Source organism: Lithobates pipiens, unplaced genomic scaffold (genome assembly GCF_037356315.1).
Source record: "Lithobates pipiens isolate NorthernLeopardFrog02 unplaced genomic scaffold, aLitPip1_a1.2 Scaffold_3, whole genome shotgun sequence".
NCBI lineage: Eukaryota > Metazoa > Chordata > Amphibia > Anura > Ranidae > Lithobates > Lithobates pipiens.
In genome coordinates this window covers 249,977,529-250,098,760 of record NW_027507790.1, presented here as the reverse complement: position 1 = coordinate 250,098,760, position 121,232 = coordinate 249,977,529, and the positions used below count along the sequence as shown (strand labels likewise).

General features: G+C 45.6%; 1 protein-coding gene across 1 annotated transcript; it reads right to left on the bottom strand.

Moving 5' to 3' along the window:
- Positions 1–25,719: 25,719 nt before the first annotated feature.
- On the bottom strand, positions 25,720–85,096 carry LOC143941083 (acyl-coenzyme A amino acid N-acyltransferase 1-like). Its single transcript, XM_077463023.1, has 3 exons — positions 84,634–85,096; positions 80,228–80,430; positions 25,720–26,316 (listed from the first exon to the last, which is right to left on the bottom strand). Exons 1-3 carry the CDS (start codon positions 85,094–85,096, stop codon positions 25,720–25,722), a joined length of 1,263 nt encoding a protein of 420 aa, XP_077319149.1.
- Positions 85,097–121,232: the final 36,136 nt, after the last annotated feature.

Here is a 121,232-nt window from a genome sequence, read left to right as displayed (position 1 = left end):
AAATAATAGAGTTATCGATATTAGTGCATATGATAAAAATCATAATTTTAGAGATGTTGATATTAATACAGCAGAAGATTTGTATGGATTTTTATGTATTAGAGATGGATATCTTTGTTGTTTACAATTGTATTTCATTCACAGCAATGATATTGACATCAAAGTTAAAACAGAATCCAAAACAAAGTTTGTTAAAATGCAGGGATCTTATAGACTAAATAACAAAACCGGAACTTTTGAGTGTAACATATTGTTGAGGAGTTTCTGGTCTATATTTTTAAAGGGTAATGAGTCAACAATTTGGCCTGGAGATGTTACTAATATTATGACAAGATCTGGGAAAATACTTTACTCCTTTGATCAATTTTATTATCTTTTTCAAAGTTTTGTAAAGATATTAAATCCAAAATATTTAAACATCATTGGAGATGAAAAAGGAGACGTTGTAAGAACATGGGATTTTAAAGTTACAAGAAAATTTACTGAAATAAGGGTCAAAATTGATATCTTTATAGTTGATAAGATTGTTCCAGAAATTAATATTTTCCCACAATCTTTGAAAATTATAGAAGATAAAGATAATTTGCATTTGATATGTGATACAAAAATATCTTTACCTCAAAATTCATTGTTGACTTGGAAAAGGAATGATGAGTTTTTGGGTAGTTTTCTTTATAGTTCTACTGTCATAATTCATAAAGGAATTTTTGGTAGTGTGAATTGGATCAATAATACATTTGTTTATCAACAAATGAGAGTATCTTTGAATGATACTGGCATATATGAATGTTGCATATCAATAGAAAATTATCCGGTGAAATGTGCAAAGGCAAGTGTTATTGTTATGTCTCCAAGGAAAACTCCATGTGTCAATAAGAAAAGTTTCTCTGCAAGCCCTTTTCAGATTAACCATTTCCAATCCAGAACTCTTTTGAGAGAGGGAAAGTTTGTCATTGTTTTGTGGAACTTTAATGTTTCAGAATGGAAAATTTCTACAAGGTTTCCACAATGTCAAGGACATCTGGTTAATATGGAATTGGGTATTGAGAGATGGTTTGGAATTAATAATAGAAATCATAACAGAAATAAGCGTGGTATTGTTGAAGGTATTTTAGGAGGTATTGGCACAATCGGGAGTATAACAAATAGTATGGATATTAATACTTTAAAGTCTGATCTAGAAACCGCTGGTTTAGTGGGAAGTAACGGTATTAAAATACAAAGACATTTAAATCAGATTTTAGAAAATATGGTAATTAAAACTGCTAATATAATGGGTCCATCTATTTTACATCTTCAAAATATTACTCTTGATTTGATGAGAAGTGAACAACATTCTCATATAGCCAGAGCATGCTTAGAGATTCAAACGGAATATTCCACTAATTTTAAAATAATTGCGCAAGCATTTCAGAGTGGAATAACTCCTCTTGGCATTTTACAGTATTTGCCCAAAGAATATTTATATGCGATAAATCATACAGATTTATGGGTAAATAAATGGATAGGATGCAAGCAGGACATATGTTATAGTTCTTCTATGATTCCAATAGCCGGAAAAGAACAAATTTTGGTTCCAATCACTGTTTTGGGATTACCTGTCAGTAATACACAATTATTATACTATAAGTTACAGTATACAGATTTTGTATTTATCAATGAAAATTCTGAATTAGAACAATTAGATTTGTCATCATGTTTACAATTCCAGTCTAAAATTATATGTTTACCTAATCAAGATAAAAGCATATTTCATTCTTGTTATCATAATCATACATTATGTTCAGCAAGAATTGAAAATAAAATTAATTCTGAATTAATTACTCGTGTAGACAAAAAGAAGGTTTGTTTTCAGATTATGTCAGATACAGAAAGGGTTAAAACTTTTTTCTCTTCTTGTACAAATACAGAAAACCTAAATCAAGGGTTGTATTGTATAGAAGGAGACATTGTTGCAATAAGTATTAATGGATTGAGAACAAATTTAACAAATATGTTTATGAAAAATATTAGCGCTCTTCCTACACAGTATAATATTTCTCAAATAGATGAATTTCCATGGGAAAAATGGGCAAATATAATTCAAAAGGATCAAGGTTTATTAATAGCTTTGGCTAAGGAATTGCAGAATGTAGAAGTATTGTTTAAACATGAACAAGGTAATTTGCAAGAAATATCACATCAATGGTCAGAATTTTCAGGAAGTAATTGGTGGAAAAGATTTAGTAATAGTGTATCCATGTGGGGAAAAACTTCGATAACTTCAGCAGCAGGAAATATTTTATCACATCCTATTGTAATTATTTTTATTATTATCATGTTATTTCTTATATTCCAGTTATGTTTGGTGTTTAGAATGAAAAAATGATATAATCGAATTAGAAGTGATATTAAGAAAGGAGATGATTTGTTACAAAATAAATTGAAGCGGAAAATGGGTTTTGAAGGTATGAATCCAATTGTGCAGGACAAAACATTTGGAGTTATTGAATCAAAGTTTGTTTGAATGTGACATGAATGATGATGGATGAATTTTTAATCTGAAAAATATGATTAGTATTCATATTTCAGAGGGGAATGTTATATTCTTAATATCTAAATTTTAATTGGCTTTATTATACTTTATTCAGAATAATAATATTTCCATACTGTGTGAAAGAAAAGCTTTGAGTCAATTAATTCTGTGTTATGGCTTGCATAGCTGGAAAAGTAAATATTTAAAACCTGTCAGGATTTTGATGAATATTGTATATCTTATATATGCTTTTAAGGGCTATGTAAATGATATTTTGTTTGTTAACTTATCCAGTTCATTATATATATGTTTTTAGAAGGTCTTTCCTATGTAATAAGAGACGATATTTGTATTAGACAGAAATCCTCTCTCATATCCATTTCCTGCCAGTTCATTAGAAGCTAGAATTGCGTTTTAAGTGGTAACACATGTTAGCTCTGTTATAACAACCACTCTTAGCCCCCACCTTTGTAAAGGAGGAGTTATCTTTCGGGCGGGAGATTAGAGCTGTTAATATAGTATATTCAGCAGACTGGCTCGCTCTGTTGTTTCCTACACACACAACGAGGCTGATGTCTCTTGGAAGCTCAGCAGCTAGAAGAAAGACACATGTCTTGCACACAGCCTTCCAGCATACAAAGGGTCATTCCGCCATTTTAGATAGGCCACACAGCAATAACCTTAGACAATTTTTAAAGATAAAATGATATATTGAATAAGAAAGAAAGATACAAATGATTATCATTGTACTATTTTTGTAAGCATCTTTTTATATTTAAATGTGTACAAATAAATACACATTTTTTGAATTACGCTGACTCAGATCTAATTAAGGAAATTCGTCGCACAAGATTGATCGATCTCAACATATACTTAAGACTTTGAAATATCGTATATTATTTCAGTTATTTCACATAAGTACCTGTTGATCCTGCCAGAAATACAGTGAGCTTGTAACTTCCTGTGTTTGTCGATGCTACACTGAAATTTAAACCATCCTTTGCAGTCCTGCTCAGTTCACCTCTGTGGACTACATAACACCTCCCTCAATGTGATGGAAATTAGGAGAGGGGTAGGAGTTCTGTTGTCCAAAACAGAAGCAAGCAGCCTAGGGTAACAATGCTGCTCCTCCATAAATACAGGCATGAGAGTGAGGCTATATTGAAAACCAATAGGTTACTAAATTTATGAAAATTCTCGCACAACAGAATACAACTATGGTAGTGATGTAATGTGTTGTATTGTATTGTAATGTATTCTGTCATTTACAAGCATGCATGGCATTGGTCTTCTGATTTTTTCAGACAAATATTGTACTGATTAAAAGAAAAATCGGTAATTCTGGTATCGTATGAAAAAAATGTGTACTAACGATCAGATTATCGTACGATCCATTCAAAAGTGATATTTTTCTTAATACAAACACACTAAAAGCAGCATATGAGGTCCTATTCCAATGGTACTGGGTCCCGGCCCGCACAGCTCAGGCCTTCCCGGGAAGTACTAATAGATGCTTCTGCAATTGTGGACAGGGAGGTGATGTCATACACACAGGACTGTTTTTAAGGCAGGGCAAAGGGGGCAGCTGCCCTGGGCCCCATCATTGTAGTGGGACCCTAAGCAGCTGCCTCATACTTGCCAACTATGCCAGTTTAAATTCCCTTATCCCTTGAAGTTTTAGTCCTGTGCTGTGTCTTGATATCTCAATGTAAACTTCTGCTGCTGCTGCTCAACTTTATGTAAATAGTCGCAGACTGCGGCATTGAAATGTAAAGAGAGGTGGCATTCATATGTATATCATGTCCCCTGAGGTCCCATCCACCATCACTCCTGCTGAATACGGCCCACTGGGAAGTTAATGGAGCATGCTTGAAAGTCCTGCCTACAACTTTGGTCATTAAGCCTAACATCAGCCTGTTCTGCAAAAGTAAGCAAATTGGAGGTGGAACCCTTCTTCAAAATAACATGGTGCTACAGCACCCTAAATTTTGGCGCATGTGAATACGCAGGCAGGCAGTGAGGAGGTGATGTGCTGTAACCTTTAGCAACCAATCAGGGAGCAGTAATAATGTGCAGTAACCTCTAACAACCAATTAGTGAGTGGTATACATGTTCAGCAACCTCTAGCAATCAATCAGTGAGCAGTATTGATGTACAGTTATCTCTAGCAACCAATCAACAAGCAGAAGCCATGTGCTGTAACCTCTAGAAAATAACAGTGAGCCATAATGTGTGCTGTAACCTCTACAAGACAGTCAGTGAGCGGTAATGATACACTGTAACCTCTGGCAACCAATCGCAATTGCTGCCTGATCTGATTCAGTAAACTGATTTTGAGTCTAGCTGCTATTTATTGTATGTCTCAAAGCATGTAGAGAGCGAAATTGCATGGAAGAGGGGGCCCAAGAAAATGTTTGCCCAGGGTCCAATCAACATTAAAGATGGCCCTGCATACACACCTGGTGGTCCTGCCCAAGATTGGTGGGGTTCTTGTCTAGGGTTTTTGGCTTACTGCAGACACTTTTCCATCTAACAGTCCGAAAGGATGCTAAGCTAGCACTATTACATTGTCTAATACCTGGTTTGTTCGCTCTACAGCAGAAGCTGGCCACTTGCCTCTCTATAGCGGCTAAACGAACTATAGCTCAAGCCTGGAAGAAACAACGAGTAGCTTTCCAAGGGGTGAAGACACGCATGACTGCTATGTTACTACAGGAACGAATGTCCAGTATTGCGAATGACTCACACGCCAAATTTCTCAAAGTTTGGGAACCATGGATCTCTTATGAGTTTCCCACACTTTAAGCATCCTGTTTGGGCCTTGTCTGACTCCCTTTTTTGAGGCGCCTGCGTCAGAGTTCTCCCGTTCCCTTTCCCCCCTCTCCTATCTATGACCCCTTCTCTCTACCTTTTTGCTTTTCTCGCTTTTTTCTAGTTTCTCACTATTCTGACTCCTACCATTGCCTCCTATGGAGGGGGGTTGCTGGAGAAGAGCCTCCCCTTTGGCGACGAATTTGGGGACATGGCATTTTATGCACTAGTCATCTGATATTCTGATCGCATGTACTTGGCATTAGGACTCTTGCACTCAGATGCTTACAATGCCTTGTTTTTAGGCATTTGTGCGTTTTGTTTTTCTGATCATAATGCAGCCCAATCCACAACTGCAATGCGTATAGATTAGTATTAACCTCTTGGCCAGGCCCCTCCTGGCCCTTTAAGAGGTATATGACGCCGGGAGGCTGGGCGCGGATTAAGATCACGTGACCGCCGTAATTGGTGGTCACATGGCCCGAAAGTTCCTGGTTTCAACAAGTGATCTGGGGCTTTCGGTTAGTCTATGGTAACTGTGCTGGGAGCGTGCAGCATGCACGCTCTCAGCACAAGTGCATAGGCAGAAATTAATGCAAATATGCAGCCCCTCTGTGCTAAGGACCAGGTGTTGAGAGGCCACATATTTGCATACGGCTGGCATCAAGGGGTTAAAAAAAATACAAATTTCTGCATTGCTGGACAGTATTTTATTTATATGCACATGCATATGGCGCACCTTAAGTTTAGTTGCAGCATTTTTCCCTCCTACCTTCCAATCACATGCAGCAAGGACACACACAGACTGCAGTGACCTCGCACTGTCCCATCTGTAGTCCATAGCTCCCGCCTGTCCCTGATTTGGAGGGATTGTCCCTGATTTGGAGCAATGTCCCTCTGTCCCTCTTCCCTCCTCATTTGTTCCACATTTTGGTCTGATCCATAAAGTTGTATTCAAAATGCACTTTTTATCTTTCCGAAAGTTTTTCCCAGTGTTACACCTTTCATCCAATTTCTAAATTGCTGCATTTGTACATTTTAAAAGCTAATATAAAGGAATAGTAGTGGTAAAAAAAAAAGTCCTTGTGGATTTAATTAACCTTTTTTTTGTTAATTCTCCTTTAAGGGGGTGTGGCAGGGAGCGTGTCCCATGCCTACTAGGGATGAGCTTGGTGTTCGAGTCGAACACATGTTCGACTCGAACACCGGCTGTTCACCAGTTCAGCGAATACCAAACATTATGGGCCGTTCACGCCAAATTTGTGTGACGCTCTTGGCCCACAATGCACTGCACCATCGCAGTGCATTGCTGGCTCATGATTGGCCAAGCATGCACTTTGACCCCGCATGCTTGGCCAATCACAGCGCCGGCAGAGAGGAGAGCCATAATTGGCCACATGAGGTTTAGTACACGCCCCACACTATATAAGGCCGCCAGCGCGGCGGCCTTGTGTAGTGTGCTCCGGCGTGCAGGGAGAGAAGGATAGGCAGGGACAGTGTGTTCTTTTCTCAGGCATCTGCAGGAGTTAAAGTGGGTGTTGTGGGCCTCCAGCACAGTATACACCTGTATCTACCCTTTTATGCTGGTGTTCTCTAATACAGGCATCTGCAGGAGTTAGTGGGTGTTGTGTGCCTCCAGCACAGTATACAGTACACCTGTAGCTACCCTTTATTGCTGGTGTTCTCTAATACAGGCATCTGCAGGAGTTAAAGTGTGTGTTGTGTGCCTCCAGCACAATATACACCTGTATCTACCCTTTATTGCTGGTGTTCTCTAATACAGGCATCTGCAGGAGTTAAAGTGGGTGTTATGTGCCTCCAGCACAGTATACACCTGTAGCTACCCTTTTATGCTGGTGTTCTCTAATACAGGCATCTGCAGGAGTTAGTGGGTGTTGTGTGCCTCCAGCACAGTATACACTTGTAGCTACCCTTTATTGCTGGTGTTCTCTAATACAGGCATCTGCCGGAGTTAAAGTGTGTGTTATGTGCCTCCAGCACAATATACACCTGTATCTACCCTTTATTGCTGGTGTTCTCTAATACAGGCATCTGCAGGAGTTAAAGTGGGTGTTATGTGCCTCCGGCACAGTATACACCTGTAGCTACCCTTTTATGCTGGTGTTCTCTAATATAGGCATCTGCAGGAGTTAGTGGGTGTTGTGTGCCTCCAGCACAATATACACCTGTATCTACCCTTTATTGCTGGTGTTCTCTAATACAGGCATCTGCAGGAGTTAAAGTGGGTGTTATGTGCCTCCAGCACAGTATACACCTGTAGCTACCCTTTTTTGCTGGTGTTCTCTAATACAGGCATCTGCAGCATTTACGGTGGGTATTGTGTGCCTCCAGCACAATATACACCTGAAGCTACCCTTAGGCACATGTAATTAAAATTATTGATGCAATGCTTTGCAGCAGGGCTCATTCCTGCACTCCAACTAGAGTATCTAGGAGAGGTTGCAGTGTCGTGGCACCAGCACCAGTGGCTAAGGCTCAATTTTTCAGCCCCTGTTTAACAGGGGCATGTAATTACAATTTTTGATGAAATGCTTTGCAGCAGGTCTCATTCCTGCACTCCAACTAGAGTATCTGGGAGAGGTTGCAGTGTCGTGGCACCAGCGTTTAAGGCCCAATTTTTCAGCCCTTGTTTAACAGGGGCGTTTAATTACAATTTTTGATGCAATGCTTTGTAGCAGGGCTCATTCCTGCAACACAACTAGAGTATATGGGAGAGGTTGCAGTGTCGTGGCACCAGCACCAGTGCCTAAGGCCCAATTTTTCAGCCCCTGTTCAACAATGGCATGTAATTACAATTCTTGATATAATTGTTCACAGCAGGGCGCTCCAGCGCCCACCAAGAGTCACTTTGAGAGCTTATAATGTTGTGGCAACACCAACACCTTGTTCCGCCATTTCTGCAGAGCATATAGGGCAGGCCCCTACTTTCAAACATTCAACTTACAAATGTCTCCTACTTGCAAACGGAAGGAGACAACAGGAAGTGAGATGAAAAAGATGGACGGCAAAACAAATTATACAGGGGTGATAACCCTTCCCTATGTTTTCCAAAAAGCTTAAAAATTGATTTTTTGACTGGAGCTACACTTTAAAAACATACCAGTTGAAAATTACAGATTCTACTTAATACAACAAACCTACACAGTCCCTGTCTTGTTTGCACCTCCTGTATACTGCCACGACACTGCAACCTCTCCCAGATACTCTAGTTGGAGTGCAGGAATGAGCCCTGCTGCAAAGCATTGCATCAAAAATTGTAATTACATGCCCCTGTTAAACAGGGGCTGAAAAATTGGCGTCCTCCGCAGAATGGGGTTCCCCTTGATATTTATTGGGTGGTTGCAGACACTTTACAGAGGTCCCACGTCAGCTATTAAGCTTCCCTCTGTCCAGAGGTACGCGGCAGGGTTGCCCTCTCTCTCCAGCCCTTTTCGCCATCGCCATGGAACCGCTGGCGGAGGCCCTACGCACCTCCCCACATATCAGGGGCCTGCGCATTGGCTGGCTGGAGGAGAGGGTCGCCTTGTACGCGGATGACCTGCTTCTTTTCCTCAATGATGCAGACTCCTCGCTCACGGGCGTTCTGCAGATTATGAACTCATTCTCCACTTTCACGGGCCTTAGAGTTAACTGGGCAAAATCTCCTTTGTTTCCTATAGATCCTGCAGCGCGTACCTCTGCCCCCTCCAACATAACTTTACAGTGGGTTGATAGTTTTAGATACCTTGGGGTGGTGGTTTCGAGACAGGCGTCAGACTTCTTGCCCCTGAATTTATCCCCAGTGGCGCAGGAGACAAGGCGGAGACTGAAGGCATGGGAGTCACTACCCTTATCGTTGCTAGGCCGGATAAATCTGCTAAAAATGAAAATCCTGCCCAAATTTACCTACCTTCTTCATCACTTTCCGCATTGGATTCCCAAATCCTTTTTTACTACATAGTCTCTTCGCTTCCTTTATCTGGGGGACTCAGTCCCCCAGATACGGATGGTCAACACTGGTACGCCTCCCAGGGGGGACTGGCGTGCCCTGACCTGTACAAATATTTCCTAGCCACCCAGCTAGTCACAGCGGCCTGGTGGCTCTCCCCTGATGTCTCAAACTCCGCCACCATGGTTATGGCGGTAGTGGTGAACTCGTTGGAGGCGCTGAAATTCTTACTTTTTCGTGGCCCCCCCGTTGACCCCCTCCATGCGCACCACACTTCAGGCTTGGGGGGGCCTTAAACTTGAAAAGTACCCTAAAAATGCACTTTCACCAGCTGCCCCCCTATGGGTGAACCCCACCCTTGAACATATTTACAAATTGCCTGAACCCCATGCTTGGACTAAATTCAACATCAAAACAGTGGTCCAAATAGTCTCCAATCAATCTCTGGTTCTGTTCCCCAAATTGGTTTCTGATTTCAATGTCCCGCAGACCTATCTTTTTAGATATCTACAACTTTCCCATGCCTTCGGTCACCAATTTTCCAGTTCTCCCCTCCATATCATCCAATTCACTCTAGAGGACCTCCTTAGATCCAAGTGTGCAAATAAGCCCACCTCGCAACTTTACACTCATTTGATAATGACCTCCCTTCCCTCTCTAGACAAGCTTAGAAATAAATGGCTGCAAGACATCCCCGACTTTGACAATGACGATTGGGACGACTTGTGGGACTTCCCCTTCAGATCCCTGGTCTCCCTGAGAGACCGACTAATACAATTCAAGATGGTCCATCGTGCATATTTTACTCCACACAGATTGCACAAGATGAACCCCGCCTCCCCCCCTGGCCACTGGCGCTGTGGAACAATACCGGGTGATTTCACTCATATTTTCTGGACCTGCCCAGCCATTGCCGAATACTGGAAAGAGATATTACAGGTCATCAAGCAGGTCACCACCATTTCACTCCAACCCTCCATGGCAATATGTATGCTAGGCCTTATAGAACAGATAATTCCCACTGTGGCAAGCCGCACTCTGGTCGGGCTACTTCTTTTTTATGCCCGCAAAGCCATAGCCCTTAGTTGGCATAAGCCCACTCTTCCTCCTCTCTCTCTGGAAACACCTGCTCAACCATAGTTTGCCTCTATATAAGGATTGTCATGCCAATAGGGGTTGCCCTCAAAAATATGATAAGGTTTGGTCCAAATGGTTGGCAGATTCCTCCACAGCCTCAGACTCAACTCCTTCTTAACCCACTATTTCCTGTTAATAAATAGGAATCTGCAACTGTGAAAGCACTATATGCTTCTGGAACACATGCTTTAGCCCCACGGTGTCCTCTTACCAATGAAGGTGAACCTGCTGAGACCATTGTGAATTTTTGAGCTCCTTGCTGAATTTTGTAAAATTGTTTGCCTTATAGTACACCTCTGTAGGTACCCCAGTAAGTCTACTCTTGTCAAGGGAGGCCCGCAGTGGATGGACTAGAAGGGAAGTAATGGAGGGCCGGGAATGACAGGGATGTTTAAGGGAGCTAGGGGGTTAAGCCACAGTGTGAATAGGCTGTGGGGGAGGAGCCGATGGAGGTTGTGAGGGATGGGGGAGGGGCCCTATAAAAGGTGGAGTGGGCGGAGCAAAGGTCAGTTCGACGGAGGGGACAGAGAGAGGAGGCAGTTTTTTACCACTGCTCCTCTAAAGATGGCGGACATTGAGACCATGCTGGCGGGGCTGAGGCGGCAGGTGGAGGAACGTGGACCGGAGTGGCTGCGGGATCATCTCGGGGGGCTGGCGGTGGCACCGGGACCGGATGTCAGGAGGGGTGAGCTTATGCAGCGCGCATGGAGGTTGCGGCCTCCGGCTCGTTTTTCGCCTGGGCCGGACCCTCGGCTGTCTCGTGTGGTGCGGAGCCCTGGGGAGGATTGATTGCTCCCCCCAGCAAAGAGGACACAGGGGGACTCAGGGGGCCTGGAGCGGTCTTCCTGCCGCGGGCCAGGGGTGGGGGGTGGGGCGGGTGGGTCACGTGGCCGGCGTGCTTCTGCTGAGACTGTGGGGGGAGGGGGGACTCTGCAGCAGGACCCAGTTCTGGAGGAGGGATGGCTGCTCGGGCTAGCTCTCGCAGTGATCCAGCAGCCAGGACCAAGGGGACAGCAGGTCAGCCTGGGCAGGTGCGTGGACCGCCTGCAGGCTGCTCAACGCAGAAGGCTGGAAGGAGCGCCCGGGTGTCCACTACCCCAGGGGCTGGCAGGGCTGGTTCACTTCGCCAGGCTGCCAGGGAGGTATCGGCCGGGGGAGTGGAATCACCAATGCGGGTTGTGGCTTCAGCTTCTGGGGTCTCTTCCCCCGGGGGGCTTACACCCCCACCTACATGGGACCAGGAGGACCGGTCCGAAGTGTCCGATGAGGAAGAGCTGCCTGTTCCTGGAGGAGATGTCACCAGTCCGGCTGTGGGGAGAGTTCCTGGACAGCCAGGTGAGTCCCCTGATGCTGTATTTTTATCCAATGCATTGCAGGGTCTGTTGGGGGCGGTGCAGGTGGGCACAGGGAGGCCAGTGACGCCTGTGGGTCACGACACGGGGTGGCGCGGGTTTCGGTGGCGGCGGTACCGGGTGGCGGGGGGCGGAACCTGCTGCACAGATGCGGGACTTGTTGGAGGGGTTGCGGGCCTTGGAGGGGTGTTTCGACCGGGGGCGGGCCTTGCCGCCGTCGGTCCCATGGGTGGCCCCCGGGGCCGCAGGGGGTACGACGCCAGTGGCACCTTCAGTGCCGACCACAGTGGGGGAGGGGTGGGGGGTGGCAGGGGCTGACGCGGGCAAAAAAGACTTGGTGGCGCAGTCAGACATTGTTCGGTTGGCCGACGCGGCGCGGTGTGAGGTGTACGTGTGTGTTTTGAGGGGCCGCTGGGGGCCCATTTGAAACAGGAGGTGCGGGACAAGATCGGGAAGGGGCAGTACGTAGAGATTTTCTCGCTTCTCCCATTGGAAAAGTTCAACTTGGATAGGGTTAAGCCCGATGATTCCAAGAAGGTGGCTGATTCCGCGCACTTTCTCTAATTGGTTGCAGGCTTTGCCATTTTCCTAGCGTCATTGGGGAGAAGAGCCTCGAGCATTGCTCTGCTCTTTTCTGTTATATGGATGCGATTGGGGAGGCCCATCGGGTATATGAGGGGGTGGCGTGGCTCCGGTACGACGAGCAATTTCGGCAGCACAAAGTGGTGCGGCGGGAATTGTGCTGGGACCACAAGGACATCAGCCTCCGGATGAGGCTTATGTCATCGGTCAGGGCCCCGCCTCAGTTTCTTCAGGGGGGGGGCGGGAGTGCGCCTACCTGGGGATTGCCAGCCGGAAAAAAGTGGGGGGTTTGCTGGCAGTACAATGAGGGAACCTGCAAGTTCGGGGGAGCGTGCAAGTTTAAGCACGAGTGTTCCTGTTGCGGTGGAGCTCACATGTTGTCCCGGTGCTTCTGAAAAGGGAAACGAGTCGGGGATGCTGCTCAGAAAAGGGAGGGCGCCAGTGATGCTGGCAAGGATGCTCCCTTTTCTAAGTAGGTATCCGGATGGGGCGGTGGCGCGTTTGCTGGCAGACGGGTTCCGGGACGGCTTCAGGATTCCGTGTTCGCTGCCAGAGGTGACGCGGGTCGCGAAAAACTTGAAGTCCGCATTGGAGAATCCGGGGGTGGTGGATGAGAAGCTGCAAAAGGAGGTGGCACTCGGGCGCATGGGAGGGCCGTTTGGGGAAAACCTGTGGCCCGACTTGGTGGTTTCCCCGTTGGGGATGGTCCCCAAGAAGGAGCCGGGAAGTTTTGGCTCATTCATCACCTGTCCTATCCGAAGGGGGGCTCAGTGAACGATTTCATTGACCCAGAGGTGTGCACAGTCTCCTACACGTCGTTTGACGCTGCGGTCCGGTGGGTGCGGCGGTACGGTCAAGGGGCGCTGATGGCTAAGGCCGATGTGGAATCGGCGTTCCGGCTGCTTCCGGTTCATCCTGATAGCTTTAGGCTGTTGGGGTGCCACTGGCGCGAAAAATATTTTGTGGGTTTGTGCCTACCCATGGGTTTCTCCATCTTGTGTGCGTACTTCGAGACGTTTAGCTCTTTTTTGGAATGGGTGGTGAGGGACTTTCGGGCCTGGAGTCGGTTATCCATTATTTGGACGACTTCCTCTGTGTGGGCCCGTCTGCCTCCGCTGTGTGTGCTATTTTGCTGTCTACGTTGCAGCACATCGCAGGCAGGTTTGGGGTTCCCTTGGCAGCAGATAAGATGGAGGGTCCGACAGCGGAGTTGAGTTTCCTGGGGATCGTGATTGATTCCAGGGCAATGGAGTGCCGGCTGCTGGAGAACAAGTTGGTGGAGTTGCAACAGGAGATTAGCGATATTCAGGGCCGGCGTAAGGTTCAGTTGCGGACGTTGCAGTCACTTTTGGGTAAGCTGAACTTCGCATGTAGGATCATTCCCATAGGAAGGATTTTCTGCCGGCGGCTGTCGGCAGCTACGGCGGGTGTCAGTGTTCCCACGCACTTTGTGCGGCTGGGAAGGGAGCATCGGGCGGACTTGCGGGTTTGGCACAAATTTTTGGCTTCCTACAATGGCAGGGCCATGTGGATGGTGGGCCCTGTTAGCAATTTTGATATGGACTTGGTCACGGACGTGGCGAGTTCTACTGGGTACGGGGCGTTTTTCAGGGGCAAGTGGAGCGCAGAGCCTTGGCCGGAGGCTTGGAAAGCAGCGGGTTTTCTGGGCAATCTGGTTCTGTTGGAACTATTTCCGGTCATGTTGGCATTGGAGTTGTGGGGGGAGGAGTGTAGGAATCTGAAGTTGCGCATTAATTGTGACAACATGGGGGTTGTGCAGGTGGTGAACCGCGTGTCGGCCTCATCCCCTCCAGTTATACGGTTGATACCGCAGTTAGTCCTTCGCTGTTTACAGTTGAATGTTTTTGTTTACGCTGTACACATCCCGGGCGTAGAAAATTAGTTGGCTGACTCCCTGTCTCGTTTTCAGTGGGACAGGTTCAGGGAGCTGGCTCCGGGCGCGGAAGCGGAAGGGGCCCCTTGCCCGGAGTGGATTTGGAGGCTGCCAATGGAGTCACCGCAGGATGGATCAGGCAGACTGTGAGTGCGCCCACATGGGTGGCCTATTCCAAGGTGTGGTCTGAATGGACGGGTCTGGTTCGGGAAGCAAGGGTAAGTGATCGGGGATCTGATCGGCGGTTGTTGGTGCTCTATTTTGTGACCAGGAATATGGAACGGGGGGTGTCGGTTTCCGCGATTGGACGGAAACTGGGTTAAACTGTTGTGGGTAGAAGACTGGACTAAGGATTTTTGGGTGCGACAGGCGAAGGGTTATCGCAAGCAGAACCGGAAGAGGGATGCACGGAGGCCGGTCACGTTCGCTACCCTGCAGGCGATTTGTGCTCAGCTGCAGTGGGTGTGCTCTTCGGAGTACGAGACGCGGCTGTTTACAGCGGCATTTTATTTGGCCTTCTATGGGGTCCAAAACGGATCAGCAGGGTAAGGGGGTCCTAGTGTCTCTGTTTGCGTTGCCGGGATCCAGGGTGTGCCCGGTGGCGGCGGTGCGGGACTTCTCGAGCAGTTAGGCGGGGGGGCGAGGGGCCTTTCCTACGGCATGAGGATGGATCCTTTTTGTCCAGGTGCCAATTAGTTTTGGTGTTTCGGAAGTGCTTACGGGAGGTGGGTCTGGATAGTAGAGACTTTGCGTCGCATTCGTTCTGCATCGGGGCGGCCCGGTGCGGGTTGGATGAGGTGGCTGTTCACCGGATTGGGAGATGGGAATCTCTGCGTTTTCATTCATATGTTAGGCCACAGTTGGTGGTGGTTTGATTGCTTTCCTTAAAAAAAAAAAAAAAAAGGGGGGAACACCTGCACGAACTACACTATTGGAGTTCGTTTCGCATGTGGGGGGGGGGGGGTGGCGTGAGTGTTTTCCTGTCATGGTGGGTGCACTGTTGCTGGTTGAAGGCTGTTTTACGCTGTTGGTTTTTCTTTTCAGATGGAGGTACGGCTTGCCTCGTCTGGATCGTGGGGCACTCATACATGTGTTGGGGGGCCAGGAGAGGAGATCAGCGGCCCGAGGGCAGGCAACTTGGTATTTCACGGAGCGAGGCTTGCTTGTGATGGTTGGGTATCCCGGGGATGAAGTGGGGTCATTTGGTGGAGGAGATTGATAGACGTGTTACGGGAGGGTCCCCCAGCGGTGCTGGTAATCCATGCGGGGGGAAACGACCTGGTGGTCCGGAAAGTCAGGGATTTGATTGCGGACATCAAGTCCGATTTCATGCGGCTGCGCTTCCGTTTTTGCGGGTACAGTATTTGTGTGGTCGGACATTGTGCCGAGGACAGTTTGGAGCTGGGCTCGTTCGGTCGAGAGCATCCATAGGACCCGTATTAGGGTGAACAAGGTGGTGGGGAGGTTTGTGGTCTAGCAGGGTGGGATCATGGTTCGTTACCGGGAGCTGGAGTGTAATGTGGGGATGTACCTTAGACGGGATGGGGTACACCTGTCGGATGTGGGGATTGACTTGTGGTCATTGGGATTGCAAGAAGGTATCCTGAAGGCCTTGCAGGTGTGGGGTGGCCCTCAAGGATAAGGGAGTCACCCTTTTTGGGCTGTGGCGGTGTGTGTCTGGTGGTCTTTGGCGGTTGGCGGTAAATCAGAAGTCATCTGATAAGGGGTGGGGGGCCCATTGCTAGTATGGGTCCCTCCGGTGTATTCCTGAACGTTGGATGGAATACCGTTATGGTTATCACTGCGGAGGTTGTCTCCGAGTGGTCACAGCTGGAGGCCTGGAAAAGTTGGAAGTGGGTACCGCAGTGAGTTGTTTGGTTGGTAAAGTTATGGGTCACCGCCAGAGATCACCAGACCGGGCATGTTAGCTATATGCTATTCGTTACCAGATGTGCGTTATGGTTATATGTATATGGTTATATGTATATAGTTTGGTTATTTATATATGGATATATATATATATTTTGATTGGAGTGTTTGAGTATTGTAATAAAGGCTGTTATGGCCATTTTACTCCAAAGCAAGGTGTGGTCTCATACTTTATGGGGTTAAAAAGGGGTGGAGGTTGGAGTGGAATGGGTAACAGGTAAAAGAAAGGGACCTTTAGACTACCTTGGTCAAAGGAGGCCCGCAGTGGATGGACTAGAAGGGAAGTAATGGAGGGCCGGGCATGACAGGGATGTTTAAGGGAGCTAGGGGGTTAAGCCACAGTGTGAATAGGCTGTGGGGGAGGAGCCAGTGGAGAGTGTGAGGGATGGGGGAGGAGCCCTATAAAAGGTGGAGTGGGCGGAGCAAAGGTCAGTTCGACGGAGGGGACAGAGAGAGAAGGCAGTTTTTCCCACCCTCCCTCCCTATGTTTAGGTTGTTGGGGTATGCCAGTGTTGTTTCTGTTCTTCTTTTTCAGGTGGCGTTGATCGGATGTCATGACAGCTGTGTGGAAGGAATTGGACGATGGCGGTGTGTGTCTGGTGGTCTTTGACGGTTGGCGGTAAATCAGAAGTCATCTGATAAGGGGTGGGAGGCCCATTGCTAGTATGGGTCCCTCCGGAGTATTCCTGAACGTTGGATGGAATACCATTATGGTTATCACTGCGGAGGTTGTCTCCGAGCGGTCACAGCTGGAGGCCTGGAAAAGTTGGAAGTGGGTACCGCAGTGAGTTGTTTGGTTGGTAAAGTTATGGGTCACCATCAGAGATCACCAGACCGGGCATGTTAGCTATATGCTATTCGTTACCAGATGTGCGTTATGGTTATATGTATATAGTTTGGTTATTTATATATGGAGATATATATATATATATATATATATATATATATATATATATATATATTTTTTTTTTTTTTTTTTTTTTTTTTTTGATTGGAGTGTTTGAGTATTGTAATAAAGGCTGTTATGGCCATTTTACTCCAAAGCAAGGTGTGGTCTCATACTTTATGGGGTTAAAAAGGGGTGGAGGTTGGAGTGGAATGGGTAACAGGTAAAAGAAAGTGTAGGTTGTTTTTTCTGTTGAATGTTATTAAATTTAATAAACCGATTTTAAAAAATAAATAAAAAATATGGCAGGAATGGTTGGAGTCCCCGCGGGTGGCCCCACAAACAGCTTGTACTCAACAGATTATTGGTGACCTAATGGAACCATGCACGGGAAAGGTGACTATGGGGTAGGACATACATGTGAAAGTTTTGCTCTGCTTGATGGCCTGACAAGCTCACACCAGGTGTGACGCTCTCTGGGTTGAAGGATGTCTGTTTTTATTTATTAGTTTTAGTATACCAGTTCTCCAGTAGAGTACTGGAGTTAATTTGCCAACATGATACACAGGTTTGGGGACACCGGGTATGCACTGTAAACTGTACTGTGATGACAAAGTCTATAACTGAGAAGCATATAACCCAAATATCTGTATGTGTTTACCTACTTGCGTCAACAATAAAATTATCTTCTCTGATTAAAAAAAAGAAAATGATGCAGGGGAATTGAGATGGAGGATATACAGCAGGATAAGTATGACATAAAATGAATGATGCAGGAGTATCAGATGACATGGAAGGTAATGTGGAATAATGCATGGGGGTCAGGATAACATGGAAGATAATGGAGGATAATGCCGGGGATCAGGATGACATGAAAGATAAAGGTGGATGATGCAGGGGGATCAGGGTGACATGGAAGGTAATGCAGGGGGATCAGGATGATCGGGGATGATGCAGGTGGATCCTTTTTTATACTCTGCCTCTCCTAGCCTATCAGTGGCCTGTATATACAGTATCTCACAAAAGTGAGTAGACCCCTCACATTTTTGAAAATAGTTTATTATACCTTTTCATGTGACATTACTAAAGACATTACACTTTGCTAAAATGTAAAGTAGTGAGTGTATAGCTTGTATAACAGTGTAAATTTGCTGTCCCCTCAAAATAACTCAACACACAGCCATTAATGTCTAAACCGCTGGCAAGAAATCTGAGTACCCCAACAAGGGAAAATGTCCAAATTGGGCCCATTTAGCCATTTTCCATCCCTGGTTTGATGTGACTCATTAGTGTTACAAGGTTTCAGGTGTGTTAAATTTGGTGTTATCACTCTCAATCTCTCATAGTGGTCACTGGCAGTTCAACATGGTAAAGAATTCTCTGAGGATCTGAAAAAAAAGAATTGTTGCTCTACATAAAGATGTCCGAGGCTATAAGATGATTACCAAGACCCTGAAACTGAGCTGCAGCACGGTGGCCAAGACCATACAGCTGTTAAACACGACAGGTTCCACTCAGAACTGGCCTTGTCATGGTCGAGCAGAGTTGAGTGCACGTGCTCAGCGTCGGGGGGGTTGGGACTTTATACGAGCCGATGACATAGTCATCAATCTCCTTCCTTAGAAAATAGAGGTGGGACTTTAAATGAGATACGCAAAGGGTCAAAAAATGTTAGGTAAATGTAATTATATCTAAAACATATACTGGTAATTCATAACACACTATCACATATAAATATTTAATTTTCATTAAAAAATATATATTATATATATATATATATTATACATACATGCACACACACATAAAATTAGATACCTGTATGATCTAAAAATTCCCCTAATCCCTTAGATTAAAGATGGAAAATATATACTGGATAAAAAGTTTTAATCAGCAATAAAATACACAGTTCATAACAGTTCTTTTTGACAAAGATAACACATGATAAATATTGGGACCCAATATATATACTGTGCCTTCCGAAAGTATTCGGCCCCCTTGAACTTTTCAACCTTTTGCCACATTTCAGGCTTCAAACATAAAGATATAAAATTTTTATTTTTTGTGAAGAATCACCAACAAGTGGGACACAATTGTGAAGTGGAACGAAATCTATTGGATTTTTGAAACTTTTTTAACCAATAAAAAAATGAAAAGTGGGGCGTGCAAAATTATTCGGCCCCCTTGCGTTAATACTTTGTAGAGCCACCATTTGCTGCGATTACAGCTGCAAGTCGCTTGGGGTATGTCTCTATCAGTTTTGCACATCGACAGACTGAAATTCTTGCCCATTCTTCCTTGCAAAACAGCTCGAGCTCAGTGAGGTTGGATGGAGAGCGTTTGTGAACAGCAGTTTTCATCTCTTTCCACAGATTCTCGATTGGATTCAGGTCTGGACTTTGACTTGGCCATTCTAACCCCATGGATACGTTTATTTGTGAACCATTCCTTTGTAGATTTTGCTGTATGTTTGGGATCATTGTCTTGTTGGAAGATAAATCTCCGTCCCAGTTTCAGGTCTTTTGCAGACTCCAACAGGTTTTCATCCAGAATGGTCCTGTATTTGGCTGCATCCATCTTCCCCGTCCCTGCTGAAGAAAAGCAGGCCCAAACCATGATGCTGCCACCACCATGTTTGACAGTGGGGATGGTTTGTTGAGGGTGATGAGCTGTGTTGCTTTTACGCCAAACATATCGTTTTGCATTGTGGGCAAAAAGTTCGATTTTGGTTTCATCTGACCAGAGCACCTTCTTCCACATGTTTGGTGTGTCTCCCAGGTGGCTTGTGGCAAACTTTAGACGAGACTTTTTATGGATATCTTTGAGAAATGGCTTTCTTCTTGCCACTCTTCCATAAAGGCCAGATTTGTGCAGTGTACGACTGATTGTTGTCCTATGGACAGACTCTCCCACCTCAGCTGTAGTTCTCTGCAGTTCATCCAGAGTGATCATGGGCCTTTTGGCTGCATCTCTGATCAGTCTTCTCCTTGTCTGAGCTGAAAGTTTAGAGGGACAGCCAGGTCTTGGTAGATTTGCAGTGGTCTGACACTCCTTCCATTTCAAAATGATCACTTGCACAGTGCTCCCTGGGATGTTTAAAGCTTGGGAAATCTTTTTGTATCCAAATCCGGCTTTAAACTTCTCCCTAACAGTATTACGGACCTGCCTGGTGTGTTTCTTGGTCTTCATGATGCTCTCTGCGCTTTCAACAGAACCCTGAGACTATCACAGAGCAGGTGCATTTATACAGAGACTTGATTACACACAGGTGGATTCTATTTATCACCATCAGTCATTTAGGACAACATTGGATCATTCAGAGATCCTCGCTGAACTTCTGGAGTGAGTTTGCTGCACTGAAAGTAAAGGGGCCGAATAATTTTGCACGCACCACTTTTCAGTTTTTTATTTGCTAAAAAAAGTTTAAAATATCCAATAGATTTTGTTCCACTTCACAATTGTGTCCCACTTGTTGGTGATTCTTCACAAAAAATAAAAAAAAATTATGTTTGAAGCCTGAAATGTGGCAAAAGGTTGAAAAGTTCAAGGGGGCCGAATACTTTCGCAAGGCACTGTAAATCCATGTTAAGATATAATGTATTAAGAATACATGGGGAAATCCACATTAGATAGATGGTGTATGAATACACATGGTTAAAACCCAACATCTGTTGGCTCAATGCGTTTAGGAGCAAGCGTGTCAGCCCATCACTTAAATGACATGTTAAAAAATTACTAATTAGACTAATATAGTCTGAACTGTTCGAAGTGCCAAAGAGTGTATAGTGCCCCATATGATGCTCACAGGGCATCCATGTTGCCATGTTTCACATACCTTGTGATATGCCTTTAAATGTTATATGTATTATTCTGTCCCCGGTTCCTCCCCTTACTGTATATCAGCTTATCCTGTATAGTTAGAAATTTAAAGGAATATTACACTTTTATTGTTTCACTTTAATCATTATTAAAATCACTGCTCCTGAAAAAACAGTTGTTTTTAAACCTTTTTTGCATTGACCCAGGTCCCCAAACACTTTTTAGGACAGTAACTTGCATATTAGCCTTTAAAATTAGCACTTCAGATTTCTCCCATAGACTTGTACAGGGTGGTACGGCTTTTCGAATTTGCTGCGAACAGCCCAAATTGTTCACTATGAATACTAAGGTGGTAGCTTTGGCGCTCTCCTGTGACAGCAAATAAAATACATACTACATGTGAATTACAAGTGCTAAGATTAATAAACAGCCTTCTTAAAGTGCTAGTGCTACATGAACTCCTATGTAATTATTACAGCGCAAATTGCAGGTTGTAAATAAAACAAAAAAATGCTGAAAAAAATATACTCTATATTTCACAGCTATGTGCAATCAAAAGTGCTTACGTGCTTTTGGTGCAAAATATGTGCATATAAAGCTTATGAAACTTATATCATCTTCACACAATAAAGTCCATTACAAAACAATAAAGTCCATTAAAAAACATTAAGAAAAAAGTATAAATGTCTTCAAAAAAGTTCCACAGAAATTCAATAAAAGTGGCTTGTGCTCAGTGCCTGGTGTATCCTGAATTACAACCGGTGCGTTTTCCGTGCATAGGACAAATTGCCGCACTCACCAGCTCCCCAAATTGTTCACTGTTCGCTGAACAGGCAATGTTCAAGTCGAACATGAGTTCGACTCGAACTCAAAGCTCATCCCTACCTACCATAACTGACAAAGGGAGAGTTTACAGCAGCCTTTCTCAACTTTTTAAACACAGAGGAACCCTTTAAATAGTTATCCGTCTCGGGGAACTCCTACTAAAAATTAGAAATCTACAACTCATGATACAATAGAGTGATGGTCATTGGGAAGAATGGTCCTTACACTTGTGGTCATTGGGAAGAATTACCTCCTTACAAATAGCTAAAAAGATCAATGGTGTCAGTGGAAACTTATCTGAGAGGCAGAAATTGCCCAATGCTGAAGGAACCCCTAGCAACCTTTGGAGGAACCCTGGTTGAGAATCACTGGTCTACAGTGCATCTGGTCTGGTATGACAGAGAGAGAGAAGGCTGCTAAAGGTCCAGCAGGAGACCCTAAGAATCCATAGACAGCTATACCCTCTTGTGCTCCAAGTCAGCCGAATGCCCACACAAAAAATAACGCTGGCTAGTGTTCTTAGAGCTTTGTCCAGACCCTTCCACTACTTTACTAAGGGACATTGCTCTGTGCTGCTGTGAAGTCTGCATGTGCCTTTGCAAGGACTTTTGTCAAGTTTCATTAGGAAAGGAAGTTTGAGTCCTCAGTGTGAATAGTTGAAGTTGGGAGTATCCCACTATATCCCTTACCTACTATCCAAGTTTTCCGATAAAACAACAAAACAAAACCCCTAGGTTAGTTATTGGAGTAACGAGCAAAAGTGTATGTGCTGCTGGCTGTGGGAAATACCTTGTGGCTGGCTGGGGAGCAATAAGTAGGGGAAGACCCGGGCAACATACCAGCGACTCCTGCGGGGGAAGCGCTACAGTAAGAACATTGGACCCACCATAAACAGCGGCTCCTGGGGGGGGGGGGGGGTAGCACTATATATATATATATATATATATATATATATATATATATATATATATATATATATATATATATATATACACACATACATATATATATATATATATATATATATATATATACACACACATATACACACACAGTCTAGGAGGGTGGATAGAACCAGCAGGCATCTGTGCACACAGCCAGGTGTGTTCCAACCACCCCCCCCCCCCCCCCAAAATACTTTGTGTATTTTCTCATTTGGGACATGCATTGTTGGATTTTGGTCTACAGCTCATTTCATTCCAGACATCTGTTTGCCCCATATTGCCAATGTATGTCCACGCTCTTAAGAGTATTTAATTTTAACAAAGATTAGGTTGTAATATGCTTGATAGAGTAGGGTCTGGCCAGAGGGGGATTACTTTGATGCAGTTGGCCGGCTTGAACATGTATTTCAGTATCATGTGAACTAAGAATACCCTTTTTTATGAACAAGAGTTTGCTATAAATTTGGAAGGGTTAATAAGTGGGTACACCTCTTTAGTATCTCATGTGATGTACATATGGAAGCTATTAGGACCTTCCAGAACCCAGGATGTTATATACTTACTCATGTGTGGTTGGCTGGTTGCCAGTCTATGTGGGCAAGCCTAAAATAATGTTTTGGGAGAGAATCCGTGACCATGTTAACGATAAAGGGTGGTAATCTTGAAAACACCATTGGTAGGCACTTCGCCCACCATCACAGATATGATACAACATCCCTGCCTTTTATGGCATTAGTGGACCCTCACACAGTTCTGACACTTGCAGATATTACCAGATACCTAATTTAAAAGATACTGTCGCCCTAAAAAATGACATAGGGAATTTTTTTTTGTCCCCGATAAGATGGAAAAAAAAAAAGTAAAAAAAAAAAAAAAAAGTCTAGCGAAAACAAAAATATATTTAAAAATGTGAAGAATTTAAAGTTACAACCCATCCCTCTACATACACTAAAATACAAAGGTAAATTCACATTTCGTATAACCCACACTCAAAAACTTTGATTGTGCTACACAGGTTACAGATCACCACACGTCAGGGTGAGATCGATAATTCAAGGCCCATTATTCACTGTAAACTCTAAACCAGTGATTCTCAACCTCAGTACCCCCAACGGGCCACGTTTTCAGGTTTTCCCTTTTGTAGCATTGACCCCTGAAGGAGCAGCTGGTTTTTGTTGGGCTTACCATTACCGTCTCCACTTTGTGCTCATCTAGGGGTTTCCCGAGGTTAATGACCCACCTGTAGAGAGCGACACTTGAATCCCTTTAGGAATTTTTGTTTACAAAGAACGTTGAATAAAACACAGTCTCTCAGTCGGGAAAAGAGGGTATGGGTAGTAAAGCTCAGGTACTTTTGGAACTGCTGACACTTGAAATGTCTTTCTCTCTAGGTGATCCGGGGAATAGCCATTCGCAACTGGATATTTCAACTATCAGATCAATCCCCTTTTGTGAATTTAACAGCCGACATGTGATTTAAGCTTAGCAAAGTCTCTGCTACAGACTTAGTTGAAGAACTTTAGAATAGAACAGAAAGTCTCTCAGAGAACTTAGTTGTAACAGAAGGATGAAATTAGGAACTCTCTTACAGTACCAGTATCTTGCAGCCGTTCCGGCAATACCGTAAGAATGTGGATTCACTTACCGAGCAGCCAGCCTCATGCATGGCCCTCTTCTGAGGAGTCCTCCCCGGGTTGCGTTTTCAGTTGCTGGGCCTCTCCAAACCTGAGATGGACCACCTTGGAACCCTCCTTCCAGTTACTGTGCCTCGGGCTAGCCAGCCCGAGACTCTGAAATGGATGGATCCGCACCCCAGTCCATGAGGGCCTCTGGGGCTGGTCAGGAGGAACAGGACCAGGGATTCAGAACATGTTTCTGGACCAGAAACCCAGAACCACTTTATCTCAGCATCTTAAGTAACCTCTCCCAGAATACACAGCGAGACAACGCACCCGCCGATTGGCTCCGAGAGAGAGATTGGTACCCAATGCATCCTGTCATAGGTGACACCTACACCTATGACCAGGCAGAACATAGTACAGTCCAGCCAAACTGATGCCGAAACCATAATTTACTGAAATTAACCCTAAGACCCAACTATGGTCTTAGGAAAAACTACATTTACAAAACATAGCGCATGCTCTTCAGGAACCTGGCGCTACACTTTACTTTGCACAGCTGCTTTAAATCAATAAGATGGTATTGATAAGAGCTATTTTATCTAAGGGAAGTTCCCAAAACATGGCCCGTTGGGGGTACTTGAGGATTGAGGTTGAGAACCACTGCTCTAAACTGATGGGACTGTTAAAGTATTGCCTATGGAAAACTTAGGATACTCAGGTGTGCCAAGTTTCACGGGTGCATGTAGTTTTACGGTTTGACATGTTGGGTATGTGTTACTTGGCAGCACCCCCCCTGTTGAGGGGGCATGTGACCTGGTATCGTTCAGGAGGGGGGGGTGGTCGTCCATCCCCCCTTTCTTGGCCTGCCAGGCTGCATGCTCAGATAAGGGTCTGGTATATATATTTTTTTTTGGGGGGGGGGCGCTTTTTATTTTATTTTGGCGTGGAGTTTCCCTTAAAATCCATACCAGACCCAAAGGGCCATTGTTAAGAACACAGCGCCAGTTTCCTGGCTCACTCCTTAACCACCAGCTGGTTGTTAAGGACACCGGCAGCCCTGCTACTTAACACTGCAGCTACTAAACATAGCTTACACACTAGCCTAAACGCTGGCAAAACACGCTAAAACATTAGCGTTTATCTGACGTTTTTAGCTTTCTAGTGTGCATGAGGGCTAATAGTTTTTTTTATGTGTTAAAAATACGTCAGCTTCACACCTTTTCAATGCCTTTAAGCTGCTTGCTCTTTGTTCAAAATTGCCATTTCCCCAAAGTTTCAGTTGGGAGGACACACACTGAAAACATCACCAATACCATTTGTTCATTAAGATACAACGCATGCATGACCAGCATTATATTTCAGTTGGTCTAATGCCCCACAGCTGCTAATCAATCCCTGTTGAGGAAAGTATAAAAACATGCAACGTTTTTATTTTTATTATCGTGACCAGTCGTTTCTTACAATTTACTCTTCTTAGAACATGGAATATTTTTACGTAAGAAGTCCTGCATTATTGGCCAGCTGATTTCCTGAGCCTGGCAGTGTGGGACAAGCTCTCCTCCCCACAGTATTGGATTTGGTGATGAAGATACTCTTGATACAGGACAGAAAGGAGAACATGGAGGCTCTAGGAGGTGTCCGGCTCCGGGATAACTCTCTATGTACACATCCATCTTGCCCCACTTTCTTGCTCTGGCTGATGACAATCTAGCGAAATGTAAGCTTTCACAGGCCTGATCATTTTCTCCCACCAGGAAGAGGATGGGACCTTTGGCCTTTTCCACTGGAAGTACACTGGCCTGGTTTTCTGGTTTTGTTGGGTCTCCTAATAAGGGAAATATAATATAAGCCTCAGAGGTTGTTACAAGTGTCCTCTCTCCTTGGTATGGAATTCCAGGCAGCACAAGGTCCCCGTAACTGAGGGTGCTGCCGGCAATTGCCACGGTTCCATTGATGCAGACTGTAGCAGCAATCTGTGGTATAAAAGACGCCATGGCTAGAGCTATCTCAGCTCCTTTGCTCACACCTATAACTCCAACTCCACTTCCGCACACCTGAATGACATTTAGTAATAAAGGTTAATGTCTGTTAAAGCTTAACCAACAGCTAAATGCACATGAACTATACATATATGAACTGTCCTATCTGCCAAAAGACTTCTGAGTCTGTCCAGATCAGACATGTGCATTTCGTTTCGTTCCGAAACGAAATTCGGACTAATTTTCATTATTCGGACATTCGGATGCATCCGAATTATCGAGTTACAATGCTAACGAATTCAAACGAAATTCGAATCAAATTCGAAAAATGACATTTTGCGACCCGAATTTGGGGCCATGTATCTCGGGGCCACTTATAACTAGGAACCCCAAATTTGGTATACAAACACAGTAGAACTAGCACTATAACATATCCAAATGTGGGGTTTCTAGCACCAAGTGACCCCGAGTTACGGGGCTCCAAAATCGGGTCGCAAAATGTCATTCTCTTCTGCAGAAAAGTAATATAAATGAAATAAGATGTGTGTGTTTTTTTGCACTGGTACACTGCAAGTATGAGAAGTCGATGTGATGGATGTATATAAGTAACTAACCATCTTCCAAAATTTCTAATTCAAATAGAAAAGATTAGAAAAAAATATAATTTAATAGAATAAAATAGAAAGAATATACAACCATCTTCTGAAATTCAAATTTCAAATAGAATAAATTTGAATTTCGAATAGTATGAATTCAAAATTCTGGTCTGCAGGAGATCTGCAGGAGATCAGGTTAAAAAATGAAATAGATACTAATAGTCTGCAGGAGATCTGCAAAAAATGAAATAGATGCTAATAGTCAGCAGGAGATCTTATTAAAACAAATGGTAATCTGCAAAAAAAATTAAAATGAAATAGATAGTATCTATATTCTATTCTGTTCTATTGTTCTAGTCTATTCTCTATTTCTATTCTAATCTTTTCTATTCAAATTCGAATTCATTCTATACGAAATTCAAATGTCGGAAATATATATATATATATATATATATATATATATATATATCCATCCATCTTCCGAAATTCGAATTTAGTATATAATGATTTCGATTTTAATAGAAAAGATTTTAATAGAATATAAAAGAATAGACTAGAAAAACAATAGAACAGAACAGAGTAAAATATAATATATTCTATTCTGTTCTATCGTTTTTCTAGTCTATTTTCTATTTTATTATAATCTTTTCTATCCAAATTTAAAATTAATTCATTTAAAAATTTGATCTCATACTATTCGAAATTCTAATTTATTCTATTCAAATTTGAATTTCAGAAGATGGTTGTATATTCTTTCTATTTTATTCTATTAAATTATTTTTTTCTCTATTCTGTTCTAATCTTTTCGATTTGAATTAGAAATTTTGGAAGATGGTTAGTTACTTATACTTACTTGTATATATCTGTCACATAAATTTTTCATACTTGCAGTGTACCAGTGCAAAAAAAACACATCTTATTTCATTTCTATTTATGGTATCAATGAAGTTGTCAGCATGCCTGATTGAAGAAGTCACAGATGTCGATCGCAAGGCAAGTGCATATGCTGTATGTCATTGTCCACTTGCCAAAAGTTGTGTATTGTATTTGTCCACTTGCCACGTCACCTTCCACAAGTTGTGTATTGTCCACTTGCCACGTCACCTGCCACAAGTTGTGTATTGTCCACTTGCCACGACACCTGCCATGAGTGCCACGTGATCTGCCATGAGTGCCACGTGTCCGGCCACGAGTCCGGCCAGGAGTGCCACGTGTCCGGCCAGGAGTGCCACGTGGCCTGACACGAGTGCCATGTGGCCTGACACGAGTGCCACGTGACCGGCCACGAGTGCCATGTGACCAAGTTGTGGATTGTCCACTTGCCATGTCACCTGCCACCAAGCGACCCCAGATATGGGCAATATGAAAGTACTTTTCTGCAGCAGAGATTGACATTTTGCGACCCAAATTTGGGGCCACATATCTCGGGGTGAATTATAGCTAGAAACACCAAATTTGGTATGCAAACACAATAGAACTAGCATTACAACATATACAAATTTGGGTTTTCTAGCACCAAGTGAACCTGAGATACATGGCCCTAAAGTCGGGTCGCAAAATATTTTCGAATGCGCTTGAAATAGTTTCGAATGCGGTTGAAATAATTTCGAATCATGTTGAAATCATTTCGAATTCGGTAGAAATATTTTCAAATGTGTCCGATTTTTCAAATTCGGCAGAAAACTAAACGAAATACGAAAACAAATTTAACAAATATAACTAAACGAAATTAATTAACGAATTAAAACGAAACTAAACAAATTTTTTCCTTTTGTACATGTCTAGTCCAGATATTCTTTTGATTCGGGGGTGTGACACCATTTCCTGTGATGAAGATAAAAGCAACGTTTTTGCAGTGGATTAAATAAATCATAGGATTGTGGGTGCAATGTCAGGTTCCTGCAAACTCTTCCTCTAGTTACCTGCCATACCAAGGATACTTACCAACTGTCCCTGATTTGCCAGGATAGCCACACTTTTTAGTATGCTGTCCTGTGATTACCCTGTCCATAGCAGCAACCATGTCTGCTCTAACTCCTAGCCGATACATCATCCCTTCACTCTGCCTCTTCTTGCATCTCTCCTGGCCCTCTCCAACCATCTCACCCCCCCCACCCCTGCCGCTCTTCACCGCCACGACCCCCCCCCCCCAGCTCTAACATCCCCTTCCCAGCACAGATTCCCTTGTGGATCTTTTGCTAACGACTTCTCCTCCTCTCCCCTCTCGCCACCTACAGCTGCTGCAGGGAAGCCACAGGAGCATCAAACTCAGTATATAAAAGCCCCCACTGCTGTTCAAACCCCCCTTCCTGTACTTGAGCCTCCAGAAGCACTGATCCTCTGCCGTGTGCCCCCCACTTTCAACCCCCCAGCGCTGTTGGCTGGCTCCCCCCCCCCCCGTCCTGTAGCTGGAGCGGGAGATTTTTCGCAGTGCTCGGGATGGAGAGTGGGCAGGGGGCAGTTTACCAGCCCCATCCTGAATGAACACATTAAGTGATCTGTACCAATCGCTACTATGTTCATTCCTCATTGAAGCATAGTAAACTGTCTACTATGTTTCAGTTTGTGAATGAATAGGAGCCTCTGTAGTACTTCTATTCATTCATTTTCAGTGCAGCTGAGGCTGTAGAGAAAGGGACTAATGACACTTTCTCTGTCTCAAAAAAAGACAGAGGGTATGATAAGATCCCTGATCTTACCAAAGCCCCCCAAAGCGGCTGTAAAAAAAAAAAAAAAAAAAAGGAAAAAACAACAAAAATTGCTAAGTAAATACATAAAAATAGTAATCATGTGGAAGCTAGTTTATGCTAGAAGAAAATATATCCGCTGCAAGCAAATCCAGTGTGTATTTTCAAAATGTGCCAATTGGTGCTGTGCTATCAACCTCAAGATAATAAACACAAAACTTTCAATAACATAATGTATCAATAGCAAATTTGTGCGAATAAATACACTTTAAAACACATGAAAGACGTGAGAAACGTTTCCACAATTCATAGAAGCCTTGTATTTCCAAGGAATGTTAAATCAGCAGCTGCGGATAGTTGCACCAGATTAACTAGTCATCAAAACATCAGCAGTACTCCACTCAAAAAAAAAAAAGGGGCACACGTTGGCAAGATGGGAACATGTAGGGTGGAGCCTTTACACACAGAGGACAGAGACAGCGAGACTCAAAGCAAATATCGACCCCTGCAATCCCTGCTTTAGTGTGCCTTGTTTTACCGTTGAGATACCTAAGGGGAGGTGGCTGAGTACTTAAAGTGGGAGTCCGCCGGGAGTTCTGCCGTTTTTTTTTTTTTTAAGTCAGCAGCTACAAATACTGCAGCTGCTGACTTTTAAAATAAGGACACTTACCCGCCCAGCGCGCCCGCGATGTCGGCACCCGAAGCCGATCTCTCGATCGTCTCTCGGGTGCTGCCGCCGCCATCTTGGGTATGGGAATCAGGAAGTGGAGCCTTTCGGCTTCATTTCCCGGTTCCCTACTGCACATGCGCGAGTCGCGCTGCACAATAAGGATGGTCCCGCTGTCTCTGGGATCCGTGTGTTTGCCAGCAGGCAGCAGGGGACTTTCGGAAAGGGGCGTAGATTCTGCAGAATCTACGCCCCTTTCGCAGATAGCTATGCCGGAAGTGGGTGCAGATACCTGTACTGTACAGGTACCTGCACCCCCCTCCCCCCTGAAATGTGCCAATTGTGGCACCGGAGGGGGGGAGGATTCCAATGAGTGGAAGGTCCACTTTAGGGTGGACCTCCGCTTTAAGACTGGGCTTATCAAGGATCTGACACGGCAAGCTCCCTTTGCAACTCTGTATGTGGAGGAAACAGCTTCTGCTCCATAGACTACTGCCCCACTGTAATTTGCCCTCCTGACCTCCCAGTACTGTGCCCTTTTGCCCCACTGTAATATGGCCTCCTAAACCCAGTACAAGGTTCCCGGTGCTCCCCTGTACTTTTCCCTCCTGACCCACAGTACTGTGTAAAGGGATATTTAGCTTAACCGCTTTCATTCTTTAAGAAATTCGGTTTCCATTTTGTGTCTCTCTAACATCCATTTCACGAATAGATATGCTCAAGTTTTGCTAATCTAGTTTAGTTTCTCATGTTACTGTTATCTTCTTTCGTTGTTTTGTTTCTTGAAAAGCACATGATTTTTGAGAAATCACTGGTTTCACTTTTGTTGTAGGCTGTACTTGTATATGATTGGATAATCTGTATGACACGTTCAAAGGGCGGTACTTTCTGAAAGCTCCCTTTAAATATTCACACCAAAGAATTAAGATTAGACTTGCTCGGAGACTTTGTTGTTTTGTGTCACTGTCTCAATGGGCTAATCTCACAGGCCTGTGGGGATTGGAAATCACACTTTAACAGACATCAGAGGAAAAAAAAACATCTCTAGACAATCTACATTCCCATCACTGTGCCCCGATGCCCCCCTGTACTTTGTCCTCCTACCCCCCCCAATACTGTGCCCTGGTGCCCCCCATTGTACTTTGCCCTCCTGACCCCCAGTACTGTGCCCTGCTGTCTCCCCTATACTTTGTCCTCTCCCCTGGTGCCCCCCCATACTTTACCCTCCTGACCACCCAGTGCAGTGCCCTGGTGCCCCCCTGAACAAGACCTTCCTGGCTGTGTTTTTGTCCCTTGTATGAGAAATCATATATTTTATGTATTTAAATAAAACTTTTACATACAATATATAAAGCACTGCATAAATTGTTGGCACTATGCCGTATACAGTATCTCACAAAAGTGAGTACACCCCTCACATTTTTGTAAATGTTTTATTATATAGCTTTTCATCTGACAACATATCAGAGCTGATCAGTGAGTTTCTACTCCTTCGTTGTCCAGTTAGCAGCCTGTGGGTGGGGAGGTGACACCACTGTATTCCTTAAATGCTAACTCCATCTGTTGCACCATGTTACACCCATATTTAGGCTCCAACCATAGAGACATGCCATTCAGTCACAAAGATCTATGAACTACAAGTCCATAGTTAAATAGTAGGTGAGGTAAAAAAAAAAAGACACAAGTCCATCAAGTCCAACCTATGTGTGTGATTATATGTCAGTATTACATTGTATATCCCTGTAGGTTGTGGTTGTTCGGGTGTTAATAGTTTCTTGAAACAAAATCGATGCTCCCCGCTGAGACCACCGCCTGTGGTAGGGAATTCCACATCCTTGCTGCTTTTTCAGTAAAGAACCCTCTACATAGGTTTAAGGTTAAACCTCCAATTTTAATGAGCGGTCACGAGTCTTGTTAAACTCCCTTCAGCAGAAAGTTTTATCCTTATTGTGGGGTCACCACCAGTACGGTATTTGTATATTGAAATCATATCCCCTCTCAAGTGTCCCTTCTCCAGAGAATAAGTTCAGTGCTTACAATCTTTCTTCATAACTAATATCTTCCAGACCTTTTAGTAGCTTTGTTGCCCTTCTTTGTACTCGCTTCATTTCCCGTACATCCTTCCTGAGGACTGGTACCCAGAACTGGACAGCATTTTCTAGGTGCGGCTGGTCCAGAGTCTTGTAGAGCAGAAGAATTATCATTTTATCTCTGGAATTAATCCCCTTTTTAATACATGCCAATATTCTGTTTGCTTTGTTAGCAGCAGCTTGGCATTACATGCCATTGTTGAGCCTATCATCTACTAGGACCCCCAGGTCATTTTCCATCCTAGATTCCCCCAGAGGTTCTCTCCCCAGTGTGTAGATTGCATTCATATTTTTGCCACCCAAATGCATCATTTTACATTTTTCTATATTGAACCTCATTTTCCATGTAGTTTCCCACCCCATTAATTTGTTCAGATCTTTTTGCAAAGTTTCCACATCCTGCGGAGAAGTTCATAGCTGCCAACATTTCAAAAAAGTTTCCAGGGACACCTTTTTTGCTCTGTGTCCAGCAAGACCTTGTTGGACGGAGAATGTACATTCATTTGGGGTTGGGAATTCATCTATGGTAAAGTAGGCATTGTTCTACATGATGCAACTTTTTTTTTTGTTACAGGCTTATACAGCATCTCACAAAAGTGAGTACACCCCTCACATATTTGTAAATATTTTATTATATCTTTTCATGTGACAACACTGAAGAAATTACACTTTTCTACAATGTAAAGTAGTGAGTGTACAGCTTGTATAACAGTGTAAATTTGCGGTGCCCTCAAAATAACTCACACAGCCATTAATGTCTAAACCGCTGGCAACAAATGTGAGTATAGCCCTAAGTGAAAATGTCCAAACTGGGCCCAAAGTGTCAATATTTTGTGTGGTCACCATTATTTTCCAGCACTGCTTTTGTTACCGGCCTCAAAATGTGAATTAAGAGAGCCGATGATTGTAGACGCGATGAGATAAGGTGATCAGCTTGGCGTGGACTGCAAAGAATCACACAAACAGCATGAGATATGACCACTGACTTTATGGCTGGAAGTAGTTTAATTTTTACATAACAATACATCTTTTACATTTTTATAGTCACATGTTTATAACCATTAACAATATATATATAATACCAATTTTAACTAAAGTATTTTAACACGTAGTTACAACAATGAACATTACTAAATTTAATAACATATATATCCCTGTTATTCAGTGTTATAGATAATTATCTTTATCTCTCTGGTACACTTTAAGTGTGCAATAATCATACTAGCAATGCATTGCTTTAATACAAATATTTTCATGGTAGTACTCTTTTTTAACCACTAGATGGTGCACATTGCATGTCTGTATATTGCAATACATAAGCTTTACATACAATAGTTTTTTTTCTATATTAAATAACAGAAAACATGTGCTTCTATAAATCTATGCAATTTCCAATAAATCAGGTTTAACCACTTCAGGACCGCCGTATTGCCAATGTACGTCAACACAATGGCACAGGCAGGCATAATCACGTAAATGTACGTGAATGCCTTCTAGCGGGTGGGGGGTCCGATCGGACCCCCTCCCGCTAGATACGGCGGTCCCTTTCGGTGCCGGAGCGATCGGCGATGAGGGGATGGCCGTTGGTTTCCGCCCATCCCCTCTCGATCGCTCCTGGCCAGTGACGAACTTCCTCCCCTGTGAAAATGTAAACACAGGAGGAGGAAGTGATGTCACACTCCTCGTGGCGGTCTTTTTGAACCGGACAGCGAGGAGTGAAGACGCAAGTAAGTGCACCAACAGTCCACTGACACATAGGTACACACAGGCACACATTTCACCCCAGTCACCCCCCGATCACCCCCCCGATCGGCCCCCCGCCCCCCCCCAGTCACAGTGTCACTAATGCAGTGTTCATTTATTTATTGATCACTACATTTAGTGTCAGTTGTGACTGTAAAAAGTGTCAGGGCAGCTAGTGTTAGGCCCCTTTAGGTCCAGGGTAGCCCCCTACCCCCCCCTAATAAAGGTTTAACCCCTTGATTGCCCTCCCAGTTAACCCTTTCACCCTCTTTTACCAGTGTCACTAAGCGATCGTTTTTCTGATCGCTGCAATAGTGTCACTGGTCCCGCTAGGAAGCTAGTTTTTTTTTAGGTTCAACGCCAGGTTTTTATACCGTTAGGTACCCCGATATATAACCTAATAAAGGTTTTAACCCTTTGATTGCCCCTAGAGTTAACCCTTTCACCAGCGATCGCTGCATAAGTGTCACTGGTGACGCTGGTTAGCCAGTTAGTTATTTAGTTATTTAGGTTCCCCGTCAGCTTTTTATAAAGCTTCAGGTACCCCCATATAAATACCCAATAAAGGTTTTAACCCCTGATTGCCCTTAGTTAACCCTTTCACCAGTGATCACCGTATAAGTGTTACGGGTGACGCTGGTTTGGTAGTTCGCTTTTTATAGCATCAGGGCACCCGCCATTTATTACCTAATAAAGGTTTAACCCCCTGATCACCCGGCGGGTGATATAAATTTGGTTTTAGGGTCAGAAAGGGTCTGCGTCGCCCCAGGCAGTGCTAGGTTAGTGCCAGCACCGCTAACACCCACGCGCAAAGCATACACCTCCCTTAGTGGTATAGTATCCGAACAGATCAATATCTGATCTGATCAGATCTATACTAGCGTGCCCAGCAATTTAGGGTTCTAAAAAAACGCATTGTTAGCAGGATCAGCCCAGATACCTGCTAGCACCTGCGTTTTGCCCCTCTGCCCAGCCCAGCCCAGCCCACCCAAGTGCAGTATCGATCGATCACTGTCACTTACAAAACACAACACACATAACTGCAGCGTTCGCAGAGTCAGGCCTGATCCCTGCAATCGCTAACAGTTTTTTTTGGTAGCGTTTTATACAGTCGCTGACAGGCTAGGTGCTTTTTTACCTGTGAGTCTCACTACTGTACCCCTAAATTTAGAGCCCAAAATGGCAAAGCGAAGGTACACTAGTGAAGAGGCCTACACGTTTCTGAGCATGACAGATAGTGAAGAGGAAGACACTGATCTGTCAGAATCAGGCTCAGAATACGAACCTGTAGAGGACAGCGCCTCCATGTCAGATAGCTCTGACGACGAAGAAGAGGTCCCTGCTATTGTCAGGCGTACCCGACCCCGATTTTCTGATGTTGTTGAGGTGCAGGAACCGGAAGTCCCTCGTATGGAGTATAGAGCCAGTACTAGCGCCGCTCATCCTTTTGGTGAACTGGCAAGCACCAGCGGCCTAGTACACCCTGGACGTACATCCAGCACTGCAGTATCACGTGGTGACGTGGCGAGTCCCATAAGTGCAGTTCAAGCTGGCGAGGTGGCAAGCACAAGTAGTGTCCCGCTGCCACCAAGAAGAAGAAGACAAAGACAGGCCCGTCGTACCCATAGTGCCCTTCCTGCAGAATTCGCCTATCCCAATTGGGTGCCCACCACTTCTGCAGAACCCGTACTTCCCCCATTCACTGCCCAACCCGGTATTCAGGTGGATACAGATGATTTTACGCCACTCGATTTTTATTCTCTGTATCTCACGGAAGATCTCTATAGATCTATTGTGGACCAAACCAATTTATATGCTGGTCAACGCATCGCCGCTAATCCCCAGTTGCCGTCTCTTGCCAGAGATTGGAAACCAGTTACGGTTTCCGAATTTAAGACGTTTTTGGGCCTTTCCCTCAACATGGGCACACATAAATTTATGCGGATGCGGGCTTATTGGTCCACGCATCCGGCTGACCACATGCCCCTGTTCTCTAACTCCATGCCCAGGGCACGATACGAGCAGATCTTGCGGTTCTTGCACTTCAGTGACAATGAACTTTGTCGTCCACGTGGAGACCCTGAATACGATCGGCTCTACAAAATTCGGCCCCTCATAAACCACTTCAACCAACGTTTTGCAGACTTGTTTATTCCCCAAAAAGTTGTCTGCGTTGATGAGTCCCTGGTTAAGTTTACTGGTCGCTTGTCATTCAAACAGTACATTCCCAACAAGCGTACCAGGTACGGGGTCAAGCTCTATAAGTGCTGTGACAGGGCCACAGGCTATGCATGGAGCTTTATGGTTTATGAGGGTAAAGATAGTTACGTAGAGCCGGAGAACTGCCCTGATTACATAGGAAGCGCTGGCAAGATAGTGTGGAAATTGGTGTCACCCTTATTCGGAAAGGGGTACCACTTGTACGTGGACAACTATTACACCAGCGTGCCACTGTTTAGTCATTTATTTGATAATCAGATTGGAGCATGTGGCACCGTGCGACCTAATCGCCGGGGCTTTCCCCAGCGGCTTGTAGATTCCCGTCTTAGGCTGGGGGAGAGAGCCTGCTATCGGTGTAATAATTTGCTCGCTATGAAGTGGAGGCATAATAAGAATGTTTTCGTTCTTACCTCCCTTCATGCAGACACGACGGTCCAAATTTCTACGGCGACTGGTATTGTGGAGAAACCCCTCTGTGTCCACGAATATAACAAAAATATGGGAGGGGTGGACCTCAATGACCAGATGTTAGCGCTGTATCTAACTTCCCGTAAGACCAGACGCTGGTACAAAAAAGTGTCTGCTTACTTATTTCAATTGGCTTTGCTGAATGCTTTTGTGCTATACAAAGCTTCAGGCGGAACATTAACCTTTCTTTTCTTCCAAAGAGAGGTTGTCACAGAGCTTCTGTTTCCAGACGGTTCTGTACCTCACCATTCCCAACCAAATGCAGTAAGCCGGCTGTATGAGAGGCATTATTCTTATGTCCTCCCGAGTACCCCTACCCAACGAGCCCCCCAAAAAAGATGTCGTGTCTGTAGCAAGCGCGGATATAGGCGTGACACCCGTTCTTATTGTCCACGCTGTCCTGGCAATCCTGGTCTTTGTCAGGGTGAGTGTTTTGAACGCTACCATGAACGAGTGAAGTATTAGCGTAGGGTACAGCATTTCACAGGCTAGGCACACTAACACAGGGTCTCCCAAGATGCCATCGCATTTTGAGAGACCCGAACCGTTACAGTTACAGTTTACAGTTCAAAAAAAAGTGTATAAAAAAAAAAAAAAAAAAAAAAAAAGTAAAATAAAAAAAACAAAAAAAATATAAAATATAAAAACAAAAAATAGTTGTCGTTTTATTGTCTTATTTTTATTGTCTTTATTTTTATTGTCGTAAATTTTTTATACTTTACTGTTTACTGTGTTATTGTTAACCATTTTTCATGTTTTCAGGTACGCCATTCAGCTGCAGCGTGGATTTATTTATCTTGACAGCAACAGCGTTTGCTCCCACGATACATAAAGCCGCGACTCCAGTGCTGTAGGAGGTGATTTCACCACCACAGTTAAAAAAGAGCATATATGCCGAAGCATGGGGGCATAAGGGGTGGAGGAGCGATTTTGCTCCTAATGCCGCGTACATACGGTCAAAATTCCGACGGAGGGCTTGCCCGTGGAAAAGTTTGAACGTATGTACGCAGCATAACTTTTTTGCGGGAGGATGCCCCCATGCTTCGGCATATATATATTTTAGGCACAGGTTGTGTTAAAAAATGTTTTATTTTTTACTGTTTTTTTTGGCAATTGCTTTGCAGGTATGGTATGGTAAGGTTTTACTGGGATGTTACTTTGTTTTAACGTTAACCATAATTTGCTTAGCAGGTACGCCATTCAGCTGCAGCGCGGATTTATTTATCTTGACAGCAACAGCGTTTGCTCCCACGATACATAAAGCCGTGACTCCAGTGCTGTAGGCGGTGATTTCACCACCACAGTTAAAAAAGAGCATATATGCCGAAGCATGGGGGCATAAGGGGTGGAGGAGTGATTTTGCTCCTAATGCCGCGTACATACGGTCAAAATTCCGACAGGGGGCTTGCCCATGGAAAAGTTTGAACGTATGTACGCGGCATAACTTTTTTGCGGGAGGATGCCCCCATGCTTCGGCATATATATATTTTAGGCACAGGTTGTGTTAAAAAATGTTTTATTTTTTACTGTTTTTTTTGGCAATTGCTTTGCAGGTATGGTATGGTAAGGTTTTACTGGGATGTTACTTTGTTTTAACGTTAACCATAATTTGCTTAGCAGGTACGCCATTCAGCTGCAGCGCGGATTTATTTATCTTGACAGCAACAGCGTTTGCTCCCACGATACATAAAGCCGTGACTCCAGTGCTGTAGGCGGTGATTTCACCACCACAGTTAAAAAAGAGCATATATGCCGAAGCATGGGGGCATAAGGGGTGGAGGAGTGATTTTGCTCCTAATGCCGCGTACATACGGTCAAAATTCCGACAGGGGGCTTGCCCATGGAAAAGTTTGAACGTATGTACGCGGCATAACTTTTTTGCGGGAGGATGCCCCCATGCTTCGGCATATATAAATGGTGCATGTATGTCCATCATTAGAAGTGGGTGGATGAAGGGAGGTATCTAATGGTGGGCATACCCACCGATCAATCTCTTTTTTTTCGTTCAGACAACTTGACTCTCAGTAAATAGCTTGGGGTGTCTACTTTCCAAAATGGGGTAATTTGGGGGGATTTTGTGCTATTTTGGCATTTTATGGCCTTTGCACCCTTAGAAATCCTGAAGGTGGTGATTGGTTTTCGGGGTGCCGTACGCGACTAGACTCCCAAAAAGTCCCACACATGTGGTATCCCCATACTCGGGAGAAGTAGCTGAATATATTTTGGGGTGCAATTCCACATATAACCATGGCATGTGTGAGCAATATATCATTTAGTGACAACTTTTTGTACATTTTTTTTTTTTTTTTTTTTTAGTCATTATTCAATCCCTTAGGACAAAAAAAATAAATATTCAATGGGCTCAACATACCCATCAGCAGTTTCCTTGGGGTGTCTACTTTCCAAAATGGGGTCATTTGGGGGGGTTTTGTGCCATCTTGGCATTTTATGGCCGTCAAAACTGTGATAGGTAGTGATAGGTAGTGAGGAGTAAAATAAAAAAATTATGCCCTTAGAAATCCTGAAGGCGGTGCTTGGATTTCGGGGTCCCGTACGCGGCTAGGCTCCCAAAAAGTCCCACACATGTGGTATCCCTGTACTCAGGAGAAGCAGCAGAATGTATTTTGGGGTGTCATTTCACATATGCCCATAGCATGTGTGAGCAATATATCATTTAGTGACAACTTTGTGCAAAAAAAAAAAAGTTTGTAATATTCCCGCAACTTGTGGCAAAATATAAAATATTCCATGGACTCAACATGCCTCTCAGTAAATAGCTTGGGGTGTCTACTTTCCAAAATGGGGTCATTTTGGGGGGTTTTGTGCTATTTTGGCTTTTTATGGCCTTCGAAACTGTGATAGGTAGTGAGGGGTAAAATCAAAAATTTGCACCCTTAGAAATCCTGAAGGTGGTGATTGGTTTTCGGGATGCCGTGCGCGACTATACTCCCAAAAAGTCCCACACATGTGGTATCCCCGTACTCGGGAGAAGTAGCGGAATATATTTTGGGGTGCAATTCCACATATAACCATGGCATGTGTGAGCAATATATCATTTAGTGACAACTTTTTGTACATTTTTTATTTTTTATTTTTTTTAGTCATTATTCAATCCCTTAGGATAAAAAAAATAAATATTCAATGGGCTCAACATACCCATCAGCAGTTTCCTTGGGGTGTCTACTTTCCAAAATGGGGTCATTTGGGGGGGTTTTGTGCCATCTTGGCATTTTATGGCCGTCAAAACTGTGATAGGTAGTGATAGGTAGTGAGGAGTAAAATAAAAAAATTATGCCCTTAGAAATCCTGAAGGCGGTGCTTGGATTTCGGGGTCCCGTACGCGGCTAGGCTCCCAAAAAGTCCCACACATGTGGTATCCCTGTACTCAGGAGAAGCAGCAGAATGTATTTTGGGGTGTCATTTCACATATGCCCATAGCATGTGTGAGCAATATATCATTTAGTGACAACTTTGTGCAAAAAAAAAAAAGTTTGTAATATTCCCGCAACTTGTGGCAAAATATAAAATATTCCATGGACTCAACATGCCTCTCAGTAAATAGCTTGGGGTGTCTACTTTCCAAAATGGGGTCATTTTGGGGGGTTTTGTGCTATTTTGGCTTTTTATGGCCTTCGAAACTGTGATAGGTAGTGAGGGGTGAAATCAAAAATTTGCACCCTTAGAAATCCTGAAGGTGGTGATTGGTTTTCGGGATGCCGTGCGCGACTAGACTCCCAAAAAGTCCCACACATGTGGTATCCCCGTACTCGGGAGAAGTAGCGGAATATATTTTGGGGTGCAATTCCACATATAACCATGGCATGTGTGAGCAATATATCATTTAGTGACAACTTTTTTTTTTTTTTTTTGTCATTATTCAATCCCTTAGGACAAAAAAAATAAATATTCAATGGGCTCAACATACCCATCAGCAGTTTCCTTGGGGTGTCTACTTTCCAAAATGGGGTCATTTTGGGGGGGTTTGTACTGCCCTGCCATTTTAGCACCTCAAGAAATGAGATAGGCAGTCATAAATTAAAAGCTGTGTAAATTCCAGAAAATGTACTCTAGTTTGTAGACGCTATAACTTTTGCGCAAACCAAAAAATATACGCTTATTGACATTTTTTTTACTAAAGACATGTGGCTGAATAAATTTTGCCCTCAATATATGACTAAAATTTAGTTTATTCGATTTTTCTTATAACAAAAAGAAGAAAATATCATTTTTTTTCAAAATTTTCGCTCTTTTTCCATTTATATCGCAAAAAATAAAAATCGCAGAGGCAATCAAATACCATCAAAAGAAAGCTCTATTTGTGGGAAGAAAAGGACGCAAATTTCGTTTGGGTGCAATATTGCATGACCGCGCAATTACCAGTTAAAGCAGCGCAGTGCAAAATTGGAAAAAGACCTCTGGTCCTTAAGGTATTTATTGGTCCGAGGCTGAAGTGGTTAAATATACCTATTTAGAAAGGTTTAGTGTTTATCATAGACATTTGTTCTGACTAATGCAGTATTTTCATGTTCTTATGCCCTTTTCACTTGTTTCTGACACATGCTGTTCTAAACTTCTAATCACAGCAAAACTATAGCATAAAATCTGCTGAGACTTTTTCTGCATCTGCTCAAGATGTTTAGGAATCTTTCTATCACAGGTTAATACAGATTAGGAACAATTTAGAGTACATACCTGCAAAGAATCACACAAACAGCATGAGATATGACCACTGACTTTATGGCTGGAAGTGGTTTAATTTCCAGTCACATGGTGTGTGGCCTTATATAGACTCTGTTTGTGTACTTTCTCTGCCATCTACTGGTTATTAATAGAATAGAAGGGAGATGTTTAGAAATATAAAAAAAAAAATGAATATGTACTTTGCTTTGGGGTGTCTGTTTTGTGACCATATAAACCCCAGTCCGTCACACTCTCCCCTCCTTCAGTTAATGGCTCCCGACATTAAAGTCAATTGGTATCTGAACACTATTTAGTGATTTAAGTAACCCAAATAGGTACTTGTTGCCACCAAGGAGCTACGTTAACTACCTGGCATGTCCTGGGAGTAGCTAGCATTGTAGGAGTTTGTATGGTGTGAATCTGACTTGGTATGTATCTTGGCTGACCTAGTGTGTCATATGTAAAGATCTCTTTAGGCTTAGCTTGTCTGGTAGATCTTCTGACAGGAGTTGAGTCTTCTCCATCAACATCATTTTCCATTTGCATATCTTGGTTCACAGGTAAGTCTGGACTTACTGAGGGTAATTCTGCAGTGTCTAGTCCCACCATATCTGTAGCCCAGATTTGGTCGCCAACTACTGTTCCATCATTTTGTTCTTGTTCAAGATTGGGTGTGGTAGTTGTAGGATAGAACTCTTCAGCAGAAACACTTAATGGGATTTTCTGTACATTTTGAGAGTTTGGTTGAGACACAACACAATCATGACTTTCTGTAGTCTCTGGTATATAAGGATAATACCATCTTTCTTCATCTGAACATTCCTCCTCCTGGTCCACATCCATTCTGGTATCCTTTCTGTTACTTCATTGTCTTTGTTTCATCGGTACTCTTGGAATGTGTCCTTCAATTGGTAGGTCATTTACTGGTAGTAAAAGATTTCTGTGCAGTACTCGAATAGTCTTTTTACCACTTTCAGGCTGAATTTTGTACACAGGCCCATCTTTGATTCTTTCTACCACTTTGTGTACTGATTCTTCCCAGTATGAACGAAGTTTACCAGGTCCTCCTCTTTCAGAGAGATTTCGTACTAAGACCCGATCACCCGGTTGAAGAGGTGCTCCTTTTATCTGTTTGTCATAGTACTTCTTCCCTTTAGCAGATGATTTTTTGCTATTCTCGGATGCGATTTTGTAAGCTTCTTGCATTCTAGATGCCCATTTCTGAGTAAATGTTGGTTGACGTTCTGATTCCTTTTCCAAATTTAGGTTGAGCATTAGGTCAATTGGCAAACGAGGAGATCTTCCATACAATAGAAAGAATGGCGAGTATCCTGTGGCTTCATGCCTGGTGCAATTGTATGCATGAACCATATGTGGAAGATGTTCTTTCCAATCTGACTTTTTCTCTTCCTCTAAGGTGCGAAGCATCTGTAACAAAGTACGGTTCAGTCTCTCCACTGGGTTACCCTGTGGATGGTATGGAGTAGTTTTTGAATGAGAAATCCCTGCTAATCGTTGCAATGTCTGAAATAAGTTGTTTTCAAATTCTCTTCCTTGGTCATGGTGGAGTTTCTCTGGATAGCCAAAACGTGGTATGAAATCTTGAAAGATCTTTTCTGCCGCCGTTTTTCCAGATTTGTTCTTAGTTGGATACGCTTGTGCAAAGCGTGTGAAATGGTCAACTATTACAAGTATATACTCATATCCTCCTTTGCTTTTCTCCAAGTGAAGATAATCAATGGATACTAACTCCAAAGGTGAACTGGTAGTAATCAAACCCATAGGTGCTCTTTCGGTGATATTTGGACGCTTTTGTTTGATGCAGCTGCACTTCTTCAGCACATATTCATCAATGTCTTTTTGCATAAATGGCCAGTAAAATCGTTCACGTGCTAGGTGGGTTACCTTGTCAGTACCAATGTGACCCATGTCATCATGAAGATTTCTTAAGACCAATGGTTTTAACTTTTCTGGTAGAACTAGCTGTTTTCGGGTTCCAGAGTGTCGGTAGAGGATTCCTTCATCGACTCTGAGTTTATTCCATTCATGTATCAAACGTCTTGTTTTGCTGGTCATACTCTCCTTTTCTTTGTGGTTTGGAATCCAGTCGTTCTCCTTAAGCCAGACCACTTCTCTAATGTTGGTATCGTCTTGTTGTAATGCTCTGATATTCTCCTGAGTCATTGGGCAGATTGTCTGTCCTTTCAGCAATTCTTCGGCCACATCACTTTCTGAGTGAAGAGTCAATGAAGCCACCCATAATGCCTCTTCTTCGTCAACAGCTTTGCTCCCTTGCCACATAGCTGACACAACCTCAGATGGTACAAGCTCTGTGTACTCACTCAGATTCTTCGTGAGTTCCACCGGAAATCGTGACAGTGTATCTGCATCTGCATTCTGTTTACCTGGCCTGTACTTGATATCGAAGTGGAAATCGGCCAACTCGCCAACCCAGCGATGACCCACAGCATTCAGTCTGGCAGTACTTAATACATATGTCAATGGGTTGTTGTCTGTGTAAACGGTGAATGTTGGAGCGTAGTACAAGTAATCTCTGAATTTGTCACAGACTGCCCACTTGAGAGCTAAAAACTCAAGTTTACCAGAGTGAAGATGGTAATTGCGCTCTGCTGGAGTCAATGTTCTGGAGCCAAACCCAATAACACGAAGTTTTTCTCCTTGTCGTTGGTATAGTACAGTACCTAGGCCTTCATTGGAAGCATCAGTGTGTAAGACGAAGGGTAAGTCAAAATCAGGGTATGCTAGAATTGGTGGATTGGTTAGCATGTCCACCAGTCTGGATACTACAGCTTGATGTTTGGGTGTCCATTGAATCAGTGTTTTAGATGGCACTTGTGCTTTGTTCCCGTTTTTCTTTAAAGATTCCCTCCGATTGTTTTTGGGGATGGATGTAGCAGATTCTTTCTCAGTGTTCTGCAAAAGTTCATACAGTGGTTTAGCAAGTCGAGAGAAATCTTGAATGAAGGACCTGTAGTAGCTCAGGAATTCTAACAAAGATCTGACTCCTCCCACTGTTTTTGGTTCTTTCCTTTTCAAATGTAATACCGCTTCAAGATCTTTTGGGTCAATTTTTATGCCTTCTTCTGACACCATTCGTCCAAGGTATCGATTCTGTCGTTTAAAGAGTTCACACTTCTTCGGTCTAAGTTTGATACCATGCTCACGCATTCGACTAAGCACTTGCCTAATATCATTGACATGCTCCTGAAAAGTTTTGGAGTAGCAAAGTATGTCATCCAAGTATGGAGAACAACATTTGTCTCTGATGCCCTCTAATACATTCTCCATGCATCTCTAAAAAGCTGCTGGGGCATTCGTTAATCCAAATGGAATACGGTTCCACTCCAGGAGTCCCCAGGGGGTGCTGAAAGCCGTCAGATGTCTGGAGTCTTCATGCACAAAGCCTTGATGATACGCACTACCCTGGTCCAGGATTGAGAACCACGTAAATCCTCCTAAGCTATCCAGCAGATCTTGTATTCTGGGTAGTGGATGTCTATCTGGGATAGTCTTTCGGTTTAACTCCCTAAAGTCAACACATAGTCGTAGGCTACTGTCCTTCTTTCGAACACAAACAACTGGTGATGAGTATGCGGAAGAAGATTTTGTTACCCAACCTCGGTCAAGAAGGTTTTGGATATATTCTTTCACTTCTTTGTATAGGGGTTTCGGTATCGAATTGTAGCGTTTCTGGACAGGAGTTGTCACGTACCTTTAAGCAGAGCCCGGAGTGCAGGGAGTGGCCTCTCGTAGACCTCTGACTCGAGAGACCCTGGTAGTGGTGACAGGGGCTCAGGAGCACAGAGGGGCACAAGTGCCTGACTGGATAGCAGGTGGTAGAGGCAGAAGACCGTTGAAGGAGGAGGTGTATTGTAGTCCGGTGTCTGAATGCAGGCAAAGGTGAGATAAGTTCCAGCAGACAGCAGAAGGGTTCCTGTAGTTCAGCAACGGCATACAAGTGATTGCAGGAAGTGACAAACAACGGAGGGGTATTGTAGTCCAACAACGGATGCAGGTGCAATGGATAAGCGGAAGCGGAAGAGTCCAGTAGTCTGCGGCCAGAGGTAGAAGGCTACAAACGCAGAAGGAGTACAGCCAGATATTGCGGAGGACTGGGAGGTGTCCTGTAGTACAACAGCAAGCAACTTACAGTTGACGGATGGTGTAACAGTCCAGGTCAGGCACAGGCGGGCAGATCAGGTACAGAAACGGAATCCAGAAGAGTAGTCGGGTACAAGCCAAAGTCGGGGGGCAGGCAGCAAACAGCAGAGTCGGGAACAAGCCGGGTTCGATACGGATCAGGGTACAGGTACAGATACAGGTTCAGGTTCAGATTCAGATACGGATCACCAGGACGCACAGGAACGCTGTTGATCAGGCAGCAAGGCAGTGAGACATGGATCCAGTTTAAATAGCGCTATTGGCGCCAATTTGCGTCAAACGGCCGCGCGCGCACCCGCGTGCGCGCTCCCGCGCGCACCGCCGATCGCGGTAACGCTCCTGGAACTGGGCAAGAGATCTTCTGCGACTTTCGCCGCTCGGACGTCCGTGAGGAGGATCTTCCTGACATTGCCCCCCCCCAATGGGCAGCCTCCGGATGCCCAACTGGGACATCTTACCTGGGTGAGATCTTTTAAATGCCAGAACCAACCTCTTGGCGTGGATGCCAGTCTCTGGTTCCCAGGAGTTCTCTTCTGGACCATACCCCTTCCACTTCACCAGATACTGTACCTGGTTGCGTCTCTTTCTGCAATCCAAAATTGCTTCTACTTCAAACTCCTCTTCACCATTAATAAGCACAGGTTCAGGAGGGCCCACGTTCCGATCGGTGAAGGGATCCTGGATTGAAGGTCTTAAGAGGGACACATGAAACACTGGGTGAATACGCAGCGATTCTGGTAATTTCAGCTCATAAGCCACATTGTTAATTTTCCTGGAAATTGGGAAAGGACCCACAAATTTTGGGCCCAGTTTTCTAGATGGGCATGTTAATTTTAGATTCAGAGTAGATAACCAAACCAAATCTCCGGGTTTTAGGTCGAGCTCCCCTCTCCTCTTTCTGTCAAAAACTGCTTTGTTGCGTTCTTGAGTTCTTGCCATCGTTTCTTGAAGCAACTTGTTATTGGTGCAGAAAAAGTCCAAAGTTTCTTGAACTGCTGGAACCGTGCATTCTGGGATATTGGCTGATAGGAACTGAGGGTGAAAACCATAGTTCGCAAAGAAGGGAGATTGATTAGTTGCAGAATGAACAGAGTTATTGTAGGAAAACTCGGCAAGTGGTAAAAGGGATACCCAATCGTCTTGCGAAAAAGAAGAATAACACCGCAAATATTGCTCAAGGGTCTGGTTCGTTCGTTCGGTCTGGCCGTTGGTCTGGGGATGATAGGCAGACGAGAATGAAAGATCAATTTTCAAGGACTTACATAAAGCTCTCCAAAATTTTGATGTAAATTGTACCCCTCGGTCGGAAACAATGTTCGCAGGTATACCGTGGAGTCTTACAATCTCCTTAATGAAGATCCTTGCGGTCTCAGGGGCAGAAGGTGTACCCTTCATGGGCAGAAAGTGAGCCATTTTGGACAATCTGTCGACCACCACAAGGATAGTGGTGAAGCCTTCTGACGGAGGTAATTCTACAATAAAGTCTATGGAAATCATTTTCCAAGGCCTTTCCGGGATGGGGAGTGGTTTCAGCAACCCCCAGGCTTTGGTCTTGCTACTCTTGTTCTGGGTACAGGTAATGCAAGATTCAACATAAAGTTTACAGTCTCTTAGCAGCTGAGGCCACCAGAAGGTGCGTTGGAGAAGTTCGGCGGTCTTGTGTACCCCAAAATGACCGGCCAATTTGTGGTCGTGGCAAGACTTGAGAACAGCAACCCGTAGTTGTTGGGGCACGTAGATCTTGTTTTCATGCCATAACAAGTTATTGCTAGAGAGTAAGGTGGTGTTTGAGGGATGTGGAGCTGAAGATGAAGCCTGCTTAAGTTGGGATAGAAGATCTTCCTGGAGCATAAGGAAATTTCCGGGCGCAAGGATGGTGTCTGTGGGTTGAAGAACTTCGGGTTCGCTGAACATCCGGGATAGCGCGTCGGGTTTGGTGTTCTTTGATCCGGGCCTATAGGTTATGTGGAAGGAAAATCTTGTAAAGAACAGTGCCCATCTGGCCTGACGCGGCTTCAGCCTCTTAGCAGTCTTTAAATACTCTAAGTTCTTGTGGTCAGTGTATACCAGAATGGGATGGGCTGCTCCCTCCAGGAGATAGCGCCATTCCTCAAGTGCGGCTTTGATAGCGAGTAACTCCCTGTCCCCGACATCATAATTCTTTTCCGCTTCAGACAATTTACGTGAGAAAAACGCCACTGGGTGCAATAAAGCCTTTGGGCCCTGTCTCTGAGAAAGGACTGCTCCCACTGCAACTTCGGATGCATCCACCTCAAGGATGTAGGGTAGCGCAGAATTAGGATGCTTCAGGACAGATGCTGACACAAACTGTTCTTTAAGGGAAGAAAATGCGGCCTGTGCCTCCGGAGTCCACCGGAACTTGATACCTTGTCTCGTTAATCTGGTGATTGGAGCGATGATTGTAGAAAATCCCTTGATGAATTTTCGATAAAAATTCGCAAACCCCACAAAGCGTTGAATTCCTCTTTTATCAGTAGGGGCTGGCCAGTCCAGGATGGCCGAAACTTTTTGCGGATCCATCTTGATTCCATCCACCGAAATAATCAGCCCCAAAAACTGAATGCTGCGACGTTCAAACTCGCACTTCTCAGGTTTTGCGTACAAGCCGTGTTGGCGAAGCCGAGTGAGAACCTTCTTAACGTGTTCCCTGTGAGCTGGCAGAGAGGGGGAGAAAATTAAGATGTCGTCCAGATATACTAAAACAAACAGGTCGAGAAAATCTCTAAAGATATCATTCACAAAATGCTGGAAAGTCGCAGGAGCGTTGCATAGCCCAAAGGGCATTACGAGATATTCAAAATGTCCGAAGCGGGTGCGGAAGGCAGTCTTCCATTCGTCCCCGCTTCGGATACGGACCAAATTATAGGCTCCGCGAAGATCCAATTTTGTGAAGATACTAGCTGATCCAAGGCGCTGGAATAATTTGGGTACCAAAGGCAGTGGGTACCGGTTCTTGACTGTAACTTTATTTAAGTCCCGGTAGTCAACACAAGGGCGGAGAGAATGGTCCTTCTTTTCTACAAAAAAGATTCCTGCCCCAGCTGGGGACGTAGAAGGACGTATGAACCCCTTTTTCAGATTGTCATCAATGTAAGTCCTGAGAGTCTCCAATTCCACTTCTGTTAAGGGAAATATTCTCCCGAAAGGGATTTCGGCTCCGGGAAGGATCTCAATTGGGCAATCGTAGGGTCTATGAGGGGGAAGTGTTTCTGCCCCTTTCTTGCTGAACACGTCCAGGAAGTCATGGTAGGTCTCAGGAACGTGCTGGCGAGTCTCAACATCGGTCTCCATACACATTAAATGGGGTGAAACCTTAGTTGATTCTTGAAAGCAGTGTTGACGACAATAGGGGGAGAAAAAGAAAATGTTTCCGGTGGACCAGTCTATTTGCGGGTTGTGTGCCCGAAGCTAGGGCATACCCAGTATGATAGGGAAAAGGGGAGATTCAATAATGTCCAGGCAGAGTTGTTCCTGATGGTTACCGGAAATAGTAGCAGTCAAAGGACATGTCTCTTGTGTCACTGGTCCTGATTTGATAGCTGACCCATCGGCAAGGTGTACAGACAACCCTTTCGCCCTGGGCCGTAAGGGCACTTGGAACTTTTGGGCAAACGATAAGTCCATAAATCCACTGCACGCTCCAGAATCAACTATTGCGGGGACTTGAATGTTCCCTCCGGGTAGCTGAAGAGAGACGGGAACAGCCAGGTGAGTAGCATTACTAGGCACAGCAGGTAAAACAGGAGAAGATACAGAAGAATGCTTACGGAATTTGGCAGGACAGGATCTCACGTAATGTCCCGGTTCTCCACAGTAAAGACACAGATTGTTGAGCTGCCGGCGTTGTCGTTCCTCGGTGGTGAGCGTTGGTCTAAGTAAGCCCAGTTGCATGGGTTCAGGCGTGTCAGCAGCAGGATGTGCAGGGGGATTAGGTACACGGGGTAACATCCAGACTGGTCGGGACGGCCCGGCAGTGCGTTCTGTTCTCCGTTCTCTCAAGCGTCTGTCTATCTGGATGGAGAGGTTGATAAGGGCTTCAAGAGTTGCTGGAACACCCACCCGGGCCAATTCATCCTTTAGAGGTTCAGAGAGTCCCATGCGAAACTGGTATCGCAGAGCAGCATCGTTCCAGGTAGTATCGGAACTCCAGCGCCGAAATTCAGACGCATAGTCCTCTGCCGCTCTGCGGCCTTGCTGAAGAGAATATAAAGCTGCTTCTGCTGTGGCCGCCTGTTGAGGATCCTCATAGAGCAAACCCATGGCTTGAAAAAATGTATTCAGGTTATTAAGGCAGGCTTCCTTTTGCTCCAAAAGGCGGTGGGCCCAAGCCTGGGGCTCACCCAGTAGAAGGGAGATAACAAAACCCACCTTAGTGGATTCTAGAGAGAAAGTTCTGGGTTGAAGTGCAAAAAACAATTCACAGGCATTGCGAAAAGCTCTATACTTGCTGCGATTTCCCGAAAACCTCTCCGGAGTTGGGACCTTGGGTTCAGGGGGTAACATAACCACTGATGGCGCAGAAGAAGTTCCCGACACGGTAGGGCCTGTGGTAGATAAGACCTGGACACGCTCTTCCAATCGAGAATAGCCTTCTTGTAGAGATTTAACAGCCTGGGTAAGTCCAGCAAGATGACGGCATAAATCATCCATGGCCGAATCTCCCTGCGTGGGCTCAGACATGGCTGCCTGATACTGTCACGTACCTTTAAGCAGAGCCCGGAGTGCAGGGAGTGGCCTCTCGTAGACCTCTGACTCGAGAGACCCTGGTAGTGGTGACAGGGGCTCAGGAGCACAGAGGGGCACAAGTGCCTGACTGGATAGCAGGTGGTAGAGGCAGAAGACCGTTGAAGGAGGAGGTGTATTGTAGTCCGGTGTCTGAATGCAGGCAAAGGTGAGATAAGTTCCAGCAGACAGCAGAAGGGTTCCTGTAGTTCAGCAACGGCATACAAGTGATTGCAGGAAGTGACAAACAACGGAGGGGTATTGTAGTCCAACAACGGATGCAGGTGCAATGGATAAGCGGAAGCGGAAGAGTCCAGTAGTCTGCGGCCAGAGGTAGAAGGCTACAAACGCAGAAGGAGTACAGCCAGATATTGCGGAGGACTGGGAGGTGTCCTGTAGTACAACAGCAAGCAACTTACAGTTGACGGATGGTGTAACAGTCCAGGTCAGGCACAGGCGGGCAGATCAGGTACAGAAACGGAATCCAGAAGAGTAGTCGGGTACAAGCCAAAGTCGGGGGGCAGGCAGCAAACAGCAGAGTCGGGAACAAGCCGGGTTCGATACGGATCAGGGTACAGGTACAGATACAGGTACAGGTTCAGGTTCAGATTCAGATACGGATCACCAGGACGCACAGGAACGCTGTTGATCAGGCAGCAAGGCAGTGAGGCATGGATCCAGTTTAAATAGCGCTATTGGCGCCAATTTGCGTCAAACGGCCGCGCGCGCACCCGCGTGCTGGAACTGGGCAAGAGATCTTCTGCGACTTTCGCCGCTCGGACGTCCGTGAGGAGGATCTTCCTGACAGGAGTTTCATCTTTCAGATTTATCCTCAGTTTCAGGTTAGGGATGCATCCTATGTCTCCCTCATCTCGAGCAAAGACATCTGATTCATCATATAACATTTGTCTCGCTATCTCCTGTTCTTCTTCTGAGAGATCTTCCAAATTGACAGGTGGGTGCCACTTAACAGATTTGTTAGTGGGTAGCTGATTTCCAGTGTCCACTTGATTCAACTGGTTTACATGAAACACCCTTTTCTTCTGGTCAATTCCCTTTCCATCGTCTTTGTTTGGAGACAATGGTAGAATCTCAGCTGCTGGAGAAATGGTACCCAATACTGTTCTGGGTGGAAGGTAGATGTCATGTTGAGCACGGTTCAGTATAGGTATCTTCACCAGTTTAGAGAACCCATTTGGCACATCTACCACTGAAGGAAATAGTTCAAGTCCTTCCTCGACTGGATATTCGGGAAGTGGTTCAAATGGCATGATTCCTCCTTTCGGCCACGCTCTAATTCTACATTTGACTTCACAGAGCTCGCCTCCTTTAATCTGGAGTCCCTTCTTCCCCACTTTGACCATACGACTATCGAATATTTCTCCTGGGTCAGTTGCTTGACTGACAGCATTGACAATGTTATTCGCTACACTCTGTCTGACTTTCATAGCTTCACTCAGCAAGATAGTCAGGTTTTGGGTGCTGTTTGGTCGGTCACGGTTTTCTCTGATCAATTCTTCGATAACATTAAACCCAAGAATTGGATTGTCATTACAGCAGTCACTCACCAGCATTGGCACATAAATGGCTGAGTTTCCATGTCCACTACTTTTGAATTCCAGGCAGACTTCAATCCATCTGATGAATGGAATGATAGAACCATTTGCAGCTGTAATGGATAAGTTGTCATCACAAAGTAAATCTTGTATGTGCCTAATGGAGACGCTGGGTAGAAACTTTTCTAACCATGCCTTCCCGACAATGCTGACCTGAGCTCCTGTATCCATCAACATGTCAACCGGTACACCATTCATCTGACATGACAGTAGGCATTTTCCTCCAATTAATTGTGCTACGTGTTGTTTGGAGAATCCATTCTCTTTTGGGAGTGTTCTAGTTGACCGGTGGGTGAATACCCTGTTTACCTTAGCATGGGACAGATCATTTGAGGTGGTCACTGGTTGTCCCTTTCCCAGTGACCGTCTGTCGTTTCCCGACTGCCTTCTTTTCTTCAAGCAATCAACCGCTCTGTGTCCTGTCCAACCACAGTAGAAACAATGGTAGCAGTTCTGACTCTCTCGTTTAATGCAATCATCACACCTGGGCTTGCAGTGAGTTGTATCTGGAACTTGAACATTGGTTAGTGGCTTAGTCATTTGGTTTCCAACAAGAGGAGTTAGCTTCATCATCTTTTCCAGGTTCTTTGTGAGAGCAGAGACCTGTGTTGTTAGTTCCATTAATGCAGTGTGATTTGCTTTAACATCTCCCTCAACTCTCTTTTGCAAGGTGTCTTTTTCACTATTACCTGGTGTCTGTGATGAATGAACAGTAATAGGTTTATGTTTAGGAGCACTGTTTAAGCGTCTCTGCCTTTCTGTTTCCTCATCAACTGATCTGGTGACTTGCTCTATGATAAAGTCATCCGTTACTGTCAAATCAGACACGTAAGGCTTGATATCTCGTCTAACATTAGAATTTTTCTCATTTAGTCCCTGATACAGTGTATGAAGGAATATGCCTTGCACCAGTTTTTTGTCATAGTTAAACTCTCGCCTATCATGTTGTGATGTAGACAGAACTTTTTGTTTTAACCCCACTAGCCTGTAAACAAATTGTTGTGCTGTTTCTCTTTCTTGCTGGGTAGCATTGCTAAGGTCCTGAAATAACTCATTACCACTTCGTTCTCTCATATGTGACTTCAAAAACCTTTTCAATTCAGCAACAGTAAGATCATCTTTGTCAGTCAACATATCTTTAAAATAACCAGGTTTGATTATTCTCAACACTGTGCGTATAATTTCAGATTCAGGGAATTTTTCTGTTAGACCCTCGTCAATTTGTCTGCACACGCTACTGTAACTCATGTCCGAACCATGATCTGAAATTACACCACCATGCATTTTAAATTCCCTACGTGGCAATAAAGCAACAACATCAGTTAATCTCACCACCTCCGATACCTGTTCAGTCCTTGCAGTCCCACTACTTATTTTTTTTGCAGCGGTTGCAATGTCCACAGTTGGTGTACTTTCCTTGTTAAGTTTTAGTTCATTGATCTTGTCTTGGATAATGAGTAGGTAAGACATACCTTGATCTTCCAACTTTTCCAGCTGATCACTTCTCAAGTAGCCTTTAATAAATTCAACAAGTTCCATTTCGTTGGTACCAGTCACTGATGGAATGTCCACGTCTCTTTCATCTCCCAGCGTAATAGCAAGGCTATGCAGCTGTTCTTCATTAAGCAGATGAATTTGTTTCTGGATATCCCACATCAGCGCACGACGAGGAGACGCCATCTCTTTTGCAAACTGAAGACTTGCACTCACAAGGCAGACGACACTCAGGACTCTCCTTATAGCTCTGTAGCAGGCTCACGCTTGTCTCGCGCTTCCTTCTCACTGGTAACACAACGAATCCCGGCACACGAGCCCCCAAAATGTTACCGGCCTCAAAATGTGAATTAAGAGAGCCGATGATTGTAGACGCGATGAGATAAGGTGATCAGCTTGGCGTGGACTGCAAAGAATCACACAAACAGCATGAGATATGACCACTGACTTTATGGCTGGAAGTAGTTTAATTTTTACATAACAATACATCTTTTACATTTTTATAGTCACATGTTTATAACCATTAACAATATATATATATAATACCGATTTTAACTAAAGTATTTTAACACGTAGTTACAACAATGAACATTACTAAATTTAATAACATATATATCCCTGTTATTCAGTGTTATAGATAATTATCTTTATCTCTCTGGTACACTTTAAGTGTGCAATAATCATACTAGCAATGCATTGCTTTAATACAAATATTTTCATGGTAGTACTCTTTTTTAACCACTAGATGGTGCACATTGCATGTCTGTATGATGCAATACATAAGCTTTACATACAATAGGTTTTTTTCTATATTAAATAACAGAAAACATGTGCTTCTATAAATCTATGCAATTTCCAATAAATCAGGTTTAAATATACCTATTTAGAAAGGTTTAGTGTTTATCATAGACATTTGTTCTGACTAATGCAGTATTTTCATGTTCTTATGCACTTTTCACTTGTTTCTGACACATGCTGTTCTAAACTTCTAATTACAGCAAAACTATAGCATAAAATCTGCTGAGACTTTTTCTGCATCTGCTCAAGATGTTTAGGAATCTTTCTATCACAGGTTAATACAGATTAGGAACAATTTAGAGTACATACCTGCAAAGAATCACACAAACAGCATGAGATATGACCACTGACTTTATGGCTGGAAGTAGTTTAATTTCCAGTCACATTGTGTGTGGCCTTATATAGACTCTGTTTGTGTACCTTCTCTGCCATCTACTGGTTATTAATAGAATAGAAGGGAGATGTTTAGAAATATAAAAAAAAAATGAATATGTACTTTGCTTTGGGGTGTCTGTTTTGTGACCATATAAACCCCAGTCCGTCACACTTTAACGCTCTTGGGCATGGAGTTGCCACTGGAGTCCTCTTCCACTGCTCCACGATGACATCATGGAACTGGTGGATGTTAGAGACCTTGCGCTCCTCCACCTTACATATGAGGATGCCCCACAGATGCTCAATAGGGTCTGGGTCTGGAGATGTGTTTGGCCAGTCCATCCCCTTTACCCTCAGCTTCTTTAGTAAGGCAGTGGTCGTCTTGGAGGTGTGTTTGGGGTCATTATGTTCGGAGACTGGGACGCAGGGCAGTATTCTAAGGGAGGGAATCATGCTCAGCTTCGGTATGTCACAGTAAATGTTGGCATTCATGGTTCCCTCAAACTGTAGCTCCCCAGTGCTAGCAGCACTCATGCTGCCCCAGACCATGACACCCCCACCACCATGCTTGACTGTAGGCAAGACACACTTGTCTTTGTACTCCTCACCTGGTTGCCACCACACACATGCTTGACACCATCTAAACCAAATACATTTATCTTGGTTTCATCAGACCATAGGACATGGTTCTAGTAATCCATGTCCTTAGTCTGCATGCCTTCAGCAGACTGTTTTCAGGATCTTTTATGCATCATCTTTAGAAGAGGCTTCCTTCTGGGACGACAGCCATGTAGACTAATTTAATGCAGTGTGCGGCGTATGGTCTGAGCACTCACAGGCTGACCCCCCCCCCCCCAGCCCCCCCACACCCCTTTGACCTCTACAGCAATGCTGGCAGCACTCATACATCTATTTCCCAAAGACAACCACAGGATATGATGCTGAGCACATGCACTCAACTTCTTTGGTCGACCATGGTGAGGCCTGTTCTGAGTGGAACCTGTCCTGTTAAACCACTGTATGGTCTTGGCCACCTTGCTGCAGCTCAGTTTCAGGGCCTTGGAAATCTTATAACCTAGGCCATCTTTATATTGTAGAGCAACATTTATTTTTTTTAAGATCCTCAGAGTTCTTTAACATTAGGTACCATTTTGAACTCTCAGTGACCAGTATGAGAGAGTGAGAACACCAAATTTAACACACCTGCTCCCCAGTCACACCTGAGACCTTGTAATACTAACGAGTCACATGACACCGGGGAGGGAAAAAGGCTAATTGGGCCTGATTCAGACATTTTCACTTAGGGGTGTACTCCCTTTTGTTGCCAGCGGTTTAGACATTAATGGCTGTGTCGAGATATTTTGAGGGGACAGCAAATTTACACTATTATACAAGCTGCACACTCACTACTTTACATTGTAGCAAAGTGTCATTTCTTCAATGTTGTCACATGAAAAGATAATAAAATATTTACAAAAATGTAAGGGGTGTACTCACTTTTGTGAGATATTGTATAAGCCTGTAATAATAGGTTAACAATATGCATCATGTAGAACAATGCCCAACCCCAAATTTAAGTATATTCTCCAAGATAGTACAGGTCTTGCTGGATACAGAGCAAAAAAGGTGTCCCTGGAATCTTTTGAAATGTTGGCAACTATGGACTTGTAGTTCATTCATAGATCTTTGTGACTAAATGCCATGTCTCTACAGATGGAGCCTAAATAAGGTTAGAACGTGTAACATGGTGCAACAGATGCAGGGCCGGATTAACATAGGGGCTATTGGAGCTGCAGCTCCAGGCCCCTTTCTCAAGATAGGCCCATTTGCCAAAAAAATAAAAAAAATAAAAAAAATAAAAAAATAAAAATAAAAAAAGATTGACTTTGAAAATTGTAGCTCGGCGATCAGGAGTCACAGAGACCCCACCTAGGTAGGTAGCTAAAGACGCACTCCAGCACTGGTTCAAATATGGGGCTGCTATCATCTATGGTTCCGGAGATACAGAGCTCCTTGCGCAGCCTGTCAGAAGCTGCATACAGAGCGACAGTATAAATACAAGCTGGAACACTCTGCAGCAGACGGAGAGGATGAACTCACAGTGCTTATAATAATTATTTGTAGATAACTTATGATATTTAACCCCTTGCCACCCAGGCCCATTCTGAGACTTCTCTCCTACATGTAAAAATCATCATTTTTTTTATGCTAGAAAATTACTCAGAACCCTCAAACATTATATATTGTTTTAGCAGACACCCTATGGAATAAAATGGTGGTCTTTGCAACTTTTTATGTTATACGATATTTGCGCAGCAATTTTTCAAACTTTTTTTTGGAAAGAAACTGTTTCATTCATTAAAAAAAACACTAAAGTTAGCACGATTTTGCTTTACATTTTTTACAGGTTACATGTTTAGAGTTACAGAGGAGGTCTAGTGCTAGAATTATTGTTCTCGCTCTAACAATCGTGGCATGTGGAACCTGTGTGTATCTGACTCTGATACTAACCAGTGCCTACCCAGGGACTGACTAGTATCTCTCCCCAGCCTGTCCCCACACACCCTCTCACCTGCTGACCTGTGAATGGGGCAATCACTCCCGCAGTGTTATTGTGTTCTGCCAGTCAATACAATGATTAGTGTTGCCAACTATAGCTGGCAGCACTGATTGTTTTGGGGAAAACCTGACAGACTGGTTGTACTCAAGTCGGTTAATAGGTTGACTTGTGTAAAACCAGCTAGCCCATACATAGATCGACTATGGCTGGTCTCTGCTTAATTGGTGTAATTTCAATCCATGTCTGGCCCACTTAACCACTACGCAGTCCCTAAACATCCTTCCACAAACCTTTACATTTTTCCTTCCCAGATTACTTCATCTTCCTCTCCTATACATAGTGCCCACTGTCATACTCTCCACACTTCTCTCCTATACATAGTGCCCGCTGTCATACTCGCTACACTTCTCTCCTATACATAGTGCCCGCTGTCATACTCTCCACACTTCTCTCCTGTACATACTGCTCACTGTCATATCCTACACACTCCTCTCTTGTAAATAGTGCCCACTGTCATACACTTCTCTCCTGTACATATTGCCCACTGTCATACCCTCCATACTCCTCTCCTATACATACTACTCACTGTCATACCCTCCATACTCCTCTCCTATACATAGTGCCCACTGTCATACCTCCAACACTTCTCTCCTATGCATAGCACCCACTGTCATACCCTCCGCACTCCTCTCCTGTACATACTACCCACTGTCATACCCTCCGCACTCCTCTCCTGTACATACTACTCACTGTCATACCCTCCATACTTCTCTCCTATACATAGTGCCCACTATCATACCTCCAACACTTCTCTCCTATACATAGCGCCCACTGTCATACTCTCCACACTCCTCTCCTGTACATACTACTCACTGTCATACCCTCCATACTCCTCTCCTATACATAGTGCCCACGTCATACCCTCCCTCCACACTCTTCTCCTGTAATTACTGCTTACTGTCCTACTCTCCACACTTCTCTCCTGTACATAGTGCCCACTGTCATGCCCTCCACACTCCTGTACATATTGTTCACTGTCATACCCTCCACACTCTTCTCTTATACATAGTGCCCAATGTCATACCCTCTACACTCCTCTGCTGTGCATACTGCCCACTGTCATACCCTTCACACTCCTCTCCTGTACAAAGTGCCTTCTGCCATACCCTCTGCACTCCTCTCATGTACATAGTCCCCACTGTTAGACCCTCCACATTCCTCTCCCTCACCTGCACATACTTCCCACTTTTATACCATCCATACTCCTCCCCATGCCTCTTACCCACAAAAACTGTTCTTTAAAATTATACTGAATATCCTCAATGTTACCAGCTCTAGAATGGGCACTTTTGTTAGTTCAACTATAGGAAATCTCACAGTCCTCATATTTGTTCTGCCCCATTATTAGTACTTATTTCATTTTGTAATTACTATTGTGATGTATAGAGGAACACGGGGGATGTCAGCTACTATAAATATAGCACTTGCAAAGAAAAGCGTCCCTGAAAATATTTTTGAAATGTTGACAACTATGCACTTAGGCACTGCCCAAGGGCCACAGGGTCAGTAGGGGGCCCCATGAGAGGCTCGTGATATTAAAGCGGTAGTAAACTTTTCTAACATTACTACTTTTTAGAGGCCCTGGGGTAGGTTATGCCATAATGTACAAGTATGCACAGCATATTAGCACATTAGGGTACACTTAAATTGTCAGACTGAGCCCTCCAGTGCTGTGCTGTGATCAACCGGCGGGGCCCCGGGCACTTCCATCTTCACCCGTTCTTCCTTCTGGGTTCTGTGCCTTCCGTCACTTGCCTTGGCCAGGCTGCGTTGATGTCATTCCCACACATGCTCATGTGCATCCTCTCTCTCTCACCCCCCCCTTTCTCTCACATCCTCCCTCCCTTATCACTCACACCTCTTTCACCCCCTTTCTCTCTCTCTCTCTCTCTCTCTCTCTCTCATCCTCCCTCTCTCTCTTTAATTTAATTTGTTATCACAAAAAATAGTTTGCATTTTTATTTATTTATTGTTTATAAAAGGCCCCACCAAAATCCTCAGCACCAGGCCCATGATGTTCTTAATCTGGCCCTGAACAGATGGAGTTAGCCTTTAAAGGAATACAGTGGTGTCAACTCCTCATCCACAACCTACTGACTGGACAGTGAAGGAGGAAAAAAAAACACACTGATCAGCTCTGCTCGTCTCTCCTACCAGCCCTTACATGTACAGTATATGCAGCAGAGCCTGATTGCCCATTATTGCTGCTTCTCACTTGTTCAGTCACAGTGCCACTATAAAGGGAATCACAGGAAGCGGATATCAAGAAAGTTTCAGGTACTTACACTAGCTTTACAATAAAAATACACATGGCATTGCAATGTGCAGTTTTATATTTGCTTGGAGTTCATCTAAACTTTGCTAAAGGCAAATTTAAGCATCAATGAAACAGATGTAGTGATATGCGCACGCTCACTTCCTCCTGGGCCTGACACAAGACAGACCTCCCTGTATGAGAGAGAGAGAGAGAGAGAGAGGGGGGGGGGAGGGGGTCATGATCAACCACACGGAACGCTACTCCCACCACGAGGCCTACTCCAGTTACCCGCTGTCGGGCATCCTGTTATTAGCATCACTTACAGCACCTACCCATTGGTGAGGACATGTGGGGAAAGTCACTACAGAAGGCAGAGACAGAGAATCCATTGCCAGAGTGATGCTATCTGTGTTCCTGTCTAGAAGACCTCGGATTGATTTGGGTCTTGATGACAGAGCAAGCGGCTCAACCTTTATCCATTCACTACTACCAGTACAGAACACCATACACACACCTCTACCCAAGGACACTTTACTGCATTGCTGGAACACTGTGTTCAGATGCCTTAGGCCTTCACCAATCGGAACCTATTGTTACATCTGCATCCAAATGGATTAGAGTTAAAAAGCTCCAACTAGCTAGTGAAGAACAACAGATCTGTAACATGGAACTCTATTACCATTACTTATAGGACGCAAAAAAAAAAATTATACACACACACACACACACACACACATACATATATAATCTGTCATCGGCGGGAGATTAGCTGTCTCATTAGAATATCGTAGGCTGTCTAGATTACATCTATCCAAGTATGGCCACATATGTAGTTAACTGAAACATCCATTAGAAGGTTACTTCGTATCTGAATATAGTGTACACTTGTGTATATAACATTATCCATTGTTTAACCTTTGTTGTGTCTTCGGGAGGAATCTGTTTGCGGAGTTGGTGCTATTATCCCAGCTTAGCAGATCTATTCCTTCATTTTGTGAAGTAATTTTCCAATTTAGGTTTAAATAAAATATTTTAGACCCTTATACTACTGAGTTGTTTGATTCTCGCTTTATAGTGTTAACAGGATGTCTGAACCCAGAGTGTCAGGTGAGTTGGAAGGTTCACTGGTAATTCTTGACAGTCCCCAAGGGGGCAGTGCTATATTTGGGGGCTCGTCTGGAATGCTATCTGAGGCAGGCCCCAGTCAACTTAGATCGGAGCCACAATCTGAGTGGGAAGCCGCATCCACGGCCACAGTCGTTTGGTTATGGTTCTCCAATCGACAGAAGCACCGTTCTGGAGATCTCAGGGAGTGAGCATACTGAGGAGGGAGATTAGAAGGCGGCTGAGAGCTTTAGTGCCAGGACACCGGCCTTATCTGGTGGAAACTGAAGCCTCCGCGGAGATGGATAAAGTCAGGGCACTAATAGAATAGCAGGAAGAAGTGCCAGTGTGTTTTCAGGAGGAAGAGATAAGCTGAACGGAGGAAGTGATGGCAAGGGTATTCTCCCTCAGAAGTGAGAAGCCACCTCTGACAAAAGCCCACAAGAAAAATCCTGTGCCTATGGGGACTGATTCTCAAGGGGCCAGCGCCCCTCCACTCTTTTTACACAGATATGAGTCGTCTGGTCGATAGTCTAGTGAATAATGGGCCTGGGAATGCTAATCAAAGTTAATCGAAGACTTTGGTTTTTCTCTGGGCAGTTGCCGATGCCTGTGGGAGAAGACGAGTTTGAAACCTGGATGAGTCAAGCTTTACAGGCTATGGAAGAGTGGAGTGTTTCAAAGGCTATGAAACGGCATTGACTTAGTGAGAGCCTTCGAGGCCCAGTGGCTGACGTGATCCATAACCCAAGGATGGGCAAGAGGATTTGTGTTGCCATGGATTATATTGAGGCTTTGTGTGCCGTTTTTGTAAAAGTTGAAACAAATCGCTGATCTGATGTACAAGTTCAACCACACCCATCAACAGAGAGGGGAAAGTTTGTCCGAGTAAATCTCTTGGGTAGACCAGATGCTACACCAAATCATCCTCAAGAAAAGTCTTGACCCCAAAGACGCCGATCATGCACGACTGAACCGGGTGCTATATGGGGCCTGGCCCAACCATCCTATTGTGTTGGAGTTGTTATTGAAAAGGACCCAGGTGATACCACCTACCCTGAATTGATAAGAGGTTTGAAAGGAAGAGGCTCTGTTGGAATTAAAGGGTCAACGACTAAGGGATGTGAATCCTGTTACTGAAAACAAAGAGAAAGTGGTGGCCTGTGTTATTCATGCAGAAATTTAGTTTTTCTATGACGACAGCAGAACCAAATCTGAACCCAAGGGATTGACTCCCCCTGACATCCATAAACCAGTTGTAGAACTAGGGCCAACAGAACTGATGGCATAGACTCAGACTCAAATGTACCACGTACATGATGCGAGTAATGGAGACCCAAGTGAAAGTCCAGGAGCAGGAGACTCGGGCAAACAAACCAAAGCAGTACTCTGAACCAGAAAAGAGATGTTATGGATGTGGAGAAGCCAGACATTTCCAAGCCAAGTGTCCCAAGGCGTATGTCAGCCCTGATCTCCTCAATGAAGTCTTGAGGGCGTTACAGAAACTCCTTTTCCCCCCCAAGCCGGCAAGAAACTTCAAGGGACCTCAATGAGGGAGCAAGTTCTAGTTGGTCGTCCCAAGGAAACGGTGTGCTCCAAGGACAAGAAAATAAATTGGAAGAAAAACCAAGAGGGGAGGATGCAAGCCATCAATCCTCTCACACTCGCCCGTGCTCAAGCACGGCTCAAAATTAAAATCCCTAAAAAATGGGAGAAAGGGAAAGGAAATCATTGCACAGCTCGCTAAACAAGCAGTTAAAACTCAAACACCGCCTCCAAGGAGGCCTGTTAGAGCACATGCCTTAGAGGCACCTGGAGGGAACCTACCAAATAACTTAGTGGGGCCTTCCTCTATAGTATCAATCCAAGTGGAGGGCATCTATATGCAAGCACTATTGGATACTGGAGCTCAAGTAATACTGCTGTATCAAGACTTCTACCATAAGTACTTGAAACACATCCCCTTGTGTAATCTTGAAAAGCTGGAAATTTGGGGAATTGGAAATCAGAAGTGCTCTTCCAATGGTTACATACCTATCAAGATAACCTTCGACTGTTTAAGCTGGAAGGCCAGAGACATTTGGACACATTAGCAGTTGTATGCCCTCAACTACCTGGAGCCGGCAGAAATTCTTTGCTGATAGGAACTAATACCAATTTAGTGAGAAGTCTACTCGTCCTCTTGGCCATAGAAGGTGCCCCTGTTGGAAAAATCCATCCTCAGTTGAGGCAAGCATTTCTGAGGGTATCGCTACAAAAGAAGGCATCCGCCGAAGGAGTGGGGAGGTTGTGGAGACTAGACACTCAAGAAAAGGGTGCAGCCTGGACAGAGAGCCTGTCTCAAAGCCAGTGTTCAAGATGTCCTGGTACCAACCGGGTCCGTACGTGATGGTAGAAGCTCTTCCCACAGAGGAGGAAGTTGGGATACAGTTATTTCCTGAAATTATAACCACTCAGGTTCTGTTCCAGAGTGGGGGGAGAGTTCCTGTCAGTGTGTGAAACATCACTATTCACCCAATCAACCTAAAGCTTCGACTGGTGATCAGGAAAGTATGTGCTGCTACCCCAGAAGAGAAGAATGAGACAGCCCAACTGGGAGATGGAAGAGACGCCACTGCTCACTGCCCAAGCCCCCCCCCCCCCCGTTTGGGAATAAAGGATTAAAGCTCAGACAGATCGGTGGGAGATGATGTTCTCGAAAAATGACTGATGTGGGCTGTGCCAAGAAAGCTCACCATCGTATCCGATTGACTTAGGATAAGCCATTCCGAGAAAGTGCAAGACGGATCCCCTTATGTGATTTGGAAGACCTTCGGAACAACTAGCTGAACTGAAAAGGTCAGAAGTGATTAAAGAGTCACAAAGCCCTTACTCTTCCCGGATTGTGGTGGTCAGAAAGAAGAATGGGTCTCTCCGGATGTGCATCGATTATCGAACCTTGAATCGGAGAACTAGCCCCAGTCAATACACAACCCCTCGCATAGAAGAAGCCTTGCAGTGCTTATCCGGGGCCAAATGGTTCAGTGTGTGGGATTTGAAGAGTCGGTACTACCAAATCCCTATGTACCCAGAAGATCGGGAGAAGACTGCCTTTATTAGCCCACTGGGATTCTTCGAGTTTGATCAGATGCCTCAGGGACTGACCGGGGCTCCTGCTACGTTCCAACGACTGATGGGGAATACAGTCAGCAATATGAACCTGGTACAAGTACTGGTTTATCTTGATGGCAAAGTGTTTGGTCGAACTTTGGAAGAGCATGAGGCACGATTGGAGAAGGTTTTCCAGTGACTACACAAAGAGGATTTGAAGCTGTCATTGGAGAAGAGCCAATTCTACCAGACCCGTCACCTACATTAGGTCATGTTGTATCTGCAGAAGGGATAGCCACTGACCCTCAAAAACTGGAGGTGGTCACTTCTTGGCCCTGGCCCATTCTCGTCAGTTTAGATCATTTTTGGGTGTCTGTTCTTTCTACAGACGGTTTGTGAAGAACTTCTCAGATTGCTCAGCCACTGAACATGATGTTACAGAAGCAAACAGATGGAGAACAGAAAACCCCAAAAGAAGGAGGCAGAAGGCATCTATCTAGGACCAGTGGACCATGAAGTGTGAGAAGTCCTTTGAGAGGTTTAAGGGGAGTTTGGTCGAAGCTTTGGTGCTGGCCTACGCTGACCCCTCGAAGCCTTGTATCAAGAATCAGAAGGGAAGCACTGCCCAGTAGCATATGCGAGTCGCAGCCTTACTCCCCCAAGAATTATCCGGTGCCCAAGTTGGAGTTCCTGGCCCTCAAGTGGGCTGTAGTGGACAAACTTTGCATCTACCTGTATGGAGCCACCTTTGTGGTGAAAGCTAATAACAATCCCCTGATCTATTTGTTATCTTCTGCCAAGCTGGACGCCACTGGGCATTGGTGGTTAACCTCTCTATCGGAGTTACAATTCAGTTTGAAAATATCAGCCAAGAGTGGGAAATAGAGACGCTGATGCTCTTTCCCAAAGACCACACTTCACCCATAATGATCAGAGCAGTTGGTTTAATTTACCTCCCAAAAGGAGTACACGCATTGTGTAAAGGGGTGTAGTCTAAGCATAGGGGGGCTAGGGGCTGAAGCTGTGGGGGTCACTCCTGGGGGAGTACCGAAACATTATTGCAACCCAACCCAAGTACGCAGCCAAGAATTGCCTCAGCTGACTAAGGAGAACACGAGGAGAGACCAGCGGGAAGATCTAGAAAACCTGATTATTAAGTCACTATCGACTAAAGACCCTCAGATACTGATGGATAGTCCCATTAAGTTGATTCATAGAGAATGGGACTGAATGAAAAATAGAAGAGGGGAACCTGTACCGAATAGGCTGAAGGTGCAAGCCAGCTGTTCCTTCCAGAAAAAACATTGTTTGACTGTGCTAACCGCACTTCATGATGACCATGGCCATTTAGGCCCAGATAGAACTTTCAAACTAGTCAAGGACCGGTTCTATTGGCCAAACATGAGGAAGGAAGAAGTGGAAAGTTACTGTAGCTCCTGCGGCAGATGTATGCAGAGGAAGACTGTACCAGGCAGGGGCTGCCCCAATGGGTCACTTACAAAGTCAGGGACCTATGGAGTTGGTGTGCATTGATTTCCTGTATCTGGAACCTGATCTGAGTGGGAGGAGTAATGTCCTGGATGTGACAGATCATTTCACCTGATATGTCCAGGCCTTCCCCACCAGGGATCAAAAAGCCAGCACAGTGGCCAAGACTTTAGTAGAGAAGTTACATAGTAGGTGAGGTCCAATCTATGTGTGTGATTATATGTCAGTATTACCTTGTATATGCCTGTATGTGCTTATCTAATAGTTTTTTTAAACTACTGATTGTCATTGTTATGCAGGATCTTCCTGTGTTTGCTTACCTCCCCTCATGTGTTCAGACTAAGAGGCCAGCCACTTCCACCTGGTGGTTTTTATAACCTCTCGTCTAAGCATGGCTCCACCCCAGGCCCTATCAGAGAACACTATATTAACCTGTGCACTGCAAGCCAGCAGTGCTGATTAACCATTATGTATCATTGTGTGTTTGGCTTCCCGTTTCCTGCTTGCCGTGTGCTCTAGGTTTGTCTCTGTTACCGACCTTGGTGTGTTCCCTACGATTCCTGTCTGCTTGCGACCTTGACCTTTTGCATGTCTCCGACAATCCCTGTCTGCCTCTGACCCTGAAACTTTGGCGTGTACTCTGTTGTTCCTGTCTACATATCCCCTTACTATCCTTATCATTCCAGCCTGCTGCTTCCTTCTCCTGTAGTCTACTGTGAGCGTGAGCTGTGAGACCCTAGGGGTCGCGACCTGGAGTCAGACTGCAGCAAAGTCCATCCTTACCACTGGAGGCTCTGGCGAACACCCGCTGGCTCTTAGACTCCGCGCCCTGGGGAATCTATGCTCCAGCTCCCATTGGGATCTGTGTTAGTGATCCTGTAGACCTGTATCCTGAATCTCCCTGGGTACAATCCGCAGCAGTCAGTCCTAAGGTCCACTACCTAGCGGTGCACTTCCGACTCCTATGGACTGCATCTGTCACCTGGTCTCAGGTGACCCGACACTGATGCTCTCCGCTGAGATCACCACCTGTGGAAGGGAATTCCACATCCTTGTCCCTCTTACTGTAAAGAACTCCACGTAGTTTAAGGTTAAACCTCTTTTCTTATTTTAATGAGTGGCCATGTGTCTTGTTAAACTTCCTTCCGCAAATTTTTTTTATCCCAATTGTGGGGTCACCAGTACAGTATCTATAAATTGAAATCATATCCCCTCACAAGCGTCTCTTCTCCAGAGAGAATAAGTTCAGTGTTTGCAACCTTTCCTCATAACGAATATCCTCCAGACCCTTTATTAGCTTAGTTGCCCTTCTTTGTACTTGATCCATTTCCAGTACATCCTTCCAGAGGACTGGTGCCCAGAACTGGACAGCATACTCAAGGTGCGGCCGGACCAGAGTCTTGAAGAGCAGGAGAATTATAGTTTTAGTTCTGGAGTTGATCCCCTTGTTAATGCATGCCAATATTCTCTTTGCTTTGTTAGCAGCTGCTTGCATAGCATTGCATGCTATTGCTGAGCCTATCTACTAGGACCCCCGGGTCCTTTTCCATCCTAGATTCCAGCAGAGGTTCTGCCCCCTAAGTTATTTGTTCAGTACGGACTCCCTCAGCATCTACACTCAGATCAAGGCTGGGCCTTTGAAAGTAGATTAGTCCGCAGACATTGTGTACTCTTGAACATAAAGAAAATCGAGAACTACCCCTTACCACCCTCAAGGTGATCCATAGCCAGAGTGGTTTAACCGTACACTCTTGAACATGCTGGGAACCCTCCCACTAGAGAACATCATTGGGGAGACCATATTGTTGCAATAGTCCACGCCTACAACAGTACCTCTAATGATGCTACTGGATATTCCCCTTACAGACTGATGTTTGGGAGATTGGCTCGCTTACCAGTGGATCTAGCCTTTGGAACCTCCGCTGATCATACTTCTCAAGCCTCTTACAAGGGTTATGTTGATAGGCTAAGGAAGAATCTGAAGGTAGCCTATGAAAAAGCAAAGGAAGCCTCTCACATCAGAGAACAAAGGAATAAGGAGGAACTTTGATCTTAAAGTAAGAGTTCAAGATCTGCAACCTGGGCCGGTGCTACCACTAGGCAAACTAGGCAGCCGCCTAGGGCACACTGCTGCCTAGTGGTGCCTGGCCGCTGGCTTCCCTCCGCGTTTGCATGCTCTGCAGGCTGCAGCATGTAACTAACTCAGTCCAACTGGAGCCAGTGCTAGAGGAAGCAGAGCCGATGCTTCCTGTAAGATCAAAAGTGGGTGGAGTCAGGGGTGGGGCCAATGGGGGGCGGCAAAATGAGGTTTTGCCTAGGGTGTCAAAAATCTTTGCACCAGCTCTATCTGCAACCAGGTGTTGTTACAAACTCTAGGAGTGGCAGGAAAACAAACCAGCATCAATGGCTTTCCCAACCTTACATTGTTTGTCAACAACTATCAGATCAGGCCAGAAGTGATACAGGGCTATTAAAGACTAGGCATCGGACTCGCCTATTGTGGGTACCTTCCGCCCCTTATTCCGAGCCATTTCAACCTCCGACATTGAGGTCTCAGAACAGAAAACCGTATACCCTCAAATATCTAAAAGAGGAAAAATGATGAATAAGTACCTTTGGATTGGTTGTGGGTCCACTCTATTGGAAATTAGCCTCTAGACCCTGCAGCTGGTGCAGAAGAATGTTTAGGGATAGACCCTCATCTGCCTTATACTGAAGCCATAGCCTCTGGTCCACTGTTGGAAGCCGAAGAAGTCATGCTGGAATACAGTGAAGTACTTGCTCCGGTTGATGCACCACTTCCCCTTACTGAAAGAACTGAAGGAGAGATAACACCAGAATCCGAACCAGATTTAGAACCTCTAATTGAACCAGGACCTGAAATGGAGCCAGAGAGACTGAGGCGGAGTCTGAGCAGGATGCAGCCAATGGGGAACAGAGCAGGGACCTAATTCTGTGGAAGACACGCACTCTTGGCTGAGATGGGAAATATGTCCCCCAAAAGAGGTTGACCTATGATACCCTTGGAGATTAACTCATACCCACTGCTCATCAGCCCCCGCAAGCCCTTGCCTCCTTTACCGAGTCTTTGTTGAATGATGACCTTGATCCACCCCGACAATACTGGGTCGGCCACTGACCTACTTTTGGCCTGTCATGAACTTAACATGAATTCTTCCTTTCTTGCTGATGTATGTAGGTTTATTATCAGAGGATCCTTCATTAAGCCATTTGTAAGCTGTTGCAACCTCTAGTTTAGTAGACGAATGATTGACTATCTCATGCAGTAAAGTGATTTAGGTCATATCCTGTCTTTAGGGACCTAAGACTTTCAAGTGGGGGGAGGACGTAGCGATATGTACTGTTACCAGAAAGCTTTGTACCTTTCAGTGTTCTAAACGTTGTCGCCGCAATATCCTCATGACCTTTAATATCGATTTGATAAAATCGGATAAACATATGAACCGAAGACCAAGTCGCAGCCTTACAGATCTGAGCCATAGAGGCCTAATGATGCGCCACCCAAGAGGCACTAATCACCGTGGATGAGTGTGCTCTTAATAGGAGAAGGAAGAATTTTCTTCTTTAAACTGAAGCTTGAACAATCACCTTGACAAATCCATTTGGAAAATAGTGGATCTTGACTCTGCCTGTCCATATCTTGGACCCTCTGGCAATATAAACAAAACCTGGGTTTTGCGAACTCTGATCGCTCTTACTACATCAAGACAATGTAGTGCTTTGTCTTCCCCAGATTAAGGCTCTGGAGAGAAGGAGGAAGAATAATATCTTGGTTTAAATGAAAACCTGTTACCACTTTTGGTAAGAATTCAGGATGAGGACGTAAAACCACCTCATTCTTATACATGATGAAATATGACCCTTACAAGACAGAGCTGCTAGTTCCGATACTCTTCTAGCAGAAGAAATGGCAACCAGAAAAGATTATCTTTCTTGCCAAAAGAACCAAGAGAATTTCTCATAAGGATCATATGGCTGATTCAGCAAAGCTGATAAGACCAAATTTTAAATCCGAAGGATTTAGAGGTGTCTTGATAGGGGGAATAAATGTGTTACCCCCTGAATAAGCTATGCACCAACAGTGGGAAGCAAGAGGCTATAGGAAAAACTCCAACAAGGCCGGGATCTAGCTCTGATAGAAGTCCAGGCCAGCTTCATTTCAGATACCTATGCAGGACATCAGGAATCCTGCCTATTTGACATACTTCCTGGGGTGCCAACCCCCGGATCCACACAAAGAAACCTCTGCCTTCCAGACACTAAAGTAAGTGTTTCTGGAAGCCGGCTTCCTGGCATTAGACAAAGTAGACACTACCAAAGGAGATCACCCATGATCTTTTATAGAGTGGGATTCAATAGTCAAACCTGTTAAATTCTTTGTCCATAAGGTAGGATGAAATATCGGAACTTGTGCAAGAAGGTCTGGCTATAATGGCAGAGTCCAAAGGACTCCTACTGCCATCTTTATGATCTCAATAAATTAAGATCTTCTGGGACCCGCTGGGGCCGCCAGAATCACCCGCTTTTTGTTCTGGCTTAATCCTGCGGAGAAGGCGCGGAAGTAGCAGAACTGGAGGAACTGCATAGATCAGTGAAAGCTGATCCCCTAGGAAGACTAATGCGCCTGTTCCAGTTACTCCAATTGTAGCAAGAACTGCAAAAGACATCCTGTCTTTAAAAGGAAAATCCAACTTTAACTTGCTGGATCCTTTAACATCACTGCATTATCCACTGGACATGTGAGACACTGCTCAATTAGGTGATTGCAGCATTAATAGCTGGAACCCCCCATTTCTTCATAGAAAATTTTCCCATTCAGCTCTGCATGAATAGGAAAAAACATCCCCAGGCGGGGGAGATTAAATTAACCTTATTAGAGGTAGATACCTTAAGAGCCTGTGCTTCAGGCAAAAAAAGGGTTAATAGACAAACACCTGACTTGTGAGGCTACTCCCTCCCTGTTAGGATCCTCCGAAGAGGAAAGATAAGTATCTTCCAATATTTGGGAAGATCTACCCCCAGCCTGCTGCACCTCAAAAAAAAGGGCCCAGAGGATTAGATGGGAATCTGTTATGTTTAGTCCTACTATGGCGAGACATCATAGCAATAATCTTTTAAATGGTAGAAGAAAATAACTGTTTGTATGAAATACACAGGGACAGAAGAGTTCTACCCTCAATGGCTCATCTGACTGGCCTTACACCTCTCAGGGGAGGATGACATTCTTTTGGAAGGGTTTTTAGTATACCATTAACCCCTTAGAACCCTTAAAGGAGTTCCTGGTCTCTTTGTCACTCATAGCTTACAGTACAAAGCATAGGCAGTACCAGCAAAAGAATGTTTCACTTGCTAGGCTATAGTACAGTACAATAAATGCTATTAATCCTAGCTAATACAGTACAATGTTGTCAAAAGGGAAATGCCAGTGTCACCAAACCTGTCCAGCAACCACTCTGCTCTGTTCCTCCACCGTCAGGCAGCAGCTTCTCACAGGGCTTTAAAATACTTCCTACGCGTGTGTCCGGCGTCTGACGCCGTTAGCCACGCCCCCCCCCGAACAGAATAAGGGCCCCCCTTCCTCTTTCAAAAAGGAAGCCAAATCTCGCATAATGGCGGAGATGTAAATCCTCCGCTTCTGCGAGCGGCTGCGGCCTACCAAAAACTTTTTTTTTTTTTACAAAAAGAATTAAGAAGAACAGGGCAGCTGGCTGGCATCAAATCAGACAAAAAACACCAATCTGGGGGCCCAAGAAGTAATCAGACCCCCCTTTCTCTTACTTGAGGGTCTGAGCTGGCTTAGGAGAGGAGAGTGAAGCTTCTGCTGTTTCCAGCGTCAGAATGGTGAGTGCTAATGATTAGAAAATATAAATGAACGTTCTTAAAATGACATTTTTTAAAGGAAGACTTTATTTTTTTATTTAAAAAACAAACAAAGTGATCTGAGTCTAATGATATTTTCCAGATCCGCCCTTTAATAGTATATATAGTATATCTCTCTTCTAATAGTATATACACAGTATATCTTTCCTCTAATAGAATATACAGTATATCTCCTAATAGTATATACAGTATATCTTTCCTCTAATAGTATATACAGTATCTCTCTTCTAATAGTATATACAGTATATCTCCTCTAATAGTATCTCTTCTGTCTGTTAGGCCCCTTTCACACTGGGGCGGGAGCGGCGTCGGTGGTAAAACTGAGCTATTCTGAGCGCCGCTTTACCGTCGTTTTAGCGAAGCTATTCGGCTGTTATCGGGGCAGTTTTAAACCTTGCTAGCGAAAAAGGGATAAAACGGCCCGCAAAACGCTGCTGCAGCACCACTTTGCCGGTGGTATAGCCGTGCTGCCTCATTGATTTCAATGGGCAGGAGCAGTTTAGGAGCTGTGTGTATACACCGCTCCTTCACTGCTCCAAAGATGCTGCTTGCAGGAGTTTTTTTTAACATCCTGCAAACGCACTGCTCCAGCGTCAAAGCCATCTGGGCTTTCACACTGGAGACACAGCTGCAGCCATTTCAGGGTGCTTTTCAGGCACTATTTTTAGCGCTGTAGCGCCTGCAAAGCGCCCCAGTGTGAAAGGGATCTTATTCTCAGAGTGGATTTGAGATTTTGCTCCCTAATCATATAGTTAGTTATTTATATTTACCACTGCATAGAGATATAATAAATTGCCTTTTTTTTAAACTTTACATATTAACTAAATTTTTTTTTTTTAAGGCTATTAACAGATTCATCAAGACAATCATCGGCCAACTAATCGATTATGAAAATAATCGTTAGTTGCAGCCATAAGTATTATAGTGTATAGTTCATGTTTTCTATGATATAACAGGATGTATTGTCTATCTCAGTGCATGTACAGCAGTGTTGTCAACTGCCCGTGTTTTTACGGGCAGCCCATAAAAAACAAGCATATTTTCAGTGCCCGTAAAAACATACGTTTTCAGCCAGTGACGCTCTCGGCTGGACTGCGCATGTGCAGTTCTCGGCCGGAGCCGGCTGAGAATGAGAGTTTCTGATGATCTGACTGAGTGAAGCTACTTGTACCCTTCTCCCCTTCTCTCAGCACACCTTATTTGAGTTTCTCACAGGAGACGCTGGGAGGGGAGGAGTGGAGACAGTCTGCTTGGTTTTTGGATCGGAGGGGCATTTGCCCGCATTATAAGGATTTCGGACTTAAATTTTGGACAACCTTGCTTCACTTATCACCATTGTAGCTATGAAGTCTCTGGATTTCAGTTGAGACAGTAAATATCCACTTTGATTACTGGGTGTCGAGGCACACAGGTGACCCTTGTGTCTCAGCCACTGAATAATTGACTGGAGAAGGGACATGAGTAGGGATGAGCTTCGTGTTCGAGTCGAACATACGTTCGACTCGAACATCGGCTGTTCGCCCATTTGGCGAATTACGAGCGTTATGGGCCGTTCGCGCCAAATTCGTGTGGCGCTCACGGCCCACAATGCACTGCGTCATCGCAGTGCATTGCTGGCTCATGATTGGCCAAGCATGCTTGGCCAATCACAGTGCCAGCAGCGAGGAGAGCCATGATTGGCCACAGGCAGGATGCCTGTGGCCAATCATAGCTCAGGCTGTGTAGTACACGGCCCACACTATATAAGGCCGCCAGCGCGGCGGCCTTGTGTAGTGTGTTGGCGTCTGAAGCAGTTAGTGGGTGTTCTGTGTACCTTCAACGCAGTACACACCGATCGTTATCAGCCTATTTTCGATCTTGCTGTTGTGTAGTGGTTGTTGTCTGCGTGCCCTGACCGCAATATACACCGCTATATTCACCTCACCTATATAACTAGTGATCTATCTTTTATAATAGAGCTTGCAGTCAGTAGTGTTAGGAGCTTGTGCGTGCTGTCTGCATGCTCTGTACCCAGTACACACCGCTATATCCACCTACATAGCTCTTCTCTATTTGAGCCCAGTTGCAATCTGCAGGAGTTATTGGAAGTTGTGTGTGCCTCCAGCACAGCACAGTATACATCTGTATATACCCCTTTATCTCTGGTGTTCTATAATAAAGGCATCTGCAGGAGTTAGTGGGTGTTGTGTGCCTCCAGCACAATATACACTACCCATCTGCAGGAGTTAGTGGGTGTTTTGTGCCTCCAGCACAATATACACCTGTATCTACCCTTTATTGCTGTTCTCTAATAGAGCCATCTGCAGGGCTTAGTGGGTGTTGTGTGACTCCATTACAGTATACCCCTTTATCTCTGGTGTTCTATAATAAAGGCATCTGCAGGAGTTAGTGGGTGTTGTGTGCCTCCAGCACAATATACACTACCCAACTGCTGTTTTACCCAACTCCCTTCAGGTCATTACCATGTCTGGAAGGCCAGCAAGGAGAGGCAGACAGGCACGAGCCGATAAAAGAGGGCAAGCAGGCTCTGTGTCTAGAGACAACAGTGCTGGTCGTGGACGCGGTGCATTGTCATCAGCACGTGGCCATGGGACACGCTTGTCCTTCTTTTCGGCAGCTGGACATGTTGAACCGCAACATGCCAATGACTTGGTAGAGTGGATGACCAAGCCCTCTTCATCCTCCTCATCCTCTCTCACCCAGTCTCAGGGTACTAGCAAAGCAACTGCCAACGCATCGTCTTCCCTCGTCACAATGTCATCATCAGTGACTCCTTCCCTAGACCCACCACGTCCTCCTGAGGATTCTCCTGAACTCTTTGAGCACAGTGTTGGGTACATGCTCCAGGAGGATGCCCAGTGTTTTGTAGCCTCTGATGATGACACTCAGCTAGAGGAAGGCAGTAGCGTGAATGCAGAGAGAGGGGATGCTCAAGAAGGACAGCAATCTGGCAGTCCACAAGCTGCAGCATATTGCCAGGTTTGCTACAGCGATGAAGAGGGAGGGGATGATGAGGGCACTGACTCCACGTGGGTGCCTGGTAGGAGAGAGGAGGAGGAGGAGGAGGATCATGTCCAACGAGGCAGGATGCCCTCCGGGGGCCAGCTTAGGGGCAGCACACCGACTGAATCACACCGCAGAGCTCCGCCTGTGCAGGGCGCTGCCTCTGCGCGTTATTCTAAAAGTTCTTTAGTGTGGGCCTTTTTTGAGAGGAGTGCATCAGATCGCACCGCTGCTATTTGCAACATATGTCTCAAGCGTATCTCGCGTGGCCAAAACATCAGCCGCTTGGGCACCACATGCTTGACCAGACATATGTTGACCTGCCATGCAGCTCATTGGCAAGCGTACCTCAAAGACCCACACCAAAGAACAAAGCGGACCTCTCCTTGCTCCTCATCAGCTGGCATCTCCAACGACACTAGACCTTCAGTCCTCTCTGAAACCTGCTCTGAGAGGAATGAAGGTGTAGAATTAGGTGTGTCACAGCCAAGTGCTTCCGGGCACTCTGCTAGCAGTACACCCACGTCCGATTATAGCAGGCAAATGTCCCTGCCCCAGCTGCTGGACCGGCGAAAGAAGTTCACTCCCAGCCATCCACATGCCCAGCGGTTGAATGCTAGCTTGGCTAAATTGCTAGCACGGCTAAATTGCTAGCACTTCAACGGCTGCCTTTTCAGTTGGTAGACTCGGCCCCCTTCCGTGAGTTTGTACAATGTGCGGTTCCTCAGTGGCAGGTCCCCAAACGCCACTTTTTCTGACGGAAGGCGATTCCAGCTCTCTACCAGCATGTGGAAGGCAATGTCCTTGCCTCGCTGGACAGGGCGGTCAGTGGTAAGGTGCATATTACCGCTGACTCATGGTCCAGCAGGCATGGACAGGGACGTTACCTGTCTTTCACGGCCCATTGGGTCACTCTTCTGGCAGCTGGGAAGGATGCAGGACAAGGTGCAGTAGTGTTGGAGGTTGTTCCGCCACCACGCCTCCAAAATGCTACTATTGGTTGTGACACACCTCTCTCCTCCACCCCCTCCTCTTCTTCTTCCTCCATGGCCTCTTCCAGTGCTCTGTCCTCAGAACCAGCGGTGCTCCGTAGGTGTTCCAGGGGCTACGCAAGTACGCAGGCAAAACTATGCCATGCTGTGCTTGCGCTGGTTTGTTTGGGGGACAGGAGCCACACTGGGGCGGATGTTTTGTGAGCTCTGCAGGGGCAGGCTGAGAGGTGGTTGACGCCACGCCAGCTTAAGCCAGGAATGGTGGTTTGCGACAATGGCACCAATCTCCCCTCCGCCCTCCGACAGGGACAACTGACCCATGTGCCCTGTGTAGCTCACATCCTTAACCTGGTGGTGCAGCGGTTCTTGGGCAGGTAACCCGGCTTACAGGATGTCCTGAAGCAGGCCAGGAAAGTCTGTGTGCATTTCCGCCGATCATTTAATGCCTGTGCTCAGCTGGCTGAGCTCCAAAAGGAGTTGAACCTGCCCAAGAACCGCCTTATATGTGACATGCCCACCAGGTGGAACTCAACGTTGGCCATGCTGCAGTGGCTGCACACGCAGCAGAGGGCCATCAATGAGTACCTGTGCGACTACGGAACCAGGACAGGGTCAGGGGAGCTCGGTTTTTTCTCACCACGCCAGTGGGGCATGATCAGGGATGCATGCACTGTCCTGTCACCGTTTGAGGAGGCCACAAGGATGGTGAGCAGTGACAGTGCATGCATCAGTGACACTGTACCTCTTGTCCACCTCTTGGAGCATACGCTGCATGGACTAATGGACAGGGCACTTGAGGCAGAACAGAGGCAGGAAGAGGAGGACTTCCTTGCCTCTCAAGGCCCCCTTTATCCAGACAGTGTCCCTGCTGTGCCACCCATCACACAGGAAGAGGATGAGGAGGAGGAAGAGGAGGAGGAGGATGATTGTGTCAGCATGGAGGTGGAGGCTGGCACTCAGCATCAGCAGCAGCAGTCTTGTAGGGATGATTTACAGTCCCAAGAAACACGTGGACTTGTACGTGGCTGGGAGGAGGTAGCTGCGGATCATGTTGTCCTTAGTGACCCAGAGGACTCCGGACCGAATGCCTCAGCTAACCTACGCTGCATGGCCTCCCTGATCCTGAAAAGCCTGCGAAGGATCCTCGTATTCTTCGGATCAAGGAGAGGGACCATTACTGGCTGGCCACTCTCCTTGATCCACGGTACAAGGGTAAGGTTGCCGACCTTATCTTGCCATCGCAGAGGGAGCAGAGGATGAGACATCTCCGGGAGGCCTTGCAGAAAGGTCTGTGCAACGCGTTCCCAGAGACTGGGAGGTTACAAACTCCTGGTCCTGGACAATGTGTTGCTGAGGCATTGGTCAGAAGGAGCGGTGGAGAAGGTGGCCGTCTGACTGATGCTTTCAGACAATTTTTTAGTCCGCAGCCCCAAGGTATGATCGGTTCCAGCAACCATCGCCAGCGTCTGATTTACATGTTGCAGGAATACCTAGGGGCAAGGTCAGACTTGGACACCTTTCCCACCGAAAATCCTCTGGCTTACTGGGTCTTGAGGATGGATCACTGGCCAGAGCTTGCACAGTATGCAATTGAGCTACTGGCCTGTCCTGCATCCAGCGTTCTTTCGGAACGCACCTTCAGTGCTGCTGGTGGCTTTGTTACCGATCACAGGGTGCGCCTGTCCACCGAATCAGTTGATCGACTGACCTTCATCAAGATGAATCAGTCTTGGATCACCCACAGCTACCAAGCACCTGAAGCTGATGTAACCGAATAATTTTTTTTGAAATATCACATCCCTTCAAGACTGCCTATGCTGATGCTGAGTGACTGTCCTGTTATGTTGATTGTCTATCCTCTTCCTCCTCCGCTGATATGTTGGAAGAACATTTCTGGTTCTGGGTGATGCCATCAGCCCAATTTTTCTGCCCCTGTTTAACAGGGGCATTTAATTACAATTTTTGATGCAATGCTTTGCAGCAGGGCTAATTCCTGCAATAAAACTAGAGTATATGGGAGAGGTTGCAGTGTGGTGGCACCAGCACCAGTGCCTAAGGCCCAATTTTTCTGCCCCTGTTTAACAGGGACATGTAATTACAATTCTTGATATAATATTTCACAGGAGGGCCCATTCCTGTGCCCACCCAGAGTAACTGTAAGGACTTATAGTGTTGTGGCACCAGCACCATAACCACCAAAGGTCAATTTTTCTACCACTGTTCAACAATGGCATGTAATTACAATTCTTGATATAATCGTTCACAGCAGGGCGCTCCAGCGCCCACCAAGAGTCACTTTCAGGGCTTACAATGTTGTGGCAAAACCAACACCTTGTTCCGCCATTTCTGTAGAGCATATAAGGCAGGCCCCTACTTTCAAACATCCAACTTACAAACATCTCCTACTTGCAAACGGAAGGAGACCACAGCAAGTGAGATGAAAAAAGATGTACGACAAAACAAATTATACAGGGGTGATAACCCTTCCCTATGTTTTCCAAAAAGCTTAAAAATAGTTTTTTTGACTGGAGCTACACTTTAAAAATGTACCGGTTGAAAATGACAAACAGATTCAACTTAACACAACAAACCTACACAGTCCCTGTCTTGTTTGCACCGCCTGTATACTGCTGTTCTGAGTATATGGGGCCTGGGGGCCACACACATTTCCTTTTTTTAATATGGGTACGGGGTTCCCCTTAATATGCGTACAAGACCCAAAGGGGCTGGTAATGGGCAGGGAGGGCTACCCATGCCATTTTTTTCAATGATTTTCAACCATATTGCAGGAACCAGATATAACATTAAAACCGCAAGCAGCTTTAAATGACGTTATTTCCGTTAAATGTCATTTTGTGCAGGGACTGTTCTAAACACGGGAAACACGTGGCACTTCACAGGCATACTACAGACACCCCCCAGGCACCATATTTAAAGAAATATTTCACTTTTTTTCCACTTTAATCATCATTAAAATCAGTGCTCCCGCCAAAACGGCCATTTTTTAAAACATTTTAGGCATTGACCCATGTCCCCTGGGGCAGGAGCCAGGTCCCCAAACCCTTTTTAGGACAGTATCTTGCATATTAGCCGTTAAAATTAGCACTTTTAATTTCTAACGTTCGAGTCCCATAGACTTCAATGGGGTTCTAATGTTCGTACGAATTTGGGGTCCGTTCGAAAGTTCTGGTGTTCGGCTCATCCCTAGACATGAGTTTATCTACTCCAGTTAGCCAGGGGCTGGAGTGTTGAGCTGGCATTGGAGAGGAGAGATCTGAAGGCGGTATGGGCATGGGATATGCACTATCATCTTATGTGTATGTGTGGCCCATTTGTTGCCATGTATTGCAATTATTGCTTTTTGTTACTTGTGTATTGTAACAACTGCTCGGGTTGCTTATCCCTTTCCCGCCGAGCGTACGCAGATATGCGTACTCGGCTTCCGGGGGTTATACCGGGATGATGCCCGCACCTGCAGGCATCATCCCGGTACAGTTTTTTGCAGCAAGCGATTGGCTATCCAGGCATAACAACCGATGCGGCTAAAAGCCGCTCGGCTGTTATGCCGGAGGAGCGGGAGGGGAAGTCCCCCCCTCCCGCCGCCTCTCGCCGCTGTTACCGGTGCTCCCGCTCGATCGGGAGCACCGATCAGAGATCTGATGCCTCCGGCTGCTGCGGAGGAACTGGAACGAAGCCATAATCGGCTTCGTTCCAGTCTCCTCATCGTAAACACGGAAGCGACGTCATGACGTCACTTCCCGTTTACTCGGCTGCCAATGGCGCCGGTTTTTAAAAAATATCCGGTATTCAGAATCGCCGTTTTCGGCGATCTGAATACATTGAAGTGTAAAGGAGGGGTGGGGGGTCTTTTAGACCCCCGATCCCTCCATAAAGAGGACCTGTCACCACCTATTAGGCCGCGTACACACGCGGGGACTGTTCGCTGAAACTGTCCGCTGAAACCAAGTTTCAGCGGACAGTCCGCTCGTGTGTGGGCTTTCAGCGGACAGTTTCAGCGAACAGTCCGCTGAACAAGGTTTTTCGGAAATTCCGAAAAACTGTCCGCTGAAACCTTGTTTCAGCGAACAGTCCCCTCGTGTGTAGGCTTGTTCGTCAAACTAAGTTCCGCGCATGCTCAGAAAGGATTTACACGCCGAAAGTTATAATGCAGTGTATAGGACGTCGTATTTTTCGTCCCGTCGTACGTGCCGTTCACGTCATCGCGCACGGTTTCAGCAAACTGTTCGTCCGTCGTGTGTGGCCATGTCCGTCCATGCTAATTTTGAGCGGACTGTTTGCCGAAACTGTTTGACGGACAAAGTTGGGCGAACAGTCCCCGCGTGTGTACGCGGCCTTACTGTCACAAGGGATGTTTACATTCCTTGTGACAGCAATAAAAGTGATCAATTTTTTTTTTTTTAAAACAATTTAGTCATTTTAAAATAAATAAAATAAACAAAAAAATTTAAAAAATTTTTTTAAAGCGCCCGCCGTCCCCGCGAGCTCGCGAAGCAAAGAAAACGCATACGGAAGTCGCGCCCGCGTATGTAAACGGTGTTCAAATTACACATGTGAGGTATTGCCACGATCGTCAGAGTGAGAGCAATAATTCTAGCACTAGACCTCCTCTTTAACGCTAACCTGGTAACCGTAAAAAAAATTTAAAGCGTCGCCTATTGAGATTTTTAGGTACCGTAATTTGTCATCAATCTACAAGTGCGCGCAATTATAAAGTGTGACATGTTTGGTATCTATTTACTCGGCGTAACATTATCTTTCACATTACGCAAAAAAATTGGGCTAATTTTACTGTTTTGTTTTTTTTTTATTCATGAAAGTGTCCCTTTTCCCAAAAAGTTGAGTTTAAAACACCACTGCGCAAATACCGTGTGACATAAAATATTGCAACAATCGCCGTTTTATTCTCTAGAGTCTCTGCTAAAAAAATATATATAATGTTTGGGGGTTCCAAGTAATTTTCTAGCAAAAAATATGGATTTTAACTTGTAAACACCAAATTCCAAAAATAGGCTTAGTCATGAAAGGGTTATAGATTGTCAGTGGAATTATCAGGTGTTTCACATTTCTTAACCTCTACATTTTTTTCATGAGGTTCGATATGGACATTCATTTAGAGTAACAATTTTATCTACTAGTAGTGTAGAGACTTACTTTTGGATGACTGCTTAGAAACTGAGCAGCTTCTTCAAAGTATTTTAGATCCAGATAGTCGAGGGTCTTTGGCAAATCCTCATAAGCAAAATAAGCCAAAGCAAGTGTGGCAAAGCCAGAACTAGCCAGGAGGCTGCTTCGAAACTCCATGAGGCCACCAGAACCCCCGAATAGATCAATGACTCCTTGGAATGGGCCCTCACCTGGATGAAGAAAAATTTACTTCTATAGGCTTCTATTATATTACTAACAGGATAAGCAGTATACATTATAGGGAGTTATGGTTAAAGAGGAGCTGCACAAAAAAAAAAATATTAAAAGCCAGCAGCTACTAATATTGCAGCTGCTGACTTTTAATAATATCACACTTACCTGTCCCAGGTTCCAGCGATGTCGGCGGCAGATGACGAGCGATCGCTCGTCTCGCTGCAGCCACCGCCGCCATCCTCTGTCAGGGAATCGGGAAGTGAAGCAAGAGGGCTTCACTGCCCGGTTCCCTACTGCGCATGCGCGAGTCGCGCTGCGCTGGTTCCCCGCTGTGTCTCTGGGAACTGTGTGTTTCCCAGAACACAACGGGGGGGGCGGAGCCATGCGGCGGTGGGCGGTGGTAACTGCACCCCCCTCCCCCCCGAAAGGTGCCGATTGTGGCACCGGAGGGGGGGAGGGATAATACTAGCGGAACTTCCCCTTTAGGGTGAAGAACCGCTTTAAGGTCAATCTGAACTACAGGAAAACAGCTATATATTGTATATAGTCGCAATACATCTACGGTAGCGGTTTTACGCGCCAAAGCATTTGTATTTCTATCAGGGTTGCCTTTAGAAATCACAGGCATACAACCTACCTAAGAGGGTCCCCCTTCCTGAAAATATCAAAACAATATTTTCACTGAAAATACACAAACATAACAAAATTCCTGCTAAATCTAAAAGATAAAACTGCATTGAGTTAATATAGTTTGCATGTAAATGAGGTCTTTTGACCTCTCTAGTGTAAATCAGTGTTTTTTTTTTTAATACGGCTGTTGCTGTGTGCAGGCAGTCTATGTTACGCTATGGGGATGCAGCATCTGTATGAACATAGCCACAGCCACAGGTCCTAATTTGACAGGTGGGTGGATGCAAGTGTGCAGCCCCGAAAACAGATAGTGTGCATTCGGGGGCCACTCACCCACACACCTATAAAATTAGGACTTGCAGCTGTGTTCATACAGTCACTGTATCCTTATAGAATAACTTTTCAAGCAGCACAAACTGCTCTGAACTTTAATTTCTTTTTTACAATTGTTAAATTATTCTTTATCATTTTTTTTCAATGTTGTTTTGGGGGGGGGGGGGGGGACTGAGACAGAGAAAGGGACTGAGGACATAGATACTTAAATTTTTTTCTCTGTAGTCTAAGCTGCACTGAAAATGAATGAACAGGAGAGAGGCTCCTGTCCATTCATAAACTGAAGCAGAGTAATCACAGTGGGGAGGGGAGAAACTGCATTTTAACTGTTGCAGGGAGAGACACAGACACAGAGCAGCATTTTTGAATTGCCCCCCTGCTATCCAGGCTTCCCTGTGTGCCCGTGCCCCCTACAGAAGGCCTGGTAAAGTGGTGATACCCTCCTTGTCTGCGGCCCTGATTTCTATCTATGCAATCCTAAGATTTAGCCCCTGTACACACGGTCGGAGATTTCCGACAACCAAATCCGTCGGATTTTGTCTGAAACTGTTGTATACACACGGTCAGACGAAGTTTCGGAAATTCCGATCGTTCAGAAAGTGATGACGTTATTTCGTTACGACGGGACTACTTTCACGCTAGTAGCCAATAGCTTTGATGTAGGAATTTGATCTGAGCATGCGTGGAACTTTGTCCGATCGGAATTCTCTACACATGATCGGAGTATGTCCGATCGGAAAATATTTCCGGCAAGTTGGAAAATTTGGTCCGACGGAAACAGTCCGATGCAGACCACACACAGTCAGAATATCCGACAAAACGCTCCGATCGGACACATTCCGTCAGAATCTCCGATCGTGTGTAAAAGGGCTAACACAGCCCATCCAGGAAGCACAGCTAGGCTGTTGACCTGACTTTTCTCTACTGTAGATTATCAATACAGCTAGGTCACCCCTCCATTTGTTGTGGAACTGTAAAGGAGCAACAGCACATTGATGAGACATCCTTGTGGTCACTCTGCCCTCTCAAAAGGTTTCTCACCAGTTCATGTCCACTACAGTATATCTGATTGGCTCCTAGTACTATCTCCCATTATTTACTGTAATTTATTGTACCCCCTGAAGGAGCAGCTGTTTCCTGGGTCCCCTGTTCCTTTGTCCACAACCCTGCAAATAGCATCACTCACTGTGACACTGGGCTGGATGGGTAATATTTATTGCCGATATACAGAATCTCACAAAAAGGAGTACACCCCTCACATTTTTATAAATATTATATCTTTTCATGTGACAACACTGAAGAAATGACACTTTGCTACAATGTAAATTTGTTGTTGAACTGTAAAGAAGCAACAGTACATTGAAGAGACATCTTTCTGTTCACTCTGCTCTCTCGTCAAAATGTTTCTCGCCAGTTCATGTCCACTACAGTATATCTGATTGGCTCATAGTGCTGTCTCCCATTATTTACTGTAATTTATTGTACCCCCGAAGGAGCTGCTGTTTCTTGGGTCCCCTGTTCTTTTGCCCACAACCCTGCAAATAGCATCACTCACTGTGACACACCGAGCTGGATGGGAAATATTTATTGCCGATATACAGCATCTCATAAAAGTGAGTACACCCCTTACATTTTTATGAAATTTTTTTTATATCTTTTCATGCGACAACACTGAAGAAATTACACATTGCTACAATGTAAAGTAGTGAGTGTACAGCTTGTATAACCATGTAAATTTACTGTCCCCTCAAAATAACTCAAACGGCTGCCATTCATGTTCGCTGGTAATAAAGGTGACTATACCCCTAAGTGAAAATGTATTCTCTTCCCGGTGTCATGTGACTTGTTAGTGTTACAAGGTCTCAGGTGTGAATGAGGAGCAGGTGTGTTAAATTTGGCGTTATCTCACTCTCTCATACTGGTCACTGGAAGTTCAACATGGTACCTCATGGCAAGAATGTTGCTCTACATAAAGATGGCCTAGGCTATAAGAAGATTGCCAAGACCCTGAAACTTAGCTACAGCATGGTGGCCAAGACCATACAGCACTTTAACAGGACCTCGCCATGGTCGACCAAAGAAGTTGAGTGCACGCACTCAGTCATATCCAGAGGTTGCCTTTGGGAAATAGACATATGAGTGCTGCCAGCACTGCTACAGAGGTTGAATGGGGTGGGGGGGGGGGGGGGGGTCAGCCTGTCAGTGCTCAGACCATAGGCTGCACACTGCATCAAATTGGTCTGCATGGCTGTCATCCCAGAAGGAAGCCTCTTTTAAAGATGGTGCACAAGAAAGCCTGCAAACAGTTTGCTGAAGACAAGGAGACTAAGGACATGGATTACTGGAACCATGTCCTGTGGTCTGATGAGATCAAGATAAACTTATTTGGTTCAGATGGTGTCAAGCATGTGTGGTGGCAACCAGGTGAGGAGTACAAAGACAAGTGTGTCTTGCCTATAGTCAAGCATGGTGGTGGGAGTGTCATGGTCTGGGGCTGCATGGGTGCTGCCGGCACTGGGGAGCTACAGTTCATTGAGGGAACCATAAATGCCAACATGTACTGTGACATACTGAAGCAGAGCATGATCCCCTCCCTTCAGAGACTGGGCCACAGGGCAGTATTCAAACATGATAATCCCAAACACACCTCCAAGAAGACCACTGCCTTGCTAAAGAAGCTGAGGGTAAAGGTGATGGACTGGCCAAGCATGTCTCCAGACCTAAACCCTATTGAGCATCTGTGGGGCATCCTCAAATGGAAGGTGGAGGAGCGCAAGGTCTCTAACATCCACAAGCTCTGTGAGGTCATCATGGAGGAGTAGAAGAGGACTCCAGTGGCAACCTTTGAAGCTCTGGTGAACTCCATGCCCAAGAGGGTTAAAGCAGTGCTGGAAATTAAATGGTGGCCAAACAAAATATTGACACTTTGGGTTCAATTTGGGCATTTTCACAGGAGTGTACTCAACAAATTTACACTGTTATACAAGCTGTACACTCACTATTTTACATTGTAGCAAAGTGTAATTTCTTCAGTGTTGTCACATGAAAAGATATAATAAAATAAACATTTACAAAAATGTGAGGGGTGTACTCACTTTTGTGAGATACTGTAGCTAGATTCCAATTGTTATGATTCAGCTACACAATCTTATTATATATTCATAAAATAGCAAGTGAATTATTTGTATTTAAATTGCAGACTTGTATTGAAATAAAACACAGCAAGATTTTCTTGCCTGGAGGAATGAAGAGAGTTCCCCGAAGTCGCCCTTCTCGGACTTGCAATCTTTGGACCCCAGGAGCTACATACCATCTTCTCAGACACGCAGTAGCATTAGGAGAACATTCTGGCATCGCTTTAAGTTCCAGCTGACTGTAGAGTTCCAGGTGAATCTCAAAGGGACTCCCCATCACATCCCGCTTGATCAACCTGAAGTGTGGAGTAACTGGCTTCAGAGACCAGAAAAGTCCCATTGGATGAACCCCATGATAGTCTCCACCAGTGGCTGGGGATTGCTGAAGATCCACCTTTCCTTCATTGTCACTTCTGTAGAAAGCTCTGGAGTAGAACATCTCTCCTCTGTCATCTTTCAGCCATGCTCTAATGGTAACAATCTGATGTGGAGGAAGGCCCCAAGCTTTGATCTTCACAGGTTCAACTGCTAAGGCCGACTCTGGTGTGACCGTCAGATGCACCATAGTAAAAATGGAGCAGATTTTAAAGAAGAGAATGGACACAGATTGCCAAAAACAAAAAAAGCTCAATTATAAAAAGGTACAGGGAAGAACACTTCGATGACCTATTTAAAAGAGTTAAAAAAAAAAAAGTGTTAATACATATGAGATATCAAAGGTGCCAGGCTCAAAAAGTAGCTGTAAGTATATTAAAAATAAACATTTTAAGACTCAGGGAGGACTTCATACTACTAATTATATGTTCTTCAGGTTTTGACAGGTTCACCACGCCATGCAAAAGCAGTTTTCATCAGAATTCACAGTCACTTCCATTAATGGAACTGGTTAGAAGTAAGGAACCCCATCATTTGACCTCTATATTTAATGGTATGTTGCTCCTTCCCTCTTGGTCCCAAATATTTTATGGGACTAAGACAAGGTGGGAGAAACATCATGGGTATGGGACATGAGGATGATGAATGAAGTGATGCTTTGGACACCTGTAAGAGTGTCACCCCCAAGTTATCAGACCGATTTACACAATTATATATACACATCATGCCTATTTTATGCCTCTAATGCCCTGTACACACGGTCGGAAATTCCGACGGAAAAGGCCCGATCAGATAAGATTGTCAGAAAATCCGATCGTGTGTGGGCTCTATCGGACTTTTTCCGACGGAAAAAATTTGAGAGCAGGACCTCCAATTTTCCGACAAAATCCGATCGGACTTTTTCCGATCGTTTGTATAAAATTCCGATCGGAAAAAGTGCCACGCATGCTCAGATCAAATTACGAGACCAAAGCTATTGGCTACTAGCCGCTATAAGGTATGGGGTACCTTTTTATTTATGCTTTACTTTTATTTTATAAGTAGCAAAGCCTGGGCTATGTGTACGTGACAAACTACTGATAACGTGATAATTAGTAGCGTGACAAAAAGAAGATGTTACTCAAGTCTGACCAGAAGGTCTGTCTCAAGTTTCTATACTAACATCTGCGGAAACAGCTGTTGGTAGTCAACTGTCTGTTTCAACTTGTGACACCAACCGCATGGTGGGGCAATACTGGTTGAGAATGGTTTTGCTGAACTCTTGACATATTTGGGGTCAGTCAGCAGATACTGATGAGCAAGCGTAACGAGCTAGGACAAATTTACTAACTTTTGGTCTATATTTCTAAACAACGACTATTGCTTGAGGAAGTATAATGCTGACGTATGTTTATGTGTAATGACCTCTACGGGGCAGGGTCTTTTTCTTGTACTGCATAAAAGGCTATGTGTGAGTTAATACATTTCGCAGTCATTATTCACGTACAATCGTGTATGTGTGGTGTCTGTCCACCGGTGATCGGGACCTCCGCTCCTCCATCCTAGCCTAGGCAACCAGGGGTGACTGATATTACTGAGAAGACGAGCACCTAACAGTTTTGGTACCAGAAGTGGGGTCATCTTGCGGCAGGTAAGTCACTTTACTCCTTTTTGCCTAAAAGGTGAATGGTGTGAATACTTACTCTGTCCAGATGGTCGCCATGAACTTAGTTTAATTTAAAAGAAATAACTGTGCCTTCGCGACGGACTAGGTTGGTCCCTCGGGAGGTTAAAAGGGCTCGCAAGGAATTTATAGGTTTAGGGGAGTCCGACTAGGTTGGTCTGACTTAAAACTATTGGTGGTAGTATTTTAGACACGGGAGGTAGCAGATTACGCCCGTGACAAAGGGATTGGTGGAGTGGACGCCCATCTAGAAAATTTAGAAAAAGTGCACTATAAACTGATAAATGTATTGCAATATGGTTGTTTTATGCCTTAAAGTATAATAAAGAATATGCCTGTTTTTCTCTAGGTACACGTGTAAGTATATAGAGTATAAGAATTATTATAGAGTGTAAGGAAAATATTTGTCGCCGAAATTGCTTTTATTTTATACTGTAAGAAAAACTATCAGATGGGGAATTCTGTAGGAGTCCAGAACCAGGACATGGCAATTCCATCCCCTTATGATTTTATTAAAAACCATTTACCAGATCCACAAGTAGAGCCTTTTTGGACACAGGTCCGGGAGAGGTGTCAACAGCTAGGTATCCACGATCCGGGACCGCAAGGACCCTGCTCAGAGGATGTTTGGCAGGAAGTAAGCAAGGTCTGCCAGGCCCACAAACACTCATATCCCCCTGGGAAATGGGATAACCCTCAATACATGAAAGATTGCTACCGTATCTGGAGCAAATGTCTTTCCAAGTATAGAAAGAAATATGTTGTCAAAAAAAATCCTGGCAACAAACAGCAAAGCCCCAATGCACCTCCTCCCACACCCCCTCCACGAGTCCAGTCGGTCCCAATGTACGAGCTACCACCACCCTATGTCACTGTCAAAAACCCAGGAGGCCCACCAGGCCCCGTCTTACAATTATATCCCTCTTTAGACCCCTCGGTGCTTGCTACAATAGTATATGGGGCTGCTGACGAAGGACAAATAGCCAGATGGGAACAAGAAAGTAGGGATAAAAAGGAAGAGCAAAGGAAAGTAGTCGAGCGGATACTAGAAGAGCAAAGGATAAGAAAGTTGACCCCCGAGGAGAAGGATCTTGAGCAGAAAATGGAGGACTTTATGTTAAAGCAAAGGGAAGCAGAAGATAAGTGGGAAAAGCAAAGGATGGAATTAGAAAAGTATCAGAAGGAATTAGAAAGAAGGGAGAGGGCATTGAAAAAAGCACAAGAGCAGATCATTACCGAGCCCTCCACAACCACTCGTAGTCAAACCAAACTAAAACCCTCTAAAGTAGAGAAGCCGGATGCAGTTCCCCAAACAGGCACTAGTATGGAAATACAACCTCCAGCTACAGAAAGCGAAGAGGAAAAAGAGGGGGAAGCGAGTGCCCCCTCCCTAAAACTTCCCCTGATACAAATAGGTAACACTGAGATACACCTTCCTTTGCCTTTAGGAACGCTGTCCAAAATAAAAGAATTATGCCCCAACCCGAAGAAGAACCCAAGGGAGGCGGGTAATTTTCTTGCAAAATATAGTGCGGGTACTAATCTAGATAAAGACGACATCAAAGGAATATTGAGTATAGTAGACCCCGACAGCCCAGAGGATCAACCCACAGACGATTTGTGGGCAGCACATATTCATGGAAAACAGGATTGGGTGTCCTTCTGGAAAGGAATGGGAAATCATTGGTCCACCCTATATAAAGGGTCATCGGCTCTACAAGAGCTTATTTTGGCCAAACAACTACCCAAAGAAAAATTCTTTGACTTCTGTACAAGGGTTTATAGCCTCTGGAAGGCAGTAGATGGTGCTACATCGCAATTATTTACCACTACTATCATGTCTGGAGGGGACCCAAAGGTCACCCAGCTTCTTAAATTTACCAACCCAAAATGGGCCGAGCAAACACCAGATGCCTTCATGAAGGATACCAGATCTAGAGAAACATCAGGGGTGTTTGATCAAAAGGGAGGCATATTCCCCTCTCTCGCTCAGACCCAGACTCCAGTACTCGACCCAAAGCCACCCCCACAATTAATGGTCATGCAGCCCTACCCGCCTGACCAAGGGTGTTATAACTGTGGAGAACAGGGTCATTGGAAATCTCAATGCCCTTATAGGACAGGACAAAGGAGAGGTAGGGGAAAGGGATTTAATCCCCAAAATCGTTTCACACGTCCCCATTACCCACTAAACCAGGGCCCTCATCAAACACCACCCTATTACCCCCAGTCACCAGCCATGCAGCCTCAAACATTCGCCCGATATACAAACTCAAACCCCTCTCCTCCTCAAAATGCACCAAGAATTCCCATGCAATGGCCATCTCGCCAACAACAATCACCCCAATAGGGATGCCTAGAGTATGTCCCTTCCCTCAGCCTAGTGTGTTACAACCCCTCATGGAAAAGCCTTCCTCAAGTTGTATTGCGAGTAGACAATCACCTAGTGTGTTTTCTACTGGATTCCGGGGCCACATTCAGTTCAGTGAATGATGTTATTTTTGACACACCACAATGTACTGAGGGAAACTCTATTGGTATAAATGGGGCATCTGTCACCCACCCCATCACACCACCGTTATCTGTAGCCACTCCAGAAGGACAAGAACTATGCACCCAGAGTTTTGCAATCTTGCCCTCCTGTCCCGTGTCTCTCATGGGCAGGGATCTACTGTCCAAACTTAACATTACGATAAAATTTGACAAGAAAGGTTCCCTCACAGCCAGCTCCCCACTTTGTGACTTGCATGCCCCGAAACGACATACACACAGAGGCTTCTTCATGATCTTACCCGCCCCCCTTGAAACACATGCCATCTGGGCAGAAAACAAGGGGAGCGTGGGTTTCATCAACTGTACACCTTACTCCCCACAGATGCGCCCTGATGCAGAGACACAATATCACAAACAATACCCCTTGCCCCCCGAAAAAACCCAAGGCATTTCCCCCCAGATCAATGATTACATATCTAAAGGTATCCTAAAACCAATTATTAGCCCCTGGAACACACCCATATACCCTGTAAAGAAGGCCAGTGGCGAGTGGAGATTAGTCCAAGACCTCAGAGCAGTAAACAAACAAGTGGTTCCACTCCCGCCCTTAGTGTCAGATATCACATTTATTTTCTCACGCATACCGGCAGGCTCCCTCTGTTATATGGTAATTGATCTAGCGAATGCTTTCTTTAGCGTTCCTATTGCTGAGGAGGCGCAACCAATCTACGCCTTCTCCTGGGCCGGGGGCCAACTAACCTGGACGCGTTTACCGCAAGGGTATGTAGACAGTCCAGCCACCTTCTCAATGGTGCTCAATGAGACTGTCAAGTCTTGGACATCTGAGCGAGGGTCGGTACTGATACAGTATGTGGACGACTTGCTCCTGTGCAGTCGAACTGCTGAAGATTGTGCGGTCGATTCAACATCACTGTTGGGACACCTAGCCCGAGCTGGACACCTCGCCTCCAGGAAGAAGGTGCAATGGTGCCAATCCCAGGTTGAATACTTAGGTTGTATCCTTAGAGAAGGAACAAGGCTGGTGTCACCCAAACGCGCCGCAGCCCTGCAGGCTCTCAGTCCTCCAAAAGACAAAGCAGCACTTCTTTCTTTCCTAGGCGCAATTGTATATTGTCGCCAGTGGATCCCCGACTGTTCTCACTACGATAGCATCCTACGAGAGGCTACTGGGTCAAATGCCCCCAAATTGATAGATTGGACAGAAGACAGACTGAAAGCTTTTAAAGCTTTACTATACAGCCTGTCAAGTGCCCCCGCCCTAGGGTTGGTGAACTACGGTAAACCTTTTCAACTTTACTGTGTAGTTTCAGGAAGCTCTTTTGCCGCCGTGCTAACACAACAACATGGATCAGGGTATCGCCCTGTCTCATATCTATCAAAAAAACTCCCCATCCAAGTACAGGGAATGCCATCCTGTCTCCAAAATCTTGCTGCCTGTGCAATGGCTGTACAAGATGCAAACAAATTAGTGCTAGGTCACCCATTGACTCTCTATACCACTCATTCAGTCACGCATCTTATTCAGAACATGAATACCCAACATATGACCTCGCAAAGACTTAGTGGTTATGAGATAACACTGATGAACACTGATAACCTCACACTCAAATATGTGCCTGCCAGCAACCCAGCTGTGCGCCTTTTGCATTCCATGTTGCGTTTACCACATAACCCAGACATTATACATGACTGTTCGGAAAAGGTGACACAACTCACTGACACCCCTATCTCAGGTGCAGAGGATGTTTTCGTTGACGGTAGCTGCTCACGTCCCTCTGACTCCACCTTTTTAACCGGTTATGCAGTTGTTCAACTACCAGACATCGTACTGGAGGCAAAATCATTACCTCCTTCTTCAGCCCAGGTAGCAGAGTTAGAAGCCCTCACTAGGGCCTGCATTCTATTCACCGGTAAAGAGGTGAACGTCTACACAGACAGTAGATATGCTTTTGGAGTGGTGCATGATTTTGGTGTGATATGGGCCAATAGAGGCTTTAAAACAGCAGACAACAAAATAATTGCCAACTCCACACAGATTAGTGCTCTCCTCCAAGCCATTCTTCTTCCAAAAAAGGTAGCCATAATTAAAGTAAAGGCACACTCCTCAGACAGCAGTCGTGTTTCAAAAGGGAATGCTCTTGCTGACAGAGAAGCTAAAAGAGCTGCTGCCTTTTCCCCTAACCCACCTGCCCCCACAACAATGTTTTTCAAGGAACATTTCGCAGCACCTAACTTTAAAACTGTCATAGCACAGATGCAATCAATGGCCACAGAAGATGATGTCCATTTTTGGACAAAGGAAGGATTGACCAAAGACCCTGAAGGTCTTTGGTCAAAAGAGGGGAAGATCCTGGGCATACCCGAAACAAACTGTGTACTTATACTCTCATATCTCCATGGTCCAGGACATATAGGGGCTGCCCCTCTGACCAATATATACATAAAATCCTTCTGCACAAATAATCTGGGTAAACAGGCCAAGCTCCTGACTAGGAGTTGTCTTACATGTGCCCAAAACAATGTGCAAGGGAAGAGACATGGTTTGCATGGTCACTTGCCCCCGCCCTTGGGGCCTCTGACAGATCTACAGATAGACTTCACACATATGCCAAAACAAAAAGGGAATATAAAATATCTTTGCGTTATCGTGGACCGCTGGTCAGGCTGGGTCGAAGCGACCCCCTGTACAGGTGAAACAGCCAACATAGCAGCAAAGTGTTTGCTCAATCACTGGATTTGTAGGTTCGGCATACCTACATCCATTTGGTCAGACAGAGGACCCGCATTCAGTTCCTCTGTGACCCAGACTGTAGCCAAACTTTTGGGGCTGCAATGGAAATTGCACATCCCCTATCACCCACAAAGTGCAGGAGTCGTGGAAAGAAGGAATAGGAATATTAAAGATAAACTTAAAAAGGCCACAGGAGGCACGTTGAAAGGATGGCTTGACCATCTGCCTGCTGTATTGTTCCAAATTAGGACCACACCACATGCTAGAACAAAATTATCACCCTTTGAGGTCCTCATGGGAATCCCCGCAAACATAGAATTACCCCCATTAGACCAAGACACTGATATTGACATTTATTCCCAACAGGAAATGTACGTGAAAAACCTGGTAAGTGTGCTTCATGAAATGAACGAACAAGTTTCTGTCACCTTCTCTCCTGTCCCCACAGAGCCAACACACCCCTTCATCCCAGGAGATCAAGTGCTAGTCAAGCAATTGGCACACAAAAAGAGGATCGGACCAATCTACTCTGGACCTTGGAAGGTTGAAAAGGTGTCCAGAACTGCGGTCCTGACTGACCAAGGAAACACCTGGATCCACGCCAGCAGGCTGAAAAAGTGCCCACTGCTTCCCGCAACTCCGGACCCCCCGCTTGTTGAAGAAGAACCCGACCCACCCGAACAGCCACCGGAACTCCAAGAGATTCAGGAAGGCATTGGACAATTAACCCTTGAAACTCAACAAAATAGCGAGGAAGACGGACAAGCATAAGAACTACTTGTAGAAATGTTTTTACCTTTAATATCAGGAAAGGCCTTATGCCTCTTATGCTGTACTGCCCTAGTAGTGTTTTTACCAACCTGGTTGATAGCTAATTGTATATACCACCCAGAAGATTTGGGACCATTAAAAGGGATTTGTGGGACTCCCTCCCCCAAGACAAATAACACACCCGCTGTTAGACACAAAAGAAGTGAACCTCCCCAAGAGTTTACTGATAAAATGTTGTTATTAAAATTTAAATACAGTTATGCCCAAAAATCAGGTTTTGATAAATGCTGGATATGTAGTAAGCTTCACCCTAGTACTGCTAGGATTCCTTTGATGGCCATACCTTTAAATTTCACCCTTCTCCTTAATGGCACACCCCCAATAGTTCTTACCGATGTTACAAGAAAAGCTTCTAACAAAACCCTCACTTTTCAGATCATAGGTAGAAGCCATTATCCAGATTGGTGTTTTAGGTTGGGAAATACTACCAAGGGAGCCGAAATTTGTAAGCAATCAAAGCTTAATATTTCAATGACAGCATTAAACGAGACCTTTTATAGAACTCAAGACACCACCTTAAACACCACATTATACCAATTCTTAAATACCAGCACCACTTCCCCTATGGCTCAACTCTTATCAACTCTTACATTTTCTGGCTATTCCGACAACTTGTATAAAGTGTTCCTCAAGCGCCCCATAGCCTTGGGGAATAATACTTATATCTGTTGTGGGAAGCTTTGTCACCCTTGGATCCCCACAAAACCCCAGGGATGGTGTTATCTCGCAGCACTAGCCCCCATTATGGGTGTGCTGGGGGATAAAGAAGGGAGTCACCTTCTTGAAGCCAGTGTTCATCCCAGATATCCCCTTAAACATCGTAATAAGAGAAAGATATTCCTAGAAAAAGATATGGCATGGGCCTGGTTCCCATCCTGGACAGGATGGGGAATAGATTTAATGAAGAGACTGAATAATTATACTGGAATTATTGATGAGATCTTGGAAAAGAATTCCGACGATATCACTAAATTAAACATAGAAACTAGGGCAATAAGGAAACAGCTAGAACTACATGAACTGGCCATAGAAAGTATGAGTGCAGCACTCACAGGGCTTTGTGAAATTACGGAAGACTATGAGTGCTGTACCTGGATTCATAATACTAGCATTGAAATACCTGATTACTATGATATAATTGCACAACACAGAAAAGAAGTAAATAAACTCCAAGATGAGGCTAGGAATATTGCAATAACATGGGACCCTCTAGCCAATTTTAGTCTTGGAAATATAACCTCTTGGTTAAAAAACACAGCCATGACTATTGTGATCATATTGCTTTTTATTTTATTTTTATACGCTTGCTATAGAATTGTAAGATGTCTTTGTTCTGCTAAGGGGACTGTATCAAATCAGGAGACCCTAAAGTTAACCGCCATTCCCAATAGTTCAAATATTTGGTATGAGAATCAGGAACATGAACCTTGATTAGGTTTTGACCATTCTGTATAGTACAGAATGGCCAAAGGGAGGATTATAAGGTATGGGGTACCTTTTTATTTATGCTTTACTTTTATTTTATAAGTAGCAAAGCCTGGGCTATGTGTACGTGACAAACTACTGATAACGTGATAATTAGTAGCGTGACAAAAAGAAGATGTTACTCAAGTCTGACCAGAAGGTCTGTCTCAAGTTTCTATACTAACATCTGCGGAAACAGCTGTTGGTAGTCAACTGTCTGTTTCAACTTGTGACACCAACCGCATGGTGGGGCAATACTGGTTGAGAATGGTTTTGCTGAACTCTTGACATATTTGGGGTCAGTCAGCAGATACTGATGAGCAAGCGTAACGAGCTAGGACAAATTTACTAAATTTTGGTCTATATTTCTAAACAACGACTATTGCTTGAGGAAGTATAATGCTGACGTATGTTTATGTGTAATGACCTCTACGGGGCAGGGTCTTTTTCTTGTACTGCATAAAAGGCTATGTGTGAGTTAATACATTTCGCAGTCATTATTCACGTACAATCGTGTATGTGTGGTGTCTGTCCACCGGTGATCGGGACCTCCGCTCCTCCATCCTAGCCTAGGCAACCAGGGGTGACTGATATTACTGAGAAGACGAGCACCTAACAGCCGCAACATAGTTCCGTCACAACGAACGAACGTCATCACGTTCCGAATGATCGGATTTTCCGACAACTTTGTCCGACCGTGTGTATGCAACATCAGTTTCGGACAAAATCCATTGGAAAAAAATCAGACGGATTATGTTGTCAGAATGTCCGACCGTGTGTACAGGGCATTTGATTGGCCCGTTATAAAAGTGAGCAAAGTACGCTATGTCTGATGTGTAACTGTACTACTGGTACTTTTTACCACTTGCTCTGGAGTTGTTCAATCATGTACGGTTTCTGGACATAGGTTGTCAAGTTCCTTCATGACATCATGGGCTCCCCATTAACATTACACCCTAAGCAATGCCTATTAGAAATATTCCCTGACTCAAATCTAGATACGTTCACCAAAACTTTCCTACAAGAAACACTATTCACAGCCAGAAAAGTGATAGCCAAACAATAGATGGGGGCGTCACATTGTGAGTTTTGCACCTGCATGCATAAAACAAACAATACCTTGCCTTGTCTTTTAAGAAAATCTTATACATTCATAGGGGATGCCCATCCAAATATAATAAGATTTGGGACTGAGGGTTACAATGTTCTGAAACGCGTGTCTGCATACCATATATACTTGATATAGTCCCATAATCCCATGCCACAGACATCTAGATGTATCTATTGATGACTATGTATTATCCTTCGTTATCTATATGTACATGTTTCCATACTGACAGTATTTTAGTTCTATTGTGCCTTGTCAGGAGGAGGAGGAGAAGGAGGAGGAGAAGTAGAAGGAGGAGAAGTAGGAGGAGGAAGAGGAGGAGGAGAAAGAGGAGGAGGAAGAAGAGGAGGAGGAGGAGGAGGAGAAGGAGGGCAGCGACAGCAACAAGCGACAGCCACAAGACCGGGCCAACGCTAGTAAAAGAGCTGTAAGAAGATAGCGGAGGCCCAGCTGAAGAAGCGAAGAGTGGGACAAGACCCCCGAAGTTGGAATAAAACCCCCGAAGGTGGAAGAAGACCCCCAAACGGCAGCGATGAAGGAGAAAGCCGGGCTCTTACCGCTAGTAAAAGAGCTAGCGGTAAAAGAGCAGAAGATAGCGAGGAGCCCGGCGAGAAGACCTCCGAAGTCGGAAGAAGACCCCCCGAGCTGTCTAATAAAGTCATTTAAAAACCTGTGTTGTGTTTTTTTTATTAACACTTTTTTCCTCAGATGAATGGGTACCCCATACTCATTCACATAGGGTATGGGGCTGAAATCTGGGGGCCCCCTTATTAAAGGGGGCTCCCGGATTCTAATAAGCCCCCTGCCCGCAGACCCCAACAACCAACGGCCAGGGTTGTCGGGAAGAGGCCCTTGTCCTCATCAACATGGGGACAAGGTGCTTTGGGGTATGGGGGCCAAAGGGCCCCCCTTATCCAAAGCACCCCCCATGTTGAGGGCACACAGCCTGGTACGGTTCAGGAGGGGGGGGGGGTTGGCTCGTCTCCAACCCCTTTCCTGACCGGACAAGCTACGTGCTAGGATAAGGGTCTGCTATGGACTTTGGGGGGACCCCTCATGCTGATTTTTCAGTGTAGGGGTTCCGCTTTAAATCCATACCAGGCGACGGGGCTCACGAGGTGTCAATCTCGCTGATGGAGGCGGCGACATTCACTTCCTTCGCTAGTCCCATCTATAGAACGTTAAACATAAAAGTCACAGTTACTTTGCTGAGTAACCAATGCTTTCCAATGTAGTAACCAAGTTACTAACGCAATTACTTTTTGGGAGAACTAATTTGTAACTTAACTAATTACTTTTTTAAAGTAAGATGACCAACACTGGTTGTAGCACAGATTGAAAGGGTATGTGGATTCTTACTCCCTCTAGGGGAGACTTTAAGGCATTAAAATGTTAAATATGGAAGAAAAGGCATAGGTGGACTTTGCAGTTCCTAAGCTTTTCTCTTACCATTTCCTCGCTGCAGGATACTGCTGAAAATAGCAGATCCAGACTTCACCCATCACGGCAGGCAGTGTAGTAAAACCTTCAAAGACCAGCTCCCTTTTTAATAGGGGTTCCTTTCCTTTGGACCTGTATAACACCCCTCAGGACAACTTTAGGTAATGTAGCAAGACCAAAAAGAGTCCTGGTTTCTAGGGTCCAGCCCTCAAAGAGAAGCGCTACAGGCAAAACCTTGTTCTTCTTTGCGAGGCCTGGGTACCATCCTGTGGCGTGGATGGATCTGGTTGTGGAGGTTTTTTAAATCCAGTATGGATCCCCCCTGGAGCTCCTCAGAGCACATCTTCACTCATGACCAAAACCTTAGACACCAGCGAAAAAAAAACATGTACTCCTGGAAGGAGGAGGGTTTATATAGGGGAGTCAACTTCCTGTATTGGGTATACCAGTGTCAACCCCTGAAGGTGGCCCATAACCCATTAATTACTTAAGGCTCTGTGTCCCATGATGTACTATAAATAAATACATACATTTTATTTTATATAACTATTTAAATATCATAGTCACAACATATCATGGGCATACTTTTTCGATATTAACCGTAATATATTTTACAATTATAGCCTAATGTGCCATAGGTATCACTATTCAATGGCTTAAAACATCCCCTTTGGGAGAAAAAGGGTAAACCAATGTCAATAGCATGATTATTATTGCCACCTATAATATCGTTGGTTGTCTATACCAGGGTTTGACCACCATGGTTCCTCTAGAGCAGGGATATGCAATTAGCGGACCTCCAGCTGTTGCTAAACTACAATTCCCATCATGCCTCTGCCTCTAGCTGTCATGCTTGTGGCTTTAAGAGTCTTGCTATGCCCCATGGGAATTGTAGTTCTGTAACATCTGGAGGTCCGCTAATTGCATATCCCTGCTCTAGAGGTTGCTAGTGGTTCCTTGAGCAATTTCTGCTTCTCAGATAATTTCCCACTGACACATTGATCTTCTTAGCTATCTGTAAGGGGATAAAACTTCCCAATCTCTGCAAATGTAAGGAGAATTCTTCCCACTGATCATCACACAAATGTCTCATGAGTTGTAGATATAGTAATTTTTAGCAGGGGTTTCCCTGAGACCGGAAAGTTATTTCAAGGGTTTCTCTGTATTAGGGATGAGCTTCGTGTTTGAGTCAAACATACGTTCGACTCGAACATCGGCTGTTCGCCCGTTCGGGCGAATTCCGAACATTATGGGCCGTTCGCTCCAAATTCGTGTGGCGCTCACGGCCCACAATGCACTGCGATGGCGCAGTGCATTGCTGGCTCATGATTGGCCAAGCATGCACTGTGACCCCGCATGCTTGGCCAATCACAGCGTCGGCAGCGAGGAGAGCCATGATTGGCTTGGCCAATCATAGCTCAGGCTGTGTAGTACACACCCCACACTATATAAGGCCGCCAGCGCGGCGGCCTTGTGTAGTGTGTTGGCGTCTGAAGCAGTTAGTGGGTGTTCTGTGTACCTTCAACACAGTATACACCGATCGTTATCGGCCGATTTTTCGATCTTGCTCTTCTGTAGTGGTTGTTGTCTGCGTGCCTTGACCGCAGTATACACCGCTATATTCACCTCACCTATATAGCAAGCCATCTGCAGGAGTTATTGGAAGTTGTGTGTGTCTCCAGCACAGCACAGTATACATCTGTATATACCCCTTTATCTCTGGTGTTCTATAATAAAGGCATCTGCAGGAGTTAGTGGGTGTTTTGTGCCTCCAGCACAATATACAACTGTATCTACCCTTTATTGCTGTTCTCTAATAGAGCCATCTGCAGGGCTTAGTGGGTGTTGTGTGCCTCCAGTACAGTATACCCCTTTATCTCTGGTGTTCTATAATAAAGGCATCTGCAGGAGTTAGTGGGGGTTGTGTGCCTCCAGCACAATATACACTACCCAATTGCTGTTTTATCCAACTCCCTTCAGGCCATTACCATGTCTGGAAGGCCAGCAAGGAGAGACAGACAGGCGCGAGCCGATAAAAGAGGGCAAGCAGGCTCTGTGTCTAGAGACAACAGTGCTGGTCGTGGACGCGGTGCATCGTCATCAGCACGTGGCCATGGGACACGCTTGTGCTTCTTTTAGGCAGCTGGACATGTTGAGCCGCAACATGCCAACGACTTGGTAGAGTGGATGACCAAGCCCTCTTAATCCTCCTCATCCTCTCTCACCCAGTCTCAGGGTACTAGCAAAGCAGCTGCCAACGCATCGTCTTCCCTCGTCTCAATGTCATCATCAGTGACTCCTTCCCTAGACCCACCACGTCCTCCTGAGGAGTCTCCTGAACTCTTTGAGCACAGTGTTGGGTACATGCTCCAGGAGGAGGCCCAGTGTTTTGTAGGCTCTGATGATGACACTCAGCTAGAGGAAGGCAGTAGCGTGAATGCAGAGAGAGGGGATGCTCAAGAAGGACAGCAATCTGGCAGTCATGTTCCACAAGCTGCAGTATACTGCCAGGTTTGCTACAGCGATGAAGAGGGAGGGGATGATGAGGGCACTGACTCCACGTGGGTGCCTGGTAGGAGAGAGGAGGAGGAGAAGGCACATGTCCAATGAGGCAGGATGCCCTCCGGGGGCCAGCTTAGGGGCAGCACACCGACTGAATCACACCGCAGAGCTCCGCCTGTGCAGGGCGCTGCCTCTGTGCGTTATTCTAAAAGTTCTTTGGTGTGGGTCTTTTTTGAGACGAGTACATCAGATCGCACCGCTGCTATTTGCAACATATGTCTCAAGCATATCTCGAGTGGACAAAACATCAGCCGCTTGGGCACCACATGCTTGACCAGACATATGTTGACCTGCCATGCAGCTCGTTGGCAAGCGTACCTCAAAGACCCACACCAAAGAACAAAGCAGACCTCTCCTTGCTCCTCATCAGCTGGCATCTCCAACCCCACTAGACCTTCAGTCCTCTCTGAAACCTGCTCTGAGAGGAATGAAGGTGTAGAATTAGGTGTGTCAGAGCCAAGTGCTTCCGGGCACTCTGCTAGCAGTACACCACGTCCGATTATAGCAGGCAAATGTCCCTGCCCCAGCTGCTGGACCGTCGAAAGAAGTTCACTCCCAGCCATCCACATGCCCAGCAGTTGAATGCTAGCTTGGCTAAATTGCTAGCACTTCAACTGCTGCCTTTTCAGTTGGTAGACTCGGCCCCCTTCCGTGAGTTTGTACAATGTGCGGTTCCTCAGTGGCAGGTCCCCAAACGCCACTTTTTCTCACGGAAGGTGATTCCGGCTCTCTACTGGCATGTGGAAGGCAATGTCCTTGCCTCGCTGGACAGGGCGGTCAGCAGTAAGGTGCATATTACCGCTGACTCATGGTCCAGCAGGCATGGACAGGGACGTTACCTGTCTTTCACGGCCCATTGGGTCACTCTTCTGGCAGCTGGGAAGGATGCAGGACAAGGTGCAGTAGTGTTGGAGGTTGTTCCGCCACCACGCCTCCAAAATGCTACTATTGGTTGTGACACACCTCTCTCCTCCACCCCCTCCTCTTCTTCTTCCTCCATGGCCTCTTCCAGTGCTCTGTCCTCAGAACCAGCGGTGCTCCGTAGGCGTTCCAGGGGCTACGCAAGTACGCAGGAAAAACAATGCCATGCCGTGCTTGCGCTGGTTTGTTTGGGGGACAGGAGCCACACTGGGGCAGATGTTTTGTCAGCTCTGCAGGGGCAGGCCGAGATGTGGTTGATGCCACGCCAGCTTAAGCCAGGAATGGTGGTTTGCGACAATGGCACCAACCTCCTCTCCGCCCTCCGACAGGGACAACTGACCCATGTGCCCTGTGTAGCTCACGTCCTTAACCTGGTGGTGCAGTGGTTCTTGGGCAGGTACCCGGGCTTACAGGATGTCCTGAAGCAGGCCAGGAAAGTCTGCGTGCATTTCCGCTGATCATTTAATGCCTGTGCTCGGCTGGCTGAGCTCCAAAAGGAGTTGAACCTGCCCAAGAACCGCCTTATATGTGACATGCCCACCAGGTGGAACTCAACGTTGGCCATGCTGCAGCGGCTGCACACGCAGCAGAGGGCCATCAATGAGTACCTGTGCGACTACGGCACCAGGAAAGGGTCAGGGGAGCTTGGTTTTTTCTCACCACGCCAGTGGGGCATGATCAGGGATGCATGCACTGTCCTGTCACCGTTTGAGGAGGCCACAAGGATGGTGAGCAGTGACAGTGCATGCATCAGTGACACTGTACCTCTTGTCCACCTCTTGGAGCATACGCTGCGTGGAATAACGGACAGGGCACTTGAGGCAGAACAGAGGCAGGAAGAGGAGGACTTCCTTGCCTCTCAAGGCCCTCTTTATCCAGACAGTGTTCCTGCTGTGCCACCCATCACACAGGAAGAGGATGAGGAGGAGGAAGAGGAGGAGGATGATTGTGTCAGCATGGAGGTGGAGGCTGGCACTCAGCATCAGCAGCAGCAGTCTTGTAGGGATGATTTACAGTCCCAAGAAACCCGTGGACTTGTACGTGGCTGGGAGGAGGTAGCTGCGGATCATGTTGTCCTTAGTGACCCAGAGGACTCCGGACCGAATGCCTCAGCTAACCTACGCTGCATGGCCTCCCTGATCCTGCAAAGCCTGCGGAAGGATCCTCGTATTCTTCGGATCAAGGAGAGGGACCATTACTGGCTGGCCACTCTCCTTGATCCACGGTACAAGGGTAAGGTTGCTGACCTTATCTTGTCATCGCAGAGGGAGCAGAGGATGAGACATCTCCGGGAGGCCTTGCAGAAAGGTCTGTGCAACACGTTCCCAGAGACTGGGAGGTTACAAACTCCTGGTCCTGGACAACGTGTTGCTGAGGCATCGGTCAGAAGGAGCGGTGGAGAAGGTGGCCGTCTGACTGATGCTTTCAGACAATTTTTTAGTCCGCAGCCCCAAGGTATGATCGGTTCCAGCAACCATCGCCAGCGTCTGATTTACATGGTGCAGGAATACCTAGGGGCAAGGTCAGACTTGGACACCTTTCCCACCGAAAATCCTCTGGCTGGCCAGAGCTTACACAGTATGCAATTGAGCTACTGGCCTGTCCTGCATCCAGTGTTCTTTCGGAACGCACCTTCAGTGCTGCTGGTGGCTTTGTTACCGATCACAGGGTGCGCCTGTCCACCGAATCAGTTGATCGACTGACTTTCATCAAGATGAATCAGTCTTGGATAACCCACAGCTACCAAGCACCTGAAGTTGATGTAACCGAATAATTTTTTTTGAAATATCACATCCCTTCAAGACTGCTTATGCTGATGCTGAGTGACTGTCCTGTTATGTTGATTGTCTATCCTCTTCCTCCTCCGCTGATATGTTGGAAGAACATTTCTGGTTCTGGGTGATGCCATCAGCCCAATTTGTCTGCCCCTGTTTAACAGGGGCGTTTAATTACAATTTTTGATGCAATGCTTTGCAACAGGGATAATTCCTGCAATAAAACTAGAGTATATGGGAGAGGTTGCAGTGTCGTGGCACCAGCACCAGTGCCTAAGGCCCAATTTTTCTGCCCCTGTTTAACAGGGGCATTTATTTACAATTTTTGATGCAATGCTTTGCAGCAGGGCTAATTCCTGCAATAAAACTAGAGTATATGGGAGAGGTTGCAGTGTGATGGCACCAGCACCAGTGCCTAAGGCCCAATTTTTCTGCCCCTGTTTAACAGGGGCATTTAATTACAATTTTTTATATAATATTTCACAGGAGGGCCCGTTCCTGTGCCCACCCAGAGTAACTGTGAGGACTTATAGTGTTGTGGTACCAGCACCACAACCACCAAAGGTCAATTTTTCTACCACTGTTCAACAATGGCATGTAATTACAATTCTTGATATAATCGTTCACAGCAGGGCGCTCCAGCGCGCACCAAGAGTCACTTTGAGGGCTTACAATGTTGTGGCAAAACCAACATCTTGTTCCGCCATTTCTGCAGAGCATATAGGGCAGGCCCCTACTTTCAAACATCCAACTTACAAACATCTTCTACTTGCAAACGGAAGGAGACAACAGCAAGTGAGATGAAAAAAGATGTACGACAAAACAAATTATACAGGGGTGATAACCCTTCCCTATGTTTTCCAAAAAGCTTAAAAATAGTTTTTTTGACTGGAGCTACACTTTAAAAATGTACCAGTTGAAAATTACAAACAGATTCAACTTAACACAACAAACCTACACAGTCCCTGTCTTGTTTGCACCGCCTGTATACTGCTGTTCTGAGTATATAGGGCCTGGGGGCCACACGCATTTCCTTTTTTTAATATGGGTACGGGGTTCCCCTTAATATTCGTACAAGACCCAAAGGGGCTGGTAATGGGCAGGGAGGGCTACCCATGCCATTTTTCTCAATGATTTTCAACCATATTGCAGGAACCAGATATAACATTAAAACCGCAAGCAGTTTTAAATGATGTTATTTCCATTTAATGTCATTTTGTGCAGGGACTGTTCTAAACACGGGAAACACGTGGCACTTCACAGGCATACTACAGACACCCCCCAGTCACCATATTTAAAGGAATATTTCACTTTTTTTTTTCACTTTAATCGTCATTAAAATCAGTGCTCCCGCTAAAACGGACATTTTTAAAAACATTTTAGGCATTGATCCATGTCCTCTGGGGCAGGAGCCAGGTCCCCAAACCCTTTTTAGGACAGTATCTTGCATATTAGCCTTTAAAATTAGCACTTTTAATTTCGAACGTTCGAGTCCTATAGACTTCAATGGGATTCTAAAGTTCGTACGAATTTGGGGTCCGTTCGAAAGTTCTGGTGCGAACCGAACCAGGGGATATTCGGCTCATCCCTACTCTGTATTGACAAGGTTGAGAATGGCTTATCTATACCCTTAACCTCCTCTGTATTCATAGCGATTCCACCACTGGTTACCACCATTGAAATAATACCTGTGCTCATAAGGATGCTGTATTCTCATCAGTGAGTGAACCTCAATCAAGAAGCATATACATATACTTGAGATGGACTTTTTCCATTCCTTTACTGGGTATTAAGGAAAGTGTTAGACAATGCTCTCCAAACTGCCCTATAGGTGATTCACAGCCTTCTATTTTAATTATATCCACGTTCCATTATGCACTTCAGAGGAATTCTGTATTGTCATCAGTGTGTGTGTTGCAGTCAAGGAATATATGCCATTACATGAGGCAAGTATGCGGTCAGTGGGTACTTTCAATTGGAATGTATGCAAGTAAGTACTTCTCAGAGATTCTAAAGTGTTAAAGGGGTAGTAAACCTGAAAAAAACAATTCTCCCTGTAAGGTAAAGCCATAATGTGCTAGTTTGCATACGTTTGCATTGTACATGAAGTGGCGCACTGTCACCTCTGCAGAGGCTTCCATCTTCACTCAGTTCACGAGCTGCATCTGCCTGAATGGCCTTCTGTTCTGGAGATGTTGCCTTGTCGCTGTCTCCGGTCACAATGACAGGGACGCGGCGTGTGGCGACTTATATAGGGACATCATCGGATGATGTCCCCACCCATTATGATGTCACAGTCCCTATATAAGTCGCCGCACGCCACGTCCCTGTCATTGTGACCGGAGACAGCGACGAGGCAACATCTCCAGAAGAGAAGAACAGAAGGCCAGAAGACAGTGGCGACAGAAGACTGGGCCACCGCTTGTAAAAGAGCTAGAAGGCGGCGCGGTGGCCCGGCAAGAAGAACCGAAGAGGGGGACCAGACCCCCGAAGTCGGAAGAAGAGGGCGGCGGCGAAGAAGAAAGCCAGGCTCCTCCGCTAGTAAAAGAGCTAGCAGAAGATAGCGGATGAGTCCGGCGAGAAGACCCCCGAAGACGGAACAAGACCCCCGGAGCTGTGCAATAAACTATTTTAACCCTTGTGTGTTGTGTTTTTTTTTTCTGTTTCAATATGTTTATTGTGAATTTTTGAATAAACAGTAATAAACAAAAGAGCATAATCATCTCCTTGTGAGCCCTCGCAGGGGCCACTAATCATGAATATAAATCCAAAGGGCTAACCATCACAATATATTTCTAATAAACTCAGGATAAGGAAGGGAGATGAGCAAAAGATGGAATCTAGACTGATTCAGTGTCAAACAACTCGTCCCTTAATCATGTTCTGCGAGTAAGCCCTGTTCCTGCCACCCCCGTCCATGGGAGGTAGCAGTTTTTAATTAGCAATGGGAGAGATTACTAATGAGAGAGAAGAGAAATAGGGAACAGAAGAAAGAAGGGTAGGGAGAAAGAAAAAAAAAAAAGGGGGGGGGGAGAAAAGGAAGGGGGGAAAGCTCGGGCTCGGACGCCCCGCCAGGAGAATTCAGACCAAGCCCAGGCATGCCACTTGGAGCGTGGGGAACTCATAAGAGATCCACGGCTCCCAGATCTTCAGAAATTTAGCATGAGAATCATGGACAATACTGGACATACGTTCTTGAAGTAACATAGCAGTCATACGTGTCTTAACCCCTTGAAAATCTACCCGTTGTGACTTCCAGGCTTGGGCAATGGTCCGCTTGGCTGCTATAAATAGATAGGTAGCCAGCTTCTGTTGAGGGCTGCGCAGGCCAGGAACCGGGCAGTGTAGGAGAGCTAGCCTAGCGTCCCTTCGAATCGTTAGATGAAAGAGTGTCTGCAGTAAACCAAAGATCCCAGACCAGAACCCCACCAACCTTGGGCAAGCCCACCATGTGTGCATGACATCACCTCGCTGACCACAGTTGCGGAAGCATCTGTCAGTACTCCCAGGGAATGCCCGAGCCATGCGGGCAGGTACCCAATACCATCGGAAAATTACTTTATATGCGGCCTCTAAGGTATTTGTGTTGAACAAGCATTTGGCGACCGTGTGCCAGGCTCTGTTCCAATCCTCAGGGTCTACTGGGGCCTGAAGGTCCTTTTCCCATTGAGTCATATAAGAGAGGGGTGCCAATGGCGGGTGACCATTCAGGGAGGCATAAATGGCCGAGATTAGGCCCGGGGACCCTGGGGAGTGATGGCATGTTTGTTCAAAAAAGGTTTTTTGGAAGGGATAGGTGGACGTGCGGCGCAATGCTACAATCCAGTGCTTTAATTGGATAAAGTGATAATGCTCCATGACCGGCGCCCCCTGCGCTTCCCTGATACTCTCCCAGGAGGGGAAAGAACGTGAAGATAGAAAATTTTGAACTTGTGGGTAGCCATGCGAAGACCACCAGGAGAATGCCTGGGGCTCCACATGACCGGGAAGGAAAAGAGGGTTATGGGTGATGGGGAGTAGGGGTAGGAAGGGGGACATCAAATTGTTAACCGATCGAACTGAGTCCCACACCTGCAGACCATGAAGCAGCATGGGGCTTAGAGAGAGAAAAAAGTGGGTACCCGGACAGGCAGAGTGCGAAAATAATAAAGGACTTTGGGAAGTATCGTCATCTTTGCCGCCGAGATCCTCCCTACCCAGGAGAGTGAGGGAAATTGCCAGGTTTGCATAAGGGTGGATACCATGCGTAACAGGGGATAATAATTGGCAGAGAATAGGGAGGAGTAAGCTGGAGTCAATTTGACACCTAAATAGTCAATCGAGTGAGATGCCCAACGATAAGGAAAATGGTCTTGAAGTCGCTGTACCAGTTCCAAAGGGAGGTTAATATTCAGCGCTGTGGTTTTGGAGGGGTTAATTTGAAGACCTGAGAAGGCTGAAAATTGATCTAATACAAGTTGCAGGTTGGGCAGGGAGATGAGCGGGTTTGAAATGGTCAAGAGGGCGTCGTCCGCGAATAGGTTCACTTTGTATTGAGTGCCCGCGTAAGGAATTCCCGAGATATCACTATTGGCCCTGATCGCCGCCGCCAGCGGCTTCAAGGCCAGGATAAACAGTGCCGGGGACGGGGGGCAGCCCTGTGTAGTTCCCCGGAGTATCGGGAAAGGGTCCGAAAGGAAGCTCGCGTATTTTACTGATGCCGACGGTGCGGAATATAGGGCTTGGATCCATTGCAGGAAATGTGGACCAAATCCCCATTTGGTTAGAACAAAATAAAGGTAATCCCACGAGAGCGAATCAAACGCTTTATATATGTCTAGGGAAAGCAAGAGTCCTGGTATTTTGCGCTGATTAAGTATATGGAGGAGATGGACCACCTTGCGGACATTATCCCCCGCCTGGCGACCGGGCACAAAGCCCACCTGATCCCTGTGAATGAGGGCCTGAAGATATCTGTTGACCCACGCACTTAGGACCTTGCCCAGTACCTTCAGGTCAACATTCAACAGGGAGATGGGACGAAAGGACTGTGGGTCCGTGGCCTCCTCAGGCGACTTAGGTATCATAGTGATATGGGCTTTCAGCGAGTCCGGCGAAGGTCTCGCGCCGTCCCGCCAGGCGTTGAAATAAGATGTGAGATGGGGCGTGAGCAGGGGTGCAAATGTCTTATAATATAGACCGGTGAAGCCGTCCGGACCCGGAGCCTTGGAAGGCTTAAGGGACTTTAGGGCTTGGGCGACCTCCATTTCTGTTATAGGAGCATTCAAATTATCTTGTGCCGCCAAGGACAATGTAGGAAGGTCAATCGATTGGAAGAATCTCTCAGCCCTATCTCGGTCGAAGGCTGCCGGTCTATTATATAGGGATGAGAGGAAGGAGGCAAAGCCTGCCACTACTTTAGATGGGTTTGACGTAAGTCCCCCTCCCGTCACCTGCAGTCGAACCGGCCTGCCCGGGCGTCCCACCGAATTAAGTTTCCTAGCCAACATAGGACCAGGTTTGTTTGAGCAACTATAAAACTTATATTTGGACCAACGCAGGGCCTTTTCCGCCTGAGCAGAGGCGAGCAGGTCCAACTCAGTGGCCAATTTGTCACGTGTCCGCCTATGGGTTACCGTAGGGTGCGCCTTCCATGTCGCATCCGCCGCCTCTAATAAGGAGGTCAATTCCCATATCCGCTGCTCCCTGGCCCGTTTTGTACGGGAAGCGATCTGGATCAAGTGTCCCCTGACCGTCGCCTTGTGGGCTTCCCACAAGGCGACGGGAGAGCCGACCGAGCCCACATTTTCTGCAAAATAAGTTTGGATATGAGTTTCTATCTGGGAGGATGTAGCTTTCGTACTTAGGAGGGATTCGTTAAGCCGCCAAAGATAGGCCGGGCAGGAGAATCCCGCCCAAGTGATTCCAAAGATCAGGGAATCGTGGTCGGACCACGGAGAGGTGGCAATAGTGATCTTTTGTACCAATGGCAGGGAGCTAAGTTGCAGAAACACGTGGTCTATCCTACAAAAACTCTGATGGGGGTTAGAGAAAAGGGTAAAATCCCGAGACAATGGATGTTGCTCACGCCACACGTCCACCATGCTATAAGATTGGAAAAGATCATGCAATAGTTGTTCCTGAGAGGCATCACGGGACGGAGGCACTTCCCTGAGACTACGCCTGTCCAAAGAGGAGTTAAAAACAGAGTTTGAGTCTCCCATCATAATCAGAAGGCCTTTTTAGTGCCTGGTGATCACTTGGAGTAGGTGGGAGAAAAACTTCTGCTGAAATGAGTTAGGAGCGTAGTATCCAGCCAAAGTGACCTCCTGGTCCCACAGGGTGCCCTGCAGGATCAAATATCTACCCGTAGGGTCTGCTATTTCTTTAGAACAGATAAATTGGAGGTTACGCCGAAAGGCCATCAGCACCCCTCTATGTTTCTCAGTGGCGGAGGCCGTAAAAAACATTGGATAATGGGGGGACAAATATTTGGGGGATGAGGATTGGGAGAACCTGGTCCCCTGCAGACACACCACATCAATAGATTGTGATTTTAAATGGCGGAAGACCTTCGATCTCTTATTGGGGGAATTGAACCCATGTATGTTCTGCGAGAATATTTTCAACACATTTTGAGCCATCTGGGGGGTAAAGGAAGGTACATATAATGATATCGCAGCCAGCAAGGTACGTACTTACCCTGATCCCATGGCGAGGCAGTCCGAGCCCGAGTAGGGGAGCGGGAGGGAGGAGAACACAGAGGAGAAGAGGAAGAAAGAGAAGAGAAAACATTGAATAGACATGTGACACACATAAACACCACAATGGGTGGGCTTAGCATCCCGTTACCGGACACTAATATAGGTGGCTGCACCACCAACCACAAGGCTAACGAATAGTAAAACATAACAACAGTAGGAACAATAATACTTCAATTTTCTAGAGCATTACTACCTTATTATCTTATTACCGCCCCTGCACAGGGCTACGAGAACTAAACCAAAAACAGATGAGACGAGCCAGGCCCATCTCGTAGAACCGCTACCGGGTGGCAGTGATAAGAACTGGCCCCTGGACTATAGGTTCTCCCCACCAGGCGCCACCCCGTAGGGAGCGCCCGAGGAGAGGACGCAGCCACGGTCCCCAAACGTGACCCCCGCGTTGGTTCGCCGCCAGGCCCCCTGGAGTCAAAAAGGGTAAAAAAGGGAGGGAGAGGTCAGGGAAGGGAAGGGAGGGAGTCAAGTGGAGAGGGGGGGAAGGGGAGCAAGAGGGGAAGCAGGAAGGGGGGAAATAGAGGAGCAGGGTAAGGGGAGTAGGGGAATTGACAGGGAAACAGGGAGGGGCCATGGACAAGGGGAGGGGGGGTGGGGACGAGGGGGGAGGAGGGGCAAAAACATACGAAATAAAATACAAGGGGAAGAAAAATGCAAAATTGAAGCCCCAGATGGTTCCTAGGGTCCAGAGGGCAACCTGCATACATAATAAGTAGACAATACATACAGTACTCCTGGAACCAGCCTCCCAAACCGCCCCCACCCCACCAGGACCATAGTCCCATTCCCCGGACCCCTCCCCCCCCCCCCCCCCTAAAAGGAAGAAGGAAAAATACAAAAATTAATTTAAAATCATAAATAACATAAAATTTTTGTCCTGATATAGGACCCTCAGGTTAGCTGAGAGGTCTGGGCAAAATTAGGCAGTCCTAGTAGGGCTGAATCACTGGTAGAAGCCCAAAGTCATAAAGGAAGGTGCATAGGGCCTCTGGGTTGAACAAAAAACCAAAGTAGAACCAACCAAAAATTTGGAAATAAGAACAAGGAGGGGGGGAGGAGGTATGAACAAGGAACACTTGGCACATCATCCGGTAGAAAACAAAGTTCCGCACCCGGAGGAGGCAAACAGTTTTCCAAAGGCCTGGAGAAGGCAACCAAGCAAACAGCAAAGAATCATGTACGGGCTCCTCCGTGCAGTCGTCATCCTGGATCTGAATAGGGGGATTGCACATGCTGCTGGGTATCCGGTGGGGGTCGTTTCCTGTTGCTGACCGGCTCCCATACACGGCCCAAGCGCCGAGGAGCGGGTTTAGGACCTGGGGCTCTCTCGCGGATGCTGGGGTCATCCGGGGGGGAGCAAGTGTAGTGCCTCAAAAGTTGCTTGAGCTTCTTCCGCGTTACGCACAGTGTAGCCCCGACCTTGGTAGGTGAAGGCGAGGCGAAAAGGGAAGCCCCATGTGTATTTAATGTGGCGTTCCACCAAAGCTGAGGTGTAAGGCTTTAGTTGACATCTCTTTAGCACCGTGGTGGGGGCCAGGTCAGTAAAGAGCTGGTATTTGTGACCTTGGAAGCGGAGATCAGGTTTGTCCCGTGCTGCTCTAAGGAGTGTTTCCTTTGTACGGTAGTACGTGAACTTGATGATAATGTCCCGAGGGGGACCCCCTCCCTCCTCGGCCCCAGGGCCTGATGGATCCGGTCAAACTCCATGCGATCAATAGGGATGCCCGGGACCAGTTCCTGGAATAGGGCCGTGGCCGTGGAAGTTAAGTCCTCAATAGTTTCGGGAAGTCCCCTAAGCCTAAGGTTCCCACGTCTAGACCTGTTCTCATAGTCTTCTAATTTTAGGAGAGCTGCGTCCAGGTCCCTGCGGAGGTCTTGCAAGTCCTGCTCATGGTGATCAATGACCGTTGCTGCAGCCTCCATTCTATCTTCCAACGCATTCGTACAGTTGCCAAGTTCACGAATTTCCTTCGTGAGATGCGTGGCCAGTTTAGAAGTGGCTGCTGACAGTTCCCCCTGCAGCATGGTTTTAAAGCGAGATAACAGGTCAGCGTCCCGCAATGAAGGCGCTACACGTGGTTGTTGGGTTCCAGGTATACTTTCTGCATCTGAGCAAGCTTCGGGCTCACCAATCAGCAGTGGAGGGGTAGAGTCCATGTCCGAGGCCTGCGAATTCAGCGGACCGTCCGGTGGAAAGGCCTCGAGGCTTGCGTTGTGTTTTTTTTCTAACTATTTGTTACAGGTGAATGGGTAGGGGTACATTGGGGGGGTTGGGACTTTAATATCAAGACAATGACAGTCATCAATCTCCATCCCTAAAAAAAAAAAATAGCATTTTTAAAACAGCTTACCTGTAAAATCCTTTTCTTGGAGTACATCATAGGACACAGAGTCTCAAGTAATTACTTGGTGGGTTATAGGCCTACCTTCAGGGGTTGACACTGGTATAACCAATACAGGAAGTTGACTCCCCTATATAACCCCTCCTCCTTCCAGGAGCACTCGGTTTTTGTAGCCAAGCAATATAAATAATATACTCTCACCCCATAAAATAGAGGGGCGGGAGCTCGGTGCCCTATGATGTACTCCAAGAAAAGGATTTTACAGGTAAGCTGTTTTAAAAATCCTATTTTCTTTATCGTACATCATAGGACACAGAGTCTCAAGTAATTACTTGGTGGGATGTCTCATAGCAATGCTACTTGAGGGGAGGGAGACAACCCATAGGGTAACCCCCATACCTGAGGACTTAAACTGCTGCCTGCAGCACACTGCGCCCGAAGGAGATATCCTCATTCCATCTTACATGCACTTGATAACATTTTGCAAATGTATTTACTGAAGGCCAAGTCGCGGCCTTGCAGATTTGAGACCTGGAGGCCTGGTGACGTACTGCCCAAGAAGCACCAACCGCTCTGGTAGAGCGCGCCTTAATATTTCCCTTTAAATCATAAGTTTGAATTCTAACTTGCCAAATGCACTTAGCGACAGTGAATCTTGACGCTGCCTGTCCCTTCTTAGGACCCTCTGGCAGAAGAAATAAGACATCAGTCTTACGATTTGGAGCAGTTTTATTAAATACATTTTCACTGCTCTCACTACATCAAGACAATGAAGTGACCATTCTTCCCTGGAACAAGGTCTTGGGAAAAACCCTGGCAGGACAATATCTTCATTCAGATGAAAGCCTGAAACCACTTTTGGCAAAAACCTGGACGAGGGCGTAACACCACTCTGTCCTCATGAATAATCAAATATGACTCATTACAAGAAAGAGCAGCCAATTCTGAAATCCTCCTTGCTGAGGATATAGCAAACAAAAAGATCAGCTTCCTAGTCAGAAGGACTAAGGGAACATGCTGCAATGGTTCGAATGGCTGTTTTTGTAACACTGACAGAAGGAAGGAGGGGGGTTATATAGGGGAGTCAACTTCTTGTATTGGTTATACCAGTGTCAACACCTGAAGGTAGGCCTATAACCCACCACTAATTACTTGAGACTCTGTGTCCTATGATGTACGATAAAGAAATAGAGACGGGACTTTAAATGAAGTACGCAATGGTTCCAAAAATGTTAGGTAAATGTAATTATATCTAAAACATATACTGATAATTCATAATACACCATCACATATGAATATTTCATAATTATAGATACCTTATGATGTAAAAATTCCTCTAATCCCTTGTATTAAAGATGGAAAATATATACTAGATAAAAAGCTTTAATTGTTCATAAAATACACAGTTTACAACAGTTCTTTTGATAAAGAGAACACATGATAAATATTGGGACTCAACATATATACCGTAAATCCATGTTACGATATAATGTATTAAGAATACATGGTAAAATCCACAGTAGATAGATGGGATATGAATACACATGGTTAAAACACGACATCTGTTGGCTCAAAACGTTTCAGAACTGTATGTCACTCATCAGGAGCAAGCGTGTCAGTCTATCACTGAAATTACATGTTAAAAATGACCAATTAGACTAAATATATTCATCAATGTAGGAAATGCCAAAAAGGGTATAGTGCCCCATATGATGCTCACAGGGCATCCATGTGCTGGCAATATATTACTGTGGGCCACGAGTATCCCCAAACGGGGAAACATCTGTTTCGGGAGCTGAGATTGTGTCTTCCACACATGGGCAACCCAACAGGTAAACTCTTCAAAGGAACGAACGCAGCACCTGGCTATGCACGTGCTCAGAGTCATATCCAGAGGTTGTCTGGGAAATAGACATATGAGTGCTGCCAGCATTGCTGCAGAGTTTGAAGGGATGAGTGGGTCGGCCTGTCAGTGCTCAGACCATGCGCCGCACACTCCATTAAATTGGTCTGCATGGCTGTTGTCCCAGAAGGAAGCCTCTTCTAAAGATGATGCACAAGAAAGCCCGCAAACAGTTTGCTGAAGACAAGCAGACTAAAGACATGGTTTACTGGAACCATGTCCTGTGGTTTGATGAGACCAAGATAAACTTATTTGGTTCACATGGTGTCAAGCATGCGTGGTGGCAGGTGAGGCGTACAAAGATAAGTGTGTCTTGCCTAGAGTCAAGCATGGTGGTGGGAGTGTCATGGTCTGGGGCTGCATGAGTTCTGTCGGCACTGGGGAGCTACATTTCATTGAGTGAACCATGAATGCCAACATGTACTGTGACATACTGTGGAGACTGGGCCACAGAGCAGTATTCCAACATGATAACGACCCCAAACACACCTCCAAGTCGACCACATCTTTGCTAAAGCAAGGACTGGCCAAGCATGTCTCCAGACTTAAACCCTATTGAGCATCTGTGGGACATCCTCAAATGGAAGGTGGAGGAGCGCAAGGTCTCTAACATCCACCAGCTCTGTGACGTCATCATTGAGGAGTGGAAGAGGACTCCAGGGAAGAGGCGTTGCTAGGGGGGTGCGGGGGGGTGCGATCTGCACCCGGGTGACACCCGCCAGAGGGGTGACACCCTCCCTACGGTGAGGAAAGCCCTGGCATTTTTATTTATTTTTTTCAGCTGACCCGTTCACCCCGCTGGGCTGGAACACCACCACAGCCGTGCCTGGTGTGTGAGTGTTTCCTCCTCCTTCTTCCTCCTCCCTACCCTACTGAGCCAGCGAACTTCAGCCTGTTACATCTTACACTGCAGACATGCTGATGATGTCACTACACAGTATCTCCAACCGGGCGGTGCGGCGGCTGCACGCTGTGAAGCTGCCCTCCTCTCCTCTCCAGACTCAAGCTGCCACCCAGATTCGGAACAGCTGTAGGGGGGGTGTCCTGGTGTCCACTGCCGGCCCAAGCCCAAGGTGAGGGGGGGAGCTTGCCATGGTACCGACACGCCACCAAAGAGCTGGTGTGAGAGAGAGAGAGAAATCTGCTCCAGACGCCCCCATCCCCCCACCAGACCAGCTCACTCAGCTACTGTGCCTATTACATCTAATATAATATATCTGTGTCCAGCAGCATCCTCCCCTTATCAGACAGACAACACTCACTATATTATATTAGCTGACTGATCCACCCCCACCCTGAGCTGGTCTGATGATGATGATGGGGGGGGAGGGTTTACTGAAGGACACAGATATATTATATTAGATATAATAAGCACAGTAGTTGAGTGGCACACCAACCCACTCTGATCGAGCTGGTCTCATGGGGGGGAGGGGGGGGTGCTGTGTCCACAATAACCAGGTAGCTGACCCCATTGCCACCAGAAAGAGAACTACACTGCCCAGTGCCACCAGAGAGAACTCCACACTGCCCAGCGCCACCTGAAAGAGAACCACACTGCCCAGTGCCACCTGAAAGAGAACCACACTGTCCAGCGCCACCAGAGAGAACTCCACACTGCCCAGCGCCACCAGAAAGAGAACCACACTGCCCAGCACCACCAGAAAGAGAACCACACTGCCCAGCGCCACCAGAGAGAGAACCACACTGCCCAGCCCCACCAGAGAGAGAAAGACTAAGCCAGTGCCAGGGTACAGATGTGCTACACTTCTGACCAGATTCACTCTGGGCAACCCAGAGTCAGCAATTGTTCAGCCAGAGGCATCACTGCACTGTTTCGCTGGGTCTGGTAAGTGGGCCTGTCAGCCATTATCCATTGCTGATCCTAGGGAATGAGCCATTAGGAACTGCCTAACTTGCTATCCTCTAGCCCTAATACTGCCTGTAGGCCTTATTGACCGATCCAACATGTACCAACAATCTCCAACGCTGGACTGCCAGCTTGAAAATAGGGGGGTATAGAGGGTGACACCATGTTTTGATAAAAAGAAGGGAAGGGGGCAAAAAATGGGCAACAGGACTTTATATGAAACAAATTACTTAGGGTGAATTAATTCAATCAATATAATATATTAAATTACTAATTTATTGGAAACACATCAAGAGGTAATACAGTGGGTATATTAATAATAATCAGATATATGATATACACAATTAAATAATATAATTAATATAATTGTCGCATAGCCCAATAAAATTCATGATACGATGATAATAATGAACATGACAAAGTAAACCGACAGTACATTCCAAAGTGTGTATATAGTAATAACCAATAAAATGAATTGATGATTGAAGTAGATCAAACCCATAGTAGAATCATGGCCGCTGGGGCATGGCATCCATTGGTAAAGAGCTTGACGCGTTTTGTGGATTGTCTCCACTCATCAGGAGCAGCTGTATATTGGAACACCTGTGATAAATCATATATTATAATAATAATCAATGGTAATTGATTATATACATAGGCAAAGAGGGGGAGCATAACAATGGTCCTAGCCACTCTTACCTATGGATGACGGATAAAATATATAGTGAATGGCAGTAGTAGTGTACATCAGAAGAGCTGGGAGGGGTATAATAGCCTAATAATAGTAATTTAATATATTATATTGATTGAATTAATTCACCCTAAGTAATTTGTTTCATATAAAGTCCCGTTGCCCATTTTTTGCCCCCTTCCCTTCTTTTTATCAAATATCGGGGATGGAGTCCTGTGTACTGGATGGTCACGGTTCATATAAAGTCCCATTTGTTCTTGTTTTTATTTTCATTTTTTCTGACACCATGTTTTACCGCACCAGGTGACACCAACCCTAGTGACGCCACTGCTCCAGGGGCAACCTGTGAAGCTCTGGTGAACTCCATACCCAAGAGGGTTAAGGCAGTGCTGGAAAATAATGGTGGCCACACAAAATATTGACACTTTGGGCCCAATTTGGACATTTTCACTTAGGGGTGTACTCACTTTTGTTGCTAGCAGTTTAGACATTAATGGCAGTGTGTTGAGTTATTTTGAGGGGACAGCAGATTTACACTGTTATACAAGCTGTACGCTCACTACTTTACATTGTAGCAAAGTGTCATCTCTTCAGTGTTGTCACATCAAAAGATATAATAAAATATTTACAAAAATGGGAGGGGTGTACTCACCTTTGTGAGATACTATATGTATATATATATATATATATATATATATATATATATTCGCCACCACTGCTCTAAGGACTCTATGGGAAAGTATGCAGTGGGCAGCCTACTGTCAGAGAGTTAGGAACATTGCAGAAGGTTCGTATTTTGCTGGACTGTATTACCCAGATTTTTAGAACAAATTCTTATTAACGGTTTTATGCCTGGTCGGAAATTACTGAAAGGGGCGCATGGCGTACCTGAAAGAACAAGACTTGTAAGCATCTACAGGGATGAAGATGGGAGGGGAGGAAGGAAGGGAGGGGAGGAAGGAAGGAAGGGAGAGAGGGAGGGGAGGAAGAAAGGGAGGGAGGGAGGGAGGGGAGGAAGGAAGGAGGGAAGGAAGGAAGGAAGGAAGGAAGGGAGGGGAGGAAGGAAGGAAGGGAGAGAGTGAGGGGAGGAAGGAAGGAAGGGAGAGAGGGAGGGGAGGAAGGAAGGAAGGGAGAGAGGGAGGGGAGGGAGGGAGGGAGGGAAGGAAGGGAGGGAGGGAGGGAGGGAGGGAGGAAGGAAGGAAAGAAAGAAAGAAAGAAAGGGGAGGAAGGAAGGAAGGAAATCACAAAGCGCTAAACCAGTAGAGGTGTCAAGAAATGTGTAGTTGCTACTTGTGACCATGAACTGGTCGAAATGTAATAGCTGCCAGACAGTGGAGAGTGATATTGGCATGGGTGCTGGGTCCTCTGGTAGTGGGGGGTGGGGCAGGGTTCAGTGCTCTGGTACCCTACTTAGTGGTCAGTGACCCACAGCAACACAAAGTTAATTAAGTGCCTGCATGAGGTCCGCGCTTAGTGCACAGCGAGACCCTATTCTGTCACTGGAAATGAGGTGCCAAAGGTAAGCTGGACTGGTGGAGTGGGAAACAAGCTTAGCGATGTCGCCCTCTAAAAGCTGCATTCCGGAAGACAAGGTGTGTAGCGATATGAGACAGAGCATTTCACAGTAGGAATCTGCATGTTGTTCACAGCTGCACCGCTCACTTTGAGGGCTCCACTTTAATGTTGAGTCCAAATAAATGCAGCCCCGTCTGGTCCTGGGCATCAGTGAGCGCGTACACGAGAAGAGGTATCCCCTATGTGCAGTACAAGTGGACTCCACCCACAAGTTTGTAACAAGTAACACACAGTTACAGAATCCTGACAGTGCCCGGTGTTCCCAGAGCGAATAAAACTCTGCACTACTTTGATCCGACTTTCATGCAACTTGACTGCCAAAGACTGCAATGTAAACCCTCAAAATTTGCACCTGAATGTTACACATGCAACAGTTGTGCAACAATTCTCTATTAGCAATGGTCAAAGCTAAAGTCACCCTCAAAGTTTCACTTAGTGTGGCTTAGTGTTAATGGGGCCTAAATGGAACGAGTCTCTAAAATGTGTAGCTCTGGCTCCTGAAGAGCACATGCTATGTGTTTTTCTTCATTTAACATTCCTGAAACCAGGCATGTACTGGCCATTGGGACAACCGGGAGTTTCCCGGTGGGCCGATGGCTCAGTGGGCCACTCTGATGAAAGGGGGCTGGTTATGGGACACTCTGATGTAAGGGGGCTGGTTATGGGACACTCTGATGTAAGGGGGCTGGTTATGGGACACTCTGATGTAAGGGGGCTGGTTATGGGACACTCTGATGTAAGGGGGCTGCTGATGGGACTCTCTGATGTAAGGGGGCTGCTGATGGGACACTCTGATGTAAGGGGGCTGCTGATGGGACACTCTGATGTAAGGGGGTGCTGATGGGACACTCTGATGTAAGGGGGTGGTGATGGGACATTCTGATGTAAGGGGGCTGGTGATGGGACATTCTGATGTAAGGGGGCTGGTGATGGGACATTCTGATGTAAGGGGGCTGGTGATGGGACATTCTGATGTAAGGGAGTGCTAATGGGACACTCAAAATGTAAGTGGGCCGGTCTGGATGAAGTCCAGGGCCAAATTTCTGTCCCAGTCCAGCCCTGCCTGAAACCGCAGTTTGGGTTTGGGTTTAATTACACCAAATGATGGTCTCAGTACCAGTCTAGCTGGATTGCACTGTGTTCTGCTTGGCCATGGGTGGCACTGTCATCGCTGGCAGGTGTGAGAACACAGTTCAGCTGGGTGCATTGAATGCCCCTTTTTCTCGGAACCAACTCAGTGGGCGTATCATCCTGCTGCGCATTCTGGGAGAGGGTACTTAAGGTACTGACATCACGTGCTTCTGGGTTCCGGTCCAGAAGATCTTTGTCTGTTTGGTCCTGGTCCTCCTGACCATCCCCCGTAGCTCTCATGGCCTGGGGTGTGGATCCATCCAATTCTGAGTCTCGGGGCTGGCTATCCCGAGGCCAAGTAACTGGAGGGAGCATTTAGAGGTGGTCAGGTGCCGTCTCATCTGTGGAAAGGCCCAGCAACTGAAGAAGCAACCAGGGGAGGACTCTTCAAGAGAAGGCCACACTGAAGGCTGGCTTCTCAGAAAGAGCCTGGAGGCTTAGTTGAAAGACCCCAAGTAAATCTACACTCAAATGGTCTACATCCTTCAGTTACTACAAGTGTTCTACAACAAGTCTGTGGTAGAGACTTTATTCAACTGTTCCATGTGCAAGTCTGTGGCAGAGGCTTCGCTTTATTGGCTGCTAGGCCTAGTGAGAGGAGGCATATCCGATAATGGTGAGGATCCAGTTGTGAATGGCTATTCTCAGGATAGTTATAGTGAGAGACTACTGTACCTGTTTTGACTAAGTTCCAAGAGTACCTGATCTTTCTACCTGAAACACTCTAACCCTTATCGAGAGACTGTGTTTTATTTATTCCCTTTTTTGCAAATAAAAATCCCTGAAGCGGATCTGGTGTCAGTTTCTGCAATTCTTGGGCCATCAACCTCGGGAAACCCCTAGACATATACAAGGTCAAGAAGGTAACGGTAAGCCCAATAAAATCAGCAGCTCCTTCGGGGGTTCGTGCTACAAATGTATAGAGCTCCTGAACAATGACAAACAGAACGGCAACATCCCTAAATCTGGGAAATCTACAAATAACAATTTACTATGGATTACTGCTTAAAAAGGTATGGGCTCCATATCAGGTAAACGGTGCTGAGAGAGGGAGTGAAGCCTTCACAGATTCATGGCCACACATGCAGTCCTCTGGCCACTCAGATCTAGATCAAAAAAAATGACCATAATGGGGTTGCTTAAGGAGTACAGTATGTTCACTTTGCAAAATTAATTTTCACTTTGCTTAATGAATGTGGTGAAGCTATGCAGGCTTCAATCATCCAATCAGCAGGCCAAACTGTCCACCATAGAAGTGAGTGAGCAGCCTGAGACAAGCTTGTCCACCATAATGGTGTGACCACCAGGCCAGGCTGTTCATCACAGAAGTGAACAATTAGCTGCTGCTGGGTCAACTGTCTAGGGGTTCTTACACTTGCAGAGCTTAACACTGACCCCTGAAATTTGGTTATTGACCACAAACGCTGCTATATTTTCCCCTCTATTGACCATTGGCCATTTTTCCTACCACTGACCACTAAAACTGAGGCCCTCTGTTGCAGGGTTATTTTTAACTATGCCTATGCTTGCATTGATGGCATCACTTTGGGCTCTTTCACACTGATAGGTGAGCTGCATTTTCACCAGCCTCCCACCAGAAAATTAAAATTACAGACTGACAGGTTTCTACACATGTTGCAGCCATGATGCACTGCTTTGCGGCAGCAGCAGTTTAATGGCAGCAACACCTGTCAAACTTGCCCTTTGAGATTAACGGGGCTGCATCACAACCGGGAACCATACAGGCTCTTGAATGCCTTCCTTCTGCTGCTATACCATGTTCTGAAAAGCGATCCACCGGTGATCACTTTTCAGAGCATAACCAACTGTTTGAAAGACCCCTTTAGATACACTGAGGATGTAGAATTGACAGGTTTTGCATTACGATTGACTTGTATGGAAAAGCAAACCCTACTTAGAGTAAAAGCCTGTTGACACAGACCCTAACTATGCCTCTTAACCAAGGTGTCATGGAACCCTGGGTGCCCCATGTGTTTCCCCCCCCCCAGGTGCCACAAGGACAGGACCCAGTTTGATCTGGACCAGCGTCATGAGTTGCCATAGTATAGGTAGGGTGATGTGAAGAGAAGACTATTTGGGGGGCTCGGCAATGGGGGGGGGAGCGGCGGTGCTGTGTGACTAGGGGGCTGTGTGGTGGGGGCTTTGTGATAGGAGAGCTATATAATAGGGGTGGAGGGGATTGGGGGGCTATGTAATGTGAGGACTGGAAAGGATTCGATGTGATGGAGGGACTTGTGTATAGGGGCTCTGACATGTGGGACTCTCGTATATAGGAGGGACGCTAATGTGATGGGGGAGGGGGCTTCGATATGATGGGGAGACCTCTAACAGGTGGTTGTTTGCATGGTCCTAAGCTGGCCATACATTATGCAATTTTTTTTATTCTATTTCCTTTAGAATTTACCTTCAACTATGTAGTGCAAGGGACTTCTTGATTGCATACAAATTGAAATTGTTTAGGTTTGACCTCATATTATATGGTTTTGGTAAATCTGAATGAAAATTGTATAATGTATGGCCAGCCTTAGGTTCAGGCTTCTCATGGGTAAGTAACATTTACATTTTAGACCGGAGCACCTTGAGATTTTGCATTCTTTTAAACAGTGCCACGGCTGAAAAATGATGAGAAAGGCTGCTCTAAAGTATGCCCAACATTTGCAGCTTCGCCTAAATTTCTTGTGCCTCAGCCTGGGTTCACACATATGCGAACACAGACATTGCATATGATTCTCACCCGCATTGCTGTGCTGATCACATGCGATATTTGTGTAGTGCAAGTTCAGCCATACAGTTAGATGGCTGAACTCGCATTGGATGTGCACAAAAAAAGGTGCAGGAACCCTTTTTTTTCCCCCAGCACTGAAATCGGATTGCATGGGTGGTCACATGAATTCCTGTCCAAATTCACAGTTCGCACTGCGAACCGGTCTGGGAGTGTCATTACCTTTGTATTGACACATGCAGCGGTTCGTAGAGGGCAGTGTGAACTGCCTGCAGGGGAGATGCGATGTGGGCAGGGGTGGCTGCCCTGG

What these genes read in the sequence shown, in the direction of transcription:
- LOC143941083 (XM_077463023.1), bottom strand. Translation starts at nt 85,096, where the DNA reads ATGGTGCATCTGACGGTCACACCAGAGTCGGCCTTAGCAGTTGAACCT. An exon ending in AACTCTCTTCATTCCTCCAG is followed by an intron (nt 80,431 to 84,633) that starts GCAAGAAAATCT and finishes TTCTTCATCCAG; the next exon opens with GTGAGGGCCCATTCCAAGGA. An exon ending in TTCTAAGCAGTCATCCAAAA is followed by an intron (nt 26,317 to 80,227) that starts GTAAGTCTCTAC and finishes AATGTCATTCAG; the next exon opens with GTGTGCGGAAGTGGAGTTGG.